We start from the raw sequence: 144,179 nt of genomic DNA, 5'->3' as shown, positions 1-144,179 counted from the left end.
AGGGGGCATCTGTTATAGACAATTTTGTGCCTTACAGCAACAAGCATGAATTGTCAATAATCCAAGGGATCCAAAGTTCCCTAAACATGATGTTCCTACCCCTAGAGGAACAAGGTCAGCAAACCAACAGCTCTCAGATCAGTTCTCCACCTGAAAACACTCAAAAACAAGCAAGCAATCCTGAAATCAAAGCAGGTGCTCCACTAGGTTTCTGCGCTGAAACTCAGTTGCTCCATGGTGTACCTGCGTTGCAAAGCAAGTGGGACAAAGGCCACCTGCGCTGAGTGAGATGGGACAAGTGGCACAATGAGTCATTGCTTTGGAATCTTCCAAAAATGACACTTGGATCAGGGATTTCGCCTTGGGATGAGTCAGAGGCTCTGTTTCTCCAAGTGGAAGCAAAGTTCACCAAGTGGACTCAAGAACTGAAGATCAACTAAAGATTAACTGAAGAGAGAGAGGACACAAGGCAGCTACACATCAGTTGCAAGCTGACTCATCCTTTCTCAATTCATCTATATATTGAGCTCTCTCCTATGAGCTCAAGAGGCTGGAATTTTGTGCAAAGTAATGATATGCTGTTGGTTTCACTGTTGAGCTATTGGGTGATTGTTTGAGAGAGGTGAAGAAGAGCAATTCTTTCTGCTGGCAGGTGTTGCTGGGTTGGAGCCTTCAATGGTTGTAATACTCTCAGAACCTTTACTTATTCATTAATAAAAGCTATTGAGGTTCTTCTATGTGCTCTTGTTTCAATAATATATTGTGATGACTGCATGTTTGGTTTACACTAATCCATGAACCAGTTATGATTGCATGCCTCTTGTAGTTCCTTCTTTGTTATTTTGCAGGATCTCATTGTAGCTGGGCAAGCAAAAGAACAAGGAGCCAGGAGCAAGCGGCCAAAGAGAAGAGTTTGGATTCGACATTAAGCGCAAGGCAACGGTTAGTGCATTTCTCCATTCTCTTTTGCTTTCATAAAGAAGTAAACCTTTAGTAGTTTGTTTTACAGTTGTTGCTAAGGAACTGTCACCCTTAGAGTGGGATAGGGTCATCCGAGTCGGATACTTTTCCCTACAACAACATGGCCACATTGTCGCTTCCAGGGCTGACAATTGGCCTGCCAGTTTGGCTATTCTCAACCGCTGTAGTTCAGACCACCACGGTTCCTGAACAGTCGAGTCAACAGTTAGACCAGTCTAGAGCTACCCTCTAGTCTTCCACTTCTTATACGCCTTCCTCCGATCCTTCTTCTTCGAAAGGTCAAGCCGCCAAAAGCGGAGCTCCCATAGAAAAGAAGAAGGAAAAGAAGAAGAAAGAAAAGAAGCAGAAGGAGCCAAAGGCGCCTGGGGGCAACCAAAAGGCATCTAACGAAAACCCACACACAGCACGGACCGGGCCCAAATCGCCATGTGTCATATGTAGAGGAGACCACTTCCACAGTGATTGTCCCAGTATTCCCCAGATACTAAGGGACTGGTCCCCTCGTCTGCACAGTTCAGAAGCATCAACCTCTGACAACCAGGTTGAATGCTTACCGTCGACCAGCGAAAGTGAAGGTTCTAGACGATGAAGGGGAATGAGATTCCCCTGCGAACTGTGTGAAGGCAATCACACCCTCCGCCGTTGTCCCTTTTTAGACGAAGCAAAGAGAGTTTTGGAAGATCAACCGGTTGCGCCGTTGCTACTTCCTCCTGGATACCAAAAACTCGCGCCAAGTCCTTCGTTGGTCGAAAATACAGCTGCCCCGCTCATAGGGCCAGCTGAAGTGTCAGTCGCTGAAAGTGAACCTACTGAATCCGGACCGGACGAAAGTCCAAAGGTCGAAGCGGCGGTTGACCCGGTTCTCCCTTCAGAAGTTTCATCTTCAGATACCACAGTCACTGAGGATTCATCTTCAGCTGACACCCTCACAGAAGAGAGTAAGGATGACACCGTCCATATTCTTTTCGTCAACACCGATTCTGATGAACATCAGGGCAATGTGCCCACTCCTTTATCGCAGGAAGGAGCATCGTCAGGATCGTACCCGGCCGTATATTCGGTCCCACCACCAAGCAACCTGGTTGTGTCCTTTGATTGGAACCAACTAGGCAGACCCCGGTTACCAGCCAGTATCCCATTTAGAATTACAGTCCAAGGATATGAAATGGTGATGGCTGGAACTATCATTGATGAAGGGGCGTCTGTGAGTATCCTGTCCTCTATTGCTTGGAAAGCACTGGGTTGCCCGACGCTTTTGCCCGAGAGAAGGAATCTCTCGGGTTTTGACAAAGGAACCAGTCGACCATTAGGAATTCTACCTAATGTGCCTATTACATTGAAAGAGAAGGTTGTCAAGATGAATTTGATGGTCGTCCAAGGACCCTTGGATTATAACCTACTCCTTGGACGAGACTACATATATTGCGTGGAAGCAATAGTCTCCTCACTCTTTCGAATAATGTGTTTTCCATACGAAGGAAGGATGGTCAAGCTCGTAGACCAACTTTCACTTCCGAGATCACGCATTGCGAATAGTCACATACCTATCCTCAATGGTCTTTTCGATCAAGAAGGGTCTCTACCTCCAGTTCTTCTTCCCGATGAAGGCGAGTGATTCGGGAAAGGAAGGCTGGAACCCAGGGGGCATGCACCCTGGTATGCTCTGGAGGCAGAAAAAACCTTGGGTGTAAAGTAGAATTTCCGCGGAAGAATATGACTAGTCCGTACCCTGTCCCCTCCTTCATCTTTGTGAGCCATCCTCTTCGAAAGGAAGAAGAAGACAAAGAGAGACTGGGAATCTCAGAAGGGGTAATTGGGTAGAGGGGTTGTTCTAGAATAGGGTTCTTCTGTCAAAGTTACTTGTTTGACAAAAGTCATTCACCTTTGTCTAAATAGGTAGGCTCCATCAGAGAAGGGGACCCATTTGCGGCAACAAGTAGGTACCATCTTTGGGCAAAAAGCAAGCCTCACCCATTAAAACAAATGTTTTAAAGGATAAGTAGGGGCAGCCCCCAAAGAAAGAGATGCTATTGCTGCAACAGATTGTAACCATCTTTATGTAACCTAATGATGGACATCGCCGAAGAAAGAGTTTCGTTTGCGGCAACAAATAAAATCATTCTTTGGGTAACCAGAAAGAGGTAGGCCTCTCCCGGTAGAACAATTTGTTTTACCTGCAAATTGAGGGGTAACCTTGAAATTAGACTTACACCTGGGGGCATGCAAACCTCTTGGAAGGTAAGCATAGGCGACTTTTAGTTTTAGGTAGAACTAACCCACTAACCCGTAGATAAGTTGATACCTGGCTTGCACAAAGAGAGGATATGGAGCAATGCATAGGGAGATGAAAGCTCTTTAAAAAATAGGAATCTTCCTTGAGACTTTTCTACATTATGACTGGTAAGAACGAGCAGTTTTGGCATAGTTCATGCTCGTTAAAAAATAAACGCAAGATCCGAGCAGTTTTAATGCGGAAATTCATGCTCGTTAAAAAATAAACATAAGCTTGTGAGCAGGCTTCCCCCCAGTGTTCAAGCTCATTCAGAAAAAATGAACCGGTAAATAACCATTTGAGACCGTAAATTCATCAGCCATAAAAGCCTTGGTCGTGTTTGTGTACCGTCACCTCCACTTTTCTTTGGCCGATCATTCACATCCACTTGATTGTTTACCTATTTTGAGGAACAGCTGCGAAGAGTGATCTCACCTAGCCATCCTTGTAATACTGCCGTGATTGGAAAATTCTAACCTGTACCTGGAATCTGCAGCTATCCCTATTTATCACTCGTTCCTCAAAATACGAGTCTTATTTGAGCACTTTTCACTGACTCGTAAAATATGAAAAGTTTGCCGAGTTTTGGCCTTCCAGCTCGTTAAAAGAACCGGAAGAGCTATCCCTCCTCTAGATTTTAATCTTTTTGGACCTGAGGGATTATTGCACAAAAAGATCGAGCGCTTGTCTAGTTCGGCTCGATAAAGATATCGAACATTCATCCCTTCTGTATTGTTTTATACTTTTTCGGACTTAAGGGATTAGATGACGAAAAAGGACCCCTGGAGTCCACTTTATGTACCCTTTTCAGACTCTCTAAAAATGAAAAGGACCGAGCTGTCTTTGTCGCTGGGCTCGTTAAAAATATTATTAGATAAGCGACAAACTTGTCTGTAGACGAGAACGAGTTTCCCTATCGCTAGGCTCATTAAAAACATAGCGATGGGCTTGCCCGAAGGGCAGGTTATAGAACAAGCATATGTTATCCTCCTCAAGCTTGACAAAAATAAAGAGGTACTGGTCAGAAACGACTGGGGAAAAATTGGGAGAACCTCAAAGCTTAATGGTAGCAGGTCGCTCTTGAACATGACACTTTTGCCTCCGTAAATATCGGGTTGGGTTATTATCATTCACTGGTCCCTTCACCATGGTCTCGCCATACCATCCATACATGGGGTAATGCTACCGATCCATCACATCAGTGTCGTTATATGTTCAAGAGATGTCATTCAGAGAGTGTCAACCAGGTCCCATCCACTACCATACATCATCTTTCATCCTTCCATGACCGCCACCCTGAATCATATTTCACAGATCGTTTTCACCATCATCACTAGCTCTCGTGTCCGTGTCACTGATGTGGGATTCATTAAGGCCCTCCTTTGACGGATCGCTTCTTGTCGACATCAGCTCACTATCCAAGAAGTTGATCTAGGAACACCCCCTCAGTACTTTGAAGCTTGCATGCCTCAATGGCAAGTTTCTCACTTCCGGCGATAGGTATACATTAATGACCTTCGACCGGGGGACTTTGCGTGGTGTTCGACGTCAGATCCTATATTCACGCCACGTGAATTGTGCTGCAGTACCTTGAGGGTCATCATCATTATCGGTGATTCCTCTCGCGCTTGTTAACAGTTTACATTATTGACTGGTTATCAAGCGATGTCTTTCCATGTTCGACTCCAAGAAATTCTCGCATGGATCGACTTGTACTTAGTGTGAAGATCGGAAGTTTGAAGACCCCGGATCTAGTTTCATCCATCCGGGCTGCGATATATATTCAGGAGATAAAAACATAGACATGTGCAGCAGATGATCATCCTACTAAAAGGATGATAATTAAAAGCAGGGAATTATCAGTCTATTATCAGACGATCGTCTGTTTATGTACAAGCAAATGTATTTATAAAGATGAGCATGGGAAATGCCCGCATCAGCTAGATCATGAAGAGAAATTATGAAAAGATAATGTATTGTATTGTATTTTGTTACAGGTCACCTCCCGACGATTGAATGAACTTCGGATCCTCCTAATAAAGCATTTCACCCGATAAACGACCTCATACTTTAGGGGGCAACTGTTATAGACATTTTTGTGCCTTACAGCATGGAGCATGAAATGTCAATAATCTGAGGGATCCAAAGTCCCTAAACATGTTGTTCTTACTCTTGGAGGAACAAGGTCAGCAAACCACAGCACTGCATATCAGTTCTCCACTGAAAAACACTCAAAAACAGGTCAATTTTGGATCAAAGCAGCTGCTCCAGTAGGCATCTGCGCTGCATAGCAGGTGCAACAAAGGCTACCTGCGTTGCATAGCAAGTGGAACAAAGCGTACCTGCATTGGGCGCACTTGGACATGTGGAAGAATCTTTTTCTCAATGTGTCAGTGCCCAGGAAGCTTCTAAAAAGACACTTGGCTCACAAGATTCGCCTAATGATGAGTTAAGAGCTTCTAAAACTTCAAATGAAAGGTAGAAACTCCGATTGGACTCAAGGACTGAAGAACAACTGGAGTTGAAGAGGACAACAAGTCACACATCAAGATGACTTCCCTTCACTCCAAAACTCTATATAAGGATCTCATCCCATGGGATCTGGAGGCCGGAATTTGGTGCAAAGAATCGCTGTTGGTTTGCAGTTGTGAGCATTGGGTGATTGCTTGAGGGAGGTGAAGAAGAGATTTCTCTCTGTCGAGAAGGTGATGCTGGATTGGACCTCTCATGGTTGTATCACCGCCTGAACCTTACTTCCATATATTAATAAAGCATTTGAGGTTCTTCTATTCGCATGTGTTTCAAATGTGTATTGTCTTACTTGCATCTTTGATTTATGCTAATCCTTGAATCGATTATGCATGCATGCTTCTTGTAGTTCCCTTTTTCTTGTCTTATTTGCAGGATCTCGTATAGCTGGGACCGTGAAAAGACTTGGAGCTGGGAGCAAGCGGCAAACAAAGGAGATCGGATCGACCATTTGCGCAAGACATCGGTAAGTGGATCTATCCTTTTTATCTCTCGCATGTCATAAAGAAGAAACTTTAGATAGCTTTGCTTTCAGCTGTTGCTAAGGAACTGTCACCCTTAGAGTGGGTTAGGGTCATTCCAAGTTGGATACTTTCCCCCACAACAATATTGGGAGACCCATATAGGCATATATCCTTTATCCTTAGGAAGCCGTGTCGGCCGCCCTACTGATCACAATGCAGTGAACACAGCATTCACGAAGATCGACCACCCGTACCGTAAAACGTATTCTGTGGTTTTGCGAAAAGTTTGGCACACCCTCTGCCTAGATCTCCAGAGCGGTTTCTTTTGGCCTTTTTCAGACTCTACAACAGAAAAAGTCCATCCGAGAATTTGTCACTTCGGGCTCGTTAAAACATCGAAGGAGACTAGAGTCATATTTAGCTTTTTCTCGACTCTTTAAAACTGAAAAAGTAAGTCGTGTCTAAAAGCGTCGTTAACAATTTATTTTAAATGGAACAATCACCCTTTATTCCTGCGTTGATCTTCGAAGTTAGTCTACCTTCATCACAAAGTTCTTGTAGAATCGCTAGGAAATATTTTGGATAGAGTAAATATGTCTGAACAACCGTCGACATCTAGGACTGTGTCATCCGACACAGCAGCAGCAGAGCCTCCTGCTGCTACTCCAACGATGTTCGCTGGTATACCATCTGTCCCGGCAAATTTTCAACAACAAGCTGGAGTCCAATCAGAGACTGTTTCGACGACATGGTTAGTTCCTATTTCTTCATCCGGATTATCATCTGGTATTTCCTATGTTGAAACTCAACAACTTGATCCAATGTGTCTTCAAAGGCCAATCTACCCTTTAAACACTGGATTGCCACCATATGGAGGGCAATATGCCTTTTCATTGTTCCCCCCCGGAGAACAACCATATGGGAGTTTACAAAAAAGTTCAGGTCAAACTGGAATTACATCCAACGAATGGGTACCAATACTGCCTCAGCAACCAAGGGTTGCATATTCAATGCAACCAGTCGACCCTGTGTCGAATGTTGCCACTAGACCTGGTATGTTGATTGCATTGCAAGTACAAGCACTACCTGTTGTATGTCAACCCCAAGTTTCTCAGGTTGCCATACAACAGCCTCTTTTCTCAACAACTCAATCACAACCTCCAGTTAGTGCCTCCTTATCTGGAGCAACTCAGGCTTAAACAAGTACTATGACTCCTCATCTTGGTCAATCATCCAGTATTGGACAACAGCAAATGGTACAACCGGAGATGGTTCAAACTCAACAACCGCAATTCCAGCAATCATATCAAGGACCCGAGCAACAAGTCTTTGTAAGTAATGGGCAACCGTATAATAATGGTTATGCCCATCAAACTTGTCAAAGTTTCCAGCATCAAATACATTATGCTGGTATGCAAAGACCCACTGCTCAGGCGATTCCATCTTATCCTGGGTATGCTCCGCCTAACCTGAATCAACAGTTGCCCTTTGTAGCAACTCTAGAATTACCAGATCTAAACCGGCTGGCGAATGATCCAATTGCTTATGCCCCTTGGTGGCCAGCGATTCCGCATAAACTTCCATCGGACATTCCTAAATTCAATGGAAATCCAGGTGAAGACACATCGAATCATGTCATGACTTTTCATCTGTGGTGTTCGTCGAACACCCTGAACGATGATTCGATAAGGCTTCGCCTTTTTCATAGGACATTGACGGGTCCAGCGACTAAATGGTATATTGAATTACCTAGAGCCTCTTTCGATAATTTCAGTTCCCTAGCCACGACTTTCTTAATCCATTTTCAATTACCGATAAGGTATGAAACTAGAACGGAAATCTTAACCAACTTCAAGCAGACGACGGCCACACATATATCCGATCATATACATGAGTGGTGTCGTCTTCGCAGGATGGTAAAGACTTACGTTCCAGATCAGCTGTTAGTTGAATGGTTTATAAAGTCGTTACTTCCTGCCATAACGGAAGATGTGGCCAAGGGGGGAGTCGTAACGGAGGAGCAAGTTATTGCTCGTGCACAATATCTAGACTTAGTATATACTCAGTCCGGCACGCTCTATGATAAAATACCTGACGCCCCTAGACCGGAATTTTCAATTCCTCCTCCTCCTAAATCAAATAGTGACTCTCATGCCGGCGATGGCGTGATTGGCGCAACAGACATGAAATCGACAAAGGCTATATCTAAAAAGGCCCGTATGATTTCCGGTCAAAATGAAAATGAGGAACTTCTTGCCTCGGAAGTAAGTGTCGTGTCGGACGACAAAGGCAAACGACTGAAGCAACCAGGGGGCAAGAAGAAAAAGAAAGGGAGAAAAAGGAAACCCCCTACGGGGTGTCATATATGCGATGAGGATCATTGGACAGCAGATTGTCCATACAAAGCTGAGCTTAAAAGATTCTTTAAGAGTTCGAAAACCTCAGCTGTGTTGACTGATCCGTTTCCAAGCCCGAGAACCGAACTGGTTGCTAATCAAAATGCTTCCCGATCCCAAGTGCTTATGTTGTCAGTATCAAAGCAGCAAAATGATGCTTTGACGAGGAATAAGGATTACAGGAATCCAAAGCTATCGAACAACAAGGCTAATAAACAACCTAGTAGTTTGACAACAACTTTGACCAAAGTTGTGCCACCCATCGTCCCTGAGCCAATGATAAAGTCGCAAAAGGGAGCAGTACACAAATCGACATTTAATCCTTGTGCGAAAATAGCACAGATAGAGGACCTGGCCCAATCGCCGTCCGTTATGTCGACACTTGAGGTACCGCAAAATGGCTTCTCCCAAGAGCAAGCTTTATTATCAGCAATAGGTGGAATTGACCCAATGGATTCCAATCTTGTGGCCTTTGATCATAAAGGATATAACCCTCAGTTACCAGCTCAACTAGCTTTCCTTATTCAAGTGAAAGCTCTCAACAAAAATGTTCATCGAACAATTATTGATGAGGGAGCATCTACGTGTATTATGTCAATGAGTTGCTGGAAGAATTTAGGCTCACCGCCCTTGTCAAGATCGTAAACGACGTTAAAAGCATTTGATGGACGATCATACACTCCATACGAGATTTTAAGTAACGTGCAAGTTGAACTAGGGGGAAAAACAGTAGGAATTGATGTTGAAGTAATTGATCGAAACCTCGATTACAACATCCTACTGGGGAGGCCCTGGATATATGCCATGGCCGCAGTTGTGTCGACCTACTTCAGAAAGATTGCATTTCCCTTTCAAGGAGGAATTGCAGTCGTCGACCAACAAACTTTCCTCCCTGACAGTTCACAAGTTACAGGAAGCATTCCAATGATCCATGGAAGCAATCATTCGCTTCAAAATATTGGAGTAGGTCTCCTAAAAGACCCTGCTTTAATGGGTACTTTTTCCCTACCGCCTGCAACTAATCTGGCAGAAGTGGCCACAGTGGAAACCTACAATATGAAATCTTCTATATCTAATGGATTCGGAAGATTCCTAAACATTTTGTCAGCGTGGATCATCGCCCTAATAGAAATACTGTAAATACAGTGGGCTCCGAGGATGGTTCTTATCTCGTGTCAACCTCGTTAAAAAATGAAACAAGGAGTAATGAGGATAGTTCTTTTACTGTGTCAACCTCATTAAAAAATGAAACAAATCCCCTTTTCAAGTTTCGAAGGTAAACCTTCATTCCAACCACCAAGTTGAATGTAATGAAGCTTGGGGGGCAATGCACCTCGATTTGCGTTATTATGTTGGGGGCATGCAAACTTATATCGAGCAGTTTTAGCATAAAGTTCATGCTCATTAAAAAATAAACGCAAGATCCGAGCAGTTTTAACGCGGTCTTCATGCTCGTTAAAAAATAAATATAAGCAGTGAGCAATGTTTCCTCCAGTGTTTAAGCTCATTTTTATCTAAAAAATGAACCTATCCCGGTAAATAACCACAGTGATCATAAATTTATCAGACGTTAAAGCCTTGGTCGTGTTTGCACCTGCCACCTCCACTTTTCATTTGGCCGATCGTTCACCTCCATATGATTGTTTACCCATTTTGAGGAATAGCTGCGAAGAGTGATTTCACCTAGCCATCCTTGTGACACTGCCGTGATTGGAAAATTCCAACCTGTACCTAGAATCAGTTGCTATCCCTGTTTATCACTCATTCCTCAGAAGACGAGTCTTCTTTAAGCTCTTTTCAACTGACTCGTAAAATATGAAAAGATTGTCGAGTTTTGGCCTTCCAGCTCGTTAAAGGACAGGAAAAGATATCCCTCCTCTAGATTTTAATCTTTTTGGACCTAAGGGATTATTGCACAAAAAGGTCGAGCGCTTGTTTTATTCGGCTCGTTAAAATTATCGAAAACTCATCCCTTCTGTATTGTTTTATACAATAAAGGAATTTTGGAGTTGACTTTATGTACCTTTTTAGACTCTCTAAAAATGAAAAGGACCGAGTTATCCTTGTCGTTAGACTCGTTAAAATTATTAAATAGCAACAAACTTGTCTTTAGACGAGAATGAGTTTCCCTATCACTAGGCTCGTTAAAACATAGCGATGGGCTTGCCCGAAGGGCCGGTTATAGAACAAGCATATGTTATCCTCCTCAAGCTTGACAAAAATAAAGAGGTACTGGTCAGCAATGACTGGGGAAAAATTGGGAAAAATCAAGAAAACTTTGATGGTAGCAGGTCACTCTTGAACATGACACTTTTCCTCCGTATCACAATCGGGTTGGGTTGTTTCATTCACCGGTCACATCACCATGGTCTCGCCATACCATCCATATTTGGGGTAATGCTACCGATCCATCGCATCAGTGTCGCCATATTTTCAAGAGAAGTCGTTCAGAAAGAGTCAACCGGGTCCCATCCACTGCCATACATTATCCTTCATCCATTCATGACCGCCACCCTGAATCATATGTCACAAATCGTTTTCACCTCCATTAAAATCATTAGCTCCGTTCCATGTCACTGATGTGGGATTCATCAAGGCCCTCCTGTGACGGATCGCTTCTTGTCGACATCAGATCATTATCCAAGAATTTGATCTAGGAACACCCCCTTCAGTACTTTGAAGCTTGCATGCCTCAATGGCAAGCTTCTCACTTCCGGCGACAGGTATACATCAATGACCTTCGACCAGAAGATTTTGCGTGGTGTTCGACGCCAAGTCCTTTATTCACACCACGTGAATTGTACTGCAGTACCTTGAGGGTCATTATCATTATCGGTGATTCCTCTCGCGCTTGTTAACGGTTTACATCATTGACTGGTAATCAAGCGATGTCTTTCCATGTTCGACTTCAGCGCAATTCTCACATGGATCGACTTGTACTTAGAGTGAAGATCGAACGAGTTTGAAGACCCCGGATCTAGTTTCATCCATCTGGGCTGCGATATATATTTAGGAAAGATAAAAACATTTGACATGTACATCATTGCAGCAGATGATCATCCTACTCAAAGGATGATAATTTCGCCAAAATTATCAGTCTACCATCAGACGATCGTCTGTTCTATGTACAAAAATGAATTTATAATGCTGAGCATGGGAATGCCCGCCTCAACTAGATCATGAAAGAAGTATGAATCATAATATATTATATTGTATTTTATTACAGGTCTCCTCCCGGCAGATGGATGAACTTCGGACCCTCCTGGATAAAGCATTTCACCCAATAAACGACCTCATACTTTAGGGGGCAACTGTTATAGACATTTTTGTGCCTTACAGCATTGAGCATGAAATTTCCATAAACTAAGGGATCCAAAGTCCCTAAACATGTTGTTCCTACCCCTAGAGGAATGAGGCCAACTAACCACAACAATTCACATAAGTTCTCCACCTGAAAACACTCAAAAACAAGCCAATTTTGGATCATGTCAACTGCTCCACTGAGCATCTGCGCTGAATGTCAACTGCTACACTAGCTACCTGCGTTGAATGTCAACTCCAACACTAGCTACCTACGCTGAGCGAGTTTGGACATGTGGCAGAGTCATTCCTCAAGGTGTCAATGCCCAGGAAGCTTCCAAATTGACACTTGCATCAAGGAATTCGACTGGTGATGAGTAAGAGGTTCCAAATCTCCAAGTGGAAGCAAGAACCTCCAAGTGGACTCAAGAACTGAGAGTGGGAGAGGACACTAGTCACATCTCAAGCTGACTCATCCTCTCTCCAAACATCTATATATGGATCTCTCTTCCATGGGATCTAGAGGCTGGAATTTTGTGATTGCAAAGAATTGCTGTTGGTTTGTGGCTGGAAACATTGGGTGCTTAATGCTTTGAAGGGAGCTGAAGAAGGAATTCCATTTTGCTGGGAAGGAGATGCTGGATTGGAGCCCTATGGGTTGTATCTCTTCCTGAACCCTGTTACTTATCAATAAAGCTATCTTGATTCTTTCCTATATGCTGGTGTATTTTGTATGATTGCATTAGTATATTTGATTTACTTCTAATCCTGAATCATTTATGAATATGTATATTTGCCTTTGCTTTGTGTTCTTCTCTTGTTGCAAGTCGCTGTTCTCTTGTCACAGGTAGCTGTTCTCTTGTGATCTCGTGGGATTCGAGTAGCTGTTCTCTTGAGCAAGCGAGGAGACAAGTAGCTGTGGACACACAAAGAGAAGAGGATCTAGATCGAGGGACAACCGGAAGACAACGGTAAGTCTGCCGATCTCTCCTCTTTCACATTTCATAAAGGAAGAAATCATAATAGCTGTATTCGTTTGTTGCTAAGGCACTGTCACACCTTAGGTGGATAGGATCGTCCTGCATAGGCATTTTTCCCCACAACACCCTTGATGTCAAAGGGGGAGAATGAAGCTAAAGTTTTTAGGTTGCCATCAAGTCCAAAGGGGGAGATTTTGGCATTATGACTAAAGTGTTGTCCTTGATGGCAACCCATTCAGGTGATAGATCACAGTACTTCAAGTCAGCAGCAGAGATTGATGATCAGCTATCAAATATTGAAGAAAATAAGGGGTACGCAGGTACACCTTACATAAGATACGTACACGCAGGTCAGTGTTACATAAAGTGCGTACATACCCGCAGTTATCCCGTTCAGGAGGTGCGTACCCCCAGTGCACACATTTCAAGGCAAAGAAATTCGCATGTGGGGTTTTCTTATGTTTTACTCTTGGTATTTAGCCAACGGTATTGTGTTATTATGGTGTCGGCCCGTGGTATTGATCCATGATTTAAGGAAGAGCTTTCCTATATAAAGCAAAGGAGATCATTTGGCTTGAGCATGTTTTTGGTTGAATATCTTATGAGGGCTAGATCTGAAATAATATGATCTCTTGGGAATATGTCTAGATCTAAATAAGGCGAATCTACTGATGGATTGAGATCTCTTCGGCGCATGTTCAGATCTATAGATCTGACTGTCTGGGTTATTTCTGAAGTCCTGAAATCATCTATGCCCGAAGGTACGCAGGTAAAATGAAAGAAAAGTGCGTACATACGCAGGAACGAAGCGTTTCGGGTGCGTACATATGCAGGCACAGGCACAGAAGGGTTGCAGGTGCGTACATACGCAGGCACATAAGGGTTTAGGTGCGTACATACGCAGGCACAGAAGGGTCGCAGGTGCGTACATACGCAGGCACAGAAGGGTTGCAGGTGCGTACATACGCAGGCATAGAAGGGTTGCAGGTGCGGAGGTCCGCAGGCAATTCAATGGACTCAGAGCGAGGTACGCAGGCGAACAGTTGAGCAGGGTGCGTACTGTAAGCAGGCGAGCAGTTGAGCAGGGTGCGTACTGTAAGTAGGCAAGCAGTTGAGCAGGGTGCGTACTGTAAGCAGGCAAGCAGTTGAGCAGGGTGCTTACGTAAGCAGGCGAGCAGTTGAGCAGGGTGCTTACTTCTCTTAAGATCTTTGTTTATCATTGCTGTGTTCTGGGTTTGGTTCTATTATTGTTGATCTGGTTACTACAGTTGACTGGGTGATTTTCTTATACTTTATGATCATTTGATGCTTATGGATCCAGTTTGAAAATTTATGAAAAGTGGTCCTTGTAAGAAAAGAAGTAGGGGGTTGTATCTCCCTTCCAGAAGAGACTGGAAAACGAGAGAGAGTTGTAGCTCTCTGCAGGTTGCAGCCTGCGTACTGGTAAAGGACTGCACCAGTACAAAACCATTGTAAAAGGAGTTTCTAATTTGAAAGAAGATAGAGACATATTGCAGCAGGTGGTTTTCACCCACATTGGGTTTCCACCTTACATCTTGTGTTCTTTGGTGTGACTATCTGTTTTCTTTGTTCATGCTCATTATTTTATGGTACTGACATACACAAATAATTCAAAGAACAAATAAAGAAGATTTATTAAAAGAATCAGATAATACTGATTCACCCCCCCTCTCAGTATTATTTCCAACATTTATATCCCTGAATATATCATAGCCTAGATGGATGAAACTAGATCTGGGGTCTTCAAACTCGTTCAATCTTTGCTCGATGTACAATTCAATCCATGTGAAAAGATGTTCTAGAGTCAAACATGGAAATACATTGCTTGATTACTAGCCAATGATGTAAGCTGTTAACAGACGCGAGAGGAATCACCAATAATGATAATGACCCTCATGATAGTATAGTACAAATCACGTGGTGTGAATATATGATCCGATGTCGAACATGACACAAAATCTTTCGGTCGAAGGCCATTGATGTCAACCTGTCGCCGGAAGTAAGAAACTTGCCATTGATGTATGCAAGGTTCAAAGCACTGAAAGGGTTGTTTCTATGTCAACTTCTTGGATAATGAGCTGATGTTGACAAGAAGTGACTCATCGTAGGAAGGCCTTGATGTATCCCACATCTACGACACGAAATTAAGCAAATGATTTCTGGAGGTGAAAATGCATTGATGACACAAGGTTCAGGAATGGCGGTCATGAAAAAATGAAGGTTGGAGGTATTGTAGTGGATGAGACATTAACTATATGGTGATTTCTCAACTGAATGGCTTCTCTTGAACATGTCGATGACACTGAGATGAATTGGTAGCATTAACCCCAAAATATGGATGGTATGAAAGACCAATGGTGAGATGACCGGTGAACGGAATAACCCAACCCAACTCAATAATGGAGACGAAGTGAAAGTGTCATATTCAAAGAGCGACCTGATACCATAAATTCTTCAAGTTTTTTACCTTTTTTCCCAGTCATTGCATACTAGTACCTCTTTATTTTTGTCAAGCTTGAGGAGGATAACATATGCTTGTTCTATAATTCGCCCTTCAGGAAAACATGTTGCTATTTGATGTTTTAACGAGTCTAGCAATAGTGAAACTCGGTCTCGTCTAGAATGGACAAGTTTGTCGCTATTTTTTTAACAAGTTTAACGACAAGGATAACTCGGTCCTTTTCACATTTAGAGAGTTTGAAAAGGGATGAAAAGAAAATTCCATAAGTTCTTTTTCGTAAAGTAATCCCTCAGGTCTAAAAAAGGATAAAATAATATAGGAGGGATGACATTTCCAATCACTTTAATGAGCTTAAAATGACAAGCGCTCGACAATATTTTCATTTTTAACAAGTCTAAAAAGGGTTTAAAGAGGACTCTATTTATTTTTCGTAAAGTAGCCTTCAAGTCCTAAAAAGGATAAAATAATACAAAATGGATGAATTTTCCAATCACTTTAACGCGCTGAAAAAGACAAGCGCTTGACAATATTTTCATATTTAACGAGTCTGAAAAGGGTCTGAAGGAGACTTGACATTGAGGAAAGAGTGGTGTCTCAGGTAGAAACTCGTTCGGTGATGTTGGAACCTCTCAAAACATGTTGAATTTTGTGAAGAGGTTGGCTAATAAGACCACTCATTGCAATTTTTCCTCAAAAAGGGTAAAACAACCAAGTGAGAGCATATGATCAGCTAAAGGGGTGGTGGTGATGGGATGTACACAAGCAAGGCTCAAAACACTGATAGAATGGCAATCACAAAGGTTAATGGGTTCATTTTTAGACAATCTTGAACCATGGGGAAAGTATGCTTGGATTCGGTTTCATGTTTTCACAAGCTCAAAACACGAACAAACTATGCTTGGAGTCAGTTTCATTTTTACACAAGCTCGATATGACAAAACTATGCTTGCAGTCAGTTTCATTTTTACACAAGCTCGAAACGACAAAACTATGCTTGAAGTCAGTTTCATTTTTACACAAGCTTGAAATGAAAAAACTATGCTTGAATTCAGTTTCATTTTTACACAAGCTCAAAACGACAAAACTATGCTTGAAGTCAGTTTCATTTTTACACAAGCTTGAAATGACAAAACTATGCTTGAATTTAGTTTCATTTTTATACAAGCTCAAAATGACAAAACTATGTTTGATGTCAAGTTGCATTCCTCCCAAGATGATGAAAAAGAGAGTCTCCTGTAACCAGATGGGAAATCACTATGGTGAACCTAGACAGTTATCCAACACCTTCTTGGTTTCATCCAGAATAGAGAAAGGTGAATGGTGTGATAGAACTACAGGGAAACTTATCTTTACCATTAGGTGCATGCCCCCCAAGCTTCATTACATTCACCCGACTACTCATGGATATCAGGTGGATGGAATGAAGGTTCAAGTGATACCGTTGATGTAAATGGACTATTTAAGGATGATGATTGACTTGGTGCTATGGTTGGACTCGGAAATGATAGCTGGTCAATGGTGACAATCTGCCTTCATGCCGAAAACGCATCACTTAGTAAAGTGTTGAAACAATAGCTTCCATTTTATAAACATAGCCATGCCCAAGAAGTAGATTGTAATCTAAAGGTCCCAAGACTACCATCACATTCAGATAAATGGTCTTTCCTCCTAAAGTAATAGGTAACTTAGGATGGATCCCTATCAGTCGACTGGTTCCTTTGTTAAATCCTAATAGATTCTGTGTAACAGGCATAAGCGGTGGCAAACCAAGTGCTTTCCAAGAAGTTGAGGAAAGGATACTCATTGATGCTCCTTCATCTATAATAGTGCCAGACACGATCATTTTACAAACTTGTACTATGATCTGGAAAGGTATACAGGAAGAAAGCGGGACCTTGCTAGTTGATTCCAATCAAAGGAAGTGACTAGACTACTTGGAGGGGGTACCGAAGAAACGAGAGAGTTAACTCCTTGAGTTATGAGAACTGGAGGATTTTCCTCCTCTCTTGAAGGTATAGGTGGATTTCCCCCAAGCTCATTAGAATCCGAAGTAACAAAAGAACTTGAATGGTATCATTTTCACTCCCTTCGGGAAAGGTACGATTAGCTAAAGGTGAAATTGGGTCATTTGTTACCTCAACCTGTTAAGTTTGGTCAAGTATAGACTCATAAGATTCACTTCAAGAGAGAGTGGTTTCAACCGACGGTTGGTTTAGGTCAGTGGGTTTTCAACTAGTGAAGGACTTAGGGAGAGTTTCTTATAACCAGATGGAAGTCACTGCAGTGAAGCAGGACGGTTATCCAACATTCTTTTAGCTTCATCCGAAAAAAGACAAAGGTGAAGGGAATGATTTCCTTAACATAACCTACATGGAATCCTGACCTTTCCCTTTCATCCATGAACTTTACTATCACTAGTTGATGGTGTGCTACCAACATAATCTCCAGAGGTTGATGACACAGGATGGTGTGAACGGGAAGACCATTCTTTCAAGATCTATGGAAAGTAAGGACAATCTCGATGAAAATGGTCTCCCACACAAAATATGCACAGACATTTAGCTTTGGGAAGTTTAATGGGTGGATTTTCGTTAGATGATGCATTCAAAGCAATGGTTTCTTGGTTTCCCCCTTGCTGAATTGGCTTCTTCTTCTTCTCCTTCCCTTTCCTCTTCTTCTCAGCCAGCTGGTTACTAGTATCGCTACTTTCACCAAGTGAAGAGGAAGAAGGGGAGGGAGAAACAAACGAGGAAGAAGGCAAAGGGTAAACTTCAGGTTCATCTGGAGGCGTACTCGATTGCCAAGAAATCATAATGTTTTGAACCACAAAGGTTGAGAACAACCATACTAGCAGGCCAATGGTAAGTCCCGGAAGGGACAAAGTAGCCATATAAGGAGCACTAATATTTCCCCAAGAAGGAAAAGGACTAGGATTCCCCTCAAAAGGGATTCATTGATCAGTGGACTCTGATTCGTTGCCATATGTCTCAACCTAAGATCAATTAAGGAACAGGGATGTTATTTCGAATTCAATTAATTTTAATGACGCTTGGACGCAACTTTGTTTTTTCAGTTTTTAAGAGTCGAGAAAAAGCTAAAGATGACTCTAGTCTCCTTCAATTTTTAATGAGCCTGAAAGGACAAGTGCTCAGATGGACCTTTTCTTTTAAAGAGTTGAAAAGGAATGAAAGTGACTACTCTAGAATATCTAGACAGAGGGATTAGCAAACCAATCACAAAACTGCAATATACACCTTGGTGATAAATTAAAAAGAAATTACCAAGGACTTATGTATGGCAGTGAATCTTCCTGAATGTTGTGTTCAGTGCATTTTGATCAATAAGGTGGTAGACTTAGTTTCCTATGGATAAAGGATTTAAGCATATTGTGGTCTCCCAATATATATGCAATGGTACAGGGAGCACAAGTTCGTGCTAGCACTTGTTGTATCAAGGAGGAGGAATCACCCAACCTTCAATGAAAACGATAGCCACTAGTTTTAACGACGTCAGAACACGTCACTAGCTTAGACCTTTAGATATGTTGCGTTAAGTTCCAAAGCATTGTTAGGTTCATTGAAGTTCATTTTAAAGTTGATCTTGTTTAGAGTTTTCCTTTCAATCGTCCACCGCGTGATGATGATCTGAAATTCCTAAGATGCAATCTACAATGATAAACAATATTTGTTTATTTGAACAATGAAAATCCTAGCTACTAGGGAAAGAAGATAATAATGCTTTTAAACAAAGAGCAAAGAGCACACACTAGTGCATTTCCCTAAATCGTATTTTTGCACACAAATAAAAAAACATGCTAAATTCAAATGCATGTATTTGTTTTCGTTCTTCTTAATGTGAAAAAAATTCAAAGAGGAAAACTAAATGCTGCAAAGATCTGAAATATTTCACTCAAAATGACATTTTCAACAATTTTTTCTTCAAAAGAGAAAGGAAGACTCCACGACACTTTTCAATTTTGAATAAAAATTCTTTCAACAATTCAAATATAAACAAATCAAATCAAATGCATGAAAAAAATGTTCAATCGATTATCAAGGGAAGGAAGAATTCACGACACTTCTCTTTTTGACACAAAATGACAATTACGACACTCTTTGTACCAAAGCGACAAATCGATTTAAACAACTTTCCAACAAAGGATTATAAATGAAAAACAAATACACAAAAAATACATTCACTAATCCTAATGTAATTGAGGTTGATCTAAGTGATACAAGTAAGCTTCAGTAAAGAAGCAATGTTCATATGCAGAAAAACAACCAAACAACATTGAAAACAAGGTTAAAACCCTCAATTTCTAGAATGGAAAAAGAGTTCAGTCAATCATTACACCTAGGCTTCACAGAATATGAGATGCATTGCACTTACTGCACTCGGGAGGTGCTATTCATACTGAGTCACAGTGGGAGACAATGTGATGGTCCAGGAAGCGCAACTGAAATGGGTTTTGCCTCAAATGTGGAGCTGTTTTCAATGAGTTAAGGTGGGTTTTGATGAACAATGAAGAGAAAAGTATGATGGAGTGTCCTGAGAGGTTACTGAGCTACCAAAAGGGCATCTAGATGTGCTTGCAAGTCAGATGTTCAATTCATAAACTAACCCAGAGATTGACTGAAGCATCATTTATCTATTATGCAATTGCAAAGAAAGAGTAGTTCTAAGGCTACCTGGATGACTCCAAGCTCTGTTTATAGTTTCTCAAATTGAACATCAAACAGTAGCAACAAAAAAACATCTATTCGTTCCCTAGCGGAGTCACAAATTTGTTTATGGGAAAACTAGTATTCCTAAAGAATGCTAGCCCTCTAGGTTTGGAAGCTACCCTAGAAACAATAGTTTAAAGCAATTCAATGATTTCTTCTATGTGTAACAGATAAGAGAAAGATAATGGAACCAACCTAGAACTTTCGCTTGATCCCTTGCTTGATCTCTCTCCCCTTTGACAGAACCCGCAACTCCTCCTCGTACTTAACACACTTGGAGAGTACATGCACAAGTACAACAACAAAGAACTGTCAAAGCATCATGATCTATTACGACATAAACATTACAGAATTAGATATATAATGAAAAAATGATAGAATTCACAAATGATAACATTCACAATTGCATAATCATATAGAAGAAAACTTGAAGAACTTTATTGATAGAAGGGAGAATTACAACCCAGTTGTCTGATCCAGCATCATCCTCCTAGCTTCAATCCTTCTTCACCTCATGAAATAGAAAGATCACTCCAACAATACAATGCTCTTTCCTCAATTACAAACTATCAGCACTTCCTTGCAATTCACAACATTACAGCATCTGGATCTCTTGGATGAGAGATCCATTTATAGATGTGTGCAAGGGTGTCAGTCATCCATGGGGTTTGATTAGTGTCATTCCACTTGTTACAATTGGTTCCACAAGAGAAGGGATAACTGAAGGTTTAAGATCCCTTATCCTTGGGTAATTTCAGAGAGGCGAGTGGTACAGGAGAAGTTTCTAGAAGATTCCATGAGCATCCACTTAGAAAACTATCCTGGACATTTGTCCAGGTTCACCCATTGCACCCTATAGAAGGCCTAAACAGTATGCATCGCACCCTGGTAGTGGAGTAGTCAGTATGCATCGCACTTTTTCAGTAAAGAAATCAGTATGGTTCAGTTTAGGCAATTTCTGGATGGTTTCTCAGATGGAACTTTTGGGGAATGATGTATTCAAATGATTATGTTCCTTTAGGGTATGAAACAACTCTTTTAGGGGTTGAATGAACCCTAATACATTGACATATAAGTGGGGTTGATGTGCCCAAATATTTCTATAACACATACCACTCACAGATTGCAACCCCTTGATGTTACTGTGTTTGGTCATTTCAAGAACTATTTCAAGTCAAAGTATGATGCATGGATGGCAAAGAATCGAGGGGTTGAGGTGAAAAGGTTCGAGTTAGAAGAGCTTACAAGTAAATATTTTTAAAATGGCTCTGACACCATCAAATATCAAGGTTGGCTTTAGGAGGATAGGAATATGGCTGCTAAATTATGATGCTCTTATGCATGATATTGGTTGTAGACAGGAATTTCATGTGGATGGTCAGGAAGAAGGACATGTCCAAATAGGTGTTGAAGTGTAAGAAGTATATGAACAAGATGATGTGGTTGTAGCTAGTAATATTATTTCCCTCTCTCAAGGACACTTATATGATGAAGATGATGAGACTATATGTGAAACATAGTAAATCATGAACAAATTCGCAGTAACATGGAGATCGTTCTACCAACTCAATAACATGGAACTTTTGTTGTTGATATTGTTAATGACATTGTTGAACATGCAGTTGACAATGACCAATTGAAATTGCCAAGCCAAGTAACCCCACCATCATCACTGGAAAAATCCATGATTAATATGAATGAACATAGCTAATCTTCGTGTGAGGGAAGTAGCTAATCTTATAACAATAACACAGGATGATCAACATGTCCGACCCGCAGATAGAGCCACTGTCCACCAGCTGCCTCACCTAATCATCGTAGAAGAACACATAAATAATGATAATTCAACGTGTCCAATTTGCCGAGAGCAATTCCAGTTAGGCGAAGAGGCAAATATAATGCAATGTGGTCACATGTACCACAAGACTTGCATCTTCAAATGGCTGGAAACTCGACATACCTGTCCACTCTGTAGATTCGAAATGCCTTGCACAGAAGAACTGCTTACTTTTCAATAATGTTGTCTGTGTATTCAACTTAATGGTCAATAGGTCTGTGTAATGAAGCTTTTAAGAAAATATATCAAAATATACGTAATTGAAAAATAAGACGATAAATATATTCTATCGGACACTTAGAGGTTAACTTGATTGCAAATCTTGATTTTCTGAATATTTGAAATCTGCAATGCAATAGACATAAGAGCAGTCTCATGGAACATGTCTCAACATTTTTGCTCTGCTTAGAAAAATTTGCCCTTAATTTTTTAAGTAAATGTGGGAATCACTACTTAAACGCTTATCGGGATATCTTGTTAGTTTCCATTGGCAATGAATCTTTGCCCTTAATTTTGGTATGTAAATGTGAAAATTTGAGTTATATGTTGTTAGCTTCAATTGGCAATGAATCTTTGCACTTAATTTTTGTATGTAAATGTAAAAGTTTGAGTTATATGTTGATAGTTTTAATTGGCAATGAATCTTTCTCCTTATTTTTTTTAATATAAATGTGGAAGTTATTACTCAAATGTTCATTGGAATATCTAGTTAATCTGAATTGGTAATGATTCTTTGTGACTAATTTAATTAGTGTTAGTTAATTTATCTATTTGATGTTTTTGTAAATATTAAGAATAGTATCTTCATTCATAAGTGGTTAAAAATCTATGGTGGTATCTTAGAAATAAGATGTAACAACATCAAAATCTATGGTGGTATCTTAGAAATAAGATGTAACAACATCAAAATCTATGGTGGTATCTTAGAAATAAGAAGTAACAACTTCATCCTTAGACTTTCTTGACTCATAAAGATTGAGCTGATTAAATTTTCTAAAATAATGTATTCTTTGGCAGCTTGATATAAGGCCCATATTGAATAGGTTTGATTTTATGATGTTGCACATAATTATCTTGGGAAACCTAATATGGAAAAAAAACTTAGCTAAAATTCAGGTTTGAGTTCTACCCTCTTTGCCTTAGTTGTAAAACACACATAAAAGAGTGAAACTCGCGATGTAGTTACAAAATGGCTTGAATGACTATTATATAGTCCTCCTCTTATAGGCTCATAAAACTTCACTCTTAGGTTAGCTATCACTCCTCATAGAGGAGTGATATATAACTTAGCCCACATATCATCTAGGTCTAGGGTTTTAACTTTTTCAACCCTCTACCATGATAACATTTTAGAACTTTTAGAATATCTCAAAAGTCCATTTGTGGCTAGTTCTAAATTTGTGGGTAAAAGGGGATTGACATGGTATCCACTCATACCATGGTGGTCAATAGGTAGGTCAACTTATGGATATGTAAATTTTATGCAATAACTTAGATTGAGGATATTTTCACATTGGTAGTCTAAAGATCTAAATATTTTCGTGTGTAAATCAATATTGAGTGTGTGGGTAGAAGTTATAAACTGTAACTACAGTCATTAATCTCCCATGTGGATACTTATTACAGCAATTCCATAGTTATTACACTCATTGGACTATGTTTCAACTTTGGATCTATGAAATTTCTCATATTCACAGTCATTCTTAAAGACCAACTTAAACTAAGCATGAACTTAGTTCCTCCTTGGTTATTTCCTTTGTTAACATGTCAATAGGATTTTAGTTAATCTACATCATTTCCAACATAAATTCTTGTTATAGCTCAAAATGTCACCCATAGGTCCTTCTTAGCTTAAATGGCATACCTTTGGGTCTATTAGGGAAGCACCTCAAAATCAAGGGTAGAATATAAGATAAACTCTCATGGAAGCCACTCAAAAACTTAGTTTTTCCTCTCCAATGCTAGTAGAACACTAGTTGGGAGGGTTGCAATTCTTTAGTTGGTTTGTGAGGGACAGTTCGAATGATTTTACTTAGCAAAGGAGACTTGGAGCAACTAGGACTAGAAAAGTAAAATAGATAAAGCTGGGAAAGGTAAAAAACGATTATATTTCAAAGATATGGATGAAAGGACCATACCAAACATGGTAAACAAAAAGTTTAAATACATTTGATCACTCCTCAACCCCTTATATACCGGCAATGTTTTCCATGGAGAAAAGAGAGAAAAGTTGAGGATAAATAAATATTATTAAATTAATAAACCACTCTCCTTTATGATAAGATGTAGAATACAATGTGCTTGATTGTGAGTTATAGTGAGAGGGGTAGCGAAGGGAGGTCCACAAAGAAAACAATGTTGTAAGTGTTGTTGGTATAATAAAAATTATGCTTTTCCTCTAGCAACATGTTATTTTTATGTTATTTTTAATGTATGTTTGTGGGTTACGATGATGTTAATATTAAATTGGTTTGTAACGATATAGTGGTTGTTTATTGTTTGTGTGCATGTTACAAGTGAAAGGAGCATAAGGGTCAATATCTTGAAGAGCTTCATTGTCGAAAGTAGTAAGTGTCCACCATCTATAATAAGGTCTACTCCCTTCTCTCTTTACTTTTATTATGCATGCATGTGTCATTTATTTTTTTGGGTTAGGAAGATATTGCACATGTTGTTTATCATAGGCCTTGGTAGAACTATGGGTCAAAAGTAATTTGTCACTGCATAGGAATTTCCATATAAATAGAATTGGTGCTTCCATTGGGGAATCCTAGTCAGTTTCTTTGTGATAGTTGTTTAGTCATTTTTATTTTATTTTTACTTTTCTTGTTTTCATCATCATTAGGGGTCTTACACCAAATCTCACTATTAAAAATATTCATAGGAACCAACCTACCAAAGGCACCAATCCACACTACTAGAAATATGTGTAGGCACCAACTTACTTCACTAAGCCTTTTTACTACTTCTACCTTCACCGAGTATGTTAGATGCTTTTTCCTTTACTATGTATTCTTGTTGCTTCCTCCCTCACTAGGTTTGATTGTTTCTTCTACCTTCACTAGGTTGGTTAGTTACATATTCCTTCACTAAGTTTTCTTAAAAAATAAATAAATAAATTAAATTAATTTCAGAGATCTGTGGTTTGTGTTATTTGAATTTCTGATCGGAGAACCCACAGTAATGGAGTTTTTACACCAACGTTTCGAATCCCAAATGGGATCCATCATCAAGGAAAAGAGAAAGATGAAGAGAAAGATGATAAAAAGAAGAGCCAGAGGGAGGAAATAAATACTCATGAGGGCAGAATAATAGAGGCTGAGGCTCTTCTTTTTATTCTTCCTTGCACTTGAAAGTGTTAGAGTTAGAATAAAAAGAAGAGCCTCAGTTATTCTGCCCTCATGAGTATTTATTTCCTCCCTCTGGCTCTTCTTTTTATCATCTTTCTCTTCATCTTTCTCTTTTCCCTGATGATGGATCCCATTTGGGATTCGAAACGTTGGTGTAAAAACTCCATTACTGTGGGTTCTCCGATCAGAAATTCAAATTAAATTAAATTAAATTAAAAAAAAATAAAAAATTAATCATACCAATAAAAAACGTGTACAACATGCCACCTAACCAATTTTTCAGGTATGATTTTGAAACTATTGCCTTAGGTACTTATGTATGCTTCCTTAGATCTCTAAAATTTTCACATTTTTCAAATTCCTAAAAATAATTTATAACAAAAATACTAAATTAACTTGTTTGAAGTTGACTTTAGGACTATTTGAAAACCCTAACTTTGATTGTACATATCTTAAAAACTAGCCTATATCCATCTAACTCCGGATATATCATGCGTTGAGAGGGATCAAATCCTTCGAGGTGCAAACCTTTCCTCAAATTCCACACTCCAAAAAGAAGGTTTGCACCTTGAGGGATTTGATCCCTCTAAGCACATGGTAGATCGAGATTTATATGGATCTAGGTTGGTTCCATTTGAGGGAAACAATGACACATTTTTAGATTAACATTATTATGTATATGTTTGAGATAAACTTCATACTTTGAAATTTACATTATGTTTTCTTTGTTTGACATGACTATCATTCTCTTCTTTAATTTTGTTTTTGTTGCTTGCCTTGAATGGTTTGTACATCTGTGCTTGGATTCTTTGAGTGGTTTGTGTGTTTATGTGTTTGGATTTGGATGGTAATGTTTGTGAATGTTACAATTGTTGTATTATATTTCTATATGTGTATGTAATTGTATGTTAGTAATTAGTTGTGATGAAGAAGAGAGACAATATTTCCAATAGTTTCCAAGAGGATTGATACTACACATATATTTCATTAATTTTAGGTATTACAACTTTTGACAATTAATAATTCTTAATAGTGTCCCTCTAGGTATTAGTAAATATATTTTGAGGAGTAGTTTTAATAATTTACTACATCAAGATTACTCTTGAAATAATTTGTTTTATTGCTAATGTTTGAAATAATTTATTTCCTTCAAAATATTTTGATGACTTTTTAATATATAGTTTGTCTTTCAAAAGTCAAGAAATAATGTAATTTTGTTTTTTTAATGAGTGGTCAGATTTACAAAATCTTTACACTATTGTTAGCTTTTCCAACTTCTCATATCGATTATATGAAAAGGATAGTTGATATTGCAAACTATTCAATTCCTTAACTTGAACTATTGTAGTAAACATCATAACTTGTCTCTCTTGTTGTCCAATATTGATACGTTGAATTACTATAACACAAAAATCAATGCAAATTGTCAATCATTTTTTCGTGCTTACACTGAAATTAATGCAAATTGTCAATCTAATCACTTTAAGTTAATGTACCATCATACATTGAGTTACATCAAATCAAAAATCATCATCTACATTGAATCAATGCATCTAATGTAAGCAATCAAATAAGATCGTAAATAAACATTTACACTAAAATCAATGCATCCAGTGCAAGCAATCAAAATTATAAATCAACATCTACACTGAAATCAATGTATCTAGTGTAAGTAATCAAATACGATTAGAAATCAACATCTACACTGAAATCAATGCATCTAGTGCAAGTAATGCAAGTAATAAAATAGGATTAGAAAGCACCATCTACACTGAAATCAATGCATCTAGTTTAAGCAGTCAAATAGGATTAGAAATCACAATCTACACAGAAATCAATGCATCTAGTGAAAGCAATCAAATAGAATTAGAAATCACCATCTACATTGAAATCAATGCATATAGTGTAAGAAATCAAATAGAATTAGAAATCAACTTCTACATTGAAATTACTGTATTAGTGCAAGCTATCAAATATAATTATAAACCATCTACACTAAAATCAATGCATCTAGTGAAAGCAATGCATCTCACCCCCAAACATACACATTGTCTCTCCATCTCTTCCTTTTCACCCCCCCTCTCTTGCTCCATTTTTCTCTTTGTATGTCTTTTTTCTCCCCACCCTCTCTCCCCTTCCAAATCCATCTCTTTGTCCTCCCTCCCTCCTCCTCTCTCTCAAGTCGTATCTCTCTCTCTCTCTCTCTATGACCCCAACTCTATCACTATCTCCCTCCCTCTCTCCTTATCTCTCCCCCATCCATATTTGTGTCTCGCTCTTCTCTCTTACCCTTCTCTCCTTTTCTCACTAATCCAGGTGGCTCCAGACACAGGAAGAAGTCCCAAAGGACTTAGAAAAGGGTCAAAAATCAAAGTGTTTGGATTGTGCTCTAACTAGGGTCATGTTGAAGATATTGTCTTCATGATCGCGGTGGTGTGAATGGTTCGTCAAACCGAGTCCGTATGTGAAAGTTAGGAGTAGTCAAAGTTTAGGGTTGACTTGGGTGACTAGGCAGGCCTAAGGAGGTAGTAATTTGGACAAAAGTCGACCACCAGATTTCGGCCAACCTAGGCCAATTTCCGGGAGAATTTGTGGGTCCGTTAATTTGTATTCTACCACCTAAGGTTCTGGAAAATTCCTAAGGGGGTCAATGGTTATGAATTTTTTTAAATAGAACAAAATAAATATTAAATGGGTTGGGCGACCATGACCCCGCTGCCCTTGGAACCACCATAACCCAGAAATATTATTTATCTAGGGTGGGTGGCCATGACCTCACCACCCTGGAGTCCCAATGAAAACCTTATAATAATGGTGGGGGGTGCAAGCTGTCAACTCCGATGCCCTCTCCACCTCCCATATAATAGGTGGGGCGTGGGTTGTCAACCTCGCTACCCCTCCACCTCACCCTCGTACAAACTATAACAACAACAAAGGTTAGGAAAGCAGGCCACCAAACTGGTGGACCCTCCTCCCATTTAATAATATATAACCATTATGTGTAGAAAAAGGGAGGGGTGGGATTTGATCCCTCGACCCCTCCTCAATGAATTTCCAAATTTACCAATGCGCCAACAATGCTTCTTGTGTACTCCACCCACCAAAACATATTTGAACCGTTTTGCACAGTGCGTCGGGGAGGAGGCCAACAACGAGCACACATTTCTATGCAGGTGTAACCATGAATAGTGTGGAGAGGGGGTCGGAACCATGATCTGAGCAATTTCTCCAGGAGGCAGATTTTCACTTTGTCAGATTTCAACAAATTTTATATGGTTTCAACATTTGTCGATGCCAGGAACTCAATGGTGTTGTCCATTTCCCCATCAGAGATCTACAATTTTTGGGCTTCTTCAATTGTGGAGGTATAAGGTCGTCATTTTGACTTTTGATGTATTTTAATTATTTTTCCATCTAATGAAAACATAGCCTCCCCACTAATTCAAGCAGGTTAGGGATATGTAGTACCTCCTAGACGAACTCCGATAGCAATCTTTTGTTTTCTATTCATGACTTGATATTCTTCTCTTCCTCTTCTTTATGCACTTGTAATTTTCATGGTTAAAATGCAAGCTTAATATGTAATTCTTTAATGCATCATAAGGAAAATATTTTTTGGGATCAAGTGGTATAAGAGCGGTCCTTGTGGATGTGAATTGCATGTTTGTATGCTAACAAGAAATAGGCTCTGAAGAGGCGAAAGGAAACTAAAGTCTTTCGAAAGAGAAAAATGGGTGAGGAGAATGATGCTCGATATGAAGAGGAGGTGAAATTTCACAAGACTCTCTACATGATGGCAGATCATGTTGAGAAGATGTTCTCAAGACTTGAAAAACTTGAGAGTGCGGGGGAAAGAGTTCCAGAAGGACAAGGTTCAGTACATGGAGATGATGGAGGAGATCCACCTCCTTCCCCTTCCACGAGTGAAAGTTCTTCTTCCTCTCATCACCATCATCATAGAAATTCAAGGGGTACATCTAAGAAACCTTTCTTTAAATTAGATGTCAAATTTGATCTTCCCATGTATAACGGTGAAAGTATTGTAGAAAATCTTAATAACTGGATTAGGCAGATTGAGATCTACTGTAGGATTCAACAGATCATAGAGGATGAGGCAAAGATTCAGTTGGCCTCTCTTCAACTGAGTGGCACCGCTCTCGTCTGGTGGGAGAGAAAATTGTGAAGCAATAAGAGTGTGAGTAATCTTCTTTCCTCATGACCTAGTTTCATTTTTGCATTAAAAGAACAATTTTACCCCTTGGGTTATAAACAAAAAGCCTTAATGGATTGGCAATACTTAAGGTAAGGTAGAGGTCAGGATGTTCAAAGATTTACCGAGGTGTTTAGAAAACAAGCACTTAATTTGGGCATTGCACTTGACTCACCTGAAGTAGTAACTAAGTATATTAGATCATTACATAGTTACATTAGACATTCATTATTATTGTTTGAACCTACCACCATTGACTCAGCTAGTGTAAGGGCCATTCATCTGGAAAACAGGAGAACACATGAATGAGCTGACCACCCAAAGAGAACCACAGCAGCCAAGAGAAGGGGAGCAAATCCCTCTTGTAAACATTGTGAGAAAGAGGGGCATGATGAAGAAAATTGTTGGAAGTTACACCTTGAGCTAAGACTTGAAAGGAATGACAGAAAGGGGAAGCAAAAGGTCATCACCACCGTGTAGCAAAACCAAGATTATGAGTCAAAGGAAGATGAGAAGGTTACAGTAGCGGGATTTTCACGAGATAGTCCCATTGACTTGGGGTCTGATTCCATCGATGAAGTGAATTTTTTAGCCTTTGGGATCGTGGTAGGAGGACCCATAGATTTGACGTCTGATTCTAGCCATGAATCAAGGATTTCAATAAACATAATGAAAAAGGTGATCCCCGCATTAGGACTCCAAGAACTTGAGGAGATCAACCACCGCATCCAAGCAGAGAATGTTGAGCTAAGGGGGCTTCTACAGGAGGCAAGGGAAGAAAAGAAAATATTACTACGCCAGTTGCAACATCAGTATCTGGAGGTAAAAAGTGGTTCTCTGATTTAATATGATTTTCATGATGATGAATTCGCTGCTTTTGAAAAAAATACTACAGGGATTGGATCGAAACTGTTACATAAAATAGGGTATCAGGGGAAGGGCCTCAGCATTAAAGGCCAAGGCATCATAAACCCCATCAAATTCAAGGAAATGTTGTGTCGTGCAGGACTCGGATACACTAGAAAGGAAACGAAAGAAAGCTCTAATATAGCTAGTAACCAGCCAACGACAGATGATGAAACTCCTTCCTCACATTCCAGCGATAGTGAGGGATCCATGAACACTTATCGGAGGAGCACCAGGGAAAAGCACCCCAAATTAGCCCCAAAAGTTTGGAGGAAAAAGAATCATTGTAGTCCTTGGAACAAAGAGGGACACCAACAAACCATGTGTCTGATGCTCCATGCTCTGGAAACATCGTCAGAAGAGCTGAAAGGTGAACATGTTCAAAAAATGAATACACCCCATTCATAGTGGTCTACTTTATTAAGTTGGTGTTTTTAGAGGTAGTAGCTTGTTATGGCCACCATTGTAAATCATACGCTGCAAGTCAATGTAAAAGTGATGGTGTTTTTCCCATCACTTCAAAACAAAATGATGATATTTTGGCCTTCCTTATTAGTAGTTGAGGTATTGATTACTTTTTATGTAATCCTTAGCCAATGAGTATGTACTATAAACTCTTGGCAAGGAAGGGTTGTTGAGTCATGTGTGATGTGCATGATTGCAAAAGATGTACTAGTTTCGCGTGTAGATGATTGAAAGTGTGAATTGAAAAGGACACAAACCGAGTGCTAAGTGTAAATTCTTTAGAGGAACAAAAGCTCCTCAGTGGGGAGGATTGATCCAGTTGGCTCCAGACACAAGCAAAAGTCCCAGAGGACTCACAAAAGGGTCAAAAATCAAAGTGTTTGGATTATGCTCAAACTAGGGTCATGTTGAAGATCTCGTCGTCATGATCGTGGTGGTGCAAATGGTTCATAAAACCGAGTCCGTATGCAAAATTTAGGAGCAGTCAAAGTTCAATGTTGACATGGGTGACTAGGCAGGCCTAAGGAGGTAGAAATTTGGATAAAAGTCGGCCACCAGATTCTGGCCAACCTGGGCCAGTTTCTGGGAAAATTTGTGGGACCATTATTTTGTCTTCTACCGCCTAATTTTCTTGAAAATTCCTAAGGGAATCAGTGGTTATGAATTTTTTTAAATAAAAAGTTAAATATTAAATGGGGCAGGCGGTCATGACCCCACCTCCCCAAAAACCACCATAACCCAAAAATATTATTAAGTTGGGGTGGGTAGCCATGACCCCGCCACCCTGGAGTCTCAACAAAAACCTTATAATAATGGTGGGGGGCATGGGCTGTCAACCACGCCACCCTCTCCACCTCCCATATAATTAAATAAACATGTGGTGGGGCGTGGGCTATGAACCCCACCGCCCCTCCACCTCACCCTTGTACAAACAATAATAGTGGCGAAGGTTAGGGTATCGAGCCACTAAACTGGCATACCTGCCTCCCATTTAATAATATATAACCGTTATTTGTAAAAAAAGGGAGGGGCAGGATTTGATCCCCTGACCCCTCCTCAACGAATTTCCAAATTTAACAATGGGCCAATAGTGCTTCTTGTGTACTCTGCCCACCAAGACATATTTGAACCTTTTTGCAAAGTGCGCCAGGGAGGAGGCCAATACCGGGATACATTTATATGTAGGTGGAACCATGAACAATGTAGAGAGCGGGTCGAACCCATGATCTGAGAAATTTCTCTAGGGGGCCAAATTTCCACTTTGTCAAATTTCGAAAATTTTTATATGGTTTCAGCATTTATCAATGCCACGAACTCAACGCTGTTGTCCATTTCCCCATTAGAGATCTGCAATTTTTGGGCTTCTTCAATTGTGGAGGTATAAGGTCATCATTTTAACTTTTGATGTATTTTCATTATTTTTCCATCTAATGAAAACAGGGTCTTCCGACTAATTTGAGCAGGGCCTGGAGACATAGTCTCTCCTGGATGAACCCTGATATCAATCATGTGTCTTCTATATGTGACTTGCTATTCTTCTCTTCCTCTTCTTTATGCACTTGTAATTTTCATGGTTAAAATTCAAGCTTAATATGTAATTCTTTAATGCATCATAAGGAAAAGATTTTTTGGGATCACTCACTCCTCTCCTTATGTCTCTCTTGATTCTCCTCTCCCATGTCCTTAAGTTTATCTTCTTCAATATAATAAATCAAATAGGATTAGAACTCACCATCTACGCTGAAATCAATGCATCTAGTGCAAGAATTATTATTCCCTCTCTCCCCCTCCATCTATATCTATATCTCCCTCCATCTCTCCTTCTTTGGCTCTGTATCTCACCCCCCTCCTACAATGCACATGCTTTCTTCCTCCATACCTAATGATCTCTCTCTCTCTCTCTCTCTTATTCCCTCTCTTCACCTTCCATCTATATATCTATATCTCTTTGTCTCTCTATATAAACCCCAAAACATACATATTATTTCTCCATATATATATATATATATATATATATATATATATATATATATCCCTCCCTCTTCCTCTCCCTCTCTCTCTTTCTTCCCCTTCTCTCCCTTTTTTCCCTTTTATCTCTCTTCCCTCTTGCTCTCCTCTCTCCCTCTCCCTCCATCGCTTATAAATCCCTCTCTCTCACTCCACCTTTCTCTCTATGTGTCTTTCTTTTTAAATCCATCTTTCTCTCCATTACTCTCTCCTTCTCTCTCTCATATCCAAGCTCTCTTCCTTCCTCTCTCTCCCTTTCTCACCTACCTCCCTCTGCCTCTCCCCCTCTTATCTATATCTCCCCTTCTTTACCTCTTTATCTCACCCCAGACATATACACTCTCTCTCTATCTCTCCCTTGTCACTTCCTCTCTCTCTCTCTCTCCACTTTTCTCTCTCTATGTTATTCTTCTTCCCTCTCTCTCTTTCCTTCCAACTCCATTTCTACATCCCTCCCTCTCTCCTCCTCTCACTCAAGTCCTATATCTCTCCACCTCTATCACTATGTCTTTGTTCTTCCCTTCCATATATATAGAGAGTTAATATATATCATGATATATTATAATATATTATAATATAACATATTTAATATTATATTACAGTGAACATCGTATTAATCCTAAGTTATTAAATTTATAATATCAATATTATAATATATTAATATTAATATTAGATTTAATGATATTTTTTACATGACATGATAACAAAATTTTCAAATATTACAACTTTGACGTGGAAATATTTATGTCTTTAGAGATTTTAATATATCCATAGGATATGGTTTTACTTTTAAAGATTCATTTTACAAATATTTAATTAAAAGAAATATTAAAAGATATTGGAGCAAGATTTTCGTTTCTTTGTGTTGAAATAACCTTTTTACTTTATTTTACAAAATGGTATTGACTTTAGTAAAGAGTAAAGATGTTAAATAATTACCTCATTTAGAATTTTAATGTGGTAAAAAAATTTGTTGAAGGTAAATTTATGATCCATTCAAATTCAACATATATGATAAAATAAATGTTAAACACATAACTATATAAAACATTTAAATAATCATTTTTATTTTTAGATTTTTAAGATTTTTTATTTTGGCCGACATGAGAAAAATTTCAACTTTGATGACAAACAGACACGCTTACACATCATACTGGGTTGTAGAATGCGTCTCCCGACACAATTATAGTGAACTAAAGTCTAAAATATTTTCTATAGGTACCTAGAGATCTTACCTCTCACTTCTAAGTATTTCATAGTTAGAAACATCTCATAAAACAATTTATAGCAAAAATGTTAAACTGGCATGTTTAGTGATAATTTTAGGAGTATTAAAATTCATAACTTCCACAATGCATATCTTTGAAATTATGGAAAATAAAATTTTAAACTATTTACCATAGGTACCTAGAGAACTCCCCTCTATATCCAAGGTATTTCATAGTTTGCATGTTATATATCTAGATCAAAATAATGTAGAAACATAAGAATATACAAATCAATGAATTTATAATAAGACATTTTGAGGGGTCATCCTCCTTTTACATCACATAAATGAATAAGTCTTGGATGATTCAAATGAAAATACCTACTTTGTATATATAGAAGTCTAAAGGGTCAAAATATAATTAGGGCCTACATAATAATAATAATGTAAGGGCACAATAATAAAAATAGTGGGCTTCTATGGGGTATAAAAATAACAATGTAGGGTTTACATTAGTATTATAGGGACTTAACATGCCCCTTTCCTTCAAAAAAGTGTTGTCCTCAACATTGAGTAGTTATGGATGCTTATATATAAAATAATCATCCTCCTATGTGGAATCTTCAACTGATAAGTTCTTCCACTTAATGAGATACTCTAAAATTGATGAATTCCATATTTATCAAATTCTTGTTTCTATGATTACTTCAAGCTCCAATATCATTTTACTTTCCTCGTTAAGTTCTAGAAATATAGTTTGAATCAGAAAATTATCACCTATAACCTCCTTTAAGCATGAAACATGGAAAACTAGTTGTACTCACAAGTATGCAAGAATATCCAATTTGTATGTCATAGTACCAATATTTTTCAATGCCTTGTAAGGGTTATAATACTTGGGTGATATTTTATTATCCTTATTAGCTTCCTTGAGGGGAATTTGTTTGTAAGGTTGTAACCATAAAAATAACAAATCACCCACATTAGGAGAATTTTGAGGTCTAAAATGGGTCTCCTAAGGAAATTATAAAATAATAGTGGAAATAATAAAATAAGATTAGATTATATCATCAAATTTTAGAGGGAAAAAAGATTAAATTATTTTTTCAACTCGTATTTTCAACTTATCTCCGTATGGGTTTACTTAAATTTCAAGCGAAAACACTCTTTGGATGCATAATTTGATTCTTCATCCAAGGAGTACCCATGCTGCATACTTTAGATGGGCTCTGCCACACGAAAAATGAGAAATACATGAAAAAATGTGATTGAAATCACGTTTTTCATGTGTTTCTGATTTTTCGTGTAGCAGGGTCCATCGAAGTATGCAACATGTGTACTCCTGGGATGAAGAATTAAATTTTTCAACCAAAAATTACTCTCACTCGAAATTTTAGTAAAACCTTAACGAGATAATTTGAAAATATGAGTTGAAAAAATAGTTTTATTATTTTATTATTTTTTAATCATGTTACTTTTCTACTCCAGAAGTGGTGAATCATCCCCCATGGTTGAGATTACCATCTTGAATCCTATTGGTTCTTACAAAGTTTTTTTGGTTGTACATTTTTCTTAGGAGACCCATTTTAGACCTCAAAATTTCCCTAATGCATTGAAATTTCTTTCATTGTGATGTTGATATGCTTGTTCTTTCATTTGATTTGTGCTAGAGTAAAGTTATCCTTTAAGAGATGGAGAACTTTTTGATGCTTGATGTGATCTTCAACTTCTTGAACCTTATAATGATCTCTTAGAGGTTATGTGCTAAATGGTGGATGGTATCCATAAAACACCATAAATGGGGTCATTTTTGTTGTGATATGGAAGGAAGTGTTATAGCACCGTTTTTCCAGAGGTAACCATCGAATCCAATGTGTTTATTTACCATATGAAAATCAACGAAGATATCCTTCCAAAATTTTGTTCATTAACTCAGTTTTCCAATCATATTTGGCATGATAAGATGAGGTATGAGTCAATTGAGTACCAAGACTAGAAAATAATTTTGTCCAAAATTTTCAAATGAAAATTGGATTCCTGTCACATTAAATAATATTTAGGCTTCCATGTATTTTTTGAACTATTTCTACAAATGCAATAGTGATTGTACTAGCTTTGAAAGGATGAAGTAATGCCTAAGAATGTGTATACTTGGTAATTCTATCGATTACCACCATTATTACACTCTTTCCTTCATACTTGGGTAGACCTATGATAAAATCCATTGAGATGTCCTCCCAATATTGACTTGGAATGGTTAATGGTTGTAAAATACTTGGGGTCTTAATTGTCTTGACTTTATTTTGTTGGAAATCCAAACATTTTGCCACAACTTTCAAACATGAGCTTTAAGTCCATCCCAAAAAAAAATCATGCTTGACCATGTAGCAAGTTTTAAAAATCATAAGTTCCCTCTTATATGATAGAGGTGAAATTATAAAAGAACATTTTGTTTGATTTTGGAGTTGTTACATAGATATAAGCAATCTTTGTACCATAATGAATCATGTTTCTAGATAAATGTATCAGTTGCACTAGGATCTTGTTGCAACTCTTGAATGAATCTCCAAACTGCTTTGTCATTCTTCCATTCATCCCTTGCTTCATTTATCCAATTAGGTTGGATAATAGAAATGACACAAAGCAATGCCTCTACATCCTCGTCCCTTCTTAATAATGCATCTGCAATAACATTTTTCTTCCCTTTTCGTAGTGTTAACACCCAGGTTGTTCCCTATGACTCCCAAGGGAATACGGCCGGGGTAACCACTAACCAATCTTGGATCACTGTTTCTAGCCAAACTGTGATCAGAGAGGGCTCTCTCTTTATGATTTGTATCTGTTTGTGATAGGGTTTTAGGCTAGCTATTATGCACAGGTTTTGTTTATGTTTTGGTTGAAGAGTTTCTTTTAGGTCTTATGATGTAGTATTCAAAGAGTCAAATATCATTGGGCAATGGAGTCTATAGCAGTAGGTGTCTAGAAACTTTGAGATGAATTAGTGCAACTTACAGGGCCATTTGGATACTTCATAGAACAAATTTTGATTTATAACACAAACAGGTGAAAAAAACCAGTGAAAGCAATTAAGAATTTTCACTAAAGTATTCAAGTATTTCCACCAAACTAGGTATGAGAAACAGATAGATGCCTCAGGAGCAAAACTTGAATCCCTGGGGATGTCTATCACTGTAGAAGATATAGTTTTAAAGTGCAGCAATTAAGAATTACACTTCATTCACTGTATCTGAAGAAAACATGGATAATAGCTCAGATTGAGTTCAGGGTAATCAGTGATTAAATCCTGGAACTATTCTTCTACTTTGCTATTAAGTGTAAAACATTTAAACAATGAAAGAGAACAAAAGACTCGAAAACATGTAACACAGAGATTTAAGAAAGACTTATTGTTTTATGAAACACTCTGGAATCCTGCAACATTCACCATTCATCATCATGCATCAAGGTACGCCAAGCTTCGGAAATTCCATTCACCCTTTGTATTATTTCTCTGAGAATTTTACAGCAAATGAGATGCCTAAAATGAAAATAACAACAACCCCTTAAGCTTCAGTCAGGGGCGAATATATACATACGATTTCACAAAAATATCTGAGTTCTAAGTTATCTCAGACTTAATGTTCTCACCAACTTTTGAGATATTATTATAAGAAATTTATTACAGCATTGAATACAAGATAAAGGCGTCTTGACGTTCTGTCAGAAGATATTTTGGCCCTTTGGGAGCTGCTAAGTCGGTCAGGATACTTTGATCAACTGCTGGAGAACCCGACTTTATGGCTCGCGCGCTGTATTTTGGGTCTGCCACCTGTGATTGTGATTGCTGCTGTGGTGAGTAAATAGCCTTGCTGAGTTGGCTCAGCATCTGTCCTTTCCTTGTGGAGTTATTCACCAAAAATTCTGCCTGTGCATGACTGTTCATAAATTGGAGAAAATTAGCGCTACAGATTCTGGCCTGATAAAATTATCTGTGTCAAATTCCTCCATACTTCCTGTGTGGGCAATTGATGATTTATGATTGCCCCCATAGTCTCATCTGCTTCTGTATACTTAAAGAAATTAGGTGGTGTATCAAACAGGTGATCAATTTCATTCATGATAAAAAACAAGTTATCCACCCTATCATACAAATTCTGCCCTGATGCTGGCCCTGTTTCTGCTGAGGTACTGGGCTGTTTTGCAATTTGTGATGCAGCATGGGCATCAACCCTTTTGATGTAATTTTCCAGGGTAAGCAGCCTTCCTACACTGCTTAATATGCTGGGGAGGCCTCTGTTTTGTAATGCCACAAATCTGTCCAGGAATTTGTTGATCTCGGTCTGCATATCCTGTGTTCTTCTCTCCAGCGTTCCAACTAGGCTTCTTAGTGTCAGGACTCTTTTAACTACTGAGATTATTTCAGTCCTGTTAGTAATCCCCATGGTAGCTAGTTGAGAGCTAGTTTTGTTATTCAAAATAGTGATCATTCTGCTGGCAGCATCTGGCATGTGGCCCAAGCTTGCTCTAGCTCTCTGTACTTCCCTGTTTGCCTTGGTAATGAGTACTATTTGCTCATCCATAGTCTCAATATACTGCCACTGATTGGTGATGGATCGACCAATGTTGCCCCAGAGGACTGCTTTTAATTCTGCTGTTACTTTTTCTAGTGCAAGCTCTTTTTCTAGTTCAGCTATTCTCTTTTTTAGAGCTTTTATTTCTCTTTCCTTTGCTGCCTCATTCTGCTTGCTTTTATCAAATCTTTCATTCACCTTAGTCAACGACTTTTTGACTTCATCAAGCTCTTTCATTTGGGATTCAAGAACTCGGATCTCAGCTTGCAACTTCTGCATATCCAGACTAGGAGTCTGCTCTGTTGTTGGTGTAGTTGTTGCTGTAGATGGTGCTGTAGTTCCCATCTGCTGAGGAGGAAGAGTAGTTATTGGAGTAGCTTCTTCAAGATTGATTACTTCCGGAGGGGGCTGGGAAGTTTGGCCCTCTTCTCTCTGTTTCAATGCTGTCTGTAATGCTGCCTTTGCAGCTTCTGATTGTCCTAGCTGGTCTTGAGTCCGAACCAGCTCCTTGTATAAGGATATCATCAAATCCGTAGCATCCTTTTCTAGCCTTTGCTGAGCAACTTCATCTGTTTGAGGATGGATGGTGGCTGGGAGCTTGATTTTCCTTCTTAAGGCAGCCATGTCTTGATCCCTTATCTTCAACAGTTCTTGGATCCCTTTAACATCTTTAGGATCATGTCCTATTTCTATAATTACCTCCTCCAAGGACTTGATTCTGTTGTCCTTGGCCTGTGATGATGCTCTCTCCAATTCCAGCTGAGAGGCTGTATTATCAAGGCTGCTCTTCAATTTGTAGTTTTCCAATGTTTCATCTGCCAAGGAGGCATACACCATTTCACCAGTTTGTTTATGCAGTTCGATTTTATCCATAGGGTGTATATCTTTGGCCAGAACCTCCATGTTGGTCCTTAGGTAATCCGAGGTAGATTGGGGATGCAGAGTTGTGGGCATGAAGTGACTCATGATCATTTTGCCTTCACTTACATCAAAGGCAGACATGAGTCTTTGCTGATTGGTGGGAGCCAGGTTCAGCAAATGATTGTACAGCTGTACTTTAATAGGATCACTCCTCCTTTTAATGTCGATAAACTGCTGTTTGATGCTTGACTGTCCTTCTCTGTGCTGGCTGGAGGAGCTGACCTCTCCTCCTATAGCTCTATCACGTTCATGCTGGAGTGAACTGGCTGAAACTTCTCCACTGGGTGGGCCCATGCCCATTGCTTGCCTCACTGCCTCATCATCTTCTGGGAAGTCATTCAACCTTTGCCTTTTCTCTCCCTGATCGATGGATGAAGTCAGGGGAGTCTCTCTATCTCTTTTCCTGGTTAAGTCCTCCTTTTGTGGGGTTTGGAGGACCGATGTATCAAAGGTAGTTTCTGCCCTAGGAGGCACTATATTCTGAGCCAGTTGCTCAGTGGGACTAGGAGTGTCAATCACCCTTTCCTGCTGCAAGGGTTGCTGTTCCTTAAGTGGCACTTCTTCTTGCTGCTGCCCTTGTTCCTGCTGTTCCATCTCTTCTTGTTGTTGTAGAAATGTCTCCACTTGTTCTTCTGTCAATGGAGGTGGCTGTTCCACCTGCTTCCCTTTATCTTTGCTTGCTGTCAGCGGTGCCTTCTCGGCAGTTTGCTGCTGTGTTGTTGATGATGTAGTAGCTGCTCCAAGCTGTCTTCTGTATGAATGAGGAACCTGTTAATTGACGAACGGAGGTCGCATGGGCGTGCACGGTTGGAGCTGTGGAGGTCGCCTCGGTCAATAGAGCAGGTTGGCGAAAATTTGGACGTAAACGCTCATGCAGAAAAACAGTAGAGAAACGCACAAACAATGGAAAAATAGACGTTTTTTGGCTTAATATGGGCTTTTTATGATTTTGGCGCTTTTTAGTGATGACGTCAGCATGACGTCATTGGTGGGTCAAGGTCAAGTGACGTCAGCTGACGTCATCGGGTGACGTGTCAATACACTGTTGGTCCATGGGGGCGATGAGGTGGCAGCCATGTCAGCGGCCAGGTGGACGAATAACAGGGGCGAGGGCAAGCGGATATGACGTGGCGAAGCATTAGTGGAAGACAGATGGCGGTTAGGACCGTAGCGGTTACGGTTAAGGCTAACCGCTACGGTCTCTCGGGGCGGTTTGGGTACGGCGCTGAAAGTGTCAGGCCTGGCTCCGAGAGACCTTATTGCTTGACACGTGGAGAGGCCCTGACGTGACGCAACGTCACCTTCTCGGGCGGTAAAGGACGGCTGCGGGCGCTGCTCCGATATCATCGTGGATCGTCGGATCTTCGGGCCTTGATCCGACGGTGGGCGGAGCAACAACATGCTCGGGTGATATGTGGGCGGAAAACTTTGGGTTGCGGGTTTTTTTTAATGGTTTTTTTCAATGTTTTTCATAAAATCAAACTGCGCGCTAACACTTTGGAAATGCGCCAGAGGCGGGTTTTTTGACTTTGGGTAATTCTTGCAAAGGTTTTAAGGGGTAAAAGAGGGTTTACAAGGGTTTTTCAATGCAAATGGTGGTTTGAGGAGCGAGTTGGCTTGTAGCAAGGGGGAATGGGATGTGATAGGTTCACCAAGGTGACCAGAGGTCTCTTTGGTTCCTTTTGAAGAGCATATGGCTATAATGCCAAGGGGAGGAGTATTTACAAGATTTTGGGGCTTTATACACCATAGTGTTAGTATTATTAGGGGAGGGGTAAGATAAGGGAGCTATATAGTAGAATTAGAGGTTAATATGAATGAGGGGAGCAAATGAAGGGGACTTTACTGAGTTTATGTAAAGTTGATTTAGTTTTGAGAGTAGATCAAAATGAAAAGATCTTAGACAAGAAATGTGGCTTCTGAAAGAACAAGAACCATCATAAAACCATGATCTCTCTTCATAAATCTCAGCTAAAGAAAGGGAATGTTAGTAATGGAATGAAGGGGGAGAGGGAGGTTAGTCATGCTCCTTGCTGTAATTTGATGGAATTCACCACTTTGTCCATTGATAGATTTTTGCCTTGGCAAAACACCTCTTGACATGTGTGAAATGGTGAAAATACCTTTTCTGCAACCACAACTGCTTACCCAGCTACTTTCCTAACATTTTTTGTTTCTCCTTGGAGGGTGCATTTAGGCTTGCAAACCCTTACTTGCCTATTCTTTTCTTTGGATTTTTCTTTATTCTTTTCTATCTACTTCTACCCTTATCTCTTCCAAGGTCCCAGATTAAGCTGTTGGGAACCTTTACTTCTCTACCTAAACTACTTGTCTGCCAAGATTAAACAGTTTGGACAGACTTCTTTCTCTATTCTATAACTCAAAATTGAAACATGGCATGATCCAGGTTAAACTGTTGAATCATCCACAAAATTGAAATAAGGTCCTCAATATTTGAAACAGATTACACACCTCTTGTTCTCTAGGAAATATGGGATCTTTGTAATACCAAAGCAGAGCATATTTGGACTTTCCTTGGCCAATCATGAAATATGAAACCTATTAGTATAGGTATCCAACAGTGGCTCCACATGGGGATGGTTTTTCTTCTGAAAGACCAAGAACAGCAGGTCAGATTGCCTTGTTCTTTGACTGCCCATCCCAATCTCTGAAATTTGCTGCAAAAATGTGTCAAAATTGTGTGCTTCTTTCTTGGAAGACCTCTGATTCTACTTGCCTCTAGCTGGTTGGTGAATCACTTGAAAAACTGTATTTTATAATCTAAAACAGAAAACAATATTTACATCTGCATATATACAATGAATCCTTAGTTTCCATTCATGGGGAATAGTCAAAGTAGTGCTTCAGCATCCTGCCATTGACAGGACCTTCATCCAAGTCAGTTTCAGTCAGACTTTTAAGGAAGTAAGTGTTGTTACCTTGTACTGCTTGGACAGCAAATGGTCCTCTCCATAAAGAGTCAAACTTTCCATGTTTTCCTTTCTCTTCTCTTCTTGCATCCCACTTTAAGACTTTGTCCCCCACATTGAAATCTTCTGCTTTGGTTCTCCTATCAAAGGCCTTTTTCAATTTCTCTTGTAGTATCTGCGCTCTGCTGAAAACTTGTTCTCTAGTTTGCTGTAAACAGATTACCTGATTGATCCTCCTTTGCATATCATTTGGCTCTGCTTGGCTCTCTTGCAGAAGTTTCATAACCGGCACTCCTAGTGATGAAGGAAATTTGGCTTCTAATCCGTAGACTAACTCATATGGGCTGGTCCCAATAGATCTTTTTGTTGTTAGTCTATCTGCCCATAAAGCATTTACTAGTTTCTTGTGCCAGTTCTTTTTGTTCTCTTCCAGCACTTTCTTTATGATATTTATTAAACTTTTGTTTGATGATTCAGCAAGGCCATTTCCTTGAGGATAGTAAGCAGTAGAATGGCCCAAAGTGATGTGAAATTTATGGCAGAAGTTCACCATTTTTTTGGATCTGAAGGCAGCAGCATTGTCTGTTATTATCTTGTCCGGACAGCCAAATCTAGCCAGTATATTGTTTTCCAGAAACTGAATGATTACTGAATCATTTGCTTGTCTGCATGGGGCAGCTTCAATCCACTTGGTGAAGTAGTCTGTTGCTGTTAAAATCCATCTGTGTTGGCCTGAGGATGAGGGATGAATTTCCCCAATGAAATCCAAACCCCATTGTTGGAAAGGTCTCTCTGTTGCAATGGGCTTCAAAGGGAGTGGCAGCAACTGTCTTTTGCCTTCAAACAGTTGGCATTTGTGGCATGAGGCTGTAAATTTCTTAACATCAGAGAACATGGTGGGCCAGTAATAACCAGCCCTCAATATTTTGTCCACAGTGGACTTCCAGTACAAATGTCCACCACAGTCTCCAGCATGGAAGTCTTGCATGATATTGTTAGTTTCATTCTCTATTAGACAGTGCAGCAATATACCTTCATGGTTTTTCCAAAGTAAGTTTCCATCTATCACACAAAATCTAGATGTTTTCATTTTTAGGAACCTACACTTAGTTCTGGACAGTCCTGGGGGAGCACACAGGTTTTGTAACACATAGCAGATATCAGAGTACCAAGGAGATTGTTCAAAGGCTACATTGATCTTTGGAGTCGCCAGCTCTGTTCCACTGTCCAGTTGGTTGATATCTAAGGCTTGGAAATTTGCTTCTGTCATTAATTTGGCCAAACCTTGCCCTTTTATTAGCTTTGTGGGTTTTATTTCAATGTCGAATTCTAGTATATTGGAAATCCATTTTCCTCTCCTGCCCTCTAAGTTTTCTTGGGTGAGAATGTCTTTGACAATAGGACTTGGTACATAAGCCACAACATGGGAGTAAAGGATGTAAATCCTAAAGTCTTTAATAGCTTTGATCAAAGCGTAGGCTTGCTTCTCCATAATTTGATAGTTTAGAGGGGCATCTCTAAGAGCTCTGCTGAAAAAGGCAATAGGCTTCTCATTCCCTTGGTCATCTTTCTGTAATAAAACAGCAGCAATAGTATGTTGGGAGGCAAAGGAGAAAATGATAAAGTCTCTGTCAAACTGAGGATTGGTCAACACTGGGGTTTGAGTCAAGGCCAATTTTATACTTTCAAAGGCTTGTTTTGCTTCAATAGTCCATTTGACCTTTGAATCTTTCTTTAGCATATTGTTTAGTAATCTGATTAATTCTGCTAAATTAGGGATAAACCTTCTTAAAAAGTTGATTTTCCCTAAGAATCCTTGCAATTCCTTGACATTCCTTGGGTGAGGCATTTGTAGGATAGCTTGTATCCTATCTGGATCAATTCTTATGCCATATTTTGAAATAATGTGTCCTAAAAGTTTCCCTTCTTCCAAGCCAAATAATGACTTCTTGGGGTTTAAGGAAATGCCATATTTCCTACATGTTATGAAAATCTGTCTCAAATGTTTCAAGTGTTCTTGGTCAGATTTTGAAAAGGGTGTTAGATCATCTAAGTAAATGACCAAAAAGTCATGAATCTCTTTTGCAAAAGCAATGTCCATTGCTCTTTGAAACGTTGCCCCTGCGTTTTTCAATCCAAAGGGCATTTTCACATACTTGAAAGTTCCCCATGGGGTTGTAAATGCAGTTTTGTCTTGGTCATCAGGGTGTACTAAGATTTGATTGAAGCCTGAGAATCCATCAAGCAATGATATCCTTGAAGCCCCTACTACTCTTTGAAGAATGTGATCCATTTTGGGTAAAGGGTAGTTATCTTTGAGTGATACTTGATTCAAATTCCTTAAGTCTACACAAAGTCTAATCTCACCAGTTTTCTTTCTTGTAGGGACCAAATTTGAAATCCACTCAGAGAACCTGATTGGTGCTATGATACCAGCTTTGAACATTTTATGTAATTCTTTTTCAATGGAAGGAAGGAGCATAGGATTGATCCTTCTCAATTTCTGTTTGAATGGTTTTTGATTAGGCTTGAGGGGAATGGTGTGCTGGATGACAGAAGTATCATAGGACTTTAGATCCTCATAACCCCAAGCAAAAACATCTTGAAACTCTTTAAAGAGATCAATGTATTTGGGTTTTTGATCAGGGGGCAAAGCAGCAGATAGTTTTATTATTTTAGGATTGTCAGTGGTACCAATGTTGCATTCTTCAATTGCTGCATCTAATGGCTGCATTTTTGGTTTCCTGGGGACATCATTTGAATCAAAAATGTCTTCTAATGGGGTAAGGCCTACTGGAAGGAAATTGTCCTTAAGTTGTATGATTTCAGCTTCAGCGCTGCTCATCTCTTCACAGTCAATTTGGTGAATTTGGTGAATGTTTTCATTGTTGAAAATAGTTGGACTCAGTAATTGTTTTGCTGTTCTAGGTGACATTGGGTGAGCAGACTGTTGAAACAGTATTTGTGATTGACTTCCTGACTCAGGTATTTGTGATTGACTTGCTCCATCAATATCAATATTTAATCCTGTGAACTCTTGTTGCAAGGTTAAAAAATTGTTTATTTGCATGTCATCCTCAAATACTTGCCATTCTTTAACATTGTTTGGAATAGAGGGTCTGTATTTGACCTCAGCTGTGAAACAGTTATTGGGTTCTAATGGGAATTCGAAGGTGCTGGCAAACGTTGCCAAGCTGTGTGCATGGAGATTGTGGCCCCTTGAAATTTTTGTGATAACACACTCAGAGAAGGTCTCTAATATTTCAATTACAGCAGATCTGTAGGACCTCAATCTTTTGTCATTGGTGACAAAGTTTCCTTTCACTTGTTGAATTACTAGATCAGAGTCTCCCATGATGGAGAGTTTAGGAGTTTGTAATGACCTTGCTAGTTTGAGACCGAGCAACAAAGCTTCGTATTCTGCCATGTTGTTAGTGCATCTAAAATTCAATCTATAAGCCCTGCCTTCTGCATACTCTTTCTCTTTGTTATGTATCCACACTCCAGCTCCTGCTCCTAGCTTGTTAACTGAGCCATCAAATTCTAGGACCCACAGGATGTCTTGCTGAACAGGAGATTTAAAATTCTGTTCATGGGATGGCAATGTGAGCATGAGTTGGGGTTTCTTTTCCCATTTGTTTTCTAGGACAATTTCATCACTTTTTTGACAATCTTTGACAACTAGAGGAGGGATACTGTGTATTGTTGGGCTGATTAATGTTTGGCAGGTGGTACTTGTTTGATCAATGTTTTGTTCTTGTATGAGTGCTTCGGTCCTAATATCTTTGTTTGAGAGGCTTGTGCTGTCATTGAAGAGGATGAAGGAGTCTATGTCCGAATGGACAGCATATATTGGAAAATTTTGAGGCTTTTCTTCACTGCTGACCATATACTTCATGAGTGTTTCCCTGTAAAGTCTTTTTGGTTGCCCAAAGACAGAGATGGTTGCATATGACATATCTAATTGCAGGGAGCCTTGGAGCTTGGCTCCCCATGATCTTGATAACAGCATCCCATATTTGGGTGGGATATCAGCGACTACAACATCCATTAGAATGGTTTTGTTGGGGAATTGAACCAGGGACACACATAAATCTTTTATTAGGCCCAAACATTTGACTTGGCTAGAATCAAAGGAAAACAGGTCTTTGTATGGTCTTGTTACATCCAAATTCAATCTTTCCATGACTGCTTTTGGCATAAGGTTGTGAGAGGCGCCTGAGTCGAACATTGCATTATGCAGTATTTTATCGTGAACATGCAGGCTGACATAAAAAGGTAAAACCCCTGTGACTATTGTTTTTCCATCTACCTCTGGGCCAAACAGTAATTCTGGAGTGTCATCTAGCACATTTACATCATCTTTGCTATTAGTGAGTTGAAGGGAGTTCTTGATCTGCTGTTTATAGATATCATGCTTGGCTAGCTCTGAGAGAGGAATTGCTATTTTTAGCTTGCCAATCTCTGTGCCTAGGTCAAAAGGTTTGTCAACTTGGGTTTTAGAGTCACGGGTAGCAGTCTTTTCTTTGTTCACTAAATCTTCTTGTTGGATTTTATCTTGATTTTGAAACCTGCCCCTTATACTCATGTCTTGAGGGGTAATGTTTGGATTAGGGTGAGAGGACGAGGTTGCCATGGGCTGTTGTAGTGGGGACAGTAGTTCAGTAACCTCCTCAACCACTACTTCTTTTGTAGGCAAGTTTGTTTTGTCATTAGGTTCTGTGACTGAGGTTTCTTTAAACTGTTATTTCTCCTTTATCTTTTCAGGCTGATTTACATTTACAGTCCTACTCCTTAGTTTGTATTGTTTATGGACTTCATAGACAGCAGTATCATATCCTTGTTTAAAGTCAAAGGATTCTCCTGTTTTAGTTTGGAATGTTTTGCTTTCATCCTCCTCATGGTCTTCTTGTGTTAAGAAAACATGGCTTTTACCATCCAGACCTATTAAGTTGATTTCAGGATCTTCATTGAGCTGATTGTCTGTGGAAGTTTCTGCATAGTTTTCTTGAAAAGGGGGTCTAATATCTTGGTCAGCACTTGTTTTTCCTATGTTTGGGTTCTGATTTCTCCTAAAATTTGGGTTTCTAGGAGGGTTGCTTTGTGATGCCTCCCATGATGATTTTCTTTCAACCGATTCCACTCTTTCACCCAATCTCTTCATGCTGTTTAGTATTGCATCCAGCTTCTGATCAAAACCTGAGGGCTCTTCTCTGAAGCCAGCTTTCTTTTCCAACTTTGCCCTGTTTCTTTTGGCAATTAGGTTAGCCTCTACAGTGACTGCAACCCTTTGAGCTTCTGCAAGGGTTGGAGGATCTCTTTCTTTCAATTGATAAGCCATATCCGAATCAAAACCATCAGGGAAGTTATACAGGGCCAAATCAGGAGGGGGCCTTAAGTTCTATGGGATAGCATTATATACATTGTTAAACCTAGCACAATATTCCAAAACTGTTTCTTGGGGACCTCTTTTAATAGTGTTATATTCCCCAAGTATGTGGAGGGGATCTTTCTTTTTCTCCCATCTCTCAGTAAAGACTTCGTAAAGCTGATCAGGTGTTGCAATGGAGTTTGCATTGAGGGATCTGAACCAAGTTCTAACATCCCCAGTTAAACTTTGAACAAAAATTCTCATCCTGACGCTGTTATCATCTATTTCATAGGTCTCAAAGTGGTCTTGCATCTTCTTAGCATGCTGGACAGCTGTCAAAGGGCCATGGGAGTCAAAAAATGAGATTTTGGTTTGGTAATCTTGGGGTAGAGCTGGAGCATTAGCAGGTATCTGCAGAGGTGCATACCTGTTAGCCATGTTTATGGGATTTACAGGGTTGACAGGAATAAATGGGACAACAGGGATTACAGGTGTGACAGGGTTAATGGTATGAGTAACAAGCGGGGAACTGGTTGAAAGAGTATGTGCAGATGGTGAAGATGGGAGAGGAGGGCTTTGAGGTGTTGATGATGAACTAGGGGAACTAGGGGTGGACCGGAAAAGAACTTTGCAAGGAGTAGGAATAAGGATAGGTCGATCTGAACTTATATCTGAATCAGCAGGCTTCTCCTGCTTTTGCTGTCTCCTTATGTTCTTTGGAATGATATTTGGATTATCAACAATGATAGGTTGATTAGGGTCAGGGTTTGCCCTAGTGTGCCTTGGGTTTCTTTTGGGAGCCAGCTTCTAATTTCTTTTGAATTTGTACAAGAAGTTTATATATATGCAAGGACTGGATGAAAATTTTGGAATGGCTATATATGTTTCAAAGCTAGGATGAAGATTCCCTAATCAGCTCTTCCCTAAAGCTGTTCCTGTGGCACAGAAACAGTCCTAAGGCCTCTTGGCTAGTTTCGGGCTTGATGGTAGCTTCGGAAGATAGATAGTAATTGAAAAATCTTTATGAAGTCCCCAGTGGAGTCGCCAATTATGTTAACACCCAGGTTGTTCCCTATGACTCCCAAGGGAATACGGCCGGGGTAACCACTAACCAATCTTGGATCACTGTTTCTAGCCAAACTGTGATCAGAGAGGGCTCTCTCTTTATGATTTGTATCTGTTTGTGATAGGGTTTTAGGCTAGCTATTATGCACAGGTTTTGTTTATGTTTTGGTTGAAGAGTTTCTTTTAGGTCTTATGATGTAGTATTCAAAGAGTCAAATATCATTGGGCAATGGAGTCTATAGCAGTAGGTGTCTAGAAACTTTGAGATGAATTAGTGCAACTTACAGGGCCATTTGGATACTTCATAGAACAAATTTTGATTTATAACACAAACAGGTGAAAAAAACCAGTGAAAGCAATTAAGAATTTTCACTAAAGTATTCAAGTATTTCCACCAAACTAGGTATGAGAAACAGATAGATGCCTCAGGAGCAAAACTTGAATCCCTGGGGATGTCTATCACTGTAGAAGATATAGTTTTAAAGTGCAGCAATTAAGAATTACACTTCATTCACTGTATCTGAAGAAAACATGGATAATAGCTCAGATTGAGTTCAGGGTAATCAGTGATTAAATCCTGGAACTATTCTTCTACTTTGCTATTAAGTGTAAAACATTTAAACAATGAAAGAGAAAAAAAGACTCGAAAACATGTAACACAGATATTTAAGAAAGACTTATTGTTTTATGAAACACTCTGGAATCCTGCAACATTCACCATTCATCATCATGCATCAAGGTACGCCAAGCTTCGGAAATTCCATTCACCCTTTGTATTATTTCTCTGAGAATTTTACAGCAAATGAGATGCCTAAAATGAAAATCACAACAACCCCTTAAGCTTCAGTCAGGGGCGAATATATACATACGATTTCACAAAAATATCTGAGTTCTAAGTTATCTCAGACTTAATGTTCTCACCAACTTTTGAGATATTATTATAAGAAATTTATTACAGCATTGAATACAAGATAAAGGCGTCTTGACGTTCTGTCAGAAGATATTTTGGCCCTTTGGGAGCTGCTAAGTCGGTCAGGATACTTTGATCAACTGCTGGAGAACCCGACTTTATGGCTCGCGCGCTGTATTTTGGGTCTGCCACCTGTGATTGTGATTGCTGCTGTGGTGAGTAAATAGCCTTGCTGAGTTGGCTCAGCATCTGTCCTTTCCTTGTGGAGTTATTCACCAAAAATTCTGCCTGTGCATGACTGTTCATAAATTGGAGAAAATTAGCGCTACAGATTCTGGCCTGATAAAATTATCTGTGTCAAATTCCTCCATACTTCCTGTGTGGGCAATTGATGATTTATGATTGCCCCCATAGTCTCATCTGCTTCTGTATACTTAAAGAAATTAGGTGGTGTATCAAACAGGTGATCAATTTCATTCATGATAAAAAACAAGTTATCCACCCTATCATACAAATTCTGCCCTGATGCTGGCCCTGTTTCTGCTGAGGTACTGGGCTGTTTTGCAATTTGTGATGCAGCATGGGCATCAACCCTTTTGATGTAATTTTCCAGGGTAAGCAGCCTTCCTACACTGCTTAATATGCTGGGGAGGCCTCTGTTTTGTAATGCCACAAATCTGTCCAGGAATTTGTTGATCTCGGTCTGCATATCCTGTGTTCTTCTCTCCAGCGTTCCAACTAGGCTTCTTAGTGTCAGGACTCTTTTAACTACTGAGATTGTTTCAGTCCTGTTAGTAATCCCCATGGTAGCTAGTTGAGAGCTAGTTTTGTTATTCAAAATAGTGATCATTCTGCTGGCAGCATCTGGCATGTGGCCCAAGCTTGCTCTAGCTCTCTGTACTTCCCTGTTTGCCTTGGTAATGAGTACTATTTGCTCATCCATAGTCTCAATATACTGCCACTGATTGGTGATGGATCGACCAATGTTGCCCCAGAGGACTGCTTTTAATTCTGCTGTTACTTTTTCTAGTGCAAGCTCTTTTTCTAGTTCAGCTATTCTCTTTTTTAGAGCTTTTATTTCTCTTTCCTTTGCTGCCTCATTCTGCTTGCTTTTATCAAATCTTTCATTCACCTTAGTCAACGACTTTTTGACTTCATCAAGCTCTTTCATTTGGGATTCAAGAACTCGGATCTCAGCTTGCAACTTCTGCATATCCAGACTAGGAGTCTGCTCTGTTGTTGGTGTAGTTGTTGCTGTAGATGGTGCTGTAGTTCCCGTCTGCTGAGGAGGAAGAGTAGTTATTGGAGTAGCTTCTTCAAGATTGATTACTTCCGGAGGGGGCTGGGAAGTTTGGCCCTCTTCTCTCTGTTTCAATGCTGTCTGTAATGCTGCCTTTGCAGCTTCTGATTGTCCTAGCTGGTCTTGAGTCCGAACCAGCTCCTTGTATAAGGATATCATCAAATCCGTAGCATCCTTTTCTAGCCTTTGTTGAGCAACTTCATCTGTTTGAGGATGGATGGTGGCTGGGAGCTTGATTTTCCTTCTTAAGGCAGCCATGTCTTGATCCCTTATCTTCAACAGTTCTTGGATCCCTTTAACATCTTTAGGATCATGTCCTATTTCTATAATTACCTCCTCCAAGGACTTGATTCTGTTGTCCTTGGCCTGTGATGATGCTCTCTCCAATTCCAGCTGAGAGGCTGTATTATCAAGGCTGCTCTTCAATTTGTAGTTTTCCAATGTTTCATCTGCCAAGGAGGCATACACCATTTCACCAGTTTGTTTATGCAGTTCGATTTTATCCATAGGGTGTATATCTTTGGCCAAAACCTCCATGTTGGTCCTTAGGTAATCCGAGGTAGATTGGGGATGCAGAGTTGTGGGCATGAAGTGACTCATGATCATTTTGCCTTCACTTACATCAAAGGCAGACATGAGTCTTTGCTGATTGGTGGGAGCCAGGTTCAGCAAATGATTGTACAGCTGTACTTTAATAGGATCACTCCTCCTTTTAATGTCGATAAACTGCTGTTTGATGCTTGACTGTCCTTCTCTGTGCTGGCTGGACGAGCTGACCTCTCCTCCTATAGCTCTATCACGTTCATGCTAGAGTGAACTGGCTGAAACTTCTCCACTGGGTGGGCCCATGCCCATTGCTTGCCTCACTGCCTCATCATCTTCTGGGAAGTCATTCAACCTTTGCCTTTTCTCTCCCTGATCGATGGATGAAGTCAGGGGAGTCTCTCTATCTCTTTTCCTGGTTAAGTCCTCCTTTTGTGGGGTTTGGAGGACCGATGTATCAAAGGTAGTTTCTGCCCTAGGAGGCACTATATTCTGAGCCAGTTGCTCAGTGGGACTAGGAGTGTCAATCACCCTTTCCTACTGCAAGGGTTGCTGTTCCTTAAGTGGCACTTCTTCTTGCTGCTGCCCTTGTTCCTGTTGTTCCATCTCTTCTTGCTGTTGTAGCAATGTCTCCACTTGTTCTTCTGTCAATGGAGGTGGCTGTTCCACCTGCTTCCCTTTATCTTTGCTTGCTGTCAGCGGTGCCTTCTCGGCAGCTTGCTGCTGTGTTGTTGATGATGTAGTAGCTGCTCCAAGCTGTCTTCTATATGAATGAGGAACCTGTTAATTGACGAACGGAGGTCGCATGGGCGTGCACGGTTGGAGCTGTGGAGGTCGCCTCGGTCAATAGAGCAGGTTGGCGAAAATTTGGACGTAAACGCTCATGCAGAAAAAGAGTAGAGAAATGCACAAACAATGGAAAAATAGACGTTTTTTGGCTTAATATGGGCTTTTTATGATTTTGGCGCTTTTTAGTGATGACATCAGCATGATGTCATTGGTGGGTCAAGGTCAAGTGACGTCAGCTGACGTCATCGGGTGACGTGTCAATACACTATTGGTCCATGGGGGCGATGAGGTGGCAGCCATGTCAGAGGCCAGGTGGACGAATAACAGGGGCGAGGGCAAGCGGATATGACGTGGCGAAGCATTAGTGGAAGACAGATGGCGGTTAGGACCGTAGCGGTTACGGTTAAGGCTAACCGCTACGGTCTCTCGGGGCGGTTTGGGTACGGCGCTGAAAGTGTCAGGCCTGGCTCCGAGAGACCTTATTGCTTGACATGTGGAGAGGCCCTGACGTGACGCAACGTCACCTTCTCGGGCGGTAAAGGACGGCTGCGGGGGCTGCTCCGATATCATCGTGGATCGTCGGATCTTCGGGCCTTGATCCGACGGTGGGCGGAGCAACAACATGCTCGGGTGATATGTGGGCGGAAAACTTTGGGTTGCGGGTTTTTTTTAATGGTTTTTTTCAATGTTTTTCATAAAATCAAACTGCGCGCTAACACTTTGGAAATGCGCCAGAGGCGGGTTTTTTGACTTTGGGTAATTCTTGCAAAGGTTTTAAGGGGTAAAAGAGGGTTTACAAGGGTTTTTCAATGCAAATGGTGGTTTGAGGAGCGAGTTGGCTTGTAGCAAGGGGGAATGGGATGTGATAGGTTCACCAAGGTGACCAGAGGTCTCTTTGGTTCCTTTTGAAGAGCATATGGCTATAATGCCAAGGGGAGGAGTATTTACAAGATTTTGGGGCTTTATACACCATAGTGTTAGTATTATTAGGGGAGGGGTAAGATAAGGGAGCTATATAGTAGAATTAGAGGTTAATATGAATGAGGGGAGCAAATGAAGGGGACTTTACTGAGTTTATGTAAAGTTGATTTAGTTTTGAGAGTAGATCAAAATGAAAAGATCTTAGACAAGAAATGTGGCTTCTGAAAGAACAAGAACCATCATAAAACCATGATCTCTCTTCATAAATCTCAGCTAAAGAAAGGGAATGTTAGTAATGGAATGAAGGGGGAGAGGGAGGTTAGTCATGCTCCTTGCTGTAATTTGATGGAATTCACCACTTTGTCCATTGATAGATTTTTGCCTTGGCAAAACACCTCTTGACATGTGTGAAATGGTGAAAATACCTTTTCTGCAACCACAACTGCTTACCCAGCTACTTTCCTAACATTTTTTGTTTCTCCTTGGAGGGTGCATTTAGGCTTGCAAACCCTTACTTGCCTATTCTTTTCTTTGGCTTTTTCTTTATTCTTTTCTATCTACTTCTACCCTTATCTCTTCCAAGGTCCCAGATTAAGCTGTTGGGAACCTTTACTTCTCTACCTAAACTACTTGTCTGCCAAGATTAAACAGTTTGGACAGACTTCTTTCTCTATTCTATAACTCAAAATTGAAACATGGCATGATCCAGGTTAAACTGTTGAATCATCCACAAAATTGAAATAAGGTCCTCAATATTTGAAACAAATTACACACCTCTTGTTCTCTAGGAAATATGGGATCTTTGTAATACCAAAGCAGAGCATATTTGGACTTTCCTTGGCCAATCATGAAATATGAAACCTATTAGTATAGGTATCCAACACGTAGATGATTCCAAATTCATAACCCAACATCTTTGTGAAATACTTTTGTTACTCTTATAAAGAAGTGTTTAATACTATCATGATTTTTTTTAACTTGAAGTGTATTCCTTCTCACAATAGGTTTGTGTAAATTATTTACCTTGATTCGATTACTTTCAAAAGAAATGGGTCTTCCTTGTATTAAAATAGCACCAATGCCATTTCTTGTGGCATCATTTTTGAAAATAATTTTCTTTGGGAATTCTGGTGTAGCTAAGATCAAAGCTTGACACATTTCATCTTTAAGATGTTCAAAGGCCTTAGTTGCTTCTGGAGTCCAAGAAAATGCATCTTTCTTTAGTAATTTTTTTTATAGATGTTGCTATTTTACCATAATTCTTATCAAACTTGTGATACTACCCTTTCCAATCAAGAAATCCTTGAAGATGACTTAAGGTTGTGGGGACTTTCTACTCCTTGATGGCTTTAATTTTGTTAGGGTATACCTTAACACCCTTATGAGATACAATATAACCCAAATATTCCACCCCTTCTACCCCAATGAAACATTTGGAGGGTTTGAGCACCTTATCAACATGTTGAACATGATATTTCCAAAAAATAATATTAGTAGATTATTATAATATCAAAAAATACTAACATAAATTTTCTAAAGGAAGGGTTTGAAAGTGGAATTTATCAAACCTTGAAATGTGGAAAGTGCATTAGTAAGGCTAAAATTTATGACAAAAAATTCATAATGACCTTCATGAGTTATGAATGTTGTTTTTAGAATGTCTTATGTCTTCTTTCTAGTTTGAAGATATTCTAAACAAAGATCTTGCTTGGTGAAGTAAATTACTCCATGTAATTCATCCAACAATTCATCAATGACACAAATGGGAAATTTATCTTTAATATGAGCTTGTTGAGCTCTCTATAATCTATACACATACGCTATGATTCATCCTTCATTTGCACCAATACTACTAGAGAAGAGAAAGAACTTTGGCTAGACTGAATTATACTTGCCTCTAACATTCCTGAAACCATACATTCAATTTCACTCTTTTGTTCATAGGGATATCTATAAGGTTTTATTTTTGGAGGAACACTTCCTGCAATCAAGTGAATAGAATGATCATGATCATGAATAGGTGGGAGACTTTTGGGAGACTCAAATTGATCCAGGTGGCTCCAGAGACACACACGGGACAAAGAGGGCTTATGAATGCTTGAAAATAAAAGTGGTCAAAATGATTTCAGACCAAGACTAGAGCATAGATCTCGTTGTCATGATCATGGTAGTGTGAACGGTTCGTCAATTTGAGCTCATGTGAGGGAGAACGAGTCAGTCAAATTTCTAGTCAAAGTTGGGTTGTGGGCCAGGTTTAAGAGTCCTACAATTTGAACAACCCCGAGGCATGAAACCTAGCTCCTGAAATTGGTCGAAATTGTGGCCTCATTAATTTTCCCAATATCCCTTATTTTCTAAAGATTGGAAAATCCCCTCTATGTTAACAAAATAAAATAAAAATATATTGTGGTGGCAGGCCACCACCCATACCACCCCAAAAAACCACATTAATATAAATTTGGCTAATGGCCATGACCCTTGTCGGCCCCCAAAATTTACAAAAAACATATATTTAAATTATATTTTGGCTCGGCGGCCATCACCCCGCCAAGCTCTCCACCCACGCCACATAAATATTAATCAAATATTAAGGGGGTGGGCAGGCCACCTCTAGTGGAGCCGGCCCACACCCCAAAAAAACATCACCATGCACTGAGTAAGGGTGTTGATGGGGGTTGAACATGCCCGACCCACGTGGTCAGCCCCCAAACAGGCGACCCCATGTAATACGACAACCATCCAACGTACCTCCCAAATAAATGAGCGCGCCGCCCAAAACAACAAATGCATCAACCATCCAACAGCAATGAGTTACAGAGGGTATGGGGGTAGGTCACCCAATGCGAACCTAACCTCCCATAACAAAATGCAGTTTGTAAAAAAAACTAATTGCATATTAATATGGAGGGTCGGGGTTTGACAACCCGACCTCCTCCTTGTAATGCGCCTTCCTTACCAATCCACCTAAACAACTTATTTGATAAGTCTGCCCATGAAAATTTATATAAACATTCATTTTAACCAATGCGGGGGAGATGGGGGAGGAACCAGGAGCCCGCATGAATTTCGAGACAACGTAGGCAGAATATTCTTTGATGCCCAAAGATTCTCCGAGGAGGTAAAAATTATTTTATCGAAACATAGTCAAGTTTACAGTCATTTTTCATGGTTTAACGCAAGGATCGCAATGGCGAGGTCAGAGTCTCCTGTTGAGTTGCATGTTTCAAGTCCACCCATGGAGCAGAATATTTGAGGAAGCTAAAAGATTCCTTGAGCCTTAGATTCTCAATTTCTCAGAATTCATAAATTTGATAGTCAATTTTTCACTATTTGATGTCACAAATCTGATGGTGCATTCAGATTTTCCATTTGCTCATTCTGTTTTTCAGCCGCTTTTCTAAGTGGAGTGCAGGTGTCAAAATTCATGTCCGAGTAGTCCTTTCCATGTGATTCGATGCCGTGAGATCGATGGCATGAACAACTTCAACAGTTTGACATCTGCTTCTTCAGATGGCCCTGGTTGTGAGGTATATGAGTGTGTTCATGTACTTCTTTTGCTATGAATTGTGCTACACAGATCCCTGTTTGATTTTGATGAGTGATCTTGTTTATTACTTGTTTTCATGATTCCTTCTTGATGTGATGCAGAATCTTCTATGTGATGTACTTGTTGTCATGATTCGTTATTCTTTATTTGAGATCCCTTTGTTGTTATGTTGATGGGATACTCATGTTCTCATCATGTATGTTTGCATTGAGATCCATTTTATGCCATGTTGGTGAGATGCTCATCATGCATGAGTTTGTGTCATATTGATAGGAGTCCTTTTGACTGAGAGTTCCTGTAGCGGAACATCTCTTGGAGCCACTCTTGCGTGAGGGAATTTTCCTTGTATGATAACAACATCACCTCTATGTACATCATCACTATTGACAACACTTAATGCAGTGGTCTACACCATCTTGACACTAGGGCCCGGAGACGTAGTCCTTCCTGGACAAACTCTATTATCAACGGCTTATGTTTCATGTGTTGATGATTGACATCTTCCTCTTCTTTACAACATGTACATGTATTCATTTATGTTCTCTTAAAATTGCAATTTAACACATCACAAAAGTAAAAGGTCTTGGAAGGGTCCTTTGTCACACCCAGACCTAGATCAAGAGGTATCAGAGCAGTCTTTGCGTTGATATGAAATGCAAGCATGAACAATGGAACGTGTAGTGACAAAGGATGAAAAAGCAATGTATGGGACCATGCTCAAAATTTCCAAAAGGGTGGAAATCATGTACGAAACTCTACAGAAAGAGACAGAGGAAGAGGAGCGATTGTAACTTTAGTTGCAAGCCATGGAAGAAGCCCTACAAGAACTGAAGCACAACAAACATAATCTTCAAACATAGAACGTTGAATTCAAGATCTGTCTACATGAAGAGAAAGAGGAGAAACATAGTTTTCTACGATAGCTGTAAGCAAAGGACGAGGCCTTGGAAAAGCTACAGCGTGACCCATGTGAGGTAAAAAGTAGTTCTCCATCTTCATGTATGTTTCCTGATGATGATTTCATTTTTTTTGAAAATCATATCACAGGAATTGGCTCCAAACTGTTGAAGAAAATGGGGTATGAAGGAAAAGGCTTGGGTATTAATGGCCAAGGCATTGTCAACCCCATAAAAGTAGAAGAATTACCTCATCAGATATCACTTGAGTATGTCAGAAAGGAAGTTGGGGAATGCACCAGAAAGTTAGCCAACCATCAACAACACATGATGAGTATCCCTCATCAGTTCTTTCCAAGTCGACAGAGGAGGTAAAAGATGTTGATTTCCTTTCAACTTTGTCTTCACATAGTATTATTTCTATTGGAGATTTGGAGATCCCAATTACAAGGACAAACATGAGGCTTCTTACAAGGACGAGGCACGAGGAGGAAGAAAAACTTGGTGCTAATAACCAAGACATAACTCAACCATTTGAGGTTATGCAGAGGCCTCAATTTGCAGGATTATGATACACCGAGGGAGAATGCTCAAAGGTGTCAGATTCTTCTGAGACATCATCAAAATCATCGAGGAAAGAGAATGATGGGAACACATCCCCATCATCCCATGGGAATGGCCATCATAGGGAAAGAGCTGAGGCAAGCTCTCCTCGCCATACTTACACCAAAGACAGAAAGGAAAGGTATAACCAGTTTCAATATTCGAATGTTCATTTCGATTATAATCATGTCGTTAACGATGAATGTAAAACATGACATTGAAAAACATCTACCTATTGTGGATTAGATAACCATACATTTTCTAAGTGTTGGAAAAGAATGGCAGCACACAAAAGGATGAGGCGTGAAAGACCCTCTCAATAGCAGGTAAGGAAACATGTTAAGCAAATTTGGAGGAAGAATACCTATTGCAGTCATTGCGATAGAAGTGACCATCAACAGCCACTTGTTGGAGGCTCCATCTAGAGCAGCACCTTAAAGACAAAGTGTCGATGCATGAAGCAAATGAAGCAATTGTTCGACAAGCGAAATTGCCACAAGGAGGCAACCCATTCACATTGATAAGTGAAAAATGGTTTCTAGATATGTCATCATTTCATGGTCATGATTTTGTAAATCATTTGTTGCATTTTAAAATGTAAAAGTGATGATCTGTTTTCCATCACTTTTTCAGCAACAATGATGTCTGGTATTATTTTGAGTTGCATGTTAAACTGTGAAAGTGATGTTGTGTTTCCATCACTTGTCAAAGCAAAATTAGTGTTTGGCCTTATTGTTGTAAATCATGTATTGCAGTGATGATGTGTTATTCCATCACTTGTTGAAGCAACAATGATATGTTGGCATTGTTTTTGTAGATGGAGTGTTACGTCCATCTTGATTTAAATTTGACCACCGAGTATATGTTATAAACTCGTGGCAAGTGTGGGATGCTTGGCTCATTAGTTGGTCATGCAAGTCAAGCATGTAAATTGAAAAACAATGTACTACATGTTGTAGAGGTGGAAAGTGTCAGCTCATCGCTTAAGGCTCCGTAGAACAAAGGTGAAGGAGATGCAAGCGAGGCCTTTAAAGATGCTTGTGATGCAGACAAGGTACGAAAAAGTTGCAAATTGTTTTTCATGCTTTTGGAGGACCAAAAGCTCCTCAGTGGGGAGGATTGATCTAGGTGGCTCCAGGGACACACACAGGACAAAGAGGGCTTATGAATGCTTGAAAATCAAAGTGGTTAGAATGATTTCAAACCAGGACCAGAGTGTAGATCTCATCGTCCTGATCATGGCAGTGTGAACGGTTCATCAATCCAAGCTCGTATGAGGGAGAACAAGCCAATCAATGTTATGGTAAAAGTTGGGTTGTGGTCTAGGTTTAAGTGTCCTACAATTTGACCAACCCCGAGGCATGAAATCTAACTCCCCAAATCGGTCGAAAATGTGGCCTCATCAATTTACCCAATATCCCTTATTTTCGAAAGGTTAGAAAATCCCCTCTATGTTAACAAAATAAAAATAAAAAATATTATTGTGGTGGTAGGCCACCACCCCCACCACCTCCAAAACCCACATTAATATAAATTTGGCTGATGGGCCATGAGCCCCACCAGCCCCCAAAACTTACAAAAGAAAATGTTTAAATTAAATTTTGGCTCAGCGGCCATCACCCCACCGAGCCCTCCACCCACACCACATAAATATTAAGGGGGTGGGCATGCCACCTCTAGTGGACTCGGCCCACACCCAAACAAAACCTCACCATGTGATGAGTAAGGGTGCCGGTGGGGGTTGAACTCGCCCAGCCCACGTGGTCGGCCCCCAAACGAGCAGCCCCATGTAATACGACAACCATCCAACATGCCTCCCAAAACAACAAACGCACCAACCATCCAACGATAATGAGTTACGGAGGGTATGGAGGTGGACCACCCAATGTGCACTCGACCTACAAAAATGAAATGTAGTTTGTAAAAAAAACTAATTGCATATTAATATGGAGGGTCGGGGTTTGACCACCCGACCTCCTCCTTGATGCGCCTTCCTTACCAATCTACCTAAACGACTTATTTGATAAGTCTGCCCATGAAAATTTATATAAACATTCATTTTCACCAGTGCGGGGGAGATGGAGGAGGAACCAGGAGTGGGTATAATTTTCGAGACAATGGAGGCAAAATATTCTTTGATGCCCAAAGATTCTCTAGGGAGGTAAAAATTATTTACAGATCTTGTTTGATGTTGATGAGGGATCTTGTTTATTACTTGTTTTCATGATTCCTGCTTGATGTGACGCAGAATCGTCTATGTGATGTACTTGTTGTCATGATTAGTTATGTTTTATTTGAGATCCCTTTATCGTTATGTTGATGGGATATTCATGTTGTCATCATGCATGTTTGCATTGATATCCCTCTTATGCCATGTTGGCGGGATGCTTACCATGCATGGGTTTGTGTCATATTGATAGGAGTCCTTTTGACTGAGAGTTCCTATAGCGGAACATCTCTTGGAGCCACTCCTACATGAGGAAATTTTCCTTGTATGATAGTGACATCACCTCTATGTACATCATCACTATTGATAGCACTTAATGCAATGGCCTACACCATCTTTACACCAAGGACCGGAGACGTAGTCCCTCCTCGATGAACTCCATTATCAATGGCTTACGTTTTCATGTGTTGATGATTGACATGTTCTTCTTCTTTACAGCATGTACATGTATTCATTTATGTTCTCTTAAAAATGAAATTTAACACATCACGAAAGTAAAAGGTCTTGGAAGGGTCCTTTGTCACACCCGGACCTGGATCACAAATGTATTGGAATGATTATCAAGGAATCTTTAGATATTTGGAGAAATGGATGCCTTATATGATTGAACATCTAGTGAGATTAATTTTGAAATTACCCTCATTTTTCCTTATTCAAAATATTTGTCATTCAATTAGATATTATTATCCTCCCAAGTTTCTCTGTGATACCCCTTAACTCAATTTCCTTTCCTTCCCATAAAATTTTGAAGAAAAGTTATTGAAAATTAAAATCTATCATCCCCAAATATTGTAACAATTGGACTCCTAATACAACATCAACACCACATATTGGAATGTCAATCATTGGACTATTCAATACATATTTCCCCATGGTTAGATTAATATTATGGAACTTTCCTGAGAACTTTATTTTTCATCCATATGTAATCATCACTTGACCCGCTGGTGTTTGATACAAGAAGCAATTCAAATCCATGGCTATCTTACAATAAATAAAATTAGGAGTACTACCTAAATTAATCAACATTATTACATTTGTCTTCTTTATATATCCTTCTATCTTGAGAGCTTAAGGAGTGGTAATTTCTTCCAATTAATTACAAGATATGGTTGGATTTATTTCTTCTTTTTCAACCTTAGGGTTGTTTGTGGTGTAAATATTCTTCTTTTGATGTTTCTTGTTCCTTTTCTTCCTCCTCTTCACAATCTATGTAAAATAATTTATTCTTAGCACACTTATTACCCTTAGTGTATTTTCGATCACAATTGTAACAAATTCATTTTGCTCTTTTTTCCTCTAGCTATTGTGGTGACAACCTTGTAGGTTGTGGGAGACTAGGAGCAACAATAATTCCATATTTATAGTTGTGAGTGATAGACCTACTTATTTCCATAATTTTTCTTTCAACATTTCTTTCCACCCTAAACACATTCTCCAATGACTTAGGTTCCCAAAGGTGAACCTCATGTTAGATGTTATCCATTTTTTTTATATTTATCAACTATCTAAAGAAGGTGTTTCTCTTTAAATCCTCATAATGTGTTATCAATTCCTCCATAATGTTGGAAACTTGACTAAACTAAGACGGGGGTGAACTATTTAAGTACAGTCATGGACATATGTTACTCTTTTTTTCAATTGTTAACTCAAATATTAAATGAGCATCATAGCACCTTATGAATAGAAGATTTAATATGCAAACAACATAACATCAAATTAACACATAAAATAAACATATATGGATATCATGTGTTGCACAGTAATTTATCACTGCCTTCCTACCAGTCTTCCTACTGTGTCATGAGTCCAAATCATTCATGCTCATGCTCTCTGATGTTGCCAAATGACCCACTTTGCCAAAGTTTTTCCATCATCGCGACTGTTGTAAAAATAATCGCACTGATGAGCGCTTCAAAACAGACCAAATGCGCTGCCATCGCAGAAGTACACGTGATTCCCGCGATGGTCGAATTTCATGAGACAGCGCGACTGTTGCTTATATTTGATCGCGCTTACATGACTTTCTCCATTATGCAGTAGCGATGTCAGTGTTCCAATACAGTTATCCACCAGCGATGATCCAGTTTGGGTGAGTTTGTTCTAACAGCCGGCCTTCCAGATGACTCCAGACCTGGTTGTTGGCTTTGTATATGTCGCCCTCCCTTCTCTAGCATGTCTGTTTCGTCATTTGAGCCACCTTCCTTGGAGATAAGCTCATCCTCCCACCATTCGTGGAGACTCCTTCTCCTATTTAAGTCTCCACCATTGCTATGAGCTACTAGTTTGGAATTCATAGTGTTTGGAGTGTTGTTGATAGTGTGTGAACTTGATAGCTAGCTGGTGTGACAAGTGTGGGATTGTCAAAGAGCTTAAGGAAGGTTGTGAAGTGTTTTGATCTTGTGTAAACTTGTGAGTGAGAGAGTTTGTCTTGGGAGATCTATCTTCAAGGGTGAATGCTTGGGGAACTTGCTGGCTGGACCCTCTTGAGAAGGATTTGATGTCAGAACTATGGTTGTATTCTTCTTCGTTTATCAATAACAGACGACTATCATTATGGTTCCACTCTTAATGTCTTTATGATGGTGTTTGAGTTATATCCTTTCTGACTGATATACAGTTGCATCTATTGGATTTTATGCTTGTGTTTGTATCGTTCTTTGCATGTGTAGGTGTCTGTGCACGAGGATCCTGAGGACTGTGACCAGTTGGAGCAAAGGAACGGGAGTGTCGACTCTTCTACAAGTACTAGCGTTGGAATCCAGGTAGGCCTTCATCATCGGTCTTTAATTTGCAATTAGAAACCTGCGTGTTAGATTTGTTTGATTGTTGCTAGACACTAGTTGGACTAGTAGGAATCGCCTCTGTCCGCAGAGGGGATTTACCTCCACAACAATTTGGCGACTCCGCTGGGGAGTTTACCTTGTTGTTTGATTTGTAAACTTTAGACAGAGCCTAAAGTACGGCCAGATAGCCTTCGAAACGCTATTTCACTGCATTAGCAAAGTAGATCAACGCCACTTCAGTCAATCTCCGGTTTGGTTTACGAACTGAACAGCTTGGAGTTGGCTTTTGTCTTTTTTTGTTCATTCTTTCCTTGAGTTTGTTTTTGCTCTCTTTTCAAAGGTTGGAGATTAGTTCTCTATTTCTCAGTTTCCTGGTTTGGTCTAGGAGATGCCTTGTTTGTTTAAAGATTGATTGTCTTGGTTTTGGAGTTTTTGGCTTGATTGTGGCTGTTTTTGAACATCATCGCGGTTTGTAATAAAACAGTCGCACTGTCATCAAACATCCCTTTCTGTGACTTCTTGATCATCGCTTAATACACCAAACAGTCGCGACGGTTCTATAAATCCAACCATCGCGGGTAAGGCATGTACTTCCGTGCTGACATTACATTGTTGCTACGCGTAGTTCTTTATCAGTGCATTGTTGTTGTGTATCACCCGCGCTGATTCCTGTAGAATTGAATTTCTTCAATTCTACCTCCTGAGCCTGTTGGTCTTGCTATCCCCTGCTATCCTCACTTGGTTTATGACTTGTTCTTCACTGTCTGGAGGTTGAAGCACTATCTTGTGAGTCTTGTTGAGCGGATCTTGCCTTTTTGTCTTGTGACCTAGTTTTATTATTCCAAGTTTGTTGGATCAACTTTGCTTGGTTACTCGTTTGCAAAGGTTCGTTTACTGCTTGCTATTGGTTTAATTGAGCCTTCTTCTTTGTTTGCTTTTGCTCGGTTGTTTAAGTGATCGTTGTTGAACCAATCTTGACATTGTTTCGATTTCTTTTCACTACCCGGACACAGATCACAATCGTTTGGGGACAACCGATTTTTCACATTTGTTTGTTATTATTTCTCAAAGTTTGTTTAATGCACTTTGGCATCAACAAAAAAGAAAAATATCTTTTGCTTTGTACTAGTTAATGAGAACTAGAAGCTTTTCATTTTGATTAGTGATTAGTGATCTCAAAGAAAAGTTTGTTAAATTCCATTAGCTACATTAGGGAAGTTATTTGTTGTTTTGTGATCATTTCATTTGAGTGAAAGCCCTCAAACCCTCTTGTAACTAGCATTCATCGAATGGAATGACATATTTTGGCATATAGTTTGCATTTAGGGAATTTTGAGAGATTACATACGGTAAGTCCTGAAAACTAAAACCTAATACAAGATCAACCTTAAAATGAACTGAATGAACCTAAAAACGCATTGGAACATAACGCACACTGTTTAGAGGTCTAGGCTAGAGACGTGCTCCGACGTCGTTAAACCTAGTCGCTTTTGCTTCACTTAAGGTTGGGTGATTCCTCCTTCCGTGATGCAATAGTGGTCTAGCACAGATTTGAGCTCCCATGTACCATCAAGTATATGGGGAGACCCCACTAGGTTATCATCCTTTATCCATAGGAAGCCGTGTCTACCGCCTTACAAGCCGTAATGCACCGAACACAACATTCGGGAAAGTTGACTGTCGTATGGAAAGTCCTTGGTTTTCATATGACTGCCAAGGTGTATATGCATTTTTACGGATTTGTTTGGTAAACCTTTTTGCCTAGCTCTCCAGAGTAGTCACTTTCGTTCCTTTTCGGACTCTCTAAAAGAAAAGGTCCATTTGAGCACTTGTCACTTCAGGCTCATTAAACACTTAAAGGCGACTAGAGTCATCTTTTTTTCCTTTTCTCGACTCTTAAAAAATGAAAAGGTCAAGTTATGTCCTTGCGTCTTAAAATTTATTCGGCCGCGATTAACATTTACCTGGTTAGATCTTGTTTGCGTTAGTTTTAGTGGGGTTCTTTCTTGTTTGTGATGGAAACTTTTCCAGAGTTTACCAACCCAGGCACCCCCTCTGATGGGAATCCTGGTCATTTCCCTCCTTTCAAAAATGTTGGTGCTCCCTACATGGCAACGTTTTCCCTTCCTGGGTTCACTGTTGGGTTGCTTGTTTGGTTGTTTTCAACCTCTCTGGTCCCTACCATCTCAACTGCTGGTCAATCAGTTCCTCCACCCAAACGACATCATGTTGATTCTAAGGTGGACCTCTTGCATTCTTCGCCTGTTTCTACATCCTCATCCTCTACTTCGCCTGGTGAAAGTCTGGATTCAAGTAACCAGGTGGCTAAGAAGAAGAAGAAGAAGACGAAGAAGAAGAAGTCTCATAAGCGAGAGGCTAACAGTGTAGTGACTGCTCCAAATCCAACTCAAGTCGAGCCTCCTTCTGCTCCTCCGTGGAAGGTAAAATTTCCTTGTAGATTGTGCAAGGATGACCACCTTCTTCGTGATTGTCCTGGCATTCCCAGGATCCTTGAAGTATGGTCTTGCAATCTAGCTCGTCCCTCATTGTCCTTTAAATTTCATGGTGATGCCACCCTATCAACTGACAATAGTCAGAAGAAAGGGAAGATTCGAATCCCCTGTAGACTATGTGAGGGCAATCATCTCCTTCACCTTTGTCCGCTCATGGATATAGCTTCCGCTGTTTTGGAAAGTCTTACAGCCTCTTCACCCCAACTTCCCGTTGGTTATCAAAGGCTCTCTTCAGACCCTCTCCCTGTTGACAAAGAGATTGACTTAGATTCTTCTCTTGTCCAAGCTCCTCTTCCCGAACCAGGCTGTGCCAAGCCTGTTCCAGACCAACCATTGGTCAAAAAGAGTGTCGACTCGATCTCACCACTCTTCGATCACTCTGTTTCAGAAGAGCATCATGCCCATGTTCTTCTCGTCTCCTCAGCTTCCCCTGGGTCCAGAAATGACTCTTCTATCCCAGCTGCTCCCGAAAGTCCTTCTTCAGTTCCTATAGAGCATGGGGGCAATCATACGATTCCCCCACCCAGTAGTTTGGCCATCTCCTTCGATTGGAGTCACCTGACTGCTTTCTGCCTTCCATCCCATGTGCCTTTCCAGATTACAGTACTTGCCTATGATAAGGCAGTACCTGGCACTATTTTGGATGAAGGTGCATCTGTCAGTCTTATGCCATCCACTACTTGGCAGGCTTTAGGTTCCCCGCAACTTGGGCCGGTCGCATAGAATCTGTTAGCATTTGACGGGGGAACCAGTCAACCTCTAGGGGTCCTCCCAAAATTTCCTATTACTTTGGGAGGCAAAACCATCTATATGGACGTGCTGGTTGTCCAAGGTGCTTTAGATTTCAGTCTTCTCCTTGGCCGTGACTATGTTTATGCCATGGGGGCCCTTCTCTCTTCACTTTCCCGTGTGGTTTGTTTTCCACACAACGGAAGAATTGCGACTATAGATGAATTATCATTCTTTAGTCCCCCGGTGCCTCCTACGCAGCTGCCACCCACTCCTGGTTTTTACCCACCGGTTGTGTCTGCCCCACCGCAGGTCAACTACATGGCTACCTACCCCGTGCCTGTATCCCATGATGATGCCGTCATGCATAATGTCCTGGGGGCATTGGGTCCTGACTTCCAAGATGTTGTCCTTCCACTGGGAGTGCCATTCTTAGAAGTGACGACTTCCTGTTCATTATGATGAAGTTCGTTCAGAGCATAGTTCACTTTCCTATGTCAAGCTCCTTAAAAAATGAAACTGGGTCTGGAGCACAGTTCCTTGTCTTGTGTCAAGCTTGTTAAAAAATGAAACTAGGTCTGGAGCACAGTTCCTTGTCTTGTGTCAAGCTCGTTAAAAAATGAAACAAGGGTTATGAGGATAGTTCTTTCACTGTGTCAACCTCATTCAAAAATGAAACAACTCCCTTTCCAAATCGAGTCTTTGATTAAGATCTCATAAAATCCAAGTCGAGTCTTTCCAAGATCTCAAATGTGAACCTTCATTCCATCCAACTCATCGAATGCAATGAAGCTTGGGGGGCATGTACCTCGATTTGCATTATTATGCTGGGGGCATGCGACCTCATAACAAGCATAGTTTTTCGTTTCAAGCTTGTGTAAACATGAAACCCAAGCAGAGTTCTCCATGGTTCAAGCTTGTGTAAAAATGAATCAATACCCGATTTACATCTCGTTATCACCGTTTATCTGCTAAATTCTGCTAGATGAGCCTTGGTTGTTTTCATTCCATCGCCACCATCTCTTTGGGCGATCATATGCTTTCACTTAGTGTTTTACCTTTCCTGAGGAGCCGCAATGATGAGTGGTTTTATTAGCCAGCCTCTTGACCATTACATGTTTTGAGTAGTTCGACCATTGCTGGAACCAGTTGCTACCCTTTATACCACTCGTTCCTCGAGGACGAGTCACCTTTAAGCTCTTTTCTGACTCATAAAATATGAAAAGATTGCCGAGTAGTTTTCCCTTTTTGACTCGTTAAAGAGAATAAAAATGGAGGTTTGCTTTTAGCTCTTTTCAGACCGTCTAAATATGAAAAGATTGTCGAGTTATTCCTGTCGACTCGTTAAATGTAAACGATAGGTGGTCGTCTTTAAACCCTTTTCCGACCGTGTAAAAATGAAAAGATCATCGAACCCTTGTCGTTTCAGGTTCATTAACAGTTACAAAGTGACATGGTTTTGATCACTTTTTTACTTTTTCAGATCGAAATCACTACTTATGAAAAGTACTCCTCGATCGTAATGATCGGGCGGTTATTTTGAGCATTGTTTTATACTTTTCTGGGTTCGAGAGACACAACTTTACGAAAAAGGACACCCCTAGAGTTTCCTTTTTTGTTGTCTGTTCAGACTCTGTAAACAGGAAAATACGTCGAGTTCTTCCTTTGTCAAACTCGTTAAAACTTAATGACATCGGATTCCGTCGAAATGACACCTTACAAGCATATGCTATCGCCATCAAGCTTGTTGATAAAAATAACTAGGGTACTCACCAGAAATGGTGGGGAAAATGGAACCACAATCATTGTCATGTCGACAGTATGTCGCTCTTGAACATGGCACTTGTCTGCATTCGTGTCTGGGTGGGGAAATCTCATCTTGTTTTTCACACTTGCTTCCGTGGGTTTGGGTTATCCTGTTTGACCTCTCATCTGCTCATTACCTTGTCACCATGACCCCTGATCATTTAATGTCAAATACTACCAAGTCCACTGTTGTGCCATCGATATGTTCAAGATAAGTTGACCTTTGCAAAATACTCAACCTCCCTCTGATACCTCATGCAAAATATCTTATCCTTCTTTGTCTTGTGTCGATGATGTGGGAAACATTATGGCCCACCTTCGATCAAGGTCCCTTCCTGTCGACTTTAGCTCATTATCCAGGCAGTTGACCTAGAAACTCCCTTCAGGTGCCTTGGAGCCCGCATGCATCAATGGCAGGTTCTTCGTGTTTGACGCGAGGTTTTCATCATTGGCCTCTGATCGAATGATTCTGCAGGTGTTCGATGCTAGCTCACTGATTCGCACGCCGTAGATTGTACCTATAGTACCTTGAGGACCATTGTCATTATTGGTGGTACCTCTCGCGTCTGTTAACAGTTTTCATCATTGACTGATAATCAGACGATGTTCTTGCATGTTCAACTTCAACTCCTATATTCACATGCTTGAACTTGTACTTTGTTCGAGTCGAGATGGAGCACAAGACCCTGGATTTTGTTTGTTGAGGTCCAGGTTGCGATTTTGTGGATTATTATGATCATTACATGACTTGTTGATGGATGGCTGCGACCATACCTGAGTCTTCATGGATGGCTGCGACCATACCTTTATTATCATCATGGTCTCATTAGCTGGGTGGCTGCGTCCATACCACAAACCCATTTCGTATGTCTTTTGGATGGCTGTGCCCATGCCTAAACTAAATGTAATTGATTATCAGAGATATCAGTTGTACTTGCGTGCACGTTCTTCCCGGTGGTGTTCTAGTTCAGTCAGTTTCGTAAAGCATTTCACCCCTCCACTCTCTCGGGCTTCATGCTTTAGAGGGCATCTATTACATAGTAATTTGTCACTGCCTTCCTACCAGTCTTCCTACTGTGTCATGAGTCCAAATCATTCATGCTCATGCTCTCTGATGTTGCCAAATGACCCACTTTGCCAAAGTTTTTCCATCATCGTGACTGTTGTAAAAATAATCGCGCTGATGAGAGCTCCAAAATAGACCAAAAGCACTGCCATCGCGGAAGTACATGTGATTCCCGCGATGGTCGAATTTCATGAGACAACGCGACTGTTGCTTATATTTGATCACGCTGACATGACTTTCTCCGTTATGCAGTAGCGATGTCAACGCTCCGGTACAGTTATCCACCTGCGATGATCCAGTCTGGGCGAGTTTGTTCTAACAGCCAGCCTTCCAGATGACTCCAGACCTGGTTGTTGGCCTTATATATGTCGCCCTCCCTTCTCTGGCATGTCTGTTTCTTCATTTGAGCCACCTTCCTTGGAGATAAGCTCATCCTCCCACCATTCATGGAGACTCCTTCTCCTATTTAAGTCTCCACCTTTGCTATGAGCTGCTAGTTTGGAATTCATAGTGTTTGGAGTGTTGTTGATAGTGTGTGAGCTTGATAGGTAGCTGGTGTGACAAGTGTGGGATTGTCAAAGAGCTTAAGGAAGGTTGTGAAGTGTTTTGATCTTGTGTAAACTTGTGAGTGAGAGAGTTTGTCTTGGGAGATCTATCTTCAAGGGTGAATGCTTAGGGAACTTGCTGGCTGGACACTCTTGAGAAGGATTTGACGTCAGAACTATGGTTGTATTCTTCTTCGTTTATCAATAATAGACGACTATCATTATGGTTACACTCTTAATGTCTTTATGATGGTGTTTGAGTTATATCCTTTCTGATTGATATATAGTTGCATCTATTGGATTTTATTCTTGTGTTTGTATCGTTCTTTGCATGTGCAAGTGTCCGTGCACGAGGATCGTGTGGACTGTGACCAGCCGGAGCAAAGGAACAGGATCGTCGACTCTTCTATAGGTACTAGTGTTGGAATCCAGGTAGGCTTCATCATCAGTCTTTAATTTGCAATTAGGAACCTGCATGTTAGCATTGTTTGATTGTTGCTAGACCCTATTTGGACTAGTAGGGATTGCCTCTGTCCGAAGAGGGGATTTACCTCCACAACACCATGTATAAGTGCAAACCCATAAAGGGAGAAAAACATGAATTTGTTATTGTTGTGATACAAAGGCAAGCTCCTACTTCCTCTCTTACGTAAACTCTTGGAGGCCCAAACCTCTCTGATATTTTGTAAGATACAACTTTCTAAGAGGCTCCTACTCACACATAAAAAATTTGCAGACAACAACCTACAAAAGTATCCTACCTCAATGGGCTCCAACCTATTATTTTTCAAGCTACAAATCAAATGGAGACTACAATCCCCCGATCAAATAACAAATTAGATTTGTTGGTTACTTTGTATCTGGCTTTGTTCTAAAATTAGTTTTTTCCTTCCTTTGTTTTTCTTATCCTCTTTGCTTCTCTTCTTCAAGTCTACCCCACTTCTAATTCCCTTTCTCTTTCTCTTTTCTCCTTACAAGGTTGTTCAAGAACTCTCTCATACAAATGTTCAATTCACAAAACTTAATTCTGATTCAACAATACATCTTTCATAGGCATGGCTCTGTAATTGTTTGCATTCTAAGTAATAATTTTAAATGAGGAGTCATCTCTTAGTATCCAAGACTATTTTCATCTCACCTCTTCATTTTCAGTTGAGTGTCAAATTTGTGCATCTGAAGAATCATTGTCATGCATTAATTATTGCATAAGACGAGGCTCAGATGGACAAATATTGTGTAACATAGGCTAATTGAAGTTAGGGTGTATTATTGTCTATAGTAACACAATTTACATAGTAAATGACCTGCATTATAACTCTATTCCTAAGAGAAACATGCATGTTACAATTATGAAAAGGCCAAAAATATAAATGATTTTGTATAGCCGATTTTGTTTAATAGAAGTAATATGTTCTTCAAACTTTGTTCTCTAGTTCTTTGGTTCTTATATACCATATCTTCATTTAGTTTGAAGGATAAACATCCAAGAAATCATCAATGGACAAGCATCAAATCATTTTCACATAACATCACTTAATTATCCTTTTGACTTCACATCACTTTAATCAACCTATGCACTTTACATCACTTTAATCATCCCTTGCACATCAAGCAATCAACAACATAAATAAACTTTCAAACATCAAATGACATTAACATTAACATAATTCATCCACGTGGCCATTTGAAATCAATGCCAACATTATTGATTGCATTAATTAGCCTTTTCCTTTGCCTTTTCCTTGCGTCACAACAGTGCTCATGCCTTTGCATTTGCCTTGCATCACAATAGTGAGAAATCTTTTCTTCTGTTGGGCCTCCAAAATGTCATCCACTTTTACCCACATTTCCATAATTTTACCCTCATTCTATAACTCTATAACCCCATAACCTTACATTAAGTAACCATTTTCATGAATGTGTGGGTTTATCATAATTATTTTCCAAGTCATTGATTTTAAGTATTATAAGTGAATTTATGATTAAATATTAGGAAATTAACATATTTTCATATATATATATAAAAGTATTATGATTTTTTGATATTGTATGCCTACTTGGAGATTCTATAAGGGTCCTATTTGACCACCCCACCACAAATTCCAACTCATAAAGATTTGTGGAATAATTGAAGAAGATGTGGATCATTAACTATGTACATTCAAAGGAGAAGAATCATGGATGATAATTTTGAGAGGATTTGTATCTTAGATTTTTAGGAGATTGGTTGTAACCACAAGAGATAAATGTGGATTTAAGGGAGATCTAAAGATCTATATTTGTTGAATAGTTATCCTTAATTTTTGTGTGAATATGAGATACCCTTCATACAAAGGGTAGCCAGTGGTTAAGTGTTAGTGTTAGTGGCTAGTTAATAGTTGGAGGTTCCAAGTTCCACCCAAGATGTGATTTTTAAAGTGAGGATAGAGAATTCTTATAATATCTTGTAACTCATTCTATAAAATACATATTTTTACTTTGATCTCCAAGATGTGATAGTTTTTCAGTGTGCTTGTTGAGGCATGGAGGGCCCCCATCAACCACAGTTTGCACACCTTTGTACATATTGGTAACATAGTAAAGTTATGTTATTTAATTTATTTTCAGAAAGTGTGTTTTTATTTTACACAAGTGTGTTATGATTTCAGCAGGTGTGGTATGATTTCAATTCTATAAGTGTGATTTCATTTATGCAAGTGTGGTGTGATTTCAATTCTGCAAGTGCGATTTCAATTATGCAAGTGTGGTGTGATTTCAATTATGCAAGTGTCGTGTGATTTTAATTTATGCAACTGTGGTGTGATTTCAATTATGCAAGTGTGTTTCAATTTCAAGAAAGTGTGATTTCCTTTATGAAAGTGTGATTTCAATTTCTTTATGTTTGGTTTGGTTTGGACTAAATTGATTTAATTTGTTTTGTAATTAGGTTTAATTGCATTAGATTAATCTACTCTAATAAATAACCATCTAGTACATATAGTACAGGTATACCTCGTCACTTCTACGAAGATCTGGTTAACAACTAATGACAGGGATTTAACTCAAAATTAAATCAGCCAACATTTTGGCATCATTGCCAAGGAGTTATACATAGGTGTCTATTTTGAAAGTTTAGACAACTTATTATAGTTTCATTGATTCTTAGATGCATGGTTAAAAGAATATTAAAATTATTTAGGATGCATATTAGATTTCAAAAAAAATTCAAAAAATTGTACTAATCTGTGTGCACGAAGGTAATTATCAACTTGTTGGAGTAATTCACAGACGATTAAGAAATTGAAGAATGTTTTTCCAAGAACTTTCTCAAATCTTAGCAACAGCTGGGATATATGCCTCTCAGGAAGAGTATATTTTAACTGCATGCAGAAACTTGTCTATCTCTCCACCTCCATAACAAGATCTTCAAGTTTCTTTTGATTCCTATTGTCAATCAGTTGAAGAGACTAAAGAATCATGCAATACTTTTGATGGGGAGAAACTAGTAGAATCTAATATTGAGGAATGTATAACAAAGGAGGATATTCAATTTGATTTAAACCAAGAAAGGAATCAGGAATGTCAAAACCTTATTGAAAAATGGTTCCAATCAAGGACCAAGTCAGATCACTCTTCTATTCTTCCTTACTTCTTGATTGTATTATCAAAACAATGGGTTTTTCATGCTTTGATGTATTTTAATGCATATTTTTCAAACCTAACTGCATGAATATCTTTTTATTCTTGTTATGAACATGGTTACACTAGAAATATGCATACACTTGATCAATTTTTTCTATTTCTAGTAGTGTAGAGTATGATAGAATTAATGAATAAAAAAAAGTTTGGTGATTTGTTTTAAAAATAAATCATTTTATTTACAATTTTATTTACTGGTGGTGCATTAAGAGCCATCTAGCTCACTAATCATTTGCAGGAAGATGTAGAAAGAGAAGGAATATTTGAGAAGAAGGAGACAAATAGAGTTTTGAGAGCCACAATTTGAAGTTAGAGATCAAATCCTTTCACTTTGTCCTTTTTAATTTTAGGTTCCAAATGAATAAAGAGTTTCAATATTGCTAAGTATTCTCTCTTCTTGCACTCTCTGCAATTTGGAAGATCAGAAAAGAAAATTGAACAAAATTAGTTTCAAAATTTTGTAATAAAAATTGGATAAGAGATCTAAATTCATACTCAAAAGTATAATTACAAGATTTTACAAAGATCAAATAGAAAAATGGATGTCCCAATGGATCCAATACTATCGAAAACCCCTGTTTTGACTCTTTTTGCACCTCATTTGGCCAAAAATTGAGTAAAATATCATTGTTTCAAGTTTTTGCCAAATTTTGTTGTTAATAATCCTACAATTCGAACTAAACCTAACCTGTGTGCCCCGAATGCAGAAACTGCACACAAACCTGGCCTATATTCCCGATCCACAGTTGAATTTGTAGGACGGTTACAATTGTCATTAAGCCCCAAATTTTTCGTCGATGTGGTCATATGGAGGGCCATACGACCCTGGGCTAGCCGAAATTCCTCTGTTGCACCCCTGTTTCCTTTTTGCATTGGTCATATTATGGTTCATGGGACTATGGCTAGGGCTTAGGCCTATCCCTTTGCCCCCGCCATGGTTATATCGTGATAGAGGGCCAGGGGCTAGGGCTTATCCCAACTCCTTTCTCCAAATGTGTGGCTCATCCACATTAAATAAAAGTTGGAGAACTCTAATTAACAAGAAACATGGTAGCAAACTGGTATAGAGTTGTGTTGATACGAATGAGGCCTTAGTTTCAATTCTAGTGGAGATCGTTCAACTTCACACAAATTTTGTCCACTACGAGGAGGCCACATTGAAACTAATGGTTGGTCCACGTGGCACTCTCTCGTCAGCCCACCATAACAAAACTGGTTAACCAATAAAAAACAAACATGTGTCAACCAATAAACTCGTGATGAGTTCCAATCACTCATTGACCAATGAAGGTCATGGTCAAACTTGGTAAGGCATAACCCAGTCATCGTACAGACTACTGACTGGGCATTCTTACAACTCAAAATTCATTTTTTTAGTTATTTCCTAAAACAAACAGAATGCAATTCAGGGAGCATCTGAAGTCATATTTTAGTGAAACAAATTGCATTGGATTCAGGGAGATGAGATCTATGCTTTGGCATTGGTTTCAATCTGATGCCAACATTTTTAATTTTGAGCATTTTCTTGATCCATAGGATCATCTGCTAGAGAAAAAGAAAAAAACGTAGTTATGGACTTAGAATTTCATAAAAACCTACAAATATTAAAAAACCAACTGCAATAATTGACAAACCATGATCTGAGTCTAATTGCAAGTTGTAAAGTGGCAAGGCAATGCAACAATCCACGTTTTTGGTAGTTGCAGAATCGACACAATTCAGTAGCTTATGAAAATTTTATTTATGATCTATTAATGAAGCATTAATTATGTGGATAAGAGGTCTCAAGATCAAAATTTGTTAGAAACACAATGAAGAAGTCACCAACAAAACAATAACAGGTGATCCATGGTACTACTTTCCAATCAGGTAAAAGTGAATTTAATTTTTCGTCCTTGAATTTGTTTTATTAGTATTATTTCTAATTTTTGTGTGTATATATCAGATGAAGAGAGATTAATCATATCTCTCTCTCGATAGTCTTACATTGTATTGAAAAAATTGCTAAGTTTTTGTAGGTTCAAGGATGGCTAAAGAAGATCACTATATGCACAGGTACCTTTTTAAAGGCCAAGTTTCTTTTAGAAGAGCATGATCATTCAATGTCAAATCAGATCCATAAAACCATTGCTACTAAACAGATACCAATTTTACCATTGTTATTCATTCTAAGCCTCCATTCGATCCATAAATTTCCATCTCCCTACTACCAAAAACTCATTTCCCTTTGCAATATTCATATTTTCCTACCTCATTTTCACTCACCCTTAACCCAGAAATAAATTCATTCAGCTCCCTTACAAAGATGAGTCACTCCATTTTCCTTTTTCCTTCTTGTCAAACAAACCTTTCTTCAATGCAAATTTTCCATCTATAGTCCTTCAAATTATTATTTCATACTCGCGTTAGATGATGGAGGATTCATTAAGGCCTCCCTTCTAACAAGTCTTGACCCATCGACTCTGACACATCATCTAGGATCAAGACTAGAGATATTTCAAGTAACTTGAGGCTTGCATTCCTTAATGGCAAGTTCTCTCACCAGTAAACTGTGGGAATACATCAATGTCCCCTATTTGTCGAATCTTCTAGGTGACTCAGCTACGACACATCTATTTGTACCTAGTAAGATGTACTTAGGAATCTTGACTCTCATTGACATCAATGGTGAGTAGTTTTGTGTTGATTAATTGCATTCATTAATGGTCAGTAATCCAAAAATTTCTTTTCTATGTTTGAAATTGACACATATATTCACATAGATAAGAATTATGCCACTTAGTGGGAACGAATGAAGACTACATGATTTCAACAGTTTGCAGTAGGACTTAATTCAAAATTCAGTGAAGCATTAATTATGTGGATAAGAGGTCTCAAGATCAAAATTGGTTAGAAACACAATGAAGAAGTCACCAACAAAACAATAACAGGTGATCCATGGTACTACTTTCCAATCAGGTAAAAGTGAATTTAATTTTTCGTCCTTGAATTTGTTTTATTAGTATTATTTCTAAGTTTTGTGTGTATATATCAGATGAAGAGAGATTAATCATATCTCTCTCTCGATAGTCTTACATTGTATTGAAAAAATTTCTAAGTTTTTGTAGGTTCAAGGACGGCGAAAGAAGATCACTATATGCACAAGTACCTTTTTAAAGGCCAAGTTTCTTTTAGAAGAGCATGATCATTCAATGTCAAATCAGATCCATAAAACCATTTCTACTAAACAGATACCAATTTTACCATTGTTATTCATTCTAAGCCTCCATTCGATCCATAAATTTCCATCTCCCTCCTACCAAAAACTCATTTCCCTTTGCAATATTTATATTTTCCTACCTCATTTTCACTCACCCTTAACCCAGAAATAAATTCATTCAGCTCCCTTACAAAGATGAGTCACTCCATTTTCCTTTTTCCTTCTTGTCAAACAAACCTTTCTTCAATGCAAATTTTCCATCTATAGTCCTTCAAATTATTATTTTGATACTCGCATTAGATGATGGAGGATTCATTAAGGCCTCCCTTCTAACAAGTCTTGACCCATCGACTCTGACACATCATCTAGGATCAAGACTAGAGATATTTCAAGTACCTTGAGGCTTGCATTCCTTAATGGCAAGTTCTCTCACCAGTAAACTATGGGAATACATCAATGTCCCCTATTTGTCGAATGTTCTAGGTGACTCAGCTATGACAAATCTATTTGTACCTAGTAAGATGTACTTAGGCATATTGACTCTCATTGACATCAATGGTGAGTAGTTTTGTGTTGATTAATTGCATTCATTAATGGTCAGTAATCCAAAAATTTCTTTTCTATGTTTGACATTTACACATATATTCACATAGATAAGAATTATGCCACTTAGTGGGAACGAATGAAGACTACATGATTTCAACAGTTTGCAATAGGACTCAATTCAAAATTTAGCAACCATATCAATAAATATTCCAAACTCATACTAAATTCATACAACCAAGAGAGATAATAAGAAAGATCAAATTATTTTACTTCATACTCCATGATCTAGCAACAATAGCCACACTCTTCGATATGCATAGCTTGTCCACTTTTCAGGTAAGTCAAGGTATGTTGTTTTCTAATCTTTAATCATGTAATTCCTTAAATGCTAAAATTGTGATTTTGGAAAATCCATCACCACATTCATTTATATTCCCTTTCTCATTTTCCAAAAACTGAAAACACCTTTAGTTGTGGGGAAGGGATATCAATTCATATTCACATTTCATGCCGCATGTCACATTTCATTTCATCCTAACCAACATATTTTTCCCAATCAACTATTATTGCATTTTGATTTAAAAATATGTTTTGCAATGATTAATTAATGAACACATTAAATGACTGACAGTCACTATGGGACTTAAAAAGGAGTTCTCAATGTTTTCAAGTATTTTGATGAAAATAATAATAAAAGTATTGTTACACAAGAACCAATACTCATAAAATTTTGGTTGTCACACAAGAACCAACCAGAAAAAATATATATGTTGCAATCAAATGTATTTCAAAGTACACTTTGCAAAAAAAATAAAGTTATCAAATGATATGATTATGAAAAATCAAAAGAGAATTAATACAAAGGCAAAGCTCATATAGAAGCAAAAAATTTCAAGAAGCTCAACTTATGATTAAGGGAATCAATGCAATTGGGGGGTATGTTGGGCCTCTAAAATGTCATCCTCTTTTACCCACATTTCCATCATTTTACCCTCATTTTGTAACTATATAACCCCATAACCTTACATTAAGTAACCATTTTCATGATTGTATGGTTTTATCCTTATTATTTTCCAAGTCATTTATTTTAAGTACTATAAGTGAATTTATGATTAAATGATAGGAAATTAACATATTTTCATATATATCTAAAAGTGCTATCATTTTTTTGATATTGTATGCCTACTTGGAGATTCTAGAAGGATCCTATTTGGACACCCAACCACAAATTCCAACTCATAAAGATTTATGGAATAATTGAAGAATATGTTGATCATTAACTATGCACATTCAAAGCAGAAGAATCATGGATGAGAAATTTAAGAGGATTTGTATCTTATATTTTTAGGAGATTGGTTGCAACCACAAGAGATAAATGTGGATTTAGGAGAGATCTAAGGATCTATATTTATTGAATAGCTACCCTTAATTTTTGTATATAGAGGAGAGAACCCTTCATACAAAGGGTAGCTGGTGGTTAAGTGTTATTGTTAGTGGCTAGTTGATAGTTGGAGGTTCCAAGTTCCATCCAAGATGTGATTTGTAAAGCGAGGATAGAGAATTCTTGTAATATCTTGTAACTCATTTTATGAAATACATATTTCTACTTTGATCTCCAAGATGTGATAGTTGTTCAGGGTGCTTGTTGAGGAATGGAGGGCCCCCATCAACCAATTTTTTCACACCTTTGTACATATTGGTAACATAGTATAGTTATGTTATTTCATTTATTTTCAGCATGTTTGTTTTCATTTTATGCTAGTGTGCTTTTCCTTTCAGCAAGTGTGATTTCATTCCAGCGGGTGTGGTGTGATTTCAATTCTGCAAGTGTGATTTCATTCCAATGGGTGTGGTGTGATTTCAATTCTGCAAGTGTGATTTCATTTATGCAAGTGTGGTGTGATTGCAATTCTACAAGTGTGGTGTGATTGCAATTCTACAAGTGTGATTTAAATTATGCAAGTGTGGTGTGATTTCAATTCTGCAAGTGTGATTTCAATTTCAAGCAAGTGTGATTTCCTTTATGCAAGTGTGATTTCAGTTCCTTTATGTTTGGTTTGGTTTGGACTAGATTGATTTAACTTATTTTGTAATTATTTTTAATTGCATTAGATTAATTTATTCTGATAAATAACCATCTAGTACATATATTACATGTATACCTCGTCAGTGCTACGAGCATTGGGTTGAAAATTAATGACAAGGATTTAACTCACAATTAAATCACCCAACAACTCCTTTTCTCATTTTCTAGCAGTCTCTACAATATCTTGTCATCAACTCAAAAACATACTCACCCAAATCATCATCATGACAACCATCATAACATCACTAATATATGTGACAAACAAGTATAACATCAGTAATAGTAACTCCCTTTGCAACATAAGCATCAACACAAGCATACCTCGCATACCTTACACCCAAGAATACCTTGTTGTTATTCCTTTCCATCAATTAAAAAAACGCCAACAATTCACCCTTTGGCATTGATGGCAATATAGTGATCCTTCCCCCTTTGACCTAAGAAACATTTGTTCTCACTTCTAATTACCCCCCCCCCCCCCCCCCTTTGACATCAATGGAAAAGGGTTCCAGGTTACAATGAAGGGGTCACTCAAACTGTGGATAGTAAACTTGAATTATTGCCATTTAACTATCATTACTATCAACTTTCTTAGCCATATATAGATAAATCATAATAGAGAGGCCTAAATAATTATGGAAATATGCACATAGTTTGAGAAGTATTTTATCACTTCCATATACACCACTACAAATTGTTGAAACTCATTTCAAATTCAGTAAATAGTGATTAAAACATTATATTTAAATTTTTGTTGGGTAAATATTGTCAAGACATTTTTCTCCTTCACTTCAGGGTTTGATATGGGCGCTTCCAGACATGACTTAAAGAGAATTCTCTGCTTAATTATAGCCACTCTTGGTATCAATAATGTTTAAATGAGATTCTAAACCAATCTAATCAATGCCCTTTTTCCTCAGAATTGGTAATGGTTTCTAGTTTATAGTGCCCTGAAGCTTTAGAATGGCCCTTTCCATGAATTTAGCAGCATTACTACTCTAATATGTATACATTTGTTTTTGTCTTTAAACCTAATGTTCTACATACTGAGTCACCAAACATTTTTTTGCCTTGTTTTCCACCTTGTAGTCACTTTCTCGAATAGTGCCATATAATACTATATGTTGTCCCTTTTACACTAACAATAGCACACCAATTTTGTGGCCTTGTACTATTCAAGCAATTTTATACTAAATTGATGGGTCAAGAAAAATATCTAATTACATAATTGGATTCCAAAATCTGGTCCTAGAGCTATTCGAATATTATTCATGACCCACATTTTAATGTCTTGTCTTTCTATTTGTGTTGTTAAATATTGAAGCATTATCTAGTTCTTCACAATCATTATCTACTCAATTTTCTCCCATAACATAGATTTCCTAGAGAGTATTTAAGTTGTATTATGTTCCCTTCTGGAAACTTTCCATCTTGTTCAAAATTGTATACCATCAGTCATAGTAGAAATGTGACCAAACATATGAAACAAAAAGGATTTAAGCCACCATCTTCGAGAGGTAGTTGACAGGATCAATAAATTCCAATGGTAAATATTGATTTCATATTCATTGTTAATGGCATAATTCCTTAGCACAATTGCATTAGACGTAGTTGAATGAATGGTACCCAACATGTCTTCAAACTCACAAGAGATTTTTGAGTCTCACAAAGCATGCTGGTGCGTTGGATCTGCATTTCTTAGCCACGTTATAGGATAAACATGTCTTTCATGTTTACTAAGATATGTGTAGGTCCTAATAAAGGATCATGACTCGTAAGAACTAATTCTTTGTTTTGAATTAAGATGTTTCCTAACAGTCTTAATAATATTCCATCTTCTCACTTCTCCTTGATAAATTGGGAATTTAAACTCTATCAAATCATTCACATATATCTTAGTTCCACTTCTATAGGGCCACACGTTGATACTTTATGTTTCCCCTTCGGTAACAACGTACTATAGAATTGATTCTCAATACATTTTCAATGCACCATTCTGAATGCACTATTCTCAATGCATTACCCTAGCGTTTTTTTGTATACACTAACATCCTCAACACTTGAAATCTATTATGACCTTAACACATACAACCTAACATTCACATTAATCTAGTTTTAGCACACTTCATGTCTGACATATGATACACAGTCACACTAGAAAGTTATTTTATCTCAAATCATTTCAACTTTAACATGCATTAGAATGTCTTAATAACACTAGATAATGTGTAATGTGTCATGCATACATGTCTCCCTTAGTTCTATCCATAAAACAACTTATTAACTTTCATTGTAATAATGTTCCTTGTAATGTACTAGACCATGATTTATATGGCCTTTGCAAAACCCTTTGTTATAGTTGTAACTATTTCACCATCTATGTAGCACATCAGTGGTCTGAATTATAACTTGACAAATCAAACCAATTCCTTCAACATAGATATTTCAACATTCTCATTTGAATTTTCAATCTTATTCATAGTAGACCCGTTGTTCATATTTTTGACCTCCTTGAAAACATGAATATGCTCGACATTGTCATTTAAACTTTCTCACCTCTTCATAGCAATTTCCTTTTCATATTTAGCTTCGATCCTTCCATTTATTGTCTTTGGTCCCTTCACTATTCTTTGTGACCACAATTGTTTTAGTCATTCTACAATGTTAAAAGATTCTTCGTTATCAAAATTTGACATCTTAAGTCTTCATTTTCTAGTCAGGGATCCTCGCTCCTATATATCGATTCAATGTTAATCATACCACAGATCACTGCTTTCAATACACTTATTTTACAGTTCATTTGGGTAGTATGATATCTTAGTTTGTAGTCTCCCTTAATTCCCATTGAGAGTTCACATTGATCCTCAAATATTCCAAGGGCTTGACAGATTTAAATTTTTCAACTAGGTTGTGCCTCAAAAATTTTGGGTCTATATGAGTAGTCTAACATTTTTATCATCATCAGGTCTGAATCTTCCAAGTTAGGGCACAAATGAATTGACATGATTTAAAAATCCCACACATATTGAAGGCTCAACACTAAATTTTGATTCTTCACCATGTATTTCAAAATCCTTTCAATACCTCTGTCTGTTAACACCATAATCATTTTTCAAATGCGACTTTCACATTGAATCAAAACAAATGTGAGATTCCAAGAGAATCACCTACAAGTATAAAATTTCATTGGAAAATTGTTCTTGAGATTCCACTAAGAATCAACTATATTACCAAGGATATCATTCATGTTGCATCTTGTAATTTTGCATTTTAATTTTTGAGGAGACCTTAGAAAATTTGCAATTCTGAGTTTTATTACCATTTTTTGTGTATGGAGACCATAGGTATCAATGTTTCAAAGAATAAAAGCATCTCAACCATGTTTCATCATGATACGAGATTGATAATTTATTTGGCATTTGGAATAGTGATTTTTATTTATTTGACTTACAAGGTTTAAATATGATGTATATGTGTGAATATATGCCAATGAACCCAATCCAATAATTGTCTTTATCGGACTTCATATTCCCCTATCATATTATAAGTATCAAACTAATTTTATCTTGTTTACTTTTGTAAATATGAGATTAGTTTTTTAGCAACTATATTTTAAAATTTTTTTATGCTTTATATTATAGAATCTACAACAACTTGTGCAACAGTCACACACTAACTTTCAGATTGAATATTTTATTCAAGTGATGCATGCTTGTCATTTTGATATTTTTCTTTCTTCAACATATTTCCATCTTCATTTTCATAGCCTTATTATTCAATAAATATATAGGAAAGCTTATGGACTCTTAATGTTTCTTAATAGGGTCCTTCAAACACCTCTCATCTTATTACAGAGACTCCACCTTATTGCAAAATATTTTTGAGATATTTTTGGGGATGATATCCCCCCTGAGATGTTGCTTCTTTAACACTGATATTAACAATACTCTTCTAGTATTTCATGAGTAGCTCCCCTTGAGGCTAAGATGACTTCAATTTTTCAATAAAGTCATAGACTACCCCTTTTTCTTCCTATTCCACACTTTAGAGGGGTTTCTTTTGTTGTTTGCATGTCCTTTTGGTTCAATGTTTGGTCTACTTCGAGTGTTTTTTCCTTATGTCTAGAGTCCTTTAGGGTAGAGGGAATCTTGCAATATTTGGATTTGTGACCAAGATTGCTACATAAATAACACCTTATTGTGTCATTTCTACTCTTCTTTGCATACATTTTGCATTCAATAGCTTTATGTCCAAATCCAATGCACAAATAACAATGACCATAAAAATAATTTGTGTAATTGGCGGATGGTTGTCTTCTCTATTTGATTTCTTGAGGGAACTTCATTATCTATTGCACCTTTTGTTAATTAATCTTGATTTATTTCTCTTACATTTTGATGCTACATGTTCATGTTCATAGTAGGGACACTTTAAATATTCCAAAGGAACAAATAATCTCTTTCAAGACCTATTGACCGTGTTGGAAGTCCACCAAAAAGCAGGGTCTCACTGGTATGAAGTCCCAACTAAACCTCACAATGTTTGGAGTAGGAGCCTCATCTAGATAATAGGTTTGGTCACCATTGTTCTTAGGAATTTTCCTTCTCTACAATTATCAACATAATATTTTATAAAAACACTATTTGAAATAAGCAAGTAAGTTGACGTTGTGAGGCATACAATTGCAATGCATATAAGGTACTTTCACAAAAGGGAAAAGAAAGAGTGCACCTCTAGAAGGACTAATATTACTACTCTAAGGAGTCAGAAGAGCATAAAAGAATCATTGATTAACTTAAAAACTAGTTCACAAGATAACAACAATCATAAAAGCGAGTAACAAGGCTCATTCAACAATATGCATACCAAAGGCAACGAAATATTTCATTTTTATTAGTATGTGTTAACATAAACATACATTGTAAATAATGAAATAATAGTCTCACAATCATTCATGAGATATGCATGAAAGTGAGTAGGATCTAAGAGCTTCATATATTAAGTGAAAGTCCCAAGATACACAGTTACAATGTTGCCACACTAGCTCCGGTAGTGGAACATTAAGTTAGTACTTGCTCCTCCAAATAAGGATGTTCTCTCCTATGCCAAGCTAGAGAAACCAAGGTGAAAAGCCCACACCCCCACCCAAGTCCTCTCTCTTGAGCTATGAGGGTGTATATATAATAAATTAGGTGACTCTCCACCTCCCATGTGACTCCTGACTTTCCTTATGACTCTGGAGTTCCTACTATGACTTTTCAAATTCCTATCTGACCTTTGAGGTTCTACAAGACTTTCCAACATACTAATGAGTCTTCACATTCCATGTGGTACCCTTGGGATTCCACACATTTTACATTTTCTCATTTTTAGAATTTACATAATTGCATTCCACAAGTGATGTGGAAAAATAAATTGACACATATGACATTGTAAAGAAATTTTGAGAAGTCATGTCTTAGTGATGGTGACATACGACTTCATTTCATCAATGTCAATCTTTTATCCTTGTTATGAATTTGACTTATTCATCATGTATATTTTCTTGTTCTTCATATTTACCCTCCAAAGGGTCTATATGAGTGTTGAAACCATCCAAGTTAGCATGAGCTACCTCCTCTTTGTCTTGGTCCAAGACTCCTTCATGCCATCATGAAGCTTCCTCCTTGTACTTATTCTTCACAAGTTCCTTCTTATAATCTCTCATTAATAACCTCCCTAGAGCATCACCTTTCTATGTTGAGATGATAACACATGCAAATGAACTCCCCTGATGACAAGCCAACATTCGTCCAAAAATCACCTATTCTACCTTTTCTTACTAAAGGAAGATGTTGATTGTGATAAGGAAATCGGCAAGGATTTTGAGAGAGAGAGACTAGGAATTGCACAATTGAGCTTAGAAATGACTAAGGGATGACCATTTTGTCCATTGGAACTGTGTAATGCAGAATAAGGAGAGGCTCTTCAAGGTTTTGCACAAAAACATTAGAGAAATTTTGAGATGAAAAATGGGCCTCAAAAAATGTACAACAAAAATCAACTTTATAAGAACCAATAGGATTCATATCACGATGTCAATAATTAGGGATGATTCACCATTTTTGGAGTAAAAGGGTCGAAGATTAAAAAAAAAAACTACTTTTTTCAACTCGAACTTTCAACTTATCTCCCTATGATTTCACTGAAATTCTGAGTGGGAGCACTCGTTCGATGTGGAATTTAATTTTTCATCCAAGGAGTACCCATGTTGCATACTTTAGATGGACCCTACTACATGAAAAATGTGAAATACATTAAAAACTTGATTGCAGACATGTTTTTTAATGTATTTCACATTTTTTGAGTAGTAGGGTCCATCAAAAGAATGCAAAATGGGTACTCCTTGGATGTAAAATTAAATTCTTCATCCAACGAGTTCTCTCGCTCGAAATTTGAGTAAAAGCATAGGGAGATAAGTTGAAAAAGTAGTTTTTTATTTTTTCCCTCCAAAATTTAATGAGGTAATCTAATATTACTTTTTTATTTGCACTATTATTTTATAATATTCCTTAGGAGGCCCATTTTAGACCTCAAAATTTATCTAATGACAAGTCTAGGACACAAGGGTGATGATCTTACTAACTGAGGATGTGCAGTGTGTGGTGCTCAGGAAGAGGAGGTAGGGATTGTGCAATTAAGCTTCACAGGGACTGAGGAATGACCCCACTATCCAATAAAACTATGCAATGCATAGTAGGAGGGAAGACAAGGAAATTAATTGCATAGTGAGGGGTTTTAGTCAGCATGAGAGGTAAGATTAGCCATTGTAACTGCACACGACACATTGATTGAGTAGTAGACTCCAGGTTTGCATATTTGAGGGATTCATTGCCTAAACATGGACCTAATTTCCACTAGAATTTTTCTATGTGCAATGGAGGAAAGGCGGGATCAAGCTTGGGTGCAATTTTTAGAAGCAGGAAAAGACTAAGAGATTGTGCTCCAAGATTACACAATATGCTTGTGAAGGAGGTTGTCCATAGGATGGTGCAATGCACATTTGTAGGAGGTAAGTATGTCATCACTTATAGCTAAGAATGTGTTATCCACTCATCCATTATCTAGGAGCTTAGGTATGCAAGGTGTGAAGACAAGGGAAACCCCCAAATTGGCTAAGTGTTAGATCAATTGGAACAAAAGAGAACACATGATATAAATAAGTTCCAAAATAGATTCACACAGACATGTATAAAAAAACAATCCAAGAGAATGCACGGTACTAAATTAAGAGCTATGAATCGGATAAAATTTTATGGGGATATTGTTCAAGCAGATCCTTTACTATCGAGGAGGTATATACTCTCCAAAAAATAATGCAAGGGGTGGATCTCGACCCGCTATGGAAATGCATATGGTGCAACAGTCTGGAAGTATCCCCCTTATGATAAAGAGATGTATTCCATTGTGCAGACCTGTCGACAATGGAAGCATTACATTTTGGGGAATGAAACGGTCATTGTGGTGAAGTAAAATTATAAATGCAGCCACAAACAAATTCCTCTAACCAAATAATGGGTCTAGCCACAACTGATACATTCTATGGAATATTTCCTTAGGTTAAAGGGCCTACCTCTTAGTATGCTTATCCCATTTGATGATGTCCTTGCTTGCTCACTCTAGCTATCTCTCACTTCCTTCTTCAAGCACTTGAAACAAGTAAACAACAACAAACAACAACTGTGATAATAGACAAATTGTAATTAAACCTACTTAACAAGTCAAGAAACATTAAGCCATGAATATGTAAGATGAAAAATAATGTAGGAAATCAATCAATAGTTGCATATATATTGAATCAAGAAGAGAATACAACCATTTTCTTAACATTTCCAGTCTCCTTTGACAAGACCAGGTTCCCATGCACTTTTGATAGCATTCCATGATGGCCTCAATCAACAATAGTTTTAAGGCTCTTCCCTTTAGGCTTCACTCCAAACAAAATCACACTTCTCCCTCACACAACTAGAGAGCTACAACTATGAATAGCTTGTTGTTTACTCCAAACCAAAATAGCACTATCACACCAACATTAACACTTCAACACTCACACTAGCTTGTGCTTGGGAATAAGGGAGGCTTATATAAGATGAATGGATGGGAGATGGATCATGTTCTCATGGGAGAAGGTCTTATCCCTTGAGGTAGTTCCATCATTATAGGGTAAAGGAGCCCAAACTGACATCCTCGATCCCATCCACCCAAACCATTTACCAGACTTCTATTACGAAGCTTCTAGAGCTGGAAGCTTCAGCTCTTAATTTAAAAAACTTTCCTTAACAAGACCGGTGTGACTAGAACACAACTCAGTCACTTGGGTCAGCGCACGAGGAAGACAAGGGCCATTAGGGTAGGTCTTGTAAACTGGGCAAAACAGAAGTTTCAGGGGAAATGGTATAAAAGGGAATTAATTTGCTCATGAAGAGGGACACAATGGGGGTTTCTTCATGAGGGGAAAGCATGTAGAATTCACTGTAGAGGTCCTCCGAGATCAAGGAACGAGGAGTACAGGGACAATGAAAAAATGTTTTGTAACAGATTCCCCCTAAAGCATGAAGGTAAAACTAGAGTGAGGGATGAAATGCTTTATGAATCAGTGCATGGAACCGTAGTCTGTCATCAGAAAACCTACAAGAAAGTAAAGATACATATACATAACTGAGAACTCTGTCAAATGATACATGAATCGAGGCATGGATGCAGTCACCCAGAGAATGATCATGTAACTAGATCTAGGTATGGGCGCAACCATCCGTCAAAGAGGATCATAACGAAACCAAGGTAAGGTCGCAGCCATCCATTAATGATAAGGATCACATATGATAACTCATGGTATGGTCGCAACTATCCATCTGAAAGATACATGTATATCAACTTAACCATTTCACATCACTTTGCAACCTGGACTTTTGTGATCTGACCCCAGGGTCTTGCACTCCAACACGACCCAATGAAAGTACACATTCTAACATGTGAATAGATGTGTTGACATCAAATATGATATAAAGTCGCTTGATTACCAGTCAATGATGTAAACTATTAACAAGTGCAATAGAAACCACCAATAATGAAAATGGTCCTCAAGGTACTATAAGCACAATCCACGAAATGTGAATAGAGGAATTGAAGTCAAACACCCATGAAATCACTCGATCAAAAGCCAATGATGTGAACTTGTTTTCGAGTGTGAAGAACTTGGCATTAGGGCATACAAGCTCTAAGGTATTAGAAGGGAGTCTCTTGGTCAACTTCCTGGATAATGAGCTGAAGTTGACGGGAAATGACCGTGTCAAAGGAGGGGCATAATGTTTCCCACATCATCGACTCGAGACAAAAGGATGCAAAATGATTTTGGGTGATATAGAGGATCAGAGGCAAATGTAACTGTAGAAGGACAACTCTTGAACATATCGGCGACACAACTGGAAGTTTGGTAGCTTTTGGATACATAAAATTGGTGGTCATGATGACGTGGCAGAGATAAAATGGAATGCAAAAATGAATGGCCCAACCCAGGAAGGTCAATGATATAAAGGATGATATCCCAACCCAACACGAAGCAGAAAGTGTCATGTTCAAGAGTGAGTTGTCGACACAACTGATAGATTTCCAAATTTCCCCCCACCATTTCTAGCAGGTACCCCAATCATGTTTTAATCTCAAGCTTGAAATGGATAGCATATGCTTGCACTATAAGTTCATCCTTCAGACGAATCTGACCTAGTAAGTTTAACGAGCCCTAGGAAGGAGAATCTCTTGTTCTTCAAGGTGACGAATCCAATGTCGTTTGATATTTTAACGAGTCTGACAAAGGTGTAACTCGGTATCTTTTTCATGTTTAGAGAGTTTAAAAAAGACACATAAAAGAAAACTCCACATGGTCCCTTTTCATACATTTGTCTCTCAAGCCCCACAAGGTAGAAAATGATACTAGAGAGAACCTCTTGACCATTTCAGTCAAGGAGTACCATTTTTGTAAATAGTGCCTCCTAGATCGAAAAACAAGTTAAACTTATACTAAGCACATGATGTTTCACATCCATTAAAGAGTTTGAAATGACAAGGGCTCGACCATATTTTCACTTTTAAAGGGTAGGAAAAGAGCTTGAAAGCATACCCCCCATTTTATTCTCTTTTATGAGTCAAAATGGAAAAATACTTAGCAATCTTTTCATATGAGCTTAACGAGTTGAGAAAAGAGCTGAAACATGACTCATCATCATCGTCTAACATCCATCACCTATCACTACACAAAAAAGGTAAAGTGTATTATCTAGTTCTTGAGGCAAAATAGGTTAAAATATTTACAAAAACCTGATATTTTCATGAAAAATTGAATAAAAAGGAGAAAAGTAAATATATTTTTACCATTTACCATTTTACCTTGTTGTGAAAAAAATTTTACTCACTTTTTCCCTAATTATTCCGGAATACAGGAGATCTAGGAGGTCATTCACCGCGTTGCTAGTTACAGGTAAGAGCCAAAACCCTGAGCTCCATTTCCATGTCCTTTATTCCTTTTTTTAACCATTTTTTTGGTATTTTGAGGGGGTTTTGCAAAACAAAATCTCCCTCGATCGGCGCAACTTCTGAGCATGGGATCACGTCGGCCGAGGATGATTAACAAAGTCAGTCGTACCATTGGCGCAACTGTTTTTAAAACAGACACGCCAGCACCGTGAATAAGGAAAAACCCTATTTCCTCAAAAAATCATCGTTAAAACTCGAAATTTATAGGCCAAGCATGGTTTTCGACTCAAATTAATGGCTTTTGCAGGAAATAATCGTCAAAAACAATGAACTGGAAAGAACGGGAACACTAGGATGTGGACACCTAGGCAATGAATGATCCAAATTGCTTGGAAGCTTTGAGGGCTTGCGGGCTCCTCAAATTCTTTCTCACGCTAGGGATGCGGGCCCAACCCAAGTTGCTTTGGTAATTAATTAGTCTTTTGGACATTAATCAAGAAATATTTCTCATTAGTGACCAGGAGCTAGAGTTGGAAACTTTAGATATATACTTCATCACTAGACTATCTCGAAGAGGGGATCCAGTTAACTTGTACGGGTCAAGACTAACTGGGGCAAGCATATCTTCATTACTTGCTGAACACTGCCCTGAGGACCTAAAATCCAAGAGTGAGAATATTGAGATTTCCAATGTTTGGTATCTAACACTGAGAGTGCTTTTGTTGAATATCAATGGAGTGGCGGGGTCCCAAACGAAACATGAGACTAACAAGTCGAAGTTCCTATATGCTATTGATTGTATAGCACCTACGATCTTCAACTGGGCAAAGGCCATGAAAATCATTCTCCCCTATATCGTGTAGATCTCCCTCAGTGAGGGTGATCGATTCGAAAGAAGTCTTATACTCTTTCGACTTCTTTCGTGGCCCCTCCTTCTCTCTCGGGCGTTGGCGCTTTAACTGTGTCGGCATTGTTTGTAGGTCTCCGCCATCTTCCTCTATCTTTGTCTCCATCTCTTTTTCCTGCTTAGGCGAAGGCAAATTCTAGCCCTCGCACTCCTTCTCTACAACCTTTTGTGCTTCTACTATATCTTGTTGTCTTTCTGCTACTGTCTTCGTAGTGTCCCGCACCTCCTGCACCTTTGCAGCTACTGCCTCTTTTCTTCTCTTCTTTGCCAACTATGCTACCCATAGTTTTGCCTCATCCTTTTTCTGTGCAGTAGACTTGTCTCCTTCCACCGTGGAGCTTGCTAGAGTGTGCCACTCTGGTGGTCACACCTCAAGTACATCAAAGATAACATCGTCTCTGGCTAGGTATGGTAGTCCGTTCCACTTCTTCATGGGGTCCTTGCGCACCCTTATGTAGATGTGATGGAAGTATACCTTAAACTCCACGAAGTTTTGTAGGTTGTTATAGACAGTGGGCGATAACCGCGGCTTGCAGTTAATCCCCATTCTAATGTTCATCTCCATGAACACACAGAATATTTTACTGTCTCGGATCCTGTGCGCGTCTTTAGTGGCCCACAAAAAAGTGTACTTCAAGGCCTTCGAGAGATCTCTCACAATTGGGGGAATTGGATGTCCTTGGGAAATTCCCCAGCCACCAACACTATGGATAGAAAAGGACATATATAGTGGAAGGTTTTCCCCTATTCCTATGCCTTACAAAAATTCTCTAGGAACTCCTTACACAAGTATTTAGACCAATTAAACTGGACCCCCTTTGCGCACTACTTAGCAAGTGCAACCACCGACGCGAGCACCTCATCCGCGCATCACTTCTGCATTACCTTACCCACCAATATCTAAGTCACAACTCTGACTACCTTGTTGTTGATACTGGAGACCACGTAGCCCCTATTATACTTCTCCATCTTATATTTCTTTTCATGGCCTCCGCAATGGCCAAATCACTGCTTTTACTCTCTGAAATGTCTGCTAGGTCTTCCCATTTACAAGGGAGTTGGGTAATTCTATGGATCAAGTGGTCCGTGATGGGGATGGGCTCCTCCAGCTACAAGCACCCATCATGCACTATGCAGAGCAGCTGCCTGATGACGAAGATAGTTACTAGGGCATGATGGTAATGCTGCACCCAGAGCCGGTTCAACAAACCTGCCTTTTAGACTCCGCACAACCACTTGTGTGGCTCCAACCCTATGATTCCCGTCGCGCTGTTTTTCTTCACCTTCATGAGTTGCGCATTTGCTAAGTGAGGGAATTTCTGGTGGTCGGTGAGATCCCAATATTTGAACTTCAAAATCAGCACCCATCCTAGGAACACTCCTTCGAAAATGATATCGTCGGGTAGCAACGGAGTCTGTAGAGAGCTTTTACTATCATCGATATAATTGGGTACGTTTTTCTTCCCCTTCCGCAGAGGAACATATGTGAGTAGCCTAGTTAGAGGGTCCGCCCCCTCAGTTTCTTCCTTCATGTCTTCATCCTCGTCCTCTTCTATCAGGATGTCCTCAAGGTCTTCCTCCTCCTCATCAATTTCCAAAATAACCGCTTTCCCTTTTTCTTCCATGGTCAATTTATTTCCCAGTGGGTTTCAAGGGGACATGTGCACCAGAATCATGGGATGCTTATATTTCTTGGGTCTCGGCATGCACGATGAATTAGGAATTTATGCAACTATCCTGGCACTCTTAGGGGCATCTTCTACTATAATGGCCTGTGCGGCCTCTTCGGCGGTCATTTCTCCAATTTCCCTAGCTTCTTCAGACGCTGCCATTTTGTTTGTCCAGAAATATCTTAACTACTCAACTGGGTGCTCAAACAACACTCTCAACAAGTTAAATACGTCTCAATTCAGAATACTCTGGGCGCACGATAGCTCAATTCTCAAATGACCAAGTGTTGTTTTGTAGGCAGCCTGTTGTTGGGAAAAGTATCCAATACAGAATGACCCTATCCCACTCTAAGGGTGATAGTACCTCAGCAACAATCGAAGCAAAGCTATCTAAGATTTCTTCTTTATGAAAGTAAAATAGGGGAGAAAGAGATCCACTAACCGATGTATTTCGCTAATGGTTGATCCAATCTTCTCTCCTTGTTGCTTGCTCCCAGCTCCTTGCTCTTTCACTGGCCCAGCTACACCAAGATCCTGTAAAATGGCAAGAGAGGGAAACTACAAGAAGCATACATTCATAATTGATTCAAGGATTAGAATAAATCAAATACACAAGTATAACAATACACCATTGAGACACATGCATATAGAAGAACCTCAAATGCTTTATTAATGGAAGAAGTAAAGTTCAGGAAGTGATACAACCATAAAAGGCCCAATCCAGCATCACCTCCCAACAGAAAGAAATCTCCTCTTCACCTCCTTCAAAGCAAATCACCCAATAGTTCTAAACTCAAACCAACAACACTTCCTTACATTCACAAGATTCCAGCCTCCTTAGACCTCATGAGAGAGCTCTATATATAGGAGTTTTGGAGAAAGGATGAGTCAGCTTGAGGCTGGCATGAAGCTGACTAGTGTCCTCTCCCACTTCAGTTATTCTTCAGTTCTTGAGTCCACTTGGAGGTTCTTGCTTCCACTTGGAGATCTAGACCCTCTTACTCATCACCAGTCGAATTCCTTGATCCAAGTGTCATTTTGGAAGCTTCCTGGGCATTGACACATTGAGGAATGACTGTGCCACATGTCCCAACTCGCCCAGTGCAGGTAGCCTTCTTTGCAGTTGACATTCAGCGCAGGTAGACAGTGGAGCAGTTGACATTCAGCGCAGATGCTCAGTGGAGCAGTTGACATGATCCAGAATTAGCTTGTTTTTGAGTGTTTTCAGGTGGATAACTACTATTCAGTGCTGTGGTTTGCTGACCTTGTTCCTCTAGGGGTAGGAACAACATGTTTAGGGACTTTGGATCCCTTAGATTATGGACATTTCATGCTTCATGCTGTAAGGCACAAAAATGTCTATAACAGTTGCCCCCTAAAGTATGAGGTCGTTTATCGGGTGAAATGCTTTATCAGGAGGATCCGAAGTTCATTCAATCGCTGAGAGGTGACCTGTAATAAAATACAATACAATACATTATTTTTCATTCTGCTTTCATGATCTAGCTGAGGCGGGCATTCCCATGCTCAGCTTTATAAATTCATTTTGGTACATAGAACAGACGATCTTCTGATGGTAGACTGATAATTCTCTGCTGAAATTATCATCCTTTGAGTAGGATGATCATCTGCTGTAATGATGTACATGTCAAATGTCTTTATATTTCCTGAATATATATCGCAGCCCGGATGGATGAAACTAGATCTGGGGTCTTCAAACTCGTTCGATCTTCACTCTAAGTACAAGTCGATCCATGTGAGAATTGCGCTGAAGTCGAACATGGAAAGACATCGCTTGATTACCGGTCAATGATGTAAACCGTTAACAAGCGCGAGAGGAATCACCGATAATGATAATGACCCTCAAGGTACTGCAGTACAATTCACGTGGTGTGAATAAAGGACTTGGCGTCGAACACCACGCAAAATCTTCTGGTCGAAGGTCATTGATGTATACCTGTCGCCGGAAGTGAGAAACTTGCCATTGAGGCATGCAAGCTTCAAAGTACTGAGGGGGGTGTTCCTAGATCAACTTCTTGGATAATGAGCTGAAATCGACAAGAAGCGATCCATCAAAGGAGGGCCTTAATGAATCCCACATCAGTGACACGGAACGGAGCTAATGATTTTAGTGGAGGTGAAAACAATCTGTGACATATGATTCAGGGTGGCGGTCATGGATGGATGAAGGATAATGTATGGCAGTGGATGGGACACGGTTGACTCTTTCTGAACAACATCTCTTGAACATATAATGACACTGATGCGATGGATCGGTAGCATTACCCCAAATGTGGATGGTTTGGCGTGACCATGGTGATGAGACCGGTGAATGAAACAACCCAACCCGATGTGGTACGGAGGAAAAGTGCCATGTTCAAGAGCGACTTGCTACCATTAAAGCTTTGAGGTTCTCCCAATTTTTCCCCAGTCATTTCTGACCAGTACCTCTTTATTTTCGTCAAGCTTGAGGAGGATAACATATGCTTGTTCTATAACCTGCCCTTCGGGCAAGCCCATCGCTATGTTTTAACGAGCCTAGCGATAGGGAAACTCGTTCTCGTCTAAAGACAAGTTTGTCGCTATTTAATCATTTTAACGAGTCTAACGACAAGGAAAACTCGGTCCTTTTCATTTTTAGAGAGTCTGAAAAGGTACATAAAGTTAACTCCAACATTCCTTTTTCGTCATCTAATCCCTTAAGTCCGAAAAAGTATAAAACAATACAGAAGGGATGAATTTTCGATAACTTTAACGAGTCGAATAAAATAAGCGCTCGACCTTTTTGTGCAATAATCCCTCAGGTCCAAAAAGATTAAAATCTAGAGGAGGGATAGCTCTTCCGGTCCTTTTAACGAGCTGGAAGGCCAAAACTCGGCAATATTTTCATATTTTACGAGTGAGTTGAAAAGAGCTCAAAGAAGACTCGTCTTTTGAGGAACGAGTGATAAACAGGGATAGCAACAGATTCCAGGTACAGGTTGGAATTTTCCAATCACGGCAGTGTCACAAGGATGGCTAGGTGAAATCACTCTTCGCAGTTGTTCCTCAAAATGGGTAAACAATCATATGGAGGTGAACGATCGGCCAAACGACAGTGGAGGTGGCAGGTGCAAACACGACCAAGGCTTTTTATGGCTGATAAATTTACGATCACAAAGGTTATTTACCGGAATAGGTTCATTTTTTACTTAAAAATGAGCTTAAAATCTGGGGGAAACATTGCTCACTGCTTTTATTTATTTTTTAACGAGCATGAAGACCGCATTAAAACTGCTCGGATCTTGCGTTTATTTTTAATGAGCATGAACTTTATGCTAAAACTGCTCGATTATATGGTCAAATTTTGATTTTTTACCATTACTAGTTTTTCTCTTTTCAAGTATAGTACTGCATTTTCAATTGCTACAACAAAATTTGTTAGAAATGAATGATATTTGCATGAAAATGAGATTATAACCCTAATATTTAGCTTTGAACTACGTAAAAAGCCATTAAAAGGTGTTTTTACCTCTCATTTTACCATTTCATTTGCATTTGGTTTGTTGGAGCTCTGGAGGTGCCTCTTTCCCCTTGATTTTCACCAGCTGATTCCGGGAGATTCTGCGGACGATTTTCGGCGCCGTCTGGACCAGGTAGGAGCTAAACCCTAGATCTTTCTTTTCATGGTTTCCTTTTCCAGTTTTATGCCTGTTTTTCAGTCTTTCTGAGCCTCAGGGGTTTTTCCAGGGCGCCCTAACTTCAGCGCAGGTTCCCCATTCGAAACCTGTGTTGAATGTCAAGCTGCCTTAAGGCAACCTGACCTTCAGCGCAGGTAGGACACTCTCTGCCTGCGTTGGGCTCAGAAAACTGAGTTTCCAGCTCATTTTTTGATGAATTTTCACTAGTTTTTCATCAAAATCAGGAACTTACTCCTTCTCTTGTTTGTTTTGCAGGGAACTTTGAACAAAATGTCCCTTACATGGTGAGAACGAGAACATGAGGAGGAGGACATGATTGTCCTCCATGACCCTGTCACGGTGAACGCGCTGCGGAACTGTGGCCTGCTGAAGTTTTTCCGTATCTCTAGCATGAGAGCACAGATCACTTTGCTGTAGTATATGCTTGATGCTTGGGATCCTATTAACCAAGTATTCCAGATTAGGGGAAAGTCCATCCCCTTGACCATAGAGGTCATTTACTTCTTGACTGGATTGTCAAGGCGAGGTGTCCCCATTTCCTTGTCAGGTACGGCCCGGGGGACCGATTCCGTGAGAGATTATGTCTGCTAGTATTGCAGGGAAGGTTCTCAGCCGAGCAGAGATGGAAAGATTGTTATCCGTGAGATTATTGACAGGTCTCTCAGGTCCATTCTGTATACCATAGGTAGGATGGCCAGTAGCGCAGCTCTACATGTTGCCAACAGATCTTATATGCAGCACGCCTTGGAGTGTCTCCAACCGAAAGTATTCAACTGGTGTGATGCAGTACTTGTTCAGATGAAAATTCAGTTGACCAAGGTGAAGGACGGGAAGCTGAAGAACTTTGGATTTGGTTCTATTCTGACTGCCTTCGCCTTGGAGAAAATCCCACTGATGCAGCCTGAGTATATTATACTCGACTTTCCTTCTCCGACCGAGCCACGCATGCAGATGTGGGTCGATCACATGTCTAGGCATGCTGGTCAACCTCAGATTACTTTTACTGATTCCTTCTTCAGGTGGTTCGAGCGCCAGGAGATGGTCTTCTCCGAGTATCCATATGTGGGTATGGATTTCCGAGGTGATCCGGATTTGGTGTTACCGGATGGCGAACAGTGGGGCGCTATCGGTAAACTCTTTGACCATATTACTGTTTACTGTTCTTATTTATAATGTTGTTGTGCTTTATTCTATCAAGACTTTTAATCATACTCTTGGGTGCATGCAGATGTTGGTCCTGTTCGTCCAGCAGTTCGTCCGAGACCGCCAGTTGCTGCCCCGGCAGTGGAGCCTGCTAGGATAGCTATCCTCCGCGACCTTGACGATACTGAGACCCTTACAGCTGTGCAGGAGCAGGTTGAGAGCCTTACTCTCGGCATTCCCGATGTGAGGATTGATGAGTTACCTTTACAGCTGCAGCGACACACTACTGGTGTGCCTAGACGATGGACTCGTCTCTTGCGCATGATTGCACAGGCTGTGACGTGCTATCATGAGCACCACTAGGCTAGGGTGCTCCCTAGCATCTTTTGAGTTTTAGGTCATATGACCAATTTTGTCTTGGTTACAGAACATTATGTATGAACTATAAACAACTTATATATATTTTGATTTTCGAGTTTTATTCTGATTGAGTTATATGATCCATATGTACAATCTTTGATGATGTGTCCTTTTTATAAATGTTGCAAATGTCTATCTAACACATAGTTTGATAATGAGTCAGTTAATGTGTTTAAGTTTCTGGAAATATGTTGATATTGAATTGAATCAAATTGTCTTTCCAAGATCTTAACCCTTAGGAACATGCGATAAATAGCTGGATTGCGAACATAATATATACCATTGAGTTGTAGTATTACGAGCTGTGAGTCTAGCCTGACAATTAGTCGGCGTATGCCACGTGTGATGGCATCAGAGAGTAGTTCTATCAACGCGCTATACTCAGCGATGTTATTCGTTGATTGCCCAATACACACACCTCTGAAACTTACTAACTCGCCGCTTGGATCAAAAATGGCCCAGGCTGCGGAGGATAGGTTCCGCGAACTACGACTCGCTCCGTCGGCATATATAACACATGTCTTCAGAAGGTTCGACATCTGCAACAAATGAAAAAGGTGGATCACTTGACCAGAACAAATACTTTAGCGAAAACAAAATATAACAAAAGCATGCAGGTTACTACTTAAGCATAGTAACGCTTGAGGTACAGCCTGTTGCGGGGCTGCGCCAGTGGAATTTCGTCGTAATCCATTAACTCGTAGGCTCCTTTTGCTAACACCCTTTTAACAATATAGGGGCCCATCCATAAGGATTTGAATTTACCTGCTCCCAATTTATCGGATTCTTGGTCATAAAGCAAGACCAAATCACCTTCTGAGAAGACACGGGGTTTGACACTTTTGTCGAACTGAGCCTTGACTCGTTTCTTATGAGCTTCGTTAGCCAAAGTGGCATTACGACGGGTTTCATCCAATTGGATTAATTCCAAGAAACGAGCCTCTTCTTCTGAAGTTCCCGGGAGAAGATCGATTGTGAGTTTAAGCGACGAAATTTCGCACTGGATCGGCAAGACTGCTTCCAGGCCATACACCAGTTGAAAAGGTGTGAACCTGGTTGCGTTCTTTACCGACGTTCGGTAAGCCCACAAGGCTGAGTACATGATTAGGTTGCACCTTCTTTTATGAACTCCGATCATCCTTTGCAACATACGCTTCAGGACCTTGTTGATTGCTTCAACTTGTCCATTGGCTTGCGGATAATATGGGGTAGAGCTGTCGTGAGATAGCCCTAGCTTGGCAGCAACTTCGACCATCATGTGATTGTGAAAATGCGACCCATGATCTGTAACTATAGCCTGTGGTACGCCAAACCTAGCGACTACATGATTGAAAAAGAAAAGGGCAGTTGTTTCACCAGTGTTATCCAATGTAGGCATCGCCTCGGCCCATTTGGTAAAATAGTCGACAGCAACTATAATATACCCATGCCCCCCGGTCGAGGTGGGGTTACATTGCATGAAATCGATGCCCCATTTCGCGAAAGGCCTAACAACAACTATTGGCTGTAAAGGTGCGGGTGGTCTCCTGGTTTTGCTATCAAAAATTTGACAAGCATGGCAACTTCTGACTGCGATTATACAATCTTTGAACATGGTTCGCCAGAAGTATCCTGCTCGTAAGATTTTTTGTGCTGTTGCATATCCAGATTGATGCCCCCCACACGCGCCTGAATGACACTCATTCAGGGCTTTTTTGGCCTCCTCATGGGTAAGGCACCTCCTCAGAACTGTATCGATACCACGACGGTAAAGTGTATCACCGACGATCATGTAGTCTTTTGCTTGGTATCGTATACGTTTTTGTTCGGAGTGAGAGGTGTTTGGCCTGAATTTTTGGGTTTGGAGATAAAATACGTATCTACATACCACTCATCGCTTATAGATATCAGAAACAAACTTTCGTCCATGATTGACTCTTCTGATGTTTCATCGTTGGACGACGATGGGAGATCGCACAATAATTCCGCGAAAACTAGAGCTTTCTTTGATTTGGATTTCACAAATTCCAGATCAAACTCTTGAAGGATCGCTATCCATTTTGAATATTTGCCCCCCAGCAACTGTCGCGACAGTATATAAGTCATGGGGTTGCAATCTGACAAGATGGTAGTTTTCCGAAAGAGGACATAATGTCGAAACCTTTGAATTGCTTGAACAACTGCAAGCACTAGTTTTTCCACATAAGAATATTTACTTTCTGTATCATTTAATTTTTTACTTAAATAATATATAGGATGTTCAATTCCATCGACTTCTTGAACTAAAACCATCGCAATGGTCGTATCCGCTACAGCCAGATACAGGTTAAAATCTCTTTGATAGTCCAGGGCGTACATTAATGATGTTTTTACTAGACAATCTTTCAGAGCATCAAAGGAAGCTTGCGCCACCTGGTCCCAGACGAAAGGTACATCCTTTTTCAAAAGATGAGTATAACCTTTAGCAAGTTCTGCGTAATTTGGAATGAACCTCCTCAGAAAGTTCGCTTTCCCTTGGAGTTTCTGAATCTGAAGCAAATTTGAAGGTGGAGGCAAATTAATGATTGCCTGAACCTTACAGGGGTCGAGACGAATCCCATCCTTAGAGACTACAAAGCCAAGTAAACAACCAGAACCGACGCAAAACACACATTTGTGTGGATTGAGTCTTATCTTGTAGTGTCGGCAATGTAGAAATATTGCTCTTAAATGCTGCGGATGATCAATCCGCTTTTGCGAATGAGCCGGAAGATCGTCGAGATAAGGTTGAACAATGTTCTTGATGTCATGGAAGGCATAATTCATTGCCCTCTGAAACGTCGCCCCTGCGTTCTTTAAACCAAAGGGTAATTTTCGATAAGCGAATGTGCCCCATGGACAAATAAATGCAGCCTTTGACTGGTCCTGTGGGCGGATATTTATTTGATTATACCCGGAAAATCCATCCATAAATGAAAAGATTTCACATCCGGCGCATTCATCAATTATCTGGTCGATGAAGGGTGTAGGGCAGTTGTCCTTCAGACAAGCTTGGTTTACATCCCCATAATTGACACACACTCTAATCGTCCCTTATTTCTTCATAACAGGGACAATATTCGATACCCAATTGGTTAGAGGAACCGGGTAGATGAATCCAGCATGGAGAAGTTTTTCAACTTCTGCCTTAATGGCAGCGGCTTTCTTGGGGTGCACCTGCCGAAGCCGTTGTCTTACTGGTTTGACATCAGGATACATTTTAATTTCATGTTCAACGATACTCGAGTCAATGCCTGGCATTTCATCATATGACCAAGCAAAGACATCTTTGAAAAGAGCGTTATATATTTCCAGTTCTGAAGGGGAACAACCTTTGCCGACATAAATATTCTCTACAACATCTATTTTAGTCGAGATATTTATGGCTATAGTATCTTCAATATTGGATAGGTTTCGCTCGGAATCCACCGTGTTTATAGTATTTGTTAGGAATTCAAAAACTGAAGGGTGATAAAGGTCACTTTGAGTATCTTCTTCATATTCCGGAAGAAGGGAACGATGGTGGTGATCATTCCATGGTGCCCCCTCAATCATCATTGATTGTAAGATTCCTTCGTCAGTCCCATGTACTTTCGACCAAGGATCTAATGGGGTTCCATATTCTCTAGACCTATCTACCCAAACGCTTGACGAGCGTTGATTTGGGTTCGTCTCCCATGCTTGAAACATTGATTGCTACAATATTTCTAAAGAGCTTGGGGGAAAAACAATTGCACGATCCATGTCGACCTTCGTGGAAGATATCATGTTGCAGGTTGCTACAAACGGTATATTTCCCATGTAAATAGGAGGTGGTAGCGCGAAAGTTCCCATCAATGTGGGGTCTTTCAATAATCCTACTCCGATATCTTGAAGTGAATGGTTGCTCTCATGGATCATGGGAATGCTTCCTGTAACTTGTGAACCATTAGGGAGGAAATTCTGTTGGTCGATGATCGTAATCCCTCCTTCAAACGGGAATGCGATCTTCCTAAAATAAGTCGACACAACAGCTGCCATGGCATAAATCCATGGTCTACCCAGTAGGATGTTATAGTCAAGATTTCCATCAATGACCTCAACATCAATTTCTACTATTTTTCCTCCTAGTTCAACCTTTAAGTTATTAAGGATACCGTACGGGGTATAAGTCCTTCCGTCGAAAGCTTTTAATGTTGTCGAAGATTGCGACAAGGTTGGAGATCCTAAAGTTTTCCAGCAACTCATCGACATAATACATGTTGATGCTCCTTCATCAATAATTGTTATGTGAACAGTTTTGTTGAGGGCTTTCACTTGAATAAGGAAAGCTAATTGAGCTGGTAACTGAGGATCGTATCCTTTGTGGTTAAAGGATACTAGATTGGAATCCTTAGGATCAACCCCACCAATTGCTGATAACAACGCCTGCCTTTGGGTTGGACAATTTTGTAGTACTTCAAGAGTCGACATAGCGGATGGCGATTGTGCTAAATCTTCCACTATGTTATAATGCTGCGCCGCTCTGGCGCGAGGATTAAATGTCGACTTGTGTACTACACCCTTTGGCAGTTTTATTGTTAATTCAGGAATGATGGGTGGTACAACTTCTGTCGAAGTCGTTGTCGAACTACTTGGTTGATCTTTACCTTTTTCGTTCGACAGCTGAGGATTCCCGTAATATTTATTCCTTGTCGAAATCAAAGCATCATTCTGCTGTTTTGAAACCGACAACATAAGTACTTGCGACGGGGAAGCATTTCCACTATCAACCAGATTTTGACCTGGGTTGGGAAATGGATCAGTTAACACAGCTGAGGTTTGGGAACTTTTAAAAAACCTCTTTAACTCAGCTTTGAATGGGCAATTCTTTGTGTAATGATCCTCTTCATCACATATTTGACATGGATAAATTTGTTTCCCTTGCCCAGGAGGGTTTGAAGAATTTTTCCTAGGAGATGATTCACCTTGTTTCTTCTTCTTCCCTTTGTTTTGCTTTTTCTTGCTTCCTGGTTGATTAGTTTCTTTGCCCTTATCAGCTGACATGACATTTACTTCCGAAGCAAGAATTTCTTCTTTTGCATTTTGATCCGAATTCTTACGGGCTTTCTTGGACGAAGCCTTTGTCGATTTCGTGTGTGCTGTGCCAATCACGCCATCACCAGCATGAGAGTCACTATTTGATTTAGGAGGAGGAGGGATTGAAAATTCCGGTCTAGGAGCGTCAGGTATTTTGTCATAGAGCGTGCCGGACTGAGTATAAACTAAGTCCAAATACTGTGCACGAGCGATAACTTGCTCCTCTGTTACGACTCCCCCCTTTGCCACATCTTCCATTATAGAAGGAAGTAACGACTTTATAAACCACTTAGCTAATAGCTGATTGGGAACGTACGTTTTCACCATCCTACGACGACGATGCCACTCATGTATATGATCAGATATATGGGTGGCAGTTGTCTGTTTGAAGTTGGTTAATATTTCTGTTCCCGTTTCATACCTTATCGGTAATTGAAAATGGGTTAAGAAAGTCGTGGCTAGGGAACTAAAATTGTCGAAAGAGGCTCTTGGCAATTCAATATACCATTTAGCCGCTGGACCTGTCAATGTCCTCTGAAAAAGGCGAAGCCTTATCGAATCGTCGTTTAGGGTGTTCGACGAACACCACAGATGAAAAGTCATTACGTGATTCGATGGGTCTTCACCTGGATTTCCATTGAATTTAGGAATGTCAGATGGAAGTTTATGAGGAATCGCTGGCCACCAAGGGGCATAAGCAATCAGATCGTTAGTTAACCGGTGTAAATAGGGTAACTCTAAAGTCACCACGAATGGTAACTGTTGATTCAGGTTAGGCGAAGCATAACCAGGGTATGATGGAATCGCTTGAGCAGTGGGTCTTTGCATACCAACATAATGTAATTGATGTTGGTATGACTGATACGGTTGGTGGACTTGACCACTATAAACTGGTTGGTTTTGACCGTTTTGGATATACGGTTGTCCACTGTTCGCAAAGATCTGCTGCTCAGAACCTTGATATACCTGCTGGAATTGCGGTTGTTGGTATTGCACAAGCCATGGTTGTGAAGCCATGTTCTATTGTGCTATGCTAACCGTTGGACCAAGGTGAGGGGTAATTGTACCCGTTTGGACCTGTGTCGCCCCACCAGTTGGCGATTGTGGTTGTGACCCATGGTCAAGGGGCTGTTGCATTACAACCTGAGGTTGACATGCAACAGGCATCGCTTGAACTTGTGACACTGTTACAATAGCCGGTGTGGTTGGGATGTTCATCATAGGTACACACTGTTGCATAGAATATACAACCCTTGGTTGTTGAGGTAGCATAGGTACCCAACTACTTGACGCAATTCCAGTATAACCTGAATGCTGTTGTGAACTCACGTATGGGTACCCTCCCGGAGGGGGTAATGAAAGGGCATACTGCCCCCCATACGGTAGAAATACGGAACTCATGTGGATTGATTGTCCTTGGGGACTGGATTGCCCAAATTGACCTCCAAATGGATCAATTTGGTGAGTCTCAACATAAGAGTTGCCGGGTATTACTCCGGGTGAACAAACTGGAACAGACCATACCGTCGAAATAGTCCCTTGGTGGACTCCTTCTAGCTGTTGTGAGCTAGTCGGGATAGCTGGTATGCCGGAAAACATTGTCGGAGTGACGGCAGGGGCTTCTATTGTTGTTGTGTCATTTGACATAGTCCTAGATGATGACGGTTGTTCAGACATTTTAAATCTATCCAATAGATTGCCTAGCGATTCTAGAGGAACCTCCACTTGTGGTGGATTAACTTCTGATGAAGGAAATAGAGTGACCCCGACTCCAAAATGGGTTGGAGTACTTGCTTGCGGATCCTCTGCAATTTCCTCTATCGCAATCAAACCCGGTGGAAGAGGAAGACCATCAGGTCCGTAAAATATTTCCGGTGCCGAAGAAGTGGTTGTTTCGACAGCGGCAGTTGTTTGAGGAACAAAACTCTCTAGACCGGTTACTGACGGAACTGGTTCAGTTATACAAGTATCTGCCCCCAGAATAGGATCAGTATTACTGTATTTCTGTGGCTGTTGAACTTCTTCTATAGAGGCAGGGTTTCCAGAAATGTTAGGAGTAACCAGAACCTCAGATGTAGTTGGAACACTTGTTCTAACTTTTATAGGAGATTTTGAACCAGTTAAACGAGTCCGCTTTGTCCGTACTGTTTTCGATTCCGGAGACAAAGACGGTTGACTCATAAGCCTCCGTGAACGATGGGGTTTTAATTGACTTTCTTCCACGATTGCGGATTACTCGATCAACCAAAATATTAAAAGGGGAAATTTGTGTTTCTGAATTGAATGAATTTTATTAGACGCTTTTAGACACAACTTGCTTTTTCACTTTTTAAGAGTCGAGAAAAAGCTAAAGATGACTCTAGTATCCTTCGATGTTTTAACGAGCCCGAAGTGACAAATGCTCAGATGGACTTTTTCAGTTATAGAGTTTGAAAAAGGCCAAAAGAAACTGCTCTGGAGATCTAGGCAGAGGGTGTGCCAAACCTTTCACAAAACCACAGAATACGTTTTACGGTACGGGTGGTCGATCTTCGTGAATGTTGTGTTCACTGCATTGCGATCAGTAGGGCGGCCGACACGGCTTCCTATGGATAAAATATATATGCCTATAGGGGTCTCCCAATATATACGCGACGGTACGTGGGAGCACAAGTCCGTATTAGTGCCACCGACTCTCAGGAGGAATCACCCACCTTCTTCGAGATCGACAATCTCTACGTTTAATGACGCCAGAACACGTCTCTAGCTTAGACCTCTATGTGTTTACGTTATGTTTCAAAGCGTTGTTAGGTTCATTCAATATATTTTAACTTGATCTTTTTAAAGTTTGCCTTTCAAGGTTCACCACGAGATGTTTGATACAAATTCCTAAATGCAGTCTAAGATGATAAGGAAGCTTTTTCAATCTTTTCGACTTATGAAAATCTTAACTACTGGGGGAAAAGAAAGACATCATCTTTTCACACAGATCATAGAGCACACACTAATGCACTTTTTCCTAAATCAACATACAAACTTATCAAATGCAAAATGCACAATGCAAGTATTTCTTTTCTCTTTCTTAATGTTGATGTACTACAAAAAGAAAGTTGTTGTATAATTTCGAATTCAATTTCAAGTGAAAGCAAACAAGCTTTGTCCAAAATCAAAAGACACCTTAAGATTTACTTGTTTCCACACTAGAAATACATAAATTCAAACCATATGATGAAGCAAAATCTCAATCAGCTATGAACAGCAAACAAACTAACTCTTAAGATCAAAACGACACTTATCACAGGTCTAGATCTAAGAGGCCACAGCAAGACTAGTTCACTTTTGTTATGGGAAACTGCAAATGATATAAGAAATACACAAAGAACAAATACAGTTTCTTTATACAACCGAGGCGGAATAGTGGCAAGGAAAGTTGGTTTCAGATAGGCACATTGACTGACAACAGGCTGCAAAAACAAGGATGAAAACAGGGCAATAAACAGCAAGGAACCCAAGTTGCACAAGGCAAAACTGGTTCAGCGCAGGTAGTACACTGTCAGTTTGACATTCAACGCAGGTAGCCCCTTCGGGACCTGCAATGAAATGCAGACTGCCTTCACAGTGCCTGCAATGAAGAGATAAACTTTCTTTTTTCTCAGTTTCCGGGTTACAGATTGCTCAAAAATTCACAGTTTTTGGCCAAATCAGAAGCTATCAATCAAGTACACACTAAAGGATGAAAAGGAGGATGAAAAGCTATCACTAAGAGCTGTTCAGAGTCCTTGTGGATCAGCTCTTCAAATCATAAACATGCCCAGAAACTGAGCTAGAGTAGCTGCCCTCTACTTTGCATTTGAAAGATCCAAATGAAGTTCGATTCGGTACTCCCTGTGTTTAGGAAATGAATAGCAAAAACACAAACAACCAACAAGATACGATCCCCAGCGGAGTCGCCAATTTGTTGTTGGGAAAAGTATCCAATACGGAATGACCCTATCCCACTCTAAGGGTGATAGTACCTCAGCAACAATCGAAGCAAAGCTATCTAAGATTTATTCTTTATGAAAGTAAAATAGGGGAGAAAGAGATCCACTAACCGATGTCTTTCGCTAATGGTTGATCCAATCTTCTCTCCTTGCTGCTTGCTCCCAGCTCCTTGCTCTTTCACTGGCCCAGCTACACCAAGATCCTGTAAAATGGCAAGAGAGGGAAACTACAAGAAGCATACATTCATAATTGATTCAAGGATTAGAATAAATCAAATACACAAGTATAACAATACACCATTGAGACACATGCATATGGAAGGACCTCAAATGCTTTATTAATGGAAGAAGTAAAGTTCAAGAAGTGATACAACCATAAAAGGCCCAATCCAGCATCACCTCCCAGCAGAAAGAAATCTCCTCTTCACTTCCTTCAAAGCAAATCACCCAATAGTTCTAAACTCAAACCAACAGCACTTCCTTACATTCACAAGATTCCAGCCTCCTTAGACCTCATGAGAGAGCTCTATATATAGGAGTTTTGGAGAAAGGATGAGTCAACTTGAGGCTGGCATAAAGCTGACTAGTGTCCTCTCCCACTTCAGTTATTCTTCAGTTCTTGAGTCCACTTGGAGGTTCTTGCTTCCACTTGGAGATCTAGACCCTCTTACTCATCACCAGTCGAATTCCTTGATCCAAGTGTCATTTTGGAAGCTTCCTGGGCATTGACACTTTGAGGAATGACTGTGCCACATGTCCCAACTCGCCCAGCGCAGGTAGCCTTCTTTGCAGTTGACATTCAGCGTAGGTAGACAGTGGAGCAGTTGACATTCAGCGCAGATGCTCAGTGGAGCAGTTGACATGATCCAGAATTAGCTTGTTTTTGAGTGTTTTCAGGTGGAGAACTGCTATTCAGTGCTGTGGTTTGCTGACCTTGTTCCTCTAGGGGTAGGAACAACATGTTTAGGGACTTTGGATCCCTTATATTATGGACATTTCATGCTTCATGCTGTAAGGCACAAAAATGTCTATAACATAGCCCTTTGTAATTTATAGCACCTTTTGAATTCAAGTTCAAACGTTCCCCCCAAATCCAGTCCATTAATTCTCCCTTGGTAGCAGATTTTCCCAAATCTTGCCCATAAAGCTCACCTTAAATGCCAGCCACCTACAGGATTTGGTCTCAAACCAAGCATCACATCGTGAATAGTGACTATAACGTACACTTTCTAGCCAACCCACATGGCAGCGCAACTACCCTTGTGTTGTCGTGGACCCTGTGACACTTCACTCCTACACGTAGCCCTGACATCGTGTAGCTCTCGGGCAGAGTAGCTTACAGTCCCATACCTCCTTTCAACTTCCTGGAGAGCTAAGACTATGCTTCCCATGTCTAGTGAGGTGGTCGCACCACCTGTATATGGTTTCGACCGACTATCGTTTACATTTCCTGGGAAAAGTTTACCTTTTAACTTCAACACCTACATCGCGCACTTTACCAACTACATTGTGCCACTATCTATGATCCCATTCGTAATACGTGGTCCAATCCAAGGCATCAAACTGATCAACTCTTGGTGGTATTCTCCCAATTTATCATCATAATCATGCGCATCCTGTTGTATCACCATAGTCATCTTATCAAGAAAATCTCTTTTTATTCCTTCCTCCAGCTTCTTGACTTCTTCTTCCATCATGGCGCTTTCCTCCCTCAAGCGAACTTTTTCCTTCATGATTTCTTGGAGCCTAATGTCACTCTACTAGATCTCTTCATCAGGTCCCAAGCGTTCTTCTTCTTCCAACTATGCAATCCCTTCTTTCAAGGTTCTATGATCCGTCATATCCACGGGCGCTGCTATCCACAGACTAGGCATGATATATTTCATCAATATTTCATTGTTTGCTTCATAAACTAGCCTAGAAGGCATCTGTCCCATCAGTTTCTTCCACATCGCCCTATAATCTCATAGGACTGCTGGTATGCATAGGTCCCAATCACTTCGTTGTGCATTACATACCTTGTGAGTGCTTCACACACTTTATTAAAGGCTTTCACGCGGATAACCTTCTACATGCTCGTTCTTTCCACACTTTTTTGTTCCATTTTGACGAGTTGTTTGTGTATTTTCCCCCCCAACACATGTTTATTGGTCGTATTTCCAATTGCGAAGTTTATGTGCATCCGTGCAAGTTGTTTATCATATGCCTGTACCCACCTATATAGATGCACGCGCAGACTATCCTGACCATTATATCTATCCACCGATCGCCCTATAGGTTTCCCAGATCGTGTGCACATCATCCTCCTACATGCGCGCTAGTCATCAAAGTTTCCTTTGTGCGTACCCCACCACCTCGTGGATGTACCATGAAGTACCCAATTCAAGGCTTTGAAACATTTTTTTTCTAGCACCTCCCTCTCAAATTTGTCCAGGAAAGCATCTGCCTCACCTAATCCATCATAAGTAGGTAAATCTCTCGTTTCCATTTATACGCATCATAATGACCTTGCATTCATGTTACAGTTTAACGTGGTTACCTCGTGTAACTGGTTCTGCCACCACCCTATCTCCTCATCTAAATCTCCAGTACAGGAGCTTTCATGCTCCCATGAAATTCGTCCATCCATGATAGGATTCACCTGGTCTTTCTCCCGCGCAGTTATCTTATAGATACAGTCCAAATTGTTGTCACATTCATAGTCATGCATTAGCTTAGTCTAGCGTGATCCCTCAATAGGGTCCAAGGGTATAACTACGTGCAGATAATTCTTCTCAAATATCAACTTGTGCTTCTTCATATTAATCACCCTATTCATGTCAGTGGCCCAATCAATTCCTAAGAGTGCTAGGTAGGGATTGTTGTCATCAACAATCTCTATCACATAAAAGTTGGCTAGCGCGCTCGCTCCCTCAATATCCACTTTGATTCCCTCCAAATGGCCCAGGGGTTTTATCTTCTGTTGGTTCACCATGTGCATCTTAATAGGAGACCACTACAGCGTAGGCCTCCCCATCCGCTTCCATGTTTGCTTTGGCAGAACGTTCGCAGCCAAAACTAAATCAAGAATTACTTGGTCCATCTCATATTCTCCAATCTGCATGGTTAACCTCATTTCTCTTCCTGTCCTTGTCTTATGCTTTCCAATCTTCCAGACTACACGTGGTTCTCCTGGCACAGTCCTAGTTCATTTGTTAATGAGTTCCTATAATCCCTTTATAGCCTTACTGTCACGCAATAACTTCATACATGTTTCTAGGAACATCATGAGCATCAATGGGTCCATTTCTGACTCTGATCTATCTTTGATTCCTGAAGTGGAGGCATCAGCGAAGCTCTTCTTATCTTCCATCAAAGTTTCCTGAGTGCACTCCAAATCAAACTCTGCTTCCTTCGCCGGAGCTTTGCAAACCCAAGTGCTTTCTTTGGGTTGTTCGCCTTTACCATCTCCCATCGTAGTTCCACTTCAGAGCACAATATTCACATTTGGATCTTCCTCACGCAGTTCAGACCTCATCATTTGCAAGTTCTGGGTCAGGGCAGTTGGTAGCACTCTCTTGTCACGTATCCTAGCTATTAGCGTAAGCAATCTTCCATCTCATGATCAAACAAGGTACAATACAAGCATGATGGATGTGGTGGATTCGCACAATCATGGGTATAATGTCTTGGCCCTCCGCAATTGTAGCATATTAGCTATCTGCGGCCCCTTCCAAGTCCTCCTCCACTTCAACCTCATCCATGCCTCTGGGATTTGGTTCAAGTCATCCTTCCACCCTGGTCTAGGGGTCATGTTTTGGCCTGAACCCTATAGGTGGGTGATCCGAATTGGATCCATAAAGAACTTTCAAAAGAACCATGACTGTATCAGGTCGGGACAAACTTCTACGAATTCAAAACAGCGATCAAAAACACCTTGAACCAATGGCAATGACATCCAGCATGGAATGACAAGGACCTCGGTCAAAGCACGCTGACTGAGGCCCATGGAGACCACGCGGGAGGCTGAATTAGCCCCTGGGAGGCCCGGATCGGGAAACAAAGCTGGATTTTGATGTGCGATTAGCATAGGTGAAAAGGCTCGAAATGTGGAAGCCCCAAGCACTTGTTCATGTGGGTAGCTAGAGAAGCATAGGGTGAAAGGCAAAAAGGGCTAAAGCTAAAAGGGGGGACCCGCGCTCCGAAAAACCAGCGGTATTGATCGGGGCGCCCTCAAACAGTAAGTAGTTTTGGGTGAAAGTGGAGCGATCCCACTCAGCGATCGACGCGTGGCAAGCGAGAGAAAACTATTGTTCATAGCGCACTAATGGTCGAGCAAGTCAACCGCGCAAAATGCGTTAATGGAGTTGGATTTGGGGGATCCAGATCAGACGACTGAAATCATGCCTGATGGGGAAGCAGAATCAACAAGCGATTAAGCCACAGTTTGTAAAGATTTGAGGTCTGTTTGACCACCATAATGGAGGAAGAGTCATTCCATGACGTAAACGAAGAACTAAACCGACGAAGCAGGCTGACGTGTTACAGGAGGACATATGGATACTACCTGTGAGCTAATGATGACGTCGAGTCAGGGAACTCCAAGCGCAGCCAAAGAAGGTGATTCAACGGAGGCAGAAGAGGAACCGAATAGACATGGGAATGAATGGATTCGAAGCCATGAACAGAGACAGAAGACACAAAGAACCCTGAGAGGAGGTCAAAACATAAAGAGGAAGACAAGAGACAGAGAAGCAAAGAAGACAGTGAAGCAAAGCAGAAGAAGACAGAGGGCTGAGCTGACCAAAGGCAACGTCGAGCACCAGAGAGCTTGAGATATTCAAGCCATCCCAAAGAGGATTTGTTGGGACTGAGCACCACACTGGGCTCTCTCCATTGTAGACCAAAAGGTCACAAAGCTGGTAGGTAGAAGAGTCTGTGCACTCGAGTGGCTTGGGGAATCCAAGAACCACCTTGCCAAGCAAATTTGTTTCAAGTGACTCATATTGAGCTCCTGCATTGTAAGTCTCTATTTAAAACACAATAAAATAAGGCCACCACTGAGAGATAGGCCGGAGATGTAGCCCTAGAGAATAGGGTGAACTCCTTATTAATTTCTTGTGTTCTTGTATTTGCCTACTGTATTTCTCTATTTTCTTTCCATTTAAGTGTCTATGTATTTGCAATTTGATCAATTCGTTGCTTAAATAACATAGACGCACACACTAGCACAAGTCTGTAATACCTTTATTCAATCAATCCTTAACTGATGTCACTCATAGGATGATTATCAGATTAAGTGGTATCAAAGCTTTAGGCTGTAAGGTTAGACAAGCTTGTGTTGGTTTAGCTGTGAATGCTCACTAGATCAAAGCTCAAATTAGGAGAAGGAGAGTTGGTGGAAACTAATCCTGAAATTGGGAGAGTCTATTCTCAGAAGACAATGTCAGAGGAAGGTTCTGTGGGGCCAGAACCTTAATTCATAGAAAGTTTCCTAGCTATAAAGGCTTTGGTAGAAGAAATGTATAGGGACTTTAGAAAGCATAAGGTTGAAGATTCATCAGGTTTTGAACAAGATAAAGAAGAATATGAGTCTCACTTCCATGACAACTCCAAAGGAAAAGGGAAAGAGGAATGCTTTATCACACTTCCTAATAGCCCTGTGCATAATAAGAAAGCATATTTGATCAAGTTAGATGTTAAGTTTGATTTTCCTATACATGATGGAGAGCTAAATGCTGAAAAGTTGGACAATTGGATTAGACAAATTGATGTGTATTGTAGGGTACATAATATAGACTCAAACAAGAGTAAGATTCAACTAGAAAGCCTATGCCTAGGAGGCACTGCCTTGGTTTGGTGGGAAGGCAAAACCCAAGATGATATGAAAAGACATGGTAAGACTATCTCTATCTGGAGTGAATTTTTTGCTTCAATAAAAAATCAGTTCTATCCATTGGCGTACATGCAACAAGCCATGATGAGTTGGAAAACTCTTCGACAATTGAAAGGGAAAAGTGTGAAAGGGTACACTCAAGAATTTAGAAAGAGAGCATTGACGTTGGGTATCTCATTAGACTCACCAGAGACTCTTTTGAAGTACATTGGTGGTCTACACATCTATATGAGGCATATCATCCTCATGTTTAGTCCCACTAGTATAGATGAGGTATCTGCACAAGTTACTCATCTAGAAGCTAGAGGAAAGAATGGAAATCCAGAAGTTGGGGGACCATCCCAACCCACTGTAAGCAAGAGAAAGGAGAAAAGAAAGCAGAAGTGGAAAGAAAGGAAGGATAACACTGCACAAAAAAGCAAAGCTTCATGCACTCATTGTAAAAAGGATGGGCATGATGATGAGCATTGTTGGATTCTGCATCCAGAGCTGAGACCTAAGAAGTCCGAGGGCAAGAAGAAGAAGACTGCTGCAGCTATTCAAAAAGATTTGGGGTCAGAACCAGGAGATGAAACAACTATTGCTGCCACAGGTATAAAAGGTAAGAATTCTAAAGCATCTACTAGTAATTCTACTCAATCTGTTATTGATGAAAAAAATGAGAGAAAAATACATGAGCTTTTCCATATTTGAGTTGCTTCCAAAAATAAAAATATTGATATTTTGTTTGATAGTGGCTCACAAGTAAATCTAATTTCTAAAGCAATTGTAAAGAAATTGGGATTAGCAACTACACCTCACAAGAAACCATACCCATTAGGACGGTTGAATGATAAAGCACAACTACAAGTGACTATACAGTGCAAACTCAAGTTTTCTTTTAGGTCAACATTTGTAGATGAGGTTGATTTAGACATAATTCCTTTGGATATATGTGGAATTTTTTTAGGAAGTCCTTACTTGTATGATAGAAAGGCTATCTTTTATAGAGCTGAGAACAAGTATCTACTTGTTAAATATGGAATCAAATACTTTGTAAGAGCTCATAATCTCAAGAATAATTATACTCTCATAAACTCAGGGCAGATGAAAAGAATGATAAATCATGCAGAAAATTCTTACTGATGGTTGTAAAGGAAAAGAATCCTGATAAAACCAACGTATTTGAGAGCTGTAATGTTGAACATCAAGCTGATATAGAAAAGGTTGTTTCAGAGTATGATGTCTTATTTCAAGAACCTAAAGGTGCCACCCAAAAATGGAATAGTACACGATATTATTTTGTAGCAAGATGTTCCATTGCCTAACATTGGGATGTACAGGTTGTCTACTTTAAAGAATGCTAAAATCAAGAAGTAGGTGAAGGAGTTGCTCGAGAAAGGGTTCATTAGGCCTAGCACATCACCATGTGGGTCACCAAAGCATAAATCAGGTCGTGTGTTCACTAGATACATAAGTGAACCCACCAGCTACCGATAAACAGTAGTAGCTACTACCTCACTTGAAGTAGCATCCTCCTTCCTCTAGTTCCCAGCTAGAGGAGTCTGCATGGGCTTGCACTTCTCCATGTGAAAGCGCCTGAGTATCTCATTGGCATACTTGCCTTGAGACACAAATACTTCCCCATCTTTCTGCCACACCTCCATGACTAGAAAGTAGTGCATAAGGACCATGTCCTTCATCTCGAACTCTCTTGCAAGGTCCTCCTTGCAAGACTGTATCAGCTGATCATCACCTATAAAAATCAGATCATCGACATAAAGAACAATGATCAATGGTTTACCTTCTACCATGATGTGGTAAAGGTTCACATCTGCTTCACTCTTAGTGAAGCCCAAACCAGTGAAATTGTTGTTGATCCTAGTGTACCAAGCATGGGGTGCTTGCTTTAGCCCATACAAAGCCCTCTTGAGTTTGTACACATGCAACTAACGATCAAAAGTTTCAAAACCTTCTGGCTGCTCAATGTACACCTCCTCCTCAATCTTCCCATTGAGGAATGTTGTCTTCACATCCATCTGGTGGATCTTCCACCCCATCTGAGCTGATAGTGTCAACATCGATCTAATCGATGAGTTCCTTTCCACAGGAGCAAAAGTCTCATCGTAGTCGATCCCCTCGACCTATGAGAAACCCTAGGCAACAAACCTTGCCTTATGTTTCTCAACACTACCATTAGCTACCTGCTATACCTTGTAAAGCCATCTAACACTCACCACTGACTTGCCCTGAGGCCTTGGGAAAACATCCCACACATTGATCTGAATGATAGAGTCGTACTTCTCTACCATTGCGTCAACCCAGATTGGTTGTTGCACTGCCTCCTCAAATGAAGAAGGTTCAGTATCTACACACTCCCCAACCAGGGCCATGTACCCAGTGTACTGCTTGGGTGACCTCCTCTATCTGTGCTGAATAGATGACTGTCCCACATTCTCCCGCACATCCAACATCAACCTATCAGCTTCCCTTGAGTGTTTTTTCCCATCTCTGGAAGTATCAGAATGAGTGGATGTCTCCACTCCCGGATCCTCTGTATGCGGTTGCTCCACATCAATCTAAGTCTCCTCATCCTTAGGAACTGAAAGTTCCTCATATGCATGCAACTTTATCTCTCTCTCAAGTGATAAGCGCATGGCTTTCTGCTCATTGAACTTCAGATCCCTGTGTACCACAGTCCTCTGAGTGGAAGGCAGGTACACCTGATAGTTGTGGGGTGTATCCGTGTACCCCACAAGTATTCCCAACTCAACTGTTGGGTCTAGCTTCTTCCTGGCATCTTTGGTCACATGACAGTAAACTGATGTTCCAAAGATTTGGAAGTGACTTACATTAGGTTGCTTCCCAGAATAGGCCTCTTGTAAGTTTTAACCCCATACACAAATTACGTGCATACAAATTCTAAAACACATAAAATAAACAATGCGAGATCATAACACATAAAACACATATACACAGAGATTTTCCCTTAGATCCCAAAACCAAGACTACCAGCTTGATTTTCCATTATGTTTCTTTCAATGTTACAATACATATTTATAGATGCCAAAGCATCCAATACCATGGACCGAAAACCATCGCGTCCAAAACCATGGACCGAAAACCATCGCGTCTAAAAACATGTGTGAAAATCATGCACAAAACCATAGGTGGGTCTGCCCAACCTAACATAGGGTCCAAAACCAAAAATTTCTCAGGTGCTGCCCCAGACCCCATAAAGTGGGGTTATGGGTACACCTCAAACCCCCTGTTAACTACGTGGAAAGAATATAACACAACCAAACGTTCACCCACTTGTTTTATTCTTTCCACAGGGGTCACAAGAGAGCTTAGTCATTTTTCCAGCCCTGAAATGCCCATAGTCCCTCTACACCAAGAGAACTTCTCAGAGCTCATAGATTTTGTCAATGCATATGCAGTATTCTTCAAAGTGTCCACCTTTACCAGCAACACCTTTTTGTCTTCTATCATATCCCTCATAAAGTGATACTGAACATCAATGTGCTTTGTCTTTCAATGATATGCAGGGTTCTTTGCCAAGAAAATCACACTTTGGCTGTCACAGTCTATCCTTATAGCTTCCTGTACTAACCCCATACTTGAACACAATCTCTGCAACCAAACGGCTTCCTTGCTTGCATGAGTGGCTGCCATTTATTTTGCCTCTGTAGTTGATAGTGCCAGTGCAGATTGTTTCTTAGTCATCCAATTGACTGCACCTCCAAATAGGTTAAACACATACTCACTTGTAGATCTTCTTTGATCCAGATCTCTAGCCCAGTCTGTATCAACAAATCCATGAATATCCAAAACTCTATCCAATCCTGGTCTTCTTTGGTAGCAAAAACCATAATCACTAGTGCCACGCAAATACCTGAAAACTCGCTTCACTGTTGTCCAATGCTCATTTCCTGGTTTTGACATAAACCTGCTTAATACTCCCACTGCATGTGCAATGTCTAGTCTAGTATAGACCATTGCATACATCAGGCTACTGACTGCACTTGCATATGCAACACGAGACATGTACTCTTCCTATTCTTGTGTCTTGGGACAATGTTCAACAGATAACGTCACACCTAAGGGAATAGGAACCTTCACCGGTTTACTATCCTACATATTAAACCTCTGTAGTATTGTCTCGACATACTTCCTTTGGTTTAACTAGAGCTTCCTCGTTGCCCGATCTCTTTTAATTTCCATGCCCAAAATATAGTTTGCAGCACCAAGATCTTTCATGTCAAATTTGGAGGACAATTGGGTCTTCAAATCCTAGATAATTTCTTTGTCATGTCCAACCAACAACATATCATCCACATACAAGACCAAATAAATAACACAGTCACCAATTAATTTAAAATACACACAGTGATCTACTTTGCTTCTGGTGAAGCCAAGTCCCCGTATAAATGTATCAAATTTCTAATACCACATCCTTGGTGACTGTTTTAATCCATACAGAGACTTCTTTAACTTGCATACCAGTTCTTTCTTACCCTTAACCGCAAAGCCTTCATGTTGCTTCATGTATATTTCCTCTTACAGATCCTCGTGAAGAAATGTTGTCTTCACATCCATCTGTTCTACCTCAAAATCAAAAACAACAACAATAGATAAAAGTAATCTAATAGAAGTTACCTTGGCAACAAGAGAAAAAATATCACCAAAATCAATTCCCGACACCTGGGAATAACCTTTTGCTACCAAATGAGCTTTGTATTTCTCCACCTTTCCTTCTGTATTTGTCTTCTTCTTGAACACCCATTTTCTACCTATGGGTTTCCTTCCAGCCGACAACTCCACCATATCCCAAGCCTCATTTTTGTGCAAAGATGCCATTTCGTCAACCATGGCCTCTTTCCAGAGTTTTCCATCCTCTGAATCCACTGCTTCCTTCACAATTCTGGGATCATCATCAATAACAAACAAAGAAAAATTTGAACAAAAATCAGATGGACTATACCTTTCTGGCTGCCTTCTTTCTCGAACTAAACTTCTCACAGTCGGATTTTATGGCACTTCATCTTTTGATTCCTCCTTTGTTGTAGTGTCTTGTTCTTCCTCCTTTAGCTCAAACTCTATCTTCTCAGGTTCATTTGGTTGGACTTCATGTTTAATAACATATTTTACCTCTCTGAACACCACATCTCGATTGTACACAACCTTCCATGTGACTGGGTTCCAAAGCTTATAACCTTTTAAACCATCCTTATACCCAATAAAGATGCACCTTTCAGATTTACTATCCAACTTGGTTCGTTTCTCCTTTGTAACATGTACATATGTATCACATCCAAATACCCTCATATGTGAAAGAGAGGGTTTCTTACCAGTCCATACCTGTTGTGGAGTCTTATCCTCTAATGTTGATGAAGGTGACCTATTGACCAGGTAACATGCAGTATCCACCGCCTCTGCCCAGAATTCCTGTCCTAACCCGGCACCACTGAGCATGCTTCTTGCCCTTTCCATCAACATCTTGTTCATTCTTTTTACAACTCCATTTTGCTGTGTATATGGAGTAGTATTATTTCATGCTATACCACACTTCTTACATAATTCTTAAAATTCCTTGTTGCAAAACTCTCTACCATTATCTATCTTGAGCACCTTTATCTTCTTCTCTGTCTGATTTTCAACGAGAGCCTTAAATTCTTTAAACCTGTCGAAGGCTTCAGATTTCTTCTTAAGGAAATATATCCATGTATTCCATGAGAATTCATCTATAAATGATACATAGTACACAAACTTACCCAGTGATGGAACCTTCACAGGTCCAAACACATCACTATGCACAAGTTCTAATATTTGTTTCACCCTCTTACTACCAGAGGGGGAACTCACCCGATTCTTCTTCCCATATACACAATTTTCACAGAAATAAAAATCTAGAGAGCTATTACTCATACCTTATACCATACCTTTACCATGAAGTATTCGAAGGCCCTTCTCTCCAATATGTCCAAGCCTTTGATGCCACAACATGGTCTTCTCTCCAGAGACCACTAGATCTTTTGCTCCACTTTCAGGAACCACAAAACTATTGCACCCAACAATAACAGTGCTACCTTGCATCTTGTATAGAGTTCCAATCCAAACTTCCCACATCAATACTAGTGCTCCCCAAACCATCTTGCAGGTATCCTTCTTGAACACTATTTTTACACCTGCGTCATCTAGCTTGCTTATAGAAATCAGATTTCTGGCCAATGCAGGAATATGTAGAACACTTGGAAGTGTTCTAACTCTTCCACCTTGCAATTTCAACTTTACTTTTCTGCGACCAACAATTCTAGCCTTCCTATCATCCCCTAAGAAGACATCACCACCATTTTATTTCTCATACTCACAGAACCACTCTCTGTGGGGAGTGAAGTGAAAGGATGCACCTAAGTCAATCAACCATGCCTCATGATCTACATGTGTACTTAAAGAAGCCAGGTACACATACCTACCTTCATCTGAGGTGGTTTTCACCTCTGCAGAAGGAGCATCATCAGATCCCTTTCCTTTGTCAAGAGCTTTAGATTTATAGTCCCTTTTGAAGTGCCCTTCCTTTCTGCATTTCCGACACACCACCTTTACAGGTTTTCCTGGAGATTTAGATCTCCCTCTAGATTTAAATCTCCCACTCGATGACTTATTTTTGTTTCTGTTCTGGGACCATCCTCGTATAGAAAAGGCATCACCATTATAGCTCTCCATATTTTTCCGTCTCATCTCCTCCGTCAGTAAGGCTGAGACTATTTCATCAAACTGCAAGGCAGTTTCATTACTACCTATTGCAATAACCAAACTATGCCACAAATCTGGTAGAGAACACAAAAAACTAATGCACTTATCTTCATCTGAAATTTTGATATCAACAAATGATAACTGACTTACCACAGTATTAAACACATTCATATGCTCTATCACCGAGTCTCAATATTTCATCCTCAGGTTATATGGCCTTTTCCGTAGGAACAGTTTATTTACCAGAGACTTATATTGGTACAAATTCCCTAACTTGTCCCACAAAGCCTTCGTTGTAGCTTCCCCAGATACATTTAGCAATACTGAATCTGAGACACACAATCGTATTGTGCTCTTTGCCTTCTAATCCAACTTTTTCCATTCTTCATCGGAGACTCTCATTGGTTTAATACCTAGATCTACCGCGATCCACTGATCTTTATCCACCAACAGATCCTCCATCTTGAGTTTCCACAACTCAAAACTCTGACCATTAAATTTCTTGATCTCTATCTTTCCACTGCTCGCCATCTTCTTTCACCACCAAAATCGATCTCGCAGATCTCCCACTGAAAAATGTCTACCACAGGCTCGAGCAAAACCCCTCAGCAAAAAAGGCGTCCCCTTGAAGCCAAAACTAATCTGATACCAAATGTAGGTTTTAACCCCGTACAGAAATTACATGCATATGAATTCTAAAACACATAAAATAAGCAATGTGAGATCATAACACATAAAACACATATACACAGAGATTTTCCCCTGGATCCCAAAACCAAGACTACCAGCTTGATTTTTCATTATGTTTCTTTCAATGTTACAATACATATTTATACATGCCGAAGCATCCAATACCATGGACTGAAAACCATCGCGTCCAAAACCATGGACCAAAAACCATCGCGTTCAAAAACATTTGAGAAAATCATTCACAAAACCATAAGCGGGTCTGCCCAACCTAACATAGGGTCCAAAACCAAAAATTTATGGGGTGCTGCACTGGACCCCATAAAGTGGGGTTACGGGTACACCTCAAACCCCCTGTTAACTACGTGGAAAGAATATAACACAACCCAACACCTCCATAGGTGTCTTCATCCCCGGTATATGGTGCAGGCTTATATTCTGCAAGTATACGGTTGTATTTCATACCTCAACCAACAAATACAGTGGTAGGCTTTGGTTGTGCAACATTGCTCGAGTTGCTCCCACAATCGATCTATTATTCCTTTCGGCCACCCCATTCTACTTTGAGTTATGGGGTGTCGTTAATTCCCTTTTAATACCTTTTGTAGCGCAAAAGTCTTTAAACTGTTGGGAGACATACTCTTCACCATTGTTGCTACGCAAGGATTTTATTTTCTTTCGAGATTCTTTCTCTGTCAAGGCTTTAAACTCGAAAAACCTCAAGAAGGTCTGATCCTTCTTTTGCATAAAGTAGATCTAGCATATACAAGAAAAATCATCAATAAAAATAGCATAGTACCTTTGTTTAGTAGTGGAGGTTGTAGAGAAGGGCCCACAAAAGTCTGAGTGAACTCGCTCTAGGATTGCTCCAGCTCTATTGACTCGATCTAGAAAGGAAGATTTCACATACTTACCCAAGGTACAACCTTTGCATGTAGTCGTCTCCTCATGTTTTCCCTTGGGTAATCCAGTAGAAATCTGCTACATGATCTTTAGGGCTCCATGGTGCAAGTGGCCCAGTATTCTATGCCATAGCTTGCTAACATCTTGGCTTTCCACCATCTCAGCTTTGGAACTAAAAGCAGCACAGTCATCTACCTCCAACTTGTAGAGATTCTTAACTTGGATCCCTATTCGCTTTGTCTATCCAGTCCCGATATGCCTCAAGAATACCTTTCCTTGACTAAAGACCACATCACAGCCTTTATCTTCTAGCATAGTGACAAACACAAGATTCTTCTTCAGACCTGGTATATACTTTACAACAGTCAGGGTTAGGGGAGCTCCATGCTCCCTCTAAAACACAACCGTACCTTCACCTAAAACACGGTACTTTCCATCATCGCCCATCTTGATCCGCATCTGGAGATCCTTCTCCTCCAAGGTACTGAAAACATTCTTTTCACTTGACATGTGGAATAAAGCTCCACTGTCCAAGTACCACACACATCCCACCATGGATGAAACCATGCATGCGAAAAGCAAGAAATCCAACTCAAAATGTGATAACAGTGCCTCACCATCAAATCCCTTTGAGGAACCCTTCTTGGATTTCTTCTGTGGACAATTCGTAGCATCATGACACACTTCATGATAATGAAAGCATCACACTTTCAGTTTGTCAATCTTCTTCCCACCATGGGAAGAACTGGATTTGGGATGGGATGCCTTCCCTTTCCCTTTCCTCGCCTTACTTGCTAAGGCTATATTTTCCTCATCATCTTGCTTTGATGAGGATCCATCTCTAGTGCTTCTTCTTATTTCCTCCTGCATCAGATCTGACCAAAGTATTTCCCAATCTGGTAGTTTTTCTCTCCCATTAGCTGAGTCTTGGTAGCTATCCCAGCTCTTAGGAAGACTGAGGAGTGCAAGACTCACCATGTCGTCATCAGTGGTTGTGATCCCTACACTTCCAAGCTCATCCCTGTAGGTGGTGAGCTTTTTTAGATAAGTAGAGATCATGTCGCCCTTTTCACACTTGATCTTACGAAGCTTGTCTTTCAGCGCCAACTTCCTCTGATCATTTTTTTTTTTGATATAAATCTTTCAATGTTTCCCACATCAAAAATGGACTCTCCTTCCCATGGAGGCTCGAGACAATGTGGTCTCAAACTCCCTCTAGGAGGATTCTCCTTGCTCTAGCCACACATTTCTTCCATTCTGCCAGTTGAGTAGCATCAGTCAACTTGGGGACTTCTTGATCAATGACATCCTTTAGACTGTTCTCTTTTAATACTGCCTCCATGCAATCCTTCGAGGCTATATAATTCGAGCTATTATCAATGGCATACTCGAGCGCGAGTCTTAAACCACTGAATGCCATAGGTGAAATAGAGATGTGATAAGAACTCGATTAATATATTCGGGAACCAAACTTCGAACTTCTCCTTCTTGTATATTGTTCTTTGCCTTGATCACCTTTGCTCTGATACCATGTAGAAATTCCCACTATAGATCAACATATTATGCAATATACTAAAACACAATACAAGATCTACTTCTACAACACTTTGTGGAAGCTTAATCGAATTGAGCAAGATCAAGAGAACACATATAATTAAGAATGAGAAATCAATCACACATAACACAAAAGAAATAACCTAGGGAAAGCCTCCGCCTAAAACCCCAATCTCTGTATTATCATGCAAGTGGAAATCTTGTTCAAGTTACAAAAAGAATCAACTCTCAAGCTATCCCGCTCTCTCTGCAATCAAACAATACAGTTCACAGACTAAATAGACACTTTATATGTCCTCCTCAAGCCCTCCAAGCCTCCTATTTCCTCGCACAACTTTTCTTGGGGTCCAATGATATCACATGTGCGAATTAACCTCATCACACTCACTAAACCTGAATAAGTAACTGCGCAATCCTCAAGGAAAGAATTCCTTCTGCATGCAAGGAATATTTTGTTATGAAACCAGCTCAAGAAAATATAGAAAAGATAGATCAACGCCTTAGAATTCAGCCTCTTCAAGGGGGAAACCTCCTTTACGTTACATAGATGAACAATTCTTGGATGATTCAAATGAAAAAACCTCCTTTCTATATATAGGAGTCTAAGGAGTTACAATATAACCCAGCCGACCTAACAATAATAATATAAAGCCACAAACATAACAATAGAGGGATTTTATGGGGCACAGTAATAACAATATGGGGGCAATAGGGACACAACAATATTAATAAGGGGTATAACTACAATAGTAATGGGGTAATCACTAGTATTATAGGGACCCAACATGCCCCTCTCCTTCAAAAAAGTGTTGTCGTCAATGCTTGAGTAGTTCTGGATACTTCTGTATAAAATTCTCATCTTCCCATGTGGAATCTTCAGTGGATAAGTTCTTCCACTTGATAAGATACTCTGAAATTGATCGATTTCATAGCTGTCTAGTTCTTGCTTTTGTGACTGCTTCCAGTTCCAATATAATTTTTCCTTCCTCGTCAAGTTCTGGCAATATTGTTTGAACTGGGAGCTTGTCGTCTATAACCTTCTTTAAACATGAAACATGGAAAACCGGATGCAATCAAGAAGCTACAGGAAGCTCCAATTTGTATTCCATAGTACCAATCTTTTGCAACACCTTGTATGGACCATAATAATTTGGTGATAATTTATTATCCATCTTAGCTTGCTTGAGAAACATTTGCTTATATGGTTGTAGCCATAGGAATACCCAATCACCTACATCAAAACTTCTTTCATTGCGATGTTGATCTGCTTGTTGTTTCATTCTATTCTGTGCCAACACGAGGTTATCCTTTAAGAGTTGGAGGACTTGTTGTTGATGTTCGATGTGATGTTCCACTGCCTGCACCTTAGAATTTTCTCTTAAATATGATGTGATGGATGGTGGTTGATACCCATAAAGTTCCATAAATGGAATCATTTTTGTTGCTGTATGGAAGGAAGTGTTATACCACCATTCAGCTAGAGGCAACCATTTGACCCATTGTGTCTATTTATCAGATACAAAGCAACGAAGATATCCTTCCAAACATTTGTTTACTATCTCAGTTTTCCCGTCAAATTGAGCATGATGAGATGAGCTATGAGCTAACTGAGTACCAAGACAAGAAAATAATTCTGTCCAAAAATTTCCAGTGAAAATGGGATCTCTGTCACTTACAATAATCTTTGGGTTTGCATGTAGCTTTTGAATTGTTTCCATAAATGCAGTAGAAACTATACTGGCTTTAGTTGGATGTGATAATGCACAAAAGTGTGTGTACTTGGTAAGTCTGTCAACTACCACCATGATGACACTCTTTCCCTGAGACTTCGGTAAACCTGTGATAAAATCCATTGAAACCTCCTCCCAACATTGGCCTGGAATGGATAAAGGTTGTAATAGACCTGGTGTCTTAATTGTTTCAACTTTATTTTGTTGGCAAACCAAACATTCCGCCACAAACTTTTGAATATCTAATTTAAGGCCATCCCAAAAAAATTCCTTCTTAACCCTGTGGTAAGTTTTTAAAAATCCTGAGTGCCCTCCTAAGGGATAAGTGTGCAATTCCATAAGAATCTTTTGTTTTAGCTAGGAATTCTTACAGAGGTATAAGCGATCTTTGTACCATAATGAATCATTCTGCCAGCTAAATGTATCAGACATACTGGAATCTTGTTGTAACTTTCGAATAAGTGCCCACACTTCTTCGTCATTCTTCCATTCCTCCCTTGCTTCGTTTATCCAATCTGGTTGGATAATAGAAATGGCGCACAACAATGCTTCCACATCCTCATCCTTTCTTGAGAGTGCATCTGCCACCACATTTTTCTTCCCTTTTTTGTAGATGATTTCAAAGCCATAACCCAACATCTTTGTGACCCACTTTTGTTGCTCTTCAGAGGATAATATTTGTTCTAAAAAGTATTTAAGGCTATCATGATATGTTTTTACCTTGAAGTGTCTTCCCATTAGGTAGGGTCGCCATTTCTTAAGTCCATGGAGTATTGCCAACATTTCCTTCTCCTAAATAGCTTTGCTTAAAAACTTTCCCTTGATTGGACGACTTTCAAAAGTAATGGGTCTTTCATCTTGCATTAGAACAACACCAATTCCATTTTCTGAAGCATCACATTCCACAATAAAGGTTTTTGTGAAGTCCGGTGTAGCTAAGACCGGTGCTTGGCACATTGCCTATTTAAGATGTTCAAAGACCTTTGTTGCTTCCAGAGTCCATGAAAATGCATCTTTCTTCAATAATGTTGTTAGAGGTGCTGTTATTCTCCCATAATTCTTAACAAAATTGCGATAATACCCTGTCAACCCAAGAAATCCTCGCAGATGCTTTATGGATGTGGGGATTTCCATTCCTTAATGGCTTTAATTTTGCTAGGGTCTACCTTAACTCCTTCATGAGATACAATATGACCTAGATATTCCACCTCCTGGACTCCAAAGAAACATTTGGATCTTTTTGTATATAATTGTGTCTCCTCCAATAGTTGTAGCACCATGTCAACATGTTCAACATGATCCTTCCAAGACTTGTTTTAGATTAGTATATCATCAAAAAATACTAACACAAATTTTCTAAGGAATGGTTTGAAAATTGAATTCATCAAACCTTGAAATGTTGAAGGTGCATTGGTAAGGCCAAAAGGCATGACCAAAAATTCATAATGACCCTCATGAGTTCTAAATGTTGTTTTCGGAATGTCTTCAGTCTTCATTCTGATTTGATGATATCCTGAACGAAGATCCAACTTGGTGAAGTAAATTGATCCATGCAATTCATCCAGTAATTCATCAATGATAGGAATGGAGAAATTATCTTTAATAGTGAGCTTGTTGAGCTCCCTATAATATGGACACATGCGCCATGATCCATCCTTCTTGTGCACCAATACTACTGGAGCAGAGAAAGAACTTTGACTCGTTTGAATTATACCAGCCTCTAGCATTTCTGCAACCATACGTTCAATTTCACTCTTTTGGACATAGGGATATCTGTACGGCCTGATGTTTGGAGGAACACTTCCTGGAATCAGATGAATAGCATGATCATGATCACGCATAAGTGGGAGACCTTTGGGAGTCTCAAATACCTTGGAATGATTGTCTAGGAATTTTTGGAGATCTGGAGAAATAGATGATTCCGATGTGGAAACATCTAGCGAACATAATTGTGCAATTACACCTCTTTGTTCCTTTTTTAGAAGCTTTGTCAAACCATTAGAGCTGATTATATTTCCTGGTTTCCCTGCAATACCCCTTAATTCAAATTCCTTTCCCTTGGTAGAAAATTTGATGAAAAGTTCTTCAAAATTAAAAGCTATTGTACCCAAGGGTTTTAGCCATTGGACTCCTAGTACAACATCAACACCTCCCATTGGAATGGAAAGCATTGGGATAGTCAATACATATTCTCCCATGGATAGCTTGATATTATGGCACTTTCCAGAGCAATTTATTGTTCCTCCATTTGAAATAATCACTTGACACTCTGGTGCTGGATATAGGAAGCAATTCAATTCTTTTGCTACCTTACAATGAATAAAATTGTGGGTGCTTCCTGAATCAATCAACATTATTACCTTTTTCTTCTTGATCTATCCTTCTATCTTGATGGTTTGAGGAGTGGTAATTCCTGCCAATGCATTACAAGATATGGTCGGATTTATTTGTTCTTCATCTAGGCTTTGTTCCTAGAGTATATCCTCTTCTTTTGACCTTTCTTGCTCCTTTTCTTCTTCCTCTTCACAATCTATGTAGAATAATTTCTTCTCAGCACACTTATGACCTTTAGTGTATTTGCTATCACAACCGTAACAAAGCCCTTTTTCTCTTTTTTCTTCCAATTGTTGTGGTGTCAACCTTATAGGTTGTGGAAGACTAGGGGCAACAACACTTCCGTCTTTATAGTTGTGAGTGGTATGCTTTCTGGTTGCCATAATTTTGCTTTCCATTTTTCTTGCTAACCTAAATGCCTTCTCTAATGAATCAGGTTCCCAAAGGCAAACATCATGTTGGATATTATCCTTTAAATACCCTATGAACACATCAATCCTATGCTCCTCTGGAATATCTTTTACCCTTATGTTCAATTTTTGGAACTCCTCAATGTGCTCCATTATTGAATCCTTTTGTTTGAGACTTATCAATTGGCTAAAAAAAGTGTTGCTTTTTGTATCCTCATAATGTGTTATCAATTCTTCCATAAAAATTGCCCAAGTGATAAATTGTTTATGAGAGCAAAGCCATTGATACCATACAAACTGATTTGGTTCCAAATATAAAGTTTCCATATGTACCTTTTGTGTGTTTTTCACATTATTGAGATCGAAGAATTGCTCCATCTGTAATATCCATGTGGCGGGATCCTTGCCATCAAACTTCCTCATATTGATTTTTGGAATATGGTGAGTCTTCGATCCAACATTAGAGTCTATGGAGTCATGATTAACATTTCTTTTTTTCTCATCATGAGTTTCCTTCAGTACCTTTCACCATTAGTGACCATTTCTTGTAGCAACTTATTCATATTTATCTTCAATTCTTCCATCTTGTCATCCATGCCATTCACATTAGCTTCCATGCCATTCATATTAGCTTCTATGCCTTTATTTAAACAATACATCTTAGCTTCTACACCTTTCTTTAAACCATCCATCTTAGCTCCTACATCTTTCCTTAAACCATCCATCTTATATTTTGTTGCTTTTTGTGCAAGTGACACTTGTTGCACTTGTTCTTGTAATTTTGATATATCATGTAGCATTTCTTCTTCTTCTTCTTCTTCTTCATGAGTCATGCTAGAGATTTCAGGTTCCTTACTAGGTGTTTGCATTTTCTTTCCTTGGGGCATCAATTACCAATAATAATGCTCTACTAGCCCTTTGAATTCCTTCAAAATAAATTTTCAAACCACTCGTAAGAAAAAATTTAAAAGAATATACACACATTTTTTTCACTTTGTAGGAGCTCAATATTGCCTCTGATGTATCTCTGTAATTTCATATCATCCAGTTCTGAAATTGCAACCTGTGATAGCCCTCCGTGTCCTCTTTCCAATGCCACTAGTCTGATCCAATTTGGATTCTCCAAGGAAGAGTTATGCGAAATCGCCCACAGTGACCTGATTATAGACTAGTTCAGTAGAGCGAACTTGTACGACGTGCCACGAGTGACTGTTTCGTCCTTTGGCTCTGAAAAATATGCACAAGAAACTACAGTCCATCCTCTTTCTGCACCTTCTTATGAAATTTCAATCCAATGCTCAGGGAAAAATTTATGATGATTTTCCCCAGGTCACCTGTTTGGAATGTAATTCAGGAGTCTGTAAAAAGAACAACTTCCTCAGATCATATCTCTGCAAATATAGCACAAAAGGCTCTAAAATTCAGACCTGAGATGCAGCACGATGTCTTTTCAAATGGGTTTTTTTTTTATCTTCCGAAACGTCGCAGAAAAAAAGTTATAGTGAAAATGCCATGATGCCCTATTTGCAGCAGCAAAACCTTAGAATCCAAAGCTCTGATACCAAATGTTATGAAACTAGGTCAAGAAAAGATAGAAAAGATAGATCAACGCCTTAGAATTCAGCCTCTTCAAGGGGGAAACCTCATTTATATTACATAAATGAACAATTCTTGGATGATTCAAATGAAAAAACCTCATTTCTATATATAGGAGTCTAAGGAGTCACAATATAACCCAGCCGACTTAACAATAATAATATAAAGCCACAAAAATAACAATAGAGGGATTCTATGGGGCACAATAATAACCATATGGGGGCAATAGGGGCACAACAATATTAATAAGGGGTATATCTACAATAGTAATGTGGTAATCACTAGTATTATAGGGACCCAACATATTCACAATGGAATATTCTAGCAATTGATAGTACACTACCCCTCCATTTGATCTCAACTGTGTCTCTGTCTGAACTAACACGCATGAGTTCTTTATGAGAGAATCATTAGTTATCTGAAGTGCAGTAGTTACACGCATGCAAGCATTAACTAACTAAACTTACATTAATTCAACAAATTTTTTGAATTAATCTAATTGGACTTGACTCAGTTAACTAAGTCAACTAATTACAACTCAAATTACAACTCACTCTTATCTCTTTAACTGATGGATAAATTCCTCAATTAATGGAGAAACTGTTGCATGTCCCCACATAGACTTCAAGTTTGATTTTCCTTAACTGATTAACTCAAGATGAATTAATTAATTATTTTACAAACTGCTGCTAAGATCAAATTAGAATTTTACTTCATTATTTTAGTATAGGGACTGACTAAAATAGGAAGGTATCCCGAAATGCTATTTATAGAATGCTATTTTTAGCACTTCCATTTTCCATCATTGTTGCTAAGATCAACGCTAGCTAACTGTTATTTATAGTAGCGCTATTTTTAGCATTTCTTGTTGCTATTTTCAACACCCTTCACCAAATGGGGGCTTGATTTCATAATACCCATCAATCCACCTTCCTCATATGGTGACATCTTCATTTTGACTGTGACAGAATATTTCACTAAATGGTATAAAGCAGTCCCTCTTAAAAGGGCTAATGAGGACTAAGTAATCCAATTCTTTGAAGAAAATTTATTTCCTATATTTGGCATGCCTATTCATATCATGTATGATAAGGAACCTGATTTAGTTCAAGTAAATTTGAACTCTTTTTCAACAAGTTTGCTATCAAACATACCTTTTTAGCCTCTTATTATCCTCAATGAAATGGGTTAGCCGAATCTATAAACAAAAATCTAATCAAAATCCTTAAAAATATTATTAGTGATAGTCCCAAATAATGACATCTTCTGCTACATTGTGCCTTATGTGTAGACAGAACCATAACTAAGGTTAGTATTGGTGCTATACCCTTTCAACTAGTTTATGATCAGAAAGTTATTATGCCTTTCAATTGCATTTAGCCTCTTTTCATTTAGACTTCCAAACTAAAGAATTCAAAGAATCTTATTTGATTAATAGATATCATGCTCTTCTAGCTCTTGATGAGAATAAGACTTCATCATTGAATCATATCAAAATAAGAAAAAAAATGTAAAGCAGTATCATGACAAAAAGAATAATGAAACCACCTTTGAGGTAGTCCAAAAAGTTCTGCTCTAGAATTCCATGCATCTAGATAAAGGGAAACATACTAATTACTGAGACTTTGGATTCACCCACATGAAACCACTACAAAAGTTGGGACTAATTCTTATATGTTGAAATATTATAATGATAGGTTATTATCATGCCCTAAAAATTATTTTTGTATAAATCACTTTACTAGTCCTACTTTGGGATCGGTCCAGCCTTAAATCTGCCTCTAATCTTGAATTTCTATGTTTTTTTCTTTAATTGTATTTTTTCTTTACTTTACTTTTATTTTATTTCCTTTTCATTGCATATATGAACCTTTCCTTATTACTTAAAGAGTGCCATATATACATCCTTTAAGAAGTATTTTCATAAAACAACAAAATTTCTCTTCTTATTTATAGCTTAATCAAAAGGTGAAAATAATGATGCTACAATTAGGTATTTGGTATCATATTTATTTTAAGGATAAGTATCAACAATGAATTATTATTACTACAACAAAATAGTGACATATGACTCCAAATTTCTTTAGGAAAAGGTTTCCCCTAAAGGGTTTTGTCTCGTGAAGTAAAAAATTCATAGGTGAGTGCATCTCTTTTACTCTTTAGTGAGGAGCAGGGTATTGAGTTTACTTGGCTTTGCTTTTCCTTTTCATTCTGCAAAACCAAATATTCTTAGTCCAATATAGCCACCTATATTTCCCTATAGAGTTTCCATATGTTAACATTCAATACAAAAATTTTGAAATTTTATAATAAGCTAAAAATTATAACTATGTCATACTTCATTGCACTTAATCGCCATAAAAAAGTTATGTTTCTATCATCCTAAAACATGTTGTTTTGATTCCATGACCAAATGGCGGGGGGGGACAAAGATTGTTTACATAGATTTGATGCATTATTATTTTATAATATGCATGTTGACGACCAATCATTAATGGTTTGAGAAATATGATTTAATTTCATGCATGAATATTATTAAAACCTGAAATGGAAGCTATATAACTATATGAGTTTTATTACCATCAATTAAACATCATTGTCTACCTTGGTAAAGGTTTCTCGCAAAAATCTTAACTATGAGAAATCAAGGTACGAAGGCTTTATGTTAAAATTGGCAAACAATCAAGGTACTATGAGAAATCAAGAGGTGTAGGATTGATCTAACGATCATCCAATTCTAACATGTATTCATGGAGATATGAATTTATTTGTTTTTCTTGACAATTTTTCAAGGTTGAACGGCAAGTAAAATAGTGTTGCACACCCCCAGCTAAACCTCAATGTGTCATATAAGTAGAGGAGACATTGAGGCATTAGCTCACTCATCTCACCATCTCATTCCTCTCTCTCCTAGTCTCATGGCTATGCGTAGGAGGAGGATGACACTCACATGGGAGAAAAGTAAGGATGCAGGCATGTTTTGGGACAGTGTTGACCTAGGGATAATTATGGAGTAGCAGGGGTATATTATCCATGTGTTTGAACAACAAAGAGGATGGTGATTGCGTTCTTGGGTTGGGCAGGCTCTCCTAGGCTAGCCACATTGTTGGAAATCCCGCATTGACTTGTTGGAGGACATGTTTGGGACAACGTTGACTGGCTAGGGATGGCTGTAGTATTATTGTAGCATTGACTATTGTTTTGACCTCCTTCAATTGATTGTTGTGGGTTGTTATCTATTGTTGTTGGAGGTCGAGTTCTCCTAAGTTATCTTGAGGTCTTTAGGAGTTGATTGGCCAACTTCGACCTTACTTATCCGAACTTCATTGCTGCTGGTGTAAATCACAAATTTGTGATATTGTACTATCACTCTCTCTCTCTCTCTCTCTCTCTCTCTCTCTCTCTCTCTGTTGAATTATTGAAAAATATAGAAGAATTGATCAAAGGGTTTCCTCGCATTGGGGTTTGTCCCTGGCTAGCGCCACATCTTGTGTCTGTTGTCTTGGCTTGTCTTCTATTGTTTACATTTATGTTCTATCTACATTTTATTATCATGTTGATGTGATTACAATACTGGAAATTGATATTGGGCTAATAAGAAGAATTGAAGTAAATTTCTCTTAAGCATAAAACATACCATAATTTAACATGGTATGAGAGCTGATGTGAAGAAAAATCCCAAAAAAGAGAAAGAGAAATCACCGAAGATAGTTGGAAAAAGTCAAAATGCTTCATGGGTTCCTCATCACACTTCCCCACCGAAGACAAGCTCCATGAGAAGTCTGACTATCACAAATGGAAGATGTCTCTTGATATGACATTGGAAGAGCAGGAAGTGTTGGACCATGTGAGGAGTAGAATTACGGAGCCTCCATCAAATGCATCGGTTTCTACAAGGAAAAAATACACTAGGGGTGAAGTTAAAGCAAAGAAGATCATTCAGGACTCAATTGATAAGCATCTGGTGGCCTACATTTCCGAGTTGAACACCCCCAAGGAGATCTACGATAGAATAGTAAGCTTGTTTAAAGTTAGTTACGAAAATCAAGTTTTGTTCCTCAAAAATAAGTTGAAGGATATTCAGAAGGGAAAGGATGAAGATATTCAATCCTACTTCTTAAGGGTCATTGAGATCAAGAATGATCTCCATTCAGTTATAGAATTCATTTCTAACAGGGAACTAACCATCACTACCCTTGGAGGGCTCTCATCCAAATGGTATGTGTTTAGAACCACTCTTCTCAACAATGATCGAATTCTAAGATTTGAAGAATTGACGGCGAGATGCATTCAAGAAGAGACAAGGATGGTGGAGCAAGAAATTCCTTCAAGCAAAGGCAACCCCACTACTTTCTTCTCTCAATCCAAAAGGATAAATAATTATGGGTCTAAGGTCATTTCAAAGGAAAGCCTGCATCAAAGGTTGGAAGGAAAGGAAGATGTTTTGTTTGTAATAAATTTTGTCACTATGCGAGGGAGTGTCCAAATAGAAATGTCACATCACATGATGATGATCAAAATAACTCCTGGGGAAACTCCAACCACAACCAAAGGAATGGTTGTTTCATTGCAGGGAAGAGGAATGTGAGAAATCAAGGAAGTGGTCAACCCTCCAAGAAAGCAAGGAACTACATGTATGAATCAAATGGTGTTAACAATAAGCAAGATGAGTATTATCTGACATCGGCCCTCTCCACAACTTCTCCTCCGGACTCGTTGGGAAATTGGCTTATTGATAGTGGTGCTGCAAGGCACTTCACTGGTTATAAGGAAGCTCTCTCTAATTTTATAGAGAAAGAGACAAACTTGCACATTATTCTTGGAGACAGTTCCACCTATCCAATAAAGGGTGTAGGGAATGTTACTCTTCAATTAAATCAGGGTAACACAATTCATTTGCAAGAAGTCTTATATGTACATGATCTCAAGAAGAACTCAGTGTCCATTTCGGAAATGGAAGACAAAGGCTACAAGGTGGCCTTCATCAATGGAAAGGTACATGTATGGAAAAATAATTTTAAAGATGCTTTTACTCTTGTGTTTCGGGATGACTCTTTATATCAAGTTGGAGGAAGTCCTCTGGGAGTCATGTCTTATGACACATCTTTACAATCAGAACTATGGCACCAGAGGTTTTCCCACCTTCATTATAAGGCTATACCCGATGTGATACAAATGGTGACCGAGATGCCCAAGTTCAAAGTAGAGCATGAAGGTGTATGTCCAGGATGTGCCAAAGGAATGATCAAATGCGAACCATTCCCCTCAAGCCATAGCAAGACCTCTGAAGTTTTTTTGTTGGTTCACTCCAATATATCTAGTATGATGCCCATGAACTCTTTGGGAGGATATCTATATTATCTCACTTTTACATATGATTATTCTGGCAAGAATTGGATATACTTCTTGAAGAACAAGGATGAAGTGTTCACCTGGTTCTGACACTTCAAATCCTTGATCGAGAATCAAACCGAGAAGAGGATCAAGATTTTAAGGACTGATAATGGGATCGAGTATGAATCCAATGAGTTTCATAAATTTTGCAAAGAATCTAGCATTAATAGGGAGACCACAACACCATACACTCCTGAGAAAAATGGTGTGTCAGAAAGGAAGAACTGTACAATTTTGGAAGTTATTCATTCCATGCTCCATGATCAAAGGCTTCCAAAGTTTCTATGGGCCGAAGCTGTGAATACCGCCATATATGTTCAAAACCGATGCCCTCATCAAGCATTGGATTCCAAGACTCTCGAAGAAATGTTCACTGGTAAGAAACCTAATGTGTCTCATTTTAGAATTTTTGGAAGTCTCGTATATTTTCATGTGCGAAAGAGAAAAGATGAAAATTTGATGCATCTGGAAAGAAAGGAATATTTGTGCAATATAGCGAAACTTATAAGGGCTATATAATCTATGTGGATTGTCAAAAGGAAGTTGAGATAAATCATGATGTCACCTTTGACAAAGATATGGCTCTTAGCAAGGTTGACAATATTCCTATTCTAAGGAAAGATAAAGAAGCTCACACCAGGAAGCCAGATGAGAAGGAAGATGAGAGGATGATTGATGTGGAAGAACCTATGGATCCTTTTGATCCTACTCCACAAGATCCTTTCTCTTCTAGGAAGAGGCCCTCATGGCTTAGGGGGACACTTGATGTGCCGAGGGCATATTGCACCCAGAGGGACTTTCTGTGAAAGTAAGAATCTGACTAGGTGTCAGGGATACTAATCTATTATGAGCACCATCATTTAAAATGAGCCTTCATCATTTGAATAATTCATAAAGAATAAAGTACAAAAGGATGATTTGAATGAGGAATACAAGACCATAATGAAGAATGATGTCTGGGATGTGGTCCCCAAAACCCAGGACAAAATAGTTGTCACCTCAAAGTGGCTTTACAAAATCAAGCATGGAGCTTATGGGAGTATTGAAAAGTATAAGGCTTGCTTTGTTTCTTGATGCTTCTCTCAAAAGGAAGGTGTATATTGTGTTGAGATATTTGCACATGTTTCCCGATACACCACCATCTGCTCGATCATATCCCTTGTTGCTTCACAAGGATGGAACGTACATCAAATGGATGTCAAGACCATGTTCTTGCATGGTTCAATTAAAGAGGAAGTATATGTGGAACAACCCAAGGGGTTGAGATTCATAATTGGGAATCTCATGTATGCAAGTTGAAGAACCTCTCTATGGGCTGAAGAAAGCACCCTGAGCTTGGTATGAGAGGATCGATAGCTACTTAATGAAGTTGGGATTCACTAGGAGTGAAGCCGATCCAAACCTTTACTTTAAGGTTGAAGATGATAAGGCTCTCATATTGGTGTTGTATTTTGACAACCTATTCCTGATAGGTGTAGACCCTCTCATTCACAAGTGTAAGAGGGAGTTTTCTTCCGAATCTGAGATGAAGTACCTAGGACTAATGCACTATTTCCTAGGGCTAGAGGTCTGGAAAAAGCTAGGATAAATGTTCCTATCTCAAGGAAAATATGTGGTAAAGATATTGGAGATATTTGGTATGGTGAACTACAAGCCTGTGACTACCCCAATGGATCTTAACTTCAAGAATTTATGCAGTAGTGCTACCAGACCTGCTTTGGGAAATGCTTCTGAGTATTGTCAACTCATAGGAGAATTTATGTTCTTTGTGAACTCCTGTCTGGATATATGTTTTGCAGTCAACACGTTGAGCCAATATATGGTTGAGCCTCATCACTCACATTGAATTGGTGCCAAGAATCTTTTGAGATATCTTAGGGCCAAAATCACTCATGGGTTGAGATACATTGCCAGAGATGTGAGGCTGCATGGATATTCAGATGTTTATTCGATAGGCGGTGTGGTGGATCAAAAGAGCACTTACAGGTGTTGTTTCTCTTTGGGTTCTACCTCGATATCCTGGATGAGCAGGAAGCAGAAGTCAGTGGATTTGAGCACTGCTAAGGTAGAGTACATTGCGATGAGTATGACCTCCTATAAGGTTGTCTAGTTAAGGAAGCTCTTCAGTGAGTTGTGAAGATATGGTACAACGAGGAGCAATAAGGCTCCATCATATTGGTACTGATGAGCATGTCACTGCCATTATGATGAAGCCCCTGGGAAAGATCAAATTCTTGACTTACCGAGAACGACTAGAAGTCCTGGAGAGACCCTCTTATGAGGGTCCTGTATGATGCATACATTGAGATTTGGGAGCTCTAGGGGGCTTGGGGTACTTCTTGGAGTGACAAGTGACCATAGGGTGACTCACTCTACCCTAGTGGTGTGTTGTGTACAGGGTGAATGGTTTAGCCATCCCCTGTGATACCCTGTGGCGACAGGTAGGTAGGAAGAATGATTCATCCTTCTCCTGCTGAGACATCCACCCATGTAGTCTGGGACACATGGGAAGTAGCTCTCATCTCACCAATGAGTAGGGAAATGAGGATAGGGACCATAGTAGTACCGATGGGCACATTTTGTATCTACCATACTCCCTATGCTAGGATGACATTGATATGGGATCAATTGGACCTGACTTCAGGTCAGTAAGAGTGGTTGAGACACTCTCTTTTGGAATCGATTTCAGATCAGTAAGAGTGGTATGACACACTTTCTTCATTGGGACTAACTTCGGGTTAGTAAGAGTGTTATTAGACACTCTTTTATTTGGGACTAACTTCGAGTCAGTAGAGGATGGTATGTTACATTCTCGATCATTTCTTCTTCTTCATAGTTCATCAAAGCAAAGCAGAGCTGAACAGTGCAGGATAGTGCATTGGATGACGGAGATAATACCAATAGAGAGATGGATTAGCAGATGGAGTTATCCATAGTTGAGAGGGAGTGTTAAAATTGGAAACTAGGGCCAAAATTCATGTGGGTCACCTTATTTATGGAAGCTGACATTTTTCTTGGATTCCTCTTGTCAAGAGGTGTAGGATTGACATAACGATCATCTGATTCTGACATGCATTCATGGAGATATGAATTTATCTTGACAATTTGTCACGGTCAGCCAGCAAGCAAAATAGTGTTGCATACCCCCACCTAAACCTCAACGTGGCATATAAGTAGAGGATACCTTAAGGCATTAGCTCACTCATCTCACCATCTCATTCCTCTCTCTCCTGGTCTCTTGGGTATGCGTAGGAGGAGGAAGACACTCACATGGGAGAAAAGGAAGGATGCAAGCCTGTTTTGGGACAGTGTTGACATAGGGCTGACTGTGGAGTAGCAGGGGTATATTATGCATGCGTTTGACCAACGAATAGGAAGGTGACTGTGTTCTTGGTTTAGGTAGCCTCTCCTAGGCTAGCCACATTGTTGTACAGCCTACATTGACTTGTTGGAGGACATGTTTGGGACAACATTAACTGGTTAGGGATGGCTACAATATTTTTGTAGCATTGACTATTGCTTTGATCTCCTTACATTGATTGTTTTGGGATGATATCTACTGTTGTTGGAGGCCGAGTTCTCCTAAGTTGTCTTGAGGTATTTTGGAGCGAATTGACCAGCTTTGACCTTGTTGATCAGAACTTCATTGTTGTTGTTGTAAATCACATATTTTTGATATTGTACTATGTCTCTCTCTCTCTGCTGAATCATTGAAGAATATAGACGAATTTATCAAAGGGTGTCCCCACATTGGGGTTTGTCCCTAGCTAACACCACATATTGTGTCTCTTGTCTTGGATTCTCTTCTGTTGTTTACATTTATGTTCTATCTGCATTTTATTATCGTGTTGATGTGATTGCAATACTGGAAATTGATATTAGGCTAATAAGAAGAATTAAAGTAAATTTCTCTTCAGAATAGAACATACCATAATCTAAAACTTTCTTTTGAGAGATTACATTTTTATTAAGGCTTCAAATATGTTTTAAAATGCTTAATTTGTGGCTCAAACCTTAATACAATTATATGGGGGATAAATGAATATATGTTTATATGAGGGTTGGTATTGCATTCTCTGCGTAATAGGAATGGATGTATGACATTTATATTAAATATATTTTCAGGCATTATGGCATATATACCAGTGGTTATTTCATTTTATGTTATGTGATTACGTTAGTGGAGGTTGATGGTTTTTGGAAATCTATTTATGATATTAATATTGGAATTTGGAAGCCATGTTGTCAGCTCATAAATTATGTGTATAAGTTTGTGTTATTTTGTAACATGATCACATTCACATATGGTGTAATGTGATATGGTTCACTCATTTCATATATCATTCCTCTTCAGATTTCATTTGGTATGAGAATCCCACTCTGATTTAGTCTTAAATGCATCTCCTAGAAACTCACATTATGGCCTTGCGATTTTAATTCTCTTGTCCAATCTTTGATCTATAGTGACCATGGATTTGTATTCATATCAATGTTTCCTATTCTCAAGGGATTTTACTCTTATCATTTTTAACCTTCCCATTTCTAGAATTGGGTTTTATTTGATGCTTTTACCACTTGGGAAGCCACAATATCATATGAATTATCACTGAGGCTGAGACGTGGTTGAGTTCACTAGACAATTTTGTTTGTCACTTAATTGGTTTACTTGACAATTCACAAGTAAGTTTATTTATGCTTAATTGCACAATTACTTGTATTTTTAGGGTAATTTATTTCTTACTCCATTCATCATATTTTCTTTAGCTTGTATATTTCCTTTACCCTATTCCATGATTGCATTTTCACTCTCCAATTTCATTACACTAGCTTATAAATTCCATAACCTACCTAGAATTTCGTCCAAATTCATAAGTTTTATATAAAACCTCAAATTATGAAAGTGTTTCTTTTGTTAAATTACTCCATGCATTCTCATAACCTTATATTGCTTTTGAATTTTCCATGCACTGCAATTTCAAATGACAACATTTTTAAAGGCATGGCCTCATTATTTCGAAACCTTTCACAACCTGAACATTGGTCATTTTATATGAGTTATTTCACACAAATTTTCACTATGCATGCACAAATTCTTGGTCATTAATCATACTCTCATTTCCATTGTAAGTTCTCCAATTCAAACCCTTCTATTCACTCTACTTCCCTGATTCTCAAAACCTATTTTGTAAGTTCATATAGAACAATTTTTATGTACATTTCTATTCATTTGAAGGAATTTGAAACAAAAAACACAAAAAAGGAGAAAAAAATGAAAAAGAGAAGGAAGAAAAAGAAAAAATGAAAGGGATAAAAACCTTCGAATCCATTATAAAAACTATATCTTGGTTATGTTGATTAGTTTAAATGTATGTCTATCCAATAGGATAAAACTAATTTCAACTACAAAGTATAGCCCCCTTTCAAAAGAAAACATGGAAGAAAATTAAATGTGATAAAGGATCTGTGTTATTTCAAAACATGTGTTTGTAACTTGACCTCTAGACCTTTTGCTCCTTGTCACATTTTCACTCCTATTTCATGGGCCCATTTAGTTTGCATGAAATTATTTTAACTATTGGTAATGCACGTTAATTGTACTGATTCAAAAGGGAGTCACGTTGATGAATTTACCTACTTTGTTTTTGTTTATTATGCTTAATATTTTATTCACCTATAGAAATGAGCTATAGCTCTCAAGGAGAAGGCAGACACTGAGGTAGTAGAAACAAGGCATTTATCTCGTGGTATATAGGAAGGAAGAAAATATTATGTGTATTTCAATGCATATTCAGATGAATTTTATCAATTAACCACCTGTACCTTGGATATCCAAATGTCTCTTGCATCCCTCCTATATACTAAAATAATAACACTCCACATCTTCAACCACAACCTCATATATATGAGATCCTTGAGCATGAGCCCAAAAATAATATGCAAAATGCCAACAATGGCTCTAAAATCAACCCTAATCAGCCTGATACTAAAAACAGAGGTTGGGGAACTGACCCAAAAGTAAATAATCATGTTACTTTCAATCATTCTCCCTCCCTTACTACTCATGCTTCCTCCTCACTAGTTGGATAACTAAGTCCTAATCTTGGTCCAAAAAATACATCCCTTACTTCTGCAAATTCTCATGCCTAGCATGGCAATGCTCAAACTAGTAAAAACATTGATGTTTCAATTTCTAAATCTATTAATCATTTACCATTGTCCATTAATCTTGCTTGTTATAGACATTTTTGTGCCTATCAGCATGGAGCATGAAATGTCGATAATCTGAGGGATCCAAAGTCCCTAAACATGTTGTTCTTACCCTTAAAGGAACAAGGTCTGCAAAACACAGCACTAAAAATCAGTTCTCCACCTGAAAACACTCAAAAACAGGCCATTTCTGGATCATGTCAGCTGCTCCACTGAGCACTTGCGCTGAATGTCAACTGCTCTTCCTTGTACCTGCGCTGAAGGTCAAAATCAATGAAGGCTACCTGTGCTGGGCGAGATTGGCCAAGTGGCACAGTCATTCTGCAAGGTGTCAACTGCCCAGGAAGCTTCCAAACTGACACTTGGGTCAAGGAATTCGCCTAGTGATGAGTAAGAGGGTCTTGAACTCCAAGTGGAAGCAAGATTCTCCAAGTGGATTCAAGAACTGAAGATTAACTAAAGTGGGAGAGGACACAAGTCACCTTCAGGCCAGTCTCAAGATGACTCATCCTTTCTCCAAAAACCTATATATAGATCTCTCCCATGAGGTCTAAGGAGGCTGGAATTTTGTGCAAGTAAGGAAGTGTTGTTGGTTTGAGAACAGAGCTATTGGGTGTTATTGCTTGAAGGAGGTGAAGAGGAGATTTTTTTCAGCTGGGAGGTGTTGCTGGATTGGAGCCCATTGTGGTTGTAACTCTCTCAGAACTTTACTTCTATTGTTAATAAAGCTTTGATATTCTTCTATATGCATGTATCTTGATGATGAATTGATGCTTGTATATTTGGTTTATGCTAATCCTTAGATCAATTACAGATGTATGCCTCTTGTAGTTCCTTTTCTTTGTGCTTTTACAGGATCTGTGTGTAGCTGGGTCGGTGAAGGGACAAGGAGCTAGGAGCAAGCGGCAAGGAGTGAAGACTGGATCGACTATTAAGCGCAAGATAACGGTTAGTAGATCATCCCTTTCTTCCCTCTCTCATCTCGTAAAGAAGAAACTTTTCATATCTTTGCACTCAGTTGTTGCTGAGGTACTATCACCCTTAGAGTGGGATAGAGGCATTATGCATTAGATACTTTTCCCCCCAACATTGCTAAACAAAATCTAAAAGGGAGTCCCCAAAAATTTTCATCACCTGAACCAGTCCTAGTCTCCACTACCTCTGTATCTAAATATGTTGGGGAATGGGAACAAACTAAAGTCAAGCAACCTACCTTCCCAATGGAGAAATTCTTGGTTAAAGCCAAGAACAATTTAGTTGCATATGTTTCTGAATTTTAATGGTTGGGTGCAGGTTAATTTCTTACTAGTAAAATTTTTTGACCATGGAATGCAGTTTGTGTATACATCAATGGTGGTACTTTGAGACATGCATATTTTTTGATTGATTATATATATTTACACATATATCAATGTTTTCAAAATTTTCAATTCCATGACATTTTATGCAATGCATGAGTATGTAGAAAATACATAATTATTATTGTGCATCTTAGCTTTCAGGAAGGATGGCATATGGAAATATTTGATGACATGGATGTGGGCCCCCTCCCCTTGGGTCATAACACATTTCATATTTTATAGAAGCCTAGCTCTCTTTTTTCTTCCCTTTAACATAATTGAGCCTATGATTAGTTAATAAAACTAAAACAATATTTTAATAAAAATAACAAAAACAATTATGTAATTGTTATGGGAGCAATTATACAACAAATATTGGCTCACCAGAGTAAGACAGGATCCCAATTGCAACACAAGTTTGGTCTGATATATTTTCTTTCTTCTAGCTGGCTATTTAATTTTGTGGTTAGATATTTGTAGCTCATAAACTCTGGTCTATAGGGATTCTTTTAAACAAAAACATTGATGAAGGTAAAAAATCATTTCTTTCTATCAAAGCTATCTTATATTTTAGTCATTGATGATTAGTACCTATTGCATGTTTATAGATATTAATATATTGACTCCTTTTACAGTAGCACGCCAATCCATAAAAGCATCTTTTCAGTTGTCTGCAACAATTTTGATTTAATTTTGTGTTCATGACTAATTACTTTTGACCAATATGGTCCCAAAAACATGGTAATTTGTTAAGAATCCCATTTACACATATTTATAAACTTGATAAGTTTGTTATTATTATGTTTGAACATTGTTCTTTAAGACACTCAATGAAGGATCTTCTATTTGTTTTTTCATCTTGTGTATTTTTTCTGTTATTCATATTTTTCATTCTCTTAATTATCTGTGTATTGTATATTGTATCTTTATTGTTAATAAAATGTTAGTCTAAACTCGAGAAGTAAACTTATGAGACCAAAATTTGAATTAATTTATGTGTATGATATTTCTTTGCAATTTGAATACATTTTATTCCACTTTTATGTTTAAGGTTTCATTTTCATATGTATTCCAGCTTTTTATGTGCATAAGTGTTACTTTTGCTTTATAAAACCTTGCTTTTTCAATTTTTCTTACTTCAGAATTGTAGCATATGTTGATAAGGCTATAAACTAGGAATTGTACCCAATTTCTTGGCCTTGCAAACCAAAGATTCATAAGGGTGTAAATGAATATGATTATTCATCAACAAATCTCTCATGGAATACTCCTATACCATGGCAAGCATGCCAAGCTTAATATAAATCCCACTAACCTTTCCCACAAATTTGGAATAGCTCATCTTATGATGGAATGCCTACTTTCCTTCACCTTGCAGCACAAGAAAATCATCCATACTTTACACTAGCTCTTCAACATCTTACTTGCCCAACAAGGCCAACTACACAAACCAATCAACTACACCTGCAATTACGTCCTTATCAAAATCCACCACTCCCTACATAAATTCCTATTCAATCCTTCCCACACCCTCATAATAATAAATTAGTACAACATGCTCACAATGTTGAACTACAAAATTTACCCACCCTTCCCACCTATTTTATCTCACTTGCACCACTACATGAAAATTGCACGTCACCACAGGATGAATTCACATTATTGCTAGAAATTTATATGAGGCTCATGAAGGTTTCAAATCCAAAAACTATAGAAATAATGGAAGAAAATGAAGTTACTTCTAGTCCTTATCAGCAGGCAGATGAGATCAGAAAGGCATGGGTAACATCTAGTGAAGAACAAATACTGGAATAGATTGAAGAATTCCTTGCATCATTGTCGCCAGATATAGATCCCTTATGTATTCGAGAAGATCAATTTTCTAAAGAAATTCATGATATGAAAACTATAGGAAATAATGGAAGGAAAGGTTATATTGAATCTTGGTTTCAAGATATCATTATTCTACAAGATCTCTCCATACTTCATAAATTTGTGGCATCATTCTTTTAAGAGAAATTGGTCTCACATATCCTAGTATTCATTAAAGTACTTTGTTCAAATTTGGGTATGAGCTTACTTGAGACTTTATTTCATAAAAAAATCCATTAGAAGTAATCTTATACTTGAATATATCTCATTTTCCAAGTAAAGTAGGGTATACTTTACTAGGATGGTATAGAAAATTAATAGATATATATATATATATATATATATATATATATATATATATATATATATATATATATATATATATATATATATATATATATATTATATATATATATATATATATATAGATATATATACATATATATATACATATATATATACATATAGATATAGATATATAGTATCTTAAAATAATTTTGTTTCAAGTTTCTCTGATTTCGACACCCAGTTATTAATC

This window comes from Pinus tabuliformis, chromosome 5_1 (assembly GCF_031772625.1).
Source record: "Pinus tabuliformis cultivar Carrire ecotype Pingquan chromosome 5_1, CPIR1, whole genome shotgun sequence".
NCBI lineage: Eukaryota > Viridiplantae > Streptophyta > Pinopsida > Pinales > Pinaceae > Pinus > Pinus tabuliformis.
The sequence above is the reverse complement of the archived record's forward strand: the minus strand, read 5'-3'. Positions refer to the sequence as shown.